Genomic DNA, 120,280 nt, shown 5'->3' with positions numbered 1-120,280 from the left:
ATGGTAGTTCCCCCTCATCAATAGTTACCAGTACTGAGCACCCGAGCATGGTAGTGCCCCATCATCACTAGTTACAAGTACTCAGCACCTGAGCATGGTAGTGCTCACTCATCACTAGTTACGAGTACCGAGCATGGTAGTGCCCGCTCATCACTAGTTACGAGTACGGAGCACCCGAGCATGGTAGTGCTCACTCATCACTAGTTACGAGTACGGAGCACCCGAGCATGGTAGTGCCCACTCATCACTAGTTACGAGTACTGAGCACCTGAGCATGGTAGTGCCCACTCATCACTAGTTACGAGTACCGAGCACCTGAGCATGGTAGTGCTCACTCCTCACTAGTTACGAGTACTGAGCACCTGAGCATGGTAGTGCCCGCTCATCACTAGTTACGAGTACTGAGCACCTGAGCATGGTAGTGCCCGCTCATCACAAGTTACGAGTGCCGAGCACCTGAGCATGGTAGTGCTCGCTCATCACTAGTTACCAGTATTGAGCACCCGAGCATGGTAGTGCCCACTCATCACTAGTTACGAGTACTGAGCACCTGAGCATGGTAATGCCCGCTCATCACAAATTACGAGTACTGAGCACCTGAGCATGGTAGTGCCCGCTCATCACAAGTTACGAGTACTGAGCACCTGAGCATGGTAGTGCTCGCTCATCACTAGTTACCAGTATTGAGCACCCGAGCATGGTAGTGCCCACTCATCACTAGTTACGAGTACTGAGCACCTGAGCATGGTAGTGCTCACTCATCACTAGTTACCAGTATTGAGCACCCGAGCATGGTAGTGCCCGCTCATCACAAGTTACGAGTACCGAGCACCTGAGCATGGTAGTGCCCACTCATCACTAGTTACGAGTACCGAGCACCTGAGCATGGTAGTGCTCACTCATCACTAGTTACGAGTACTGAGCACCTGAGCATGGTAGTGCCCGCTCGTCACTAGTTACGAGTACTGAGCACCTGAGCATGGTAGTGCCCGCTCATCACAAGTTACGAGTGCCGAGCACCTGAGCATGGTAGTGCTCACTCATCACTAGTTACCAGTATTGAGCACCCGAGCATGGTAGTGCCCGCTCATCACTAGTTACGAGTACTGAGCACCTGAGCATGGTAATGCCCGCTCATCACAAATTACGAGTACTGAGCACCTGAGCATGGTAGTGCCCGCTCATCACAAGTTACGAGTACTGAGCACCTGAGCATGGTAGTGCTCGCTCATCACTAGTTACGAGTGCCGAGCACTTGAGCATGGTAGTGCTCACTCATCACTAGTTACCAGTATTGAGCACCCGAGCATGGTAGTGCCCACTCATCACTAGTTACGAGTACTGAGCACCTGAGCATGGTAATGCTCGCTCATCACAAGTTACGAGTACCGAGCACCGAAGCATGGTAGTGCCCGCTCATCACTAGTTACGAGTACTGAGCACCCAAGCATGGTAGTGCCCGCTCATCACAAGTTACGAGTACCGAGCACCCGAGCATGGTAGTGCCCGCTCATCACAAGTTACGAGTACCAAGCACCCGAGCATGGTAGTGCTCGCTCATCACTAGCTATGAGTACTGAGCACCCGAGCATGGTAGTGCCCGCTCATCATTAGTTACGAGTACTGAGCACGGTAGTGCCCACTCATCACAAGTTACGAGTACCGAGCATGGTAATGCCCGCTCATCACAAGTTACGAGTACCAAGCACCCGAGCATGGTAGTTCCCCCTCATCAATAGTTACCAGTACTGAGCACCCGAGCATGGTAGTGCCCCATCATCACTAGTTACAAGTACTGAGCACCTGAGCATGGTAGTGCCCCATCATCACTAGTTACGAGTACTGAGCACCCGAGCATGGTAGTGCCCCATCATCACTAGTTACGAGTACTGAGCACCCGAGCATGGTAGTGCCCCATCATCACTAGTTACGAGTACTGAGCACCTGAGCATGGTAGTGCTCACTCATCACTAGTTACGAGTACCGAGCATGGTAGTGCCCGCTCATCACTAGTTATGAGTACCAAGCACCCGAGCATGGTAGTGCCCGCTCATCACTAGTAAAGCTGCTTTCACACATCCGTTTTTCGCTGTCAGGCACAATCCAACGAATTGCGGATATAACGGATCCGGCGTTGGATTTGTTTTATTCCCCATAGACTTGTATTAGCTCTGGATTGTGCTGGATGGCCTTGCGTTGCATGCGGCGTCCTCCGCATCCGTCGAAATTTCTTCGTCCGGCTGCCGGAAAAGATGCAGTATGCAACATGTTTTGTCTCCAGCAAAAAAAAACAGACCACGCCGGTGCTGTCCGGCATGTTGTATAATGGAAGCGTATGGGCGCAAGATCTGTCATCATCCGGCATATGACGGAATCCAACGACGGATGCTGTTTTTTGAACTGTGCGTGCTCAGTATCATGTCAAAAAACAGAAGGAACACAAGGAAAAAACTGATGCAACGGATCCATTTTTTCACCGGATTCGTCGCTTCACTTTTTTCGCTGGATTGTGCCTGACGGCAAAAAACGGATGTGTGAAAGCAGCCTTACCAGTACCGAGCACCCAAGCATGGTAGTGCTCACTCATCACTAGTTACGAGTACGGAGCACCCAAGCATGGTAGTGCCCGCTCATCACTAGTTACGAGTACGGAGCACCCAAGCATGGTAGTGCTCACTCATCACTAGTTACGAGTACGGAGCACCCGAGCATGGTAGTGCTCACTCATCACTAGTTACGAGTACGGAGTACCCGAGCATGGTAGTGCCCACTCATCACTAGTTACGAGTACGGAGCACCCGAGCATGGTAGTGCCCACTCATCACTAGTTACGAGTACGGAGCACCCGAGCATGGTAGTGCTCACTCATCTCTAGTTACGAGTACGGAGCACCCGAGCATGGTAGTGCCCACTCATCACTAGTTACGAGTACTGAGCACCCAAGCATGGTAGTGCTCACTCCTCACTAGTTACGAGTACGGAGCACCCGAGCATGGTAGTGCTCACTCATCACTAGTTACGAGTACGGAGCACCCGAGCATGGTAGTGCCCACTCATCACTAGTTATGAGTACTGAGCACCCAAGCATGGTAGTGCTTACTCATCACTAGTTACGAGTACTGAGCACCTGAGCATGGTAGTGCCCGCTCATCACTAGTTACGAGTACTGAGCACCTGAGCATGGTAGTGCCCACTCATCACTAGTTACGAGTACTGGGCACCTGAGCATGGTAGTGCCCGCTCATCACTAGTTACCAGTATTGAGCACCCGAGCATGGTAGTGCCCACTCATCACTAGTTACGAGTACTGGGCACCTGAGCATGGTAGTGCCCGCTCATCACTAGTTACGAGTGCCGAGCACCTGAGCATGGTAGTGCTTACTCATCACTAGTTACCAGTATTGAGCACCCGAGCATGGTAGTGCCCGCTCATCACTAGTTACGAGTACTGAGCACCCAAGCATGGTATTGCTCACTCATCACTAGTTACGAGTACTGAGCACCCGAGCATGGTAGTGCTCACTCATTACGAGTACCAAGCACCCGAGCATGGTAGTGCTCGCTCATCACTAGCTATGAGTACTAAGCACCCGAGCATGGTAGTGCCCGCTCATCACAAGTTACGAGTACCAAGCAACCGAGCATGGTAGTGCTCACTCATTACGAGTACCAAGCACCCGAGCATGGTAGTGCTCGCTCATCACTAGCTATGAGTACTAAGCACCCGAGCATGGTAGTGCCCTCTCATCACTAGTTACGAGTACTGAGCACCTGAGCATGGTAGTGCCCGCTCATCATTAGTTACGAGTACTGAGCACCCGAGCATGGTAGTGCCCGCTCATCATTAGTTATGAGTACCGAGCACCCCAACATGGTAGTGCTCACTCATTACTAGTTACGAGTACCAAGCACCCGAGCATGGTAGTGCTCGCTCATCACTAGTTACGAGTACTGAGCACCCGAGCATGGTAGTGCCCGCTCATCACTAGTTATGAGTACTGAGCACCCGAGCATGGTAGTGCCCGCTCATCACTAGTTATGAGTACTGAGCACCCGAGCATGGTAGTGCCCTCTCATCACTAGTTACGAGTACTGAGCACCTGAGCATGGTAGTGCCCGCTCATCATTAGTTACGAGTACTGAGCACCCGAGCATGGTAGTGCCCGCTCATCATTAGTTATGAGTACCGAGCACCCCAACATGGTAGTGCTCACTCATTACTAGTTACGAGTACCAAGCACCCGAGCATGGTAGTGCTCGCTCATCACTAGTTACGAGTACTGAGCACCCGAGCATGGTAGTGCCCGCTCATCACTAGTTATGAGTACTGAGCACCCGAGCATGGTAGTGCCCGCTCATCACTAGTTATGAGTACTGAGCACCCGAGCATGGTAGTGCCTGCTCATCACTAGTTACTAGTACTGAGCACCCGAGCATGGTAGTGCCCGCTCATCACTAGTTACTAGTACTGAGCACCCGAGCATGGTAGTGCCTGCTCATCACTAGTTACTAGTACTGAGCACCCGAGCATGGTAGTGCTCGCTCATCACTAGTTACTAGTACTGAGCACCCGAGCATGGTAGTGCCCGCTCATCACTAGTTATGAGTACTGAGCACCCGAGCATGGTAGTGCCCGCTCATCACTAGTTATGAGTACTGAGCACCCGAGCATGGTAGTGCCCGCTCATCACTAGTTATGAGTACTGAGCACCCGAGCATGGTAGTGCCTGCTCATCACTAGTTACTAGTACTGAGCACCCGAGCATGGTAGTGCCCGCTCATCACTAGTTACTAGTACTGAGCACCCGAGCATGGTAGTGCCTGCTCATCACTAGTTACTAGTACTGAGCACCCGAGCATGGTAGTGCTCGCTCATCACTAGTTACTAGTACTGAGCACCCGAGCATGGTAGTGCCCGCTCATCACTAGTTATGAGTACTGAGCACCCGAGCATGGTAGTGCCCGCTCATCACTAGTTATGAGTACTGAGCACCTGAGCATGGTAGTGCTCACTCATCACTAGTTACCAGTATTGAGCACCCGAGCATGGTAGTGCCCGCTCATCACAAGTTACGAGTACCGAGCACCTGAGCATGGTAGTGCCCACTCATCACTAGTTACGAGTACCGAGCACCTGAGCATGGTAGTGCTCACTCATCACTAGTTACAAGTACTGAGCACCTGAGCATGGTAGTGCCCGCTCGTCACTAGTTACGAGTACTGAGCACCTGAGCATGGTAGTGCCCGCTCATCACAAGTTACGAGTGCCGAGCACCTGAGCATGGTAGTGCTCACTCATCACTAGTTACCAGTATTGAGCACCCGAGCATGGTAGTGCCCGCTCATCACTAGTTACGAGTACTGAGCACCTGAGCATGGTAATGCCCGCTCATCACAAATTACGAGTACTGAGCACCTGAGCATGGTAGTGCCCGCTCATCACAAGTTACGAGTACTGAGCACCTGAGCATGGTAGTGCTCGCTCATCACTAGTTACGAGTGCCGAGCACTTGAGCATGGTAGTGCTCACTCATCACTAGTTACCAGTATTGAGCACCCGAGCATGGTAGTGCCCACTCATCACTAGTTACGAGTACTGAGCACCTGAGCATGGTAATGCTCGCTCATCACAAGTTACGAGTACCGAGCACCGAAGCATGGTAGTGCCCGCTCATCACTAGTTACGAGTACTGAGCACCCAAGCATGGTAGTGCCCGCTCATCACAAGTTACGAGTACCGAGCACCCGAGCATGGTAGTGCCCGCTCATCACAAGTTACGAGTACCAAGCACCCGAGCATGGTAGTGCTCGCTCATCACTAGCTATGAGTACTGAGCACCCGAGCATGGTAGTGCCCGCTCATCATTAGTTACGAGTACTGAGCACGGTAGTGCCCACTCATCACAAGTTACGAGTACCGAGCATGGTAATGCCCGCTCATCACAAGTTACGAGTACCAAGCACCCGAGCATGGTAGTTCCCCCTCATCAATAGTTACCAGTACTGAGCACCCGAGCATGGTAGTGCCCCATCATCACTAGTTACAAGTACTGAGCACCTGAGCATGGTAGTGCCCCATCATCACTAGTTACGAGTACTGAGCACCCGAGCATGGTAGTGCCCCATCATCACTAGTTACGAGTACTGAGCACCCGAGCATGGTAGTGCCCCATCATCACTAGTTACGAGTACTGAGCACCTGAGCATGGTAGTGCTCACTCATCACTAGTTACGAGTACCGAGCATGGTAGTGCCCGCTCATCACTAGTTATGAGTACCAAGCACCCGAGCATGGTAGTGCCCGCTCATCACTAGTAAAGCTGCTTTCACACATCCGTTTTTCGCTGTCAGGCACAATCCAACGAATTGCGGATATAACGGATCCGGCGTTGGATTTGTTTTATTCCCCATAGACTTGTATTAGCTCTGGATTGTGCTGGATGGCCTTGCGTTGCATGCGGCGTCCTCCGCATCCGTCGAAATTTCTTCGTCCGGCTGCCGGAAAAGATGCAGTATGCAACATGTTTTGTCTCCAGCAAAAAAAAACAGACCACGCCGGTGCTGTCCGGCATGTTGTATAATGGAAGCGTATGGGCGCAAGATCTGTCATCATCCGGCATATGACGGAATCCAACGACGGATGCTGTTTTTTGAACTGTGCGTGCTCAGTATCATGTCAAAAAACAGAAGGAACACAAGGAAAAAACTGATGCAACGGATCCATTTTTTCACCGGATTCGTCGCTTCACTTTTTTCGCTGGATTGTGCCTGACGGCAAAAAACGGATGTGTGAAAGCAGCCTTACCAGTACCGAGCACCCAAGCATGGTAGTGCTCACTCATCACTAGTTACGAGTACGGAGCACCCAAGCATGGTAGTGCCCGCTCATCACTAGTTACGAGTACGGAGCACCCAAGCATGGTAGTGCTCACTCATCACTAGTTACGAGTACGGAGCACCCGAGCATGGTAGTGCTCACTCATCACTAGTTACGAGTACGGAGTACCCGAGCATGGTAGTGCCCACTCATCACTAGTTACGAGTACGGAGCACCCGAGCATGGTAGTGCCCACTCATCACTAGTTACGAGTACGGAGCACCCGAGCATGGTAGTGCTCACTCATCTCTAGTTACGAGTACGGAGCACCCGAGCATGGTAGTGCCCACTCATCACTAGTTACGAGTACTGAGCACCCAAGCATGGTAGTGCTCACTCCTCACTAGTTACGAGTACGGAGCACCCGAGCATGGTAGTGCTCACTCATCACTAGTTACGAGTACGGAGCACCCGAGCATGGTAGTGCCCACTCATCACTAGTTATGAGTACTGAGCACCCAAGCATGGTAGTGCTTACTCATCACTAGTTACGAGTACTGAGCACCTGAGCATGGTAGTGCCCGCTCATCACTAGTTACGAGTACTGAGCACCTGAGCATGGTAGTGCCCACTCATCACTAGTTACGAGTACTGGGCACCTGAGCATGGTAGTGCCCGCTCATCACTAGTTACCAGTATTGAGCACCCGAGCATGGTAGTGCCCACTCATCACTAGTTACGAGTACTGGGCACCTGAGCATGGTAGTGCCCGCTCATCACTAGTTACGAGTGCCGAGCACCTGAGCATGGTAGTGCTTACTCATCACTAGTTACCAGTATTGAGCACCCGAGCATGGTAGTGCCCGCTCATCACTAGTTACGAGTACTGAGCACCCAAGCATGGTATTGCTCACTCATCACTAGTTACGAGTACTGAGCACCTGAGCATGGTAGTGCCCGCTCATCACAAGTTACGAGTACCAAGCAACCGAGCATGGTAGTGCTCACTCATTACGAGTACCAAGCACCCGAGCATGGTAGTGCTCGCTCATCACTAGCTATGAGTACTAAGCACCCGAGCATGGTAGTGCCCTCTCATCACTAGTTACGAGTACTGAGCACCTGAGCATGGTAGTGCCCGCTCATCATTAGTTACGAGTACTGAGCACCCGAGCATGGTAGTGCCCGCTCATCATTAGTTATGAGTACCGAGCACCCCAACATGGTAGTGCTCACTCATTACTAGTTACGAGTACCAAGCACCCGAGCATGGTAGTGCTCGCTCATCACTAGTTACGAGTACTGAGCACCCGAGCATGGTAGTGCCCGCTCATCACTAGTTATGAGTACTGAGCACCCGAGCATGGTAGTGCCCGCTCATCACTAGTTATGAGTACTGAGCACCCGAGCATGGTAGTGCCCTCTCATCACTAGTTACGAGTACTGAGCACCTGAGCATGGTAGTGCCCGCTCATCATTAGTTACGAGTACTGAGCACCCGAGCATGGTAGTGCCCGCTCATCATTAGTTATGAGTACCGAGCACCCCAACATGGTAGTGCTCACTCATTACTAGTTACGAGTACCAAGCACCCGAGCATGGTAGTGCTCGCTCATCACTAGTTACGAGTACTGAGCACCCGAGCATGGTAGTGCCCGCTCATCACTAGTTATGAGTACTGAGCACCCGAGCATGGTAGTGCCCGCTCATCACTAGTTATGAGTACTGAGCACCCGAGCATGGTAGTGCCTGCTCATCACTAGTTACTAGTACTGAGCACCCGAGCATGGTAGTGCCCGCTCATCACTAGTTACTAGTACTGAGCACCCGAGCATGGTAGTGCCTGCTCATCACTAGTTACTAGTACTGAGCACCCGAGCATGGTAGTGCTCGCTCATCACTAGTTACTAGTACTGAGCACCCGAGCATGGTAGTGCCCGCTCATCACTAGTTATGAGTACTGAGCACCCGAGCATGGTAGTGCCCGCTCATCACTAGTTATGAGTACTGAGCACCCGAGCATGGTAGTGCCTGCTCATCACTAGTTACTAGTACTGAGCACCCGAGCATGGTAGTGCCCGCTCATCACTAGTTACGAGAATATGGCACCCTCCGGTTATGTAGCCACAGTAATATCTGGTTGGTGCAGTAAGGGGTTTCCACATTGGAAGTACTCACATACACTTTCACCCCAGGCCTGTAGGGGGAGCTCTAGGTAACTGATGTCAGGCATACTGGCTGATGTCATTTGAAGTCTCCTAGAAATGTAAATGCTGGGGGCAGAGAGAGGCAGTTGAAACCGGTCGGGTCCAGTGCAGGACTGACAGGAAGCCACCTGAAAACGGTGCTGTGTTGGGCCAGTACCAGGGGAAAAGCCCAGCAGTGTGAGGGATCCTGAGTGAGGGTCGGAGGCGAGACAGAGAAGGGGTGAAGGAACCAGTTCTGTTCACCCCAGAAGAAGCAACCCGGACACCGGAGTCCGAGTCTGCGCGGGTTTAGTCAGGCCCAGTAGAAAAGTCCGGAAGGTGAGGGGGACTTCAGCCTCCCAGCACAGAAACACTTGTAGCACCGCCATCAACAGAGCCAGGGACCGCAGCAGAGTTAGTGGTGGCCAGCAGAACGGTCCATTACGCCTGCTATACAAGTGACAGACACAGGAGAGGTGAGGGCCAGGACATATTACACACGCAGCAATAAGGAGGCCTCACAACTCACCGATGTGGAAATCCCAACTGCCACCCGACCCCCCGGACTGTGCCCGGAGATAACCCTGCTAACATCAGTAACGGTACAGAAAGCAAGACCCGCTGTGTGTCAGTTATTGCTATGCACGGTCCTGCTCTCACTACAGACTGTGTTTGCCTGAACATGGGGAGCCACATCTCAGCGGCCTTGAAGAGACCGATATCGGGACTTGTGTGGTAAGCTGCCTCCCTGTGTGTACAATCTTGTCCTTTTTCAAAGGCCTCGGGGACATCGCTCCACCTACGGCAGGGGTGGGGAACCTTTTTTCTGCCGGGGGCCATTTGGAAATTTCTGCCAACCTTCGGGGGCCGCACAAAATTATCAGTGTGAAAATGAACCGGCTATATTTGGTCAAACAGTTAACTCACCCCTATTGTGGTGGCCGGAGCGGCTTCTCTTTTGTGCGGCTGTGATGTTTTGATGTTCGGTGATACTTGTGTTGCTTCTCTCTTTTCCAGGTTTGTCACGGTCTGGAGCGCAGGCAACTCTTTGTGATAATAAGATTAGTAGACTATATACATCACACAACAGACACAGGGACTGGTGTTTATAAATCACAGGAGACACATACATGACTGAAGGGGCTGTTGACATATACATCACATAAGAGACGCTGGGACTGCTGTATATACATCACATTGGAGACTCTGGGACTGCTGTATATACATCACATTGGAGACTCTGGGACTGCTGTATATACATCACATTGGAGACGCTGGGACTGCTGTATATACATCACATAGGAGACGCTGGGACTGCTGTATATACATCACATAGGAGACGCTGGGACTGCTGTATATACATCACATTGGAGACGCTGGGACAGCTGTATAGACATCACATAGGAGACGCTGGGACTGCTGTATATACATCACATAAGAGACGCTGGGACTGCTGTATATACATCACATTGGAGACGCTGGGACTGCTGTATATACATCACATAGGAGACGCTGGGACTGCTGTATATACATCACATTGGAGACTCTGGGACTGCTGTATATACTGTACATCACAGGAGACAACTACATCACTGGAGACTCTGTGGGCACATACATCACACGAAGGGCTGGGGACATGTATATGCCCCCAGCCCCTTCCTGTGATGTATATGCTTTCAGCCTCTCCTTTGATGTATATGTGCCCAGCCCCTCCTGTGAAGTATATGCGCCCAGCCCCTCCCATGATATCTATGTGCCCAGCCCCTCCTGTGATGTATATTCCCCAGCCCTTTCTGTGATGTATATGCCCCCAGCCTCTCCTGTGATATGTATGTCCCCAACATTTCCAGTGTGATGTATATGCCCCCAGCGTCTCCACTGTGATGTATATGCTCCATCCCCTCTTGTGATGTGTATATGCTCCTAGCATCTCCAATGTGATGTATTTATCACAGGAGGGGTTGGGGCATACAAATCACAGGAGATGCTGGGGCATATCCATGACGGGGGGGTCTGGGAGCATATACATGACAAGAGGGGCTGGGGAATAGACATTTCTGTTCACTGGGAGGCATAAGCATTGCTGTGGGGGCACAGATGGCACTGGGGGGGCACAGACATCACTAAAGCAACACAGCACTAGGGGGGCATGGGCATCACTAGGAGGGCACAGGCATCACTAGGGGGCCACAAGCATCACTAGGGTGCCACAAGCATCACTAGGGGGGGCACAGGCATCACTAATGGGGGGCACACAGACCTCACTGGGAGGGGGGCACACAGACCTCACTGGGAGGGGGGGCACACAGACCTCACTGGGAGGGGGGGCACACAGACCTCACTGAGGGGGGGGCACACAGACCTCACTGAGGGGGGGCACACAGACCTCACTGAGGGGGGGGCACACAGACCTCACTGAGGGGGGGGCACACAGACCTCACTGAGGGGGGACACACAGACCTCACTGAGGGGGGGGGGCACACAGACCTCACTGAGGGGGGGGCACACAGACTTCACTGAGGGGGGGGGCACACAGACCTCACTGAGGGGGGGCACACAGACCTCACTGAGGGGGGGGCACACAGACTTCACTGAGGGGGGGGGCACACAGACCTCACTCAGGGGGAGGGCACACAGACCTCACTGAGGGGGGGGCACACAGACATCACTGAGGGGGGACACACAGACCTCACTGAGGGGGGGAGCACACAGACATCACTGAGGGGGGACACACAGACATCACTGAGGGGGGACACACAGACATCACTGAGGGGGGACACACAGACATCACTGAGGGGGGGCACACAGACATCACTGAGGGGGGCACAGACATCACTAGGAGGAGACTGGGGAGGCTGCACACAGCACTTGGAACTGCACACAGCAGTGGAGGGGGTATGCTGCACCGGAGAAGGGGCGGGGAGCGGGCGGCACACAGCACCGTGAAGTGGGAGGCACACAGCGCCATGCAGCAGGCAGCACACAGCGCCGTGCAGCGGGCGGCACACAAGCGCTGGAGATTGGGCAGCACAATGCTGGAGGCAGTGAAGGTGATGTGGGACGGAATCGCAAAGCGATAAACCCGCCCACAAAGTAAGTCCTGAGCACGCTGGCACCTGCCACCGAGAGCGCTCATTGTTCTGCGCAAGCAGTGCATGTGGAGACTTAAAGGGCCGGCAACCGGTAATACCGCGGCGGCGGCCGTAGCACTGCCGCCCCCGGAAATCTGTCCGCGGGCCGCAGAAAAGGTCATGGCGGCCCGCATGCGAGGTTCCCCATCCCTGACCTACGGGGAGCGTTACAAACAAGCTGCTTCATCATCACCCCCGAGGTCTGCAAGCAGCGGTAACATTACCGAGAACCGTAGGTGGCGTCACAAGACACTTTTATTTTATTTATTTTTTCTATTGTTTTTATCAGACTTCTTTTAACTGCCACCAGGGCCACAGGACCGGGCATACCCAGCTGTGACAATCCCCCGAGAACTAAAAGCCCGGGACCGGGTACCCCCACGCCCCTGAGTCAGGCAAATACAGAGCACCCGAGCATGGTAGTGCCCACTCATCACTAGTTACGAGTACTGAGCACCCGAGCATGGTAGTGCCCGCTCATCACTAGTTACGAGTACTGAGCACCCGAGCATGGTAGTGCCCGCTCATCACTAGTTACGAGTAAGGAGCACCCGAGCATGGTAGTGCTCACTCCTCACTAGTTACGAGTACTGAGCACCCGAGCATGGTAGTGCTCACTCATCACTAGTTACGAGTACTGAGCACCCGAGCATGGTAGTGCCCGCTCATCACTAGTTACAAGTACAGAGCACCCGAGCATGGTAGTGCCTGCTCATCACTAGTTACGAGTACCGAGCACCCGAGCATGGTATTGCCCACTCATCACTAGTTATGAGTACTGAGCACCTGAGCATGGTAGTGCCCGCTCATCACTAGTTACGAGTACTGAGCACCTGAGCATGGTAGTGCTCAATCATCACTAGTTAAGAATACTGAGCACCCGAGCATGGTAGTGCCCGCTCATCACTAATTATGAGTACAGAGAACCTGAGTGAGCACTACCATGCTCATCACTAGTTATGAGTACTGAGCACCCGAGCATGGTAGTGCTCACTCATCACTAGTTACGAGTAGTGGGCACCTGAGCATGGTAGTGCTCACTCATCACTAGTTAAGAATACTGAGCACCCGAGCATGGTAGTGCCCGCTCATCACTAATTATGAGTACAGAGAACCTGAGTGAGCACTACCATGCTCATCACTAGTTATGAGTACTGAGCACCCGACCATGGTAGTGCCCGCTCATCACTAGTTATGAATACTGAGCACCTGAGCATAGTAGTGCCTGCTCATTACTAGTTGCGAGTACCGAGCATGGTAGTGCCCACTCACTACTAGTTATGAGTACCGAGCACCCGAGCATAGTAGTGCTCACTCATCACTAGTTACGAATACTGAGCTTGGTAGTGCCCGATCATCACTACCAGGCAACTAATACATAGTTTCATAATTTTTAAGGTTGATGGCAGACTTAAAAGGGTATTCCCGTCTCCAAGATCCTATCCCAATATGTGGTAGGTGTAGTAGTAATAATAATAATAATATAATATCATATCAGCCTATAGCTGTAATTAGAAATGTAGTATAGTTCTCCTGATGCTGGTACTGCAGGTCCTACTGAAACCCACCTTAGTGGATTGGCGGAGTCTGCGCCCACCAGAGCCACTGGTAGTTTCTCCTCCCCTATCCCCAGCACTGCCCACAACGGGAATAGGGCGGTGCCTGGTGACCGAAGCAGAAATTGTAGAAGCGGACTCTGGTGGAGACGTGACAATACCAAATTTGTATATATTTTTCTTTTTAAAAACGAATTTTCTATTCTTAGATCCATCACTTTTTCATTTTTAACCCCTTAAGGACAAAACCAATTTTGTACTTTATGCCCAGGCCATTTTTTGCAATTCTGACCAGAGGTTATAACTCTGGAACGCTTCAGCGGATCCCAGTGATTCTTAGATTGTTTTTTCGTGACATATTGTACTTCATGATAGTGGTAAATTTAGGACAATATATTTTTCTTTTATTTGTGAAAAAAATCAGAAATTTGATGAAAATATTGAAAAATTTACAGTTTTCAAACTTTTAATTTTTATACCCTTAAACCAGAGAGTTCTGTTACACAAAATAGTTAATACATAACATGTCCCACATGTCTACTTTACATCAGCAAAACTTTTGAAACAATTTTTTTTGGGGTTAGGAAGATAGAAGGGTTCAAAGTTCATCAGCAATTTCCCATTTTTTCAACAAAATTCACAAAACCATTTTTTTTTAGGGACCACATCACATTTGAAGTGACTTTGAGAGGCCTAGGTGATAGAAAATACCTAAAAGAGACACCATTCTAAAAACTGCACCCCTCAAAGTACCCAAAACCACATCCCAGAAGTTTATTAACCCTTCAGGTGCTTCACAGGGACTAAAGCGATGCGGAATGAAAAAAAATAAAAATTATAATTTTTCCTAAAAATGTTGCTCTAGTCCAAATTTATTCATTTTTAGAAGAAATAACACAACAAAATGGTCCACAAAAACGTGTTACCAGTTTCTTCTGAAACATCAGAAACATCTGTTTGGACAAATGGGAGTGCCTGGAACACAAGGAGCAGTATTTGAATTTTGGAAAGCAAATTTGGCTGAAATAGATTGCAGGCACCATGTTGTATTTGTAGTGCCCTAAGGTACCTAAACGAACCCCCCCACAAGTGACCCCATTTTGGAAACTAGACCCCTCAAGGAATTTATTTAGATGTTTGGTGAGAACTTTGAACCCCCGTGGGCTTCACCAAAGTTTATAAGGTTGAGTTGATAAAATATAAAAAACTAATTTCTTTGTCGCTCCATTGGGAGACCCAGACAATTGGGTGTATAGCTTCTGCCTCCGGAGGCCACACAAAGCACTACACTTTAAAAAGTGCAACCCCTCCCCTCTGCCTATACACCCTCCCGTGGATCACGGGCTCCTCAGTTTTATGCTTTGTGTGGAAGGAGGCACACATCCACTTATGCATTCTCATACTTAGTTATGTCGGTTGGAAGAAAAGAGGGCTCCCACGGGGCCCCCGGCATGTTCCCTTCTCACCTCACTATGTCGGCGGTGTTGTTAAGGTTGAAGTACCCATTGCGGGTACAGAGGCTGGAGCCACATGCCGTCTCCTTCACCATCCCTTATGCGGCTCTGGGAGAAGTGGGATCCTAAGCGGTCATCCATTTGCTGGGACCGTGCTCCATCCGCAGCCCCTGTGGGAACCTGACGGACCGGAGCCTCTTCAACCTCAGGGACCGGGCCCTGCAACTTAAAGGTACTCTGTGTCCCCATAGGGGACTGTGCAGGGAGCGCACCTTCTTCCCGGAAGCCGCGGCAGTTGCTGAATTGAGGAGGCCGGTGGACTTCCGCGCCGACAGCGCCTGCTTGTCGGGCGCGGCCTCAAATTTAGTCCCCGGCTTCATCGCGGCCTAGTCGCGAAAATCCCGCCCCCGGGCCTGCCAGTCAGGGGTAAGGGCGGGATTTCCGATATGACGTCGGATGTGAGGGCTGGAGCATCCTGCATGTCTTCCTCCCCCCTCACTGATCACTGTGGGGACCCCAGATTCCCGCACTTTGCTGGCGCCGCCCACGGCCCCACTCCTCCCCTGAGAGCTCCGGCAGCCATTTTCTGGCATTCTGCCGGTGGAGGCTTCTCAGTGAACAGCTCTGCAGCTCCGGGGGATCCAAGGCAGGGAATCTGGAGGACACACTCCGCTCGTTAGCGGTCGGTAAGCCACACCGGTCACCCGGTGCTGGTCCCCCTAGGGTGCCGGAATAGATACATATATATATGTATACTAGATATATATATCTGTTCGGTCGGGCTGTATACTCCTTTCCCATATACCCTCAGTGGTCTCTCTCCTAGGAGACAACAGCATGTCGTCCACAAGGAGCAAAGCTGCTAAGGCACAGGTTTTTTTCGCGGCCTGTACCTCTTGTGGGGCTATGTTACCTGCGGGTTCCACCTACCCTCACTGTGAGCAATGCTCGACTCCTGCCTCGCTTGCTCAGCCGGAGCCTCGGGCACTGGTGGGCCCCTCGGCTCATGTAGAACCCCCCTGCTCCCCCTGACCAGGCTGCAGGGACAGAGTTGGCCTCTTTTGCTGAGAAACTCTCTGAGTCACTTTCACAATCCATTGCACTGTCTATGGACAAATGGTCTTCTAAGCTACTTGAGGCTTTGAAGTCCAGACCGGACCTTTCACAGGCCCCGGCCCCTGTTAGCTCGTCGCCTCCAGGCCCCTCTCGGTCCGTGCCGCAGTGCGCTCCCAGGTTGGCCCCTCGGTCTCAGACGGAGGACTCCTGCCCGGACCGCAGTCCTAGACCAGCTAAGCGGGCTCGCTGGGACTCTTCCCCGACTTCCTCTCGCTGCTCGGGATCCCAGCTTGAGAACTCTCTGGAAGACGAGGCGGACGTCGCAGCTCAGGGCTCTGACCCTGACGTCGCCCTTAACCTTGATACACCTGAAGGGGACGCCTTAGTAAATGATCTTATCTCGTCCATCAACCAGGTGTTGGATCTCTCTCCCCCGCCTCCTCCTGTAGAGGAGTCGGCGTCTCAGCAGGAGAAACACCAGTTTCGGTTCCCCAAACGTACGCGCAATACGTTTTTTGATCACTCTAATTTCAGGGATGCTGTCCAGAAGCCCAGAGCAGTCCCGGACAAGCGCTTTGCTAAACGCCTCACTGACACGCGTTACCCCTTCCCATCTGAAGTCGTTAAGGGTTGGGCTCAATGTCCCAAGGTGGATCCTCCAGTCTCCAGATTGGCGGCTAGGTCCGTGGTGTCTGTTGCAGATGGCTCATCCCTGAAGGATGCCACTGACAGACAGATAGAGCTCCTGGTGAAGTCCATCTATGAGGCCACGGGCGCGTCTTTCGCCCCGGCCTTTGCAGCCGTGTGGGCACTCCAAGCAATCTCGGCTTGTCTGACTGAGATTAATGCTGTCACACGGAATTCTGCTCCGCAAGTTGCGTCTTTGACCTCTCAGGCGTCAGCCTTTTCGTCCTACGCCATGAACGCCGTCCTGGACTCCGCTAGCCGTACGGCGGTAGCATCTGCTAACTCCGTGGCAGTCCGCAGGGCCATGTGGCTGCGCGAATGGAAGGCAGACTCGGCTTCCAAGAGGTTCTTAACCGGTTTGCCTTTTTCTGGCGACCGTTTGTTTGGCGAACGATTGGATGAGATTATTAAGGAATCCAAAGGAAAGGATTCCTCCTTACCCCAGGCCAAACCTAAGAGACCTCAACAGAGAAAAATCCAATCGAGGTTTCGGTCCTTTCGTCCCTCCGCCAAGTCCCAATCCTCTTCGTCCAACAGGCTGGAGAAAGGCCAGAGGAACTCCTATGGGTGGCGATCCAAGTCACGCCCGCAAAAGGCCGCAGGAGGCACTGCCTCCAAGACGGCCTCCTCATGACTCTCGGCCTCCCCTAGCCGCATCCTCGGTCGGTGGCAGGCTCTCCCGCTTTGGAGACGCCTGGTGGCCACATGTTCAAGACCGATGGGTGAGAGACATTCTGTCTCATGGTTACAGGATAGAGTTCAGCTCTCGTCCTGCGGCTCGTTTCTTCAGAACCTCTCCGCCCCCCGCTCAGGCCGTCGCATTTTTTCAGGCAGTGGACGCTCTAAAGATGGAAGGAGTTGTGATCCCCGTTCCCCTTCAGGAACGTGGTCGCGGATTTTACTCCAACTTGTTCGTGGTGCCAAAACAGGACGGGTCATTCCGTCCCGTTCTGGACCTCAAGCTACTCAACCAACAGACATGTGAGAACCAGACGGTTTCGGATGGAATCTCTCCGCTCGGTCATCGCCTCGATGTCACAAGGAGACTTCCTAGCATCGATCGACATAAAGGATGCTTATCTCCATGTACCGATCGCACCCGAACATCAACGTTTCCTGCGTTTCGCCATCGGGGATGAAAACCTTCAGTTCGTGGCATTGCCTTTTTGGCTTGGCGACAGCAACCAAGATGTCACTTCAGTGGTGGCTCCTTCCCAATTCTCTGTCGCGGGGAAAATCCTTCCTACCCCCAACCTGGGCTGTGGTCACCACGGACGCGAGCCTGTCAGGTTGGGGAGCGGTTTTTCTCCACCACAGGGCTCAGGGAACCTGGACTCCGATAGTCATCCCTTCAGATCAATATACTGGAGATAAGGGCAGTGTATCTAGCCCTATTGGCTTTTCATCGGTGGCTGGAGGGCAGGCGGATCCGTATCCAGGCCACTGCCGTCGCCTACATCAACCACCAAGGCGGCACTCGCAGTCGTCAAGCCTTCCAGGAAGTCCGACGGATTCTGCAGTGGGTGGAAGCCACAGCCTCCACCATCTCCGCAGTTCACATCCCGGGCGTAGAAAACTGGGAAGCAGATTTTCTCAGTCGTCAGGGCATGGACGCGGGGGAATGGTCTCTGCACCCAGACTTGTTTCGAGAGATCTGTCGCCGCTGGGGAACGCCGGACGTCGATCTCATGGCGTCACGGCACAACAACAAGGTCCCGGCATTCATGGCACGGTCTCAGGATCACAGAGCTCTGGCGGCGGACGCGTTAGTCCAGGATTGGTCGCAGTTTTGACTACCTTATGTGTTTCCCCCTCTGGCGATGCTGCCCAGAGTGCTACGCAAGATCAGGTCCGACTGCCGTCGCGCCATTCTCGTCGCTCCAGACTGGCCGAGGCGGTCGTGGTATCCGGATTTGTGGCATCTCACGGTGGGTCAACCGTGGGCGCTTCCAGACCGCCCAGACTTGCTGTCACAAGGCCCATTCTTCCATCTGAATTCTGTGGCCCTCAACCTGACTGTGTGGCCATTGAGTCCTGGTTCCTAGCGTCTTCAGGGTTATCTCAGGATGTCATTGCCACCATGAGACAGGCCAGGAAGCCAACGTCCGCAAAGATCTATTACAGGTCTTGGCAAATCTTCCTATCCTGGTGCGCTAATAACTGTTTTACTTCATGGCCATTTGCCTTACCCACTTTTCTTTCATTCCTTCAATCTGGAATGGACAAGGGTTTGTCACTCGGCTCTCTCAAGGGCCAAGTATCGGCGCTCTCCGTGTTTTTTCAAAAGCGTCTAGCCAGGCTTCCGCAGGTCCGCACGTTCCTGCAGGGAGTTTGCCACATAGTCCCACCTTACAAGCGTCCGCTGGAGCCCTGGGATCTTAACAGGGTTCTAACGGCTCTTCAAAAACCACCTTTCGAGCCGCTGCGGGATGTCTCTCTATCACGTCTTTCGCAGAAGGTGGCCTTCCTAGTGGCAGTCACATCACTTCGGAGAGTGTCTGAGCTCGCAGCGCTATCATGCAAAGCCCCCTTCCTGGTGTTTCACCAGGATAAGGTGGTTCTGCGTCCAGTCCCGGAATTTCTCCCTAAGGTGGTATCCCCTTTTCATCTCAATCAGGATATCTCCTTGCCTTCATTTTGCCCTAATCCAATTCACCAGTGTGAAAAGGATTTGCACTCTTTGGATCTTGTGAGAGCACTCCGGCTCTACGTGTCTCGCACGGCGCCCCTGCGTCGTTCAGATGCGCTCTTTGTCCTTGTCGCTGGCCAGCGTAAGGGCTCTCAGGCTTCCAAGTCAACCTTGGCTCGGTGGATCAAGGAACCGATTCTCGAAGCCTACCGTTCTTCTGGGCTTCCACTTCCTTCAGGGCTGAAAGCCCATTCTACCAGAGCCATGGGTGCATCCTGGGCATTGCGGCACCGGGCTACGGCTCAGCAGGTGTGTCAGGCAGCTACGTGGTCTAGTCTGCACACTTTCACGAAACACTATCAAGTGAATGCCTATGCTTCGGCAGACGCCAGTCTAGGTAGGCGAGTCCTTCAGGCGGCGATTGCCCACCTGTAAGAGGGGGCCGTTTTTCGGCTCTTTTTATCGAGGTATTCTTTTTTCCCACCCAGGGACTGCTCTTGGACGTCCCAATTGTCTGGGTCTCCCAATGGAGCGACAAAGAAGAAGGGAATTTTGTTTACTTACCGTAAATTCCTTTTCTTCGGCGCTCCATTGGGAGACCCAGACGATTGGGTGTATAGCTACTGCCTCCGGAGGCCACACAAAGCATTACACTAAAAAGTGTAAGGCCCCTCCCCTTCTGGCTATACACCCCCCGTGGGATCACGGGCTGCTCAGTTTTCAAGCTTTGTGCGAAGGAGGTCAGACATCCACGCATAGCTCCACTGTTTAGTCAGCAGTAGCTGCTGACTATATCGGATGGAAGAAAAGAGGGCCCATGCTAAAGGGCCCCCAGCATGCTCCCTTCTCACCCCACTCTTGTTGGCGGTGTTTGTTAAGGTTGAGGTACCCATTGCGGGTACGGAGGCTGGAGCCCACATGCTGCTTTCCTTCCCCATCCCCCTGAGGGCTCTGGTGAAGTGGGATCTTACCGGCCTCCAGGCTCTGAGGCCGGGCTCCATCCACAGACCCGGAGATCCTGCTGGATACGGAGCTGGGTACCGTCAGGGACAAGGCCCTGCAACATTCAGGTACTCTGTGTCCCCGTACAGACAGGCACAGACACACTCCAGCGTTGCTGGGTGTTCTAGTGCGCCGGGGACAGTAGCGCTGCGCGCTTGAGTTATACTCACTGCAGCTTAGCTGAGTGAGTTTATGTGTGGGGAACTTCCGCGCCGCCTGCGGCGCGCGGCTGAGACTTGTGGTGCGCCGGGGACTTCGCGCCGACCGTGCTTTTACGACGGCAGCGCTTATAAATCTAGTCCCCGGCTTCTGCGGCCTAGTTACGTTCGTTCCCGCCCCCAGCCCTGTCAGTCAGGGAAGAGGAGAGACGCTGTACAATAGTCAGCGCCGAGGGCTGGAGTCTTATTTACATACTCCAGCCCTCTCACTGGGCACAGTGGGACGCCAGTTTCCCGCTCTTTGTCTGCAGCACGCCCACGGCCCGCCCCTCTTCACAGGACGCCGGCAGCCATTCCTGCACGCAGTCTGAGCTGGAGAACGGACATAGCCCTGGGAGACCCAGACAGGGGATTCTGGCGACCACACACCCGCTGTTAAGCGGGCGGTAAGCAGCACCTAGGTGCTGACCCCACTAGTGCCACAGTGTTGTTTTGTGTACTTTTGTCTGTACCTTTATATATTGCACTGTACGGTCGCTTCTTGGCTTATACCTCTATATTGCTCTGAGGAGACAACAGCATGTCATCCGCAAAAAGCAAGGGTGCCAAGGCACAGGCTTCATATGCTGCCTGTACCGCATGTGGGGCTGATCTACCGGCAGGTTCCACTGACCCCCATTGTGTGCAATGTTCGGTCCCTGTGCCACTTCGTCAGCCGGAGTCTAGGCTAGTAGTGGCCCAGGCAGAGACGCCTGTGAACCCTGCCCCGGTGACGGGGACAGACTTTGCAGTTTTTGCTGATAAGATGTCTGTGACTATGACAAAAATTCTAGAAACTTTGCAGTCCAGGCCGGTCACTCAGACCATGGGCACTGTTGATTCAATGTTCCCCGGTCCCCCTCAGTTAGAACTAATCCGTGCTCCAAGGGGGTCCCAGGCATCACAGGCTGAAGGCTCTGACTCGGACGACAGTCCCAGGCAGCCTAAGTGAGCTCGCTGGGAGAGACCCTCGGCGTCATCACGCTGGTCAGGGTCGCAGCGAGAGGATTCTCTGTATGATGAGACAGAGCTAGGTGATCATGAGTCTAATCCTGAGACCGCTCTCAACCTGAATACCCCTGATGGTGACGCCATGGTGAATGATCTTATAGCGGCCATCAATAGACTGCTGGATATTTCTCCTCCAGCGGAGGAGGCAGCAGCAGAGCAGGAGAAATTCCATTTCAGGTATCCCAAGCGTAAATTGAGTACTTTTCTGGACCACTCTGACTTCAGAGAAGCAGTCCAGAAACACCATGCTTATCCAGATAAGCGTTTCTCCAAACGTCTTAAGGATACACGTTATCCCTTTCCCCCTGACGTGGTCAAACGCTGGACCCAGTGTCCAAAGGTGGACCCCCCAATCTCCAGGCTTGCGGCTAGATCCATAGTTGCAGTGGAAGATGGGGCTTCACTTAAAGATGCCAATGACAGACAGATGGACCTTTGGTTGAAATCTGTCTATGAAGCTATCGGCGCGTCGTTTGCTCCAGCATTCGCAGCCGTGTGGGCACTCCAAGCTATTTCAGCTGGTCTGGCGCAGGTGGACTCTGTCATACGTCCATCAGTGCCGCAAGTGGCATCCTTGACCTCGCAAATGTCTGCGTTTGCGACTTACGCTATCAATGCGGTCTTAGACTCTACCAGCCGTACGTCAATGGCGTCCGCCAACTCTGTGGTTTTACGCAGAGCCTTATGGTTAAAGGAATGGAAAGCAGATTCTGCTTCCAAAAAATGCTTAACCAGTTTGCCATTATCCCAGGACAGACTGTTTGGTGAGCAATTGGCTGAAATCATTAAACAGTCCAAGGGTAAGGACTCTTCCTTACCCCAGCCCAGATCAAGCAAACCTCAACAGTGGAGGGGACAGTCGAGGTTTCGGTCCTTTCGAGGCTCGGGCAGGGCCCAATCCTCCTCGTCCAAAAGGACTCAGAAGGAGCAGAGGAGCTCAGATTCCTGGCGGGCTCACTCACGCCCAAAGAAAGCAGCCGGAGGAACCGCTTCCAAGCCGGCTGCTTCATGACTTGCGGCCTCCTCTCTCCGCATCCTCGGTCGGTGGCAGGCTCTCCCGCTTTTGCGACATTTGGCTGCCACAGGTCAAAGACCGGTGGGTAACAGACATTTTGTCTCACGGGTACCGGATAGAGTTCAGTTCTCGTCCTCCGCCTCGGTTCTTCAGAACTTCCCCACATCCCGACCGAGCCGATGCTCTTCTGCAGGCGGTGTGCTCTCTAAGGGCAGAAAGAGTGGTGATCCCTGTTCCTCTTCAGGAACGAGGTCAAGGTTTTTACTCCAATCTGTTTGTGGTGCCAAAAAAGGACGGCTCTTTCCGTCTTGTTCTGGACCTAAAACTGCTCAACAAGCACGTGAAAACCAGGCGGTTCCGGATGGAATCTCTCCGCTCCGTCATTGCCTCGATGTCTCAAGGAGATTTCCTAGCATCAATAGACATCAAAGATGCTTACCTCCACGTGCCGATTGCTCCAGAGCACCAGCGTTTTCTACGCTTCGTTATAGGAGACGAACACCTTCAGTTCGTAGCCCTGCCATTTGGTCTGGCGACAGCCCCACGGGTTTTCACCAAGGTCATGGCAGCAGTGGTAGCAGTCTTGCACTCTCAGGGACACTCGGTGATCCCTTACTTGGACGATCTACTTGTCAAGGCACCCTCTCAAGAGGCATGCCTACACAGCCTGAACGTTGCGCTGGAGACTCTCCAGACTTTCGGGTGGATCATCAACTTTTCAAAGTCAAATCTGTCACCGGCCCAATCACTAACATATCTTGGCATGGAGTTTCATACTCTCTCAGCGATAGTGAAGCTTCCGATGGACAAGCAGCGTTCACTACAGACAGGGGTGCACTCTCTCCGTCAAGGCCAGTCGCACCCCTTAAGACGCCTCATGCACTTCCTGGGGAAGATGGTGGCAGCAATGGAGGCAGTCCCGTTTGCGCAGTTTCATCTGCGCCCACTTCAATGGGACATTCTCCGCCAATGGGACGGGAAGTCGACGTCCTTAGACAGGAAAGTCTCCCTTTCCCAGGCGGCCAAGGACTCTCTTCAATGGTGGCTTCTTCCCACCTCATTATCACAAGGAAGGTCCTTCCTACCCCCATCCTGGGCGGTGGTCACGACAGACGCGAGTCTGTCAGGGTGGGGAGCAGTTTTTCTCCACCACAGGGCTCAGGGTACGTGGACTCAGCAGGAGTCCACCCTTCAGATCAATGTTCTGGAAATCAGGGCAGTGTATCTTGCCCTACTAGCCTTCCAGCAGTGGCTGGAAGGAAAGCAGATCCGAATTCAGTCGGACAACTCCACAGCGGTGGCATACATCAACCACCAAGGCGGGACACGCAGTCGGCAAGCCTTCCAGGAAGTCCGGCGGATTCTGATGTGGGTGGAAGCCACGGCCTCCACCATATCCGCAGTTCACATCCCCGGCGTCGAAAACTGGGAAGCAGACTTCCTCAGTCGCCAGGGTATGGACGCAGGGGAATGGTCCCTTCACCCGGACGTGTTTCAGGAAATCTGTCGCCGCTGGGGAAGGCCGGACGTCGACCTAATGGCGTCCCGGCACAACAACAAGGTCCCAACGTTCATGGCACGGTCTCGCGATCACAGAGCTCTGGCGGCAGACGCCTTAGTGCAAGATTGGTCGCAGTTCCAGCTGCCCTATGTATTTCCCCCTCTGGCACTCTTGCCCAGAGTGCTACGCAAGATCAGGTCCGATTGCCGCCGCGTCTTGCTCGTGGCCCCAGACTGGCCGAGGAGGTCGTGGTATCCGGATCTGTGGCATCTCACGGTCGGCCAACCGTGGGCGCTACCAGACCGGCCAGACTCGCTGTCACAAGGGCCGTTTTTCCATCTGAATTCTACGGCCCTGAACCTGACTGTGTGGCCATTGAGTCCTGGATACTAGCATCTTCAGGATTATCTCAAGGGGTCGTGGCCACCATGAGACAGGCTAGGAAGCCCACGTCTGCTAAGATCTACCACAGAACGTGGAAGATTTTCTTATCCTGGTGCTCGGCACAGGGAGTGTCCCCCTGGCCATTTGCATTGCCTGCTTTTCTTTCCTTCCTGCAATCTGGTTTGGAAAAAGGCTTATCGCTCGGCTCCCTTAAAGGGCAAGTCTCAGCGCTATCGGTATTTTTTCAAAAGCGTCTAGCACGACTTCCTCAGGTACGCACGTTCCTGCAGGGGGTTTGTCACATCGTCCCTCCGTACAAACGGCCGTTAGATCCATGGGATCTGAACAGGGTACTAGTTGCGCTCCAGAAGCCGCCCTTCGAGCCTCTGAAGGATGTTTCACTTTCTAGACTCTCACAGAAAGTGGCCTTTCTGGTAGCGGTCACGTCTCTTCGGAGGGTATCCGAGCTGGCAGCGCTGTCATCCAAAGCTCCCTTCCTGGTTTTTCACCAGGACAAGGTAGTGCTGCGCCCGATTCAGGAGTTTCTCCCTAAGGTGGTATCCTCTTTTCATCTCAATCAGGATATCTCCTTACCTTCCTTTTGTCCTCATCCAGTTCATCGGTATGAAAAGGATTTGCATTTGTTGGATCTGGTGAGAGCACTCAGAATCTACATTTCCCGCACGGCGCCCCTGCGCCGCTCGGATGCACTCTTTGTCCTTGTCGCTGGTAAGCGCAAAGGATCGCAGGCTTCCAAATCCACCCTGGCTCGATGGATCAAGGAACCAATTCTTGAAGCCTACCGTTCTGCTGGGCTTCCGGTTCCATCAGGGCTGAAGGCCCATTCTACCAGAGCCGTGGGTGCGTCCTGGGTATTACGACACCAGGCTACGGCTCAGCAGGTGTGTCAGGCAGCTACCTGGTCGAGTCTGCACACTTTCACCAAACATTATCAGGTGCATACCTACGCTTCGGCGGACGCCAGCCTAGGTAGAAGAGTCCTGCAGGCGGCGGTTTCCTCCTCGTAGGGGAGGGCTGTTTTGCAGCTCTAACTTGAGGTATTAATTTACCCACCCAGGGACTGCTTTTGGACGTCCCAATCGTCTGGGTCTCCCAATGGAGCGCCGAAGAAGAAGGGAATTTTGTTACTTACCGTAAATTCCTTTTCTTCTAGCTCCAATTGGGAGACCCAGCACCCGCCCTGTTTCCTTCGGGATTTTTGGTTTTTTCGGGTACACATGTTGTTCATGTTGAACGGTTTCAGTTCTCTGATGTTACTTCGGATTGAATTTGTTTAAACCAGTTATTGGCTTTCCTCCTTCTTGCTTTAGCACTAAAACTGAGCAGCCCGTGATCCCACGGGGGGTGTATAGCCAGAAGGGGAGGGGCCTTACACTTTTTAGTGTAATGCTTTGTGTGGCCTCCGGAGGCAGTAGCTATACACCCAATCGTCTGGGTCTCCCAATTGGAGCTAGAAGAAAAGGAATTTACGGTAAGTAACAAAATTCCCTTCTTCTTCTAGCTCCTATTGGGAGACCCAGCACCCGCCCCTGTACCCTTCGGGCTGGTTGTTCTTTTGTGTACACATGTTGTTCATGTTGAATTGTTCTTTTGGTTCATGGTCTTCAGTTCTCCGAACATCCTTCGGATTGAATTTACCCTAGACCAATTTATAAGTTTCTCCTTCCTGCTTTTGCACCAAAACTGAGGAGCCCGTGATCCACGGGAGGGTGTATAGGCAGAGGGGAGGGGTTGCACTTTTTAAAGTGTAGTGCTTTGTGTGGCCTCCGGAGGCAGAAGCTATACACCCAATTGTCTGGGTCTCCCAATAGGAGCTAGAAGAAAAGGAATTTACGGTAAGTAAACAAAATTCCCTTCTTTCCCACAAAATTGTTACTTCAACCACATAACTTTTTTTTTTTCACAAGGGTAACAGGAAAAAAATGCAGCCAAAATTTATTGTGCAATTTCTCCTGTGTACGCTGATACCTTATATGTGGTGGAAATCTACCATTTGGCCGCATGGCAGGGCTCGTAAGGGAAGGAGCACTGTTTCACTGAAAAATTGGCTGGAATCATTAGAGGACGCTATGTCGCGTTTGGAGACCTCCTTAAGGTGCCTAAACAGTGGAGCTCCCCCACTAGAGACCCCATTCTGGAAACTATACCTCTCAAGGATTTTATTCAGGGATATAGAGAGCATTTTGAACCCACAGGTACTTCACAGAATTTGATAACTAGGTCGCCATATTGAAAATTTTCATTTTTGTTATCACAAGAATGTTGCTTTAGCACCAAACTTCTCACTTTTTCAAGAGGCAACACCTAAAAGTGGACCCTACAGTTTGTTATCCAATTTCTTATGAAGGCAGGGGTACTCCACATGTGGTCAAAAACCTCTTTTTGGATAAACGGTAGAGCTTGGAATGGAAGGAACACCATTTGAATTTTGGAATAGATTGCGGGCACCATGTCGCATTTGCAGGACCTTAGGGTGCCTATACAGCAGAGACCCCCACAAGTTACCCAATTTTGAAAACTAGACCCCTCAAGGATTTTATTCAGGGTTATAGTAAGCATTTTGAATCCACAGATACTTCACCAAATTGTAGCACCAAATTTCTCACTTTTAGGCTATGTGCCCACGATCCAGCGACACTGCGTCTAGTACACAGTGCCAGCCCTCCTGCGGAGATGGGAGTGTTGTCTATGGCAGCTGTCCACGATCTGGGTTCGGGCTGCTGTGGACTGTAACTCTATTCTCCCTGCAGAGAACACTCTATTCTCCACAGCATAAATTGACATGCTAAGGCTGAGGAAGTTGCACCGCAGGTTAGTTTTTTCTGCAGAGAAAAAAAGCACAGTGTGCATGGAATTTCTAAAAATCCATCCAATGCTCTTGTACTGCATTACATCACAGCGAAAACACTCTGCGTCCAAAATGCTGCAAATCCTGATCGTGGGCATGTAGGAATATGGACACAGCAATCCGTACAGCCTTATGAGATTAATGGTTCAACACTGCCCTCTGCTGGCCGAAGACAGAATAGGCGTAAGACAATTAGTAACCTATGAATCCAAAACTGCAGGATTGGTTCCCAGGGGAAGATTTTAGGGAAATGGACCTGGTCAGCAGCAGACAAGGGAAGAGGAACAGGATTGAAGAGCCCAGGAGCGGACTAGAAAGGCAGTTCTGGCACGAAGAAGGTGCAGTGTGCGGACATGTACACCAGAAGGCAGAAGGAAGGCTCCCCTGCAGAAGATTTCAGTGGCAGAGAGACGACTCCAGAGGATAGTGGAACAGGTAGTCCACAAGTACCACACACCTGCACCGTCAAGCAAGACCCCTGCACCGCCCAGCAAGACTCCCGAACCGTCCAGCAAGACCCCCTGCACCACCTAGCAAGACCCCCCAGACCCCCGAACCGTCCAGCAAGACCCCTGCACCATCCAGCAATACTCTCCAGACCCCCGACACCCCCGCTTTGCCTGTCAAGACCTCCTAGACCCCTCCTCCGCCTGTTAAAACCTGAAATTCACCTGTCAAGACCCCCAGACCGGAGTACGTGGTCAAGCCGCAGACGTCACCAGTCAAAACAGCAACCCGAGGGTGACCTAACTTTGTCGAGCTGTTGCTTCCTTACCGGCCGTGTGGTACTTAATGCGGGGACTGTATTGATAGGGGTTGGAGCTTAGTGTACTATGCAATTCAGTGACCGTAACCTATAGAGATGGGGAGGGTATACTCTGGGGACTACGGGCGGAGGCCCTGACATTTCTTTACCATTTCCCACAAGAATGAATGTGTTTATCTCTTGCCCCTGTTAGGCTGGTTTACATGAGCTACTGTGTTGTTACTTTCTAGTGTAACCAGAAATTGAACTATTTTTTTCCCCTGTGATAACCTTCCCTTGCCTTCTGTTTCCCTATCCCTGTCAGTAAATTAATAAATAGAGTTACCACTGTTCCTCCTTCTCTGTGCGCTGCATCCATAGCCTAAAAAGCTAGAATGGATGTCAAACACATATATAATGTCCCACCTCCTGCATATTCTAAGCTGGCATAATCTTTAGTGACTTTCATGTGACACTAAAGAGTGCTTAGCTTTGTAGTTAGCGAAATAAATAAATGATAAAAAAAACGTCGCAGGGTCCCCCCCTTTTTTGGTAGCCAACTTGGCTAAAGAGATAAAACAAACAAACGTGGGGACCCCCCAAATTGGATCACCTGCGAAGCTGACAGCTTTTTTCTGGTATTTTCAGAGTGGGAAGAGCCATGGAATTTGGCCTTTCCCAGCCTAAAAATAGTAGGCCGCAGCCACCCCAGAAGTGGTGCATCCATTAGATGCGCCATCATGGTGCTTTGCCCGAGCTCATCCCGTTGCCCAGGTGGCAAATGGGGTAATAAATGGGGTTGATACCAGATGTAATGTCTCACGTGGCATCAAGCCCAGCGGATAGTGATGTCACGGCATCTATCAGATACCCGGCATCACTAACTGTCAGTAATTAAAAAAAAAAAAAAGAAATAAATATAGACAACAAAAAAAAAAAATTATTTGAAAAAATACTCCCCCCTATATTCCCTCTTTCACCAATTTATTGAAAAGAAAAAAAAAATCCAGTCCTCTATAATCCATTTGGAGGTCCAAAGACGATTCTGGACCTTCCAGAATATTAGGGTACGCCCAGGGAACGTATCCCCCGTTTTCTGGGAGTGCAGACCCTCCATGTGAGGAGTGTGGGTGCAATGATACTGCACCCACTCTCCCCGGGTCCACAGCAGTAGTGTGAGTGCAGCAAGCTCAGCGTCACTGAAAGCAGCCGCTCTGCACATGCGTCCAGCATGTATTGTCGTGCGCACGGCCATTGTAAAGGGGTTAAGCCAATGGACTTGTATGAAGGCTTGTGTTTTTTTTTTTTTTTTTTTTTTTTCAAAACGTTTTTTATTGATTTTTCAAATTTGTAAAAACATGACAAATATCATTGCAAAAGAAGAACATTCGTCTGACAAAATATGACATAGAGGTGGGTGATACCCCAATTTGGAGTTCCATGCTGCTGTTCGATTTAAGATAGTATACAGCAGTCATGGCGAAACTTTTACAGGCCGAGTGCCCAAACTGTAGTTCTAAACCCATTTTTTTTTTCCGAAGTGCCAACCAATCCTATTATGTAAATAATTGATTTTAACCTTACCTTTGCAGTCTTCTCTTCTCTTCTGCTGGGGGCATCACGCTCATGTATGCTTACCACACATGGAAACTGAGCCCCTGCCCTTTCCAGACACAGCAGTTGGATTGATCTTTCTGGAAATAAATTGCAGCATATTAGACAGAGATTTTAGCCTGGAATGCAATCAGAGGTCACCCTGTAATCCACATCTACATTTTAAAGTCTGAACATCTTGAAATCCCATAAAGACGTACGAGTTGCTCCCCTCCCCTTTCATTGTGTAGTTATGTCCCCTTCCTGGCCACTTACTGGTAAACATGTCCCCCATCCTGATATATATTTCCTACATTCTGGTATATTTGTCCACATCATGGCCCCATCCTGGTAAATGTACCCCATCCTGGTAAATGTACCCCATCCTGGTAAATGTACCCCATCCTGGTAAATGTATCCCATCCTGGCATGTTCCCCCATGCTGTTAAATGACCCCATTCTGGTAAATGTACCCCATCCTGGTAAATGTATCCCATCCTGGCATGTTCCCCCATGCTGTTCAATGACCCCATCCTGGTAAATGTACCTCATCCAGGCATGTTCCCTTATCCTGGTAAATGTACCCCATCCTGATAAATGTCACCCTTCCTGCAAAATGTTCCCCATCCTGGAATTTTTCCTCATCCTGGCATGTTCATGTACCCCCATCCTGGCATGTTTCCCCCCATCCTTTCATGTTTCCCCCCATTCTGGTAAATGTATCCCCCATTCTGGTAAATGTATTCCCCATTCTGGTAAATGTATCCCCCATACTGGTAAATGTACCCCTTCCTGGCATGTTTCCCTTCCTGCTAAATGTACCCCATCCTGGCATGATTTCCCCCATCCTTACAGTCATGTTTACCCCCATCTTTGCAGCCATGTTTCCCCCATCTTTGCAGCCATGTTTCCCCCATCTTTGCACGTTTCTCTCCATCTTTGCAGCCATGTTTTCCCCCGTGCTCTCCATGTTTTCCCCGTGCTCTGTTTGCCCCGTGCTCTGTTTGTATATGCCCCATGCTCCCATGTTCCCCCCGTGCTAGCTCTGTCCCCCGTGCTCCCCATGTTCCCCCCCGTGCTAGCTCTGTCCCCCGTGCTCCCCATGTTTCCCCCGTGCTGGCTCTGTCCCCGTGCGCTCCATGTTTCCCCGTGCTGGCTTTGTCCCCCGTGCTCCCATGTTTCCCCCGTGCTGGCTCTGTCCCCGTGCGCTCCATGTTTCCCCGTGCTGGCTCTGTCCCCCGTGCTCCCATGTTTCCCCCGTGCTCCCCATGTGTCCCTCATGTAGGCTCTGTCCCCCGTGCTCCAATGTTTCCCCCGTGCTCCAATGTTTCCCCCGTGCTCCATGTGTCCCCCGTGCTCCCCATGTGTCCCCCGTGCCCTCCATGTTTGCCCCGTGCTGGCTCTGTCCCCCGTGCGCTCCATGTTTCCCCAGTGCAGGCTCTGTCCCCCATGTGTCCCCCATGTGTCCCCCGTGCGCTCCATGTTTCCCCCGTGCAGGCTCTGTCCCCCATGTGTCCCCCGTGCGCTCCATGTTTCCCCGTGCAGGCTCTGTCCCCCATGTGTCCCCCGTGCGCTCCATGTTTCCCCCGTGCAGGCTCTGTCCCCCATGTGTCCCCCGTGCGCTCCATGTTTCCCCCGTGCAGGCTCTGTCCCCCATGTGTCCCCCGTGCGCTGCATGTTTCCCCCGTGCAGGCTCTGTCCCCCGTGCGCTCCATGTTTCCCCCGTGCAGGCTCTGTCCCCCATGTGTCCCCCGTGCGCTCCATGTTTCCCCCGTGCAGGCTCTGTCCCCCGTGCGCTCCATGTTTCCCCGTGCAGGCTCTGTCCCCCATGTGTCCCCCGTGCGCTCCATGTTTCCCCCGTGCAGGCTCTGTCCCCCATGTGTCCCCCGTGCGCTCCATGTTTCCCCCGTGCAGGCTCTGTCCCCCATGTGTCCCCCGTGCGCTGCATGTTTCCCCCGTGCAGGCTCTGTCCCCCGTGCGCTCCATGTTTCCCCCGTGCAGGCTCTGTCCCCCATGTGTCCCCCGTGCGCTCCATGTTTCCCCGTGCAGGCTCTGTCCCCCATGTGTCCCCCGTGCGCTCCATGTTTCCCCCGTGCAGGCTCTGTCCCCCATGTGTCCCCCGTGCGCTGCATGTTTCCCCCGTGCAGGCTCTGTCCCCCGTGCGCTCCATGTTTCCCCCGTGCAGGCTCTGTCCCCCATGTGTCCCCCGTGCGCTCCATGTTTCCCGCGTGCAGGCTCTGTCCCCCATGTGTCCCCCGTGCGTTGCATGTTTCCCCCGTGCAGGCTCTGTCCCCCCCACATCTTGGCACAGCCGCACAGAGGCTAAAAATAAAAAAAAACTCACCTTCTGGCCCCCACTCCTCCACTGCTGCGTCCTCAGTCACTTCAGTTCCCGCGCGGCCACAAGACACCGGCGCCGCCTACTGACGCTCCTCCGTCTCCTAGGCAACAGGTCTGCAGCCCAGGAGAGCAGGAGTGTCAGAGCGAGGAGAAATGTCTCCTCTGCTAAACACCAGTTTGAGCTGCTGGCGCGACCACACCAGCAGATCAAACTGGCGCAGTGTGGCGACAGCGCGCGTGCCAGCACAAACGGCTCTGCATGCCCTGTCTGGCACGCGTGCCATAGGTTCGCCATCACTGGTATACAGTAACATTAAACCAAAACAGAGGTAATGAAATATAATATAACATATGCAATACAATTCGTTAAATCTCTGTGTCGTCCCTGAATGATTTCAATTTTGCTAGCGTGCCTTGGTATTCCCAACCGTCTCGTCTCCCCCTCCCTCCAGAGCCCCCTCCTAGGTGATTCTCAGTTTACCCAGGCTGTCCTGGATATCGCTCAGGATATATCACTCCGTGTGAACAAAAGGTGCCATCAGGTTAATTATTTCTCCCTGTGTGAATTGGCTTTCAATAAAATGTCTCCATCTCACAAAAAACTTGGCTGTCAACCCATCTTTATCCCTCTCCGCTTCTAGTATTTCCAACTTCAGAAGGTTGTGTAGTTCGCCCATAACCTCCTTTATGGATGGGCCCTCCCTTTGAATCCAGTGTTTTAAGATGCAACGCTTAGCTATCATGGCTATGTCATGCGTTATTGCGTATTTCCTCTTTTCCTGTGTGCTCGGTCCTCCTCCTACATCTCCCTCAAAGAAGTGGAAAATCCACACCATTAAGTCTAGATTGCTGAAAATTCCCCATGTTGACTGGGCAAACAGTCTGACTTGGTTTCAGAACCTAACTATTGTCTCACATTCCCATAGCCCATGCAGCATATCCGTTTTCTCTTTTTGACACTTAGGACACCACCAATCCCTACCTGGTATGTTGAAACCCATAATGGCCCTATGTAGAATTCTGAATTGAGTGTCTCTCCATCTCTCATTGGTAATATGTTTCTGCACTTGTACCCATCCTCTCAGTATATCATCTACCACTTCTTCCCTTCCCAATTGTTTCCCCCACGCTGTTAAAGTCCGACTATCCTCCCGTGAAATAAACACCCCCTTAGCGATCGATAAATTTTAGAGACATTTACACTTGTTACATCACATTCCAGTAACTCATCAATCGAACTTCTATTCAACTCTCTTCCAACCACACCCAGGTCTCCTATTATTCCATGTTTCAATTGTTCATATTGGATGATATATGAGTTATTAAGGTTGTACTTATCCAACACTTCCCGACCTGTCATCCACCTCCTGTCCTCCACATTCATAACATCTATCATTCTCCTGACTCCCCTCTCTTTCCATCTAGTAAATAGCTTGTTTTCTCGTCCCAGGGGAAAATTTGGGAATGCCCAGGGGTTTAAGTACTTGGACACTTTCCATGAGAGCCCTAGTTGTTTCCTTACCGACTTCCATGTTAGCATGGTGTCTCGGAATATAATTGAGTTCCTTATGTGCCCTTCAACCCTGGATAGTGGGGAGTGCAGAATGGACGTCAGATCCCACGGTGACGCATATTTAGTTTCCATCGCATGATCTGAGTGCCTACTCGTTCCTCTCACCCAATCAATTACATGCCTCATGATACATACAAGATTATACCCTTGGACATCTGGAAAGTTTAGACCTCCCTACTCTGCTGACTTCATCAGCGTACGCAGCTTTATTCTGGGTTTCCTTCCCCTCCACACAAATTCTGTATACGCGGAGTTCAGCTTATTCACATCCTTTAGTTTTAGCAATAGCGGGATCGTCTGGAAGGGATACAGCAGCCTAGGAAAGCGTATCATTTTTATCAGGTGGCATCTTGCCAGTAATGGAAGTGGCAGACCTTTCCATCCCTTTAATTGAACTATAATGTTCCTGATTAGCGGTCCATAGTTCAAGTTATAGATTGTTTCCACCGTTCTTCCTATATGCACTCCCAGGTATTTAATTGAAGATTGTGCTATAAGAATTCCACATAGACAGCCATCCCTTACTTGTAGGCTTGTGTTTTACAAAGTGAGTGTAACTTTTTATTGATACCATATTCCAGTATATATTGTACTTTAATCGCTTTTTAATGCATTTTTCTGAAGAAGATGCGGCAATTGAAATTTGGCAATTCTGAAGTTCCATTTTTTTTTTCTCTTTTACAGATTTTATAATACAAAATGTTACATTTTAAAGGATTGTACTTTTATAGATCTACCAATAGCAAATATGCTTATTTTTCATTCTTTATTTTTTAAGCTAAGAAAAGGAGGGTGACTCAAGTTTTCTCCAAACAATTTTTATTGATTTTACAAAATTTTATACAAAACCATAGCAAAAGAAGTATGAATGCAAAAAAAAAAAAAAACCCCGTACATTCATTGCCAGAATATTTCAAAGAAAAGGATAACACCTCAACATGGTATTCCAAACCATTTTTCGATTTGCAATGACATACAATGAGTCAGTATTAGAAAATCCAAACGTAACACATATAAAACAAACCCCTGAACCCCTTTGTCATCCTGTAATATTTCCAATATCAATGTTGAGCCTTGTTGTTGCCGTGACATCTCTCCTTCGCCCTTCCCTCGAGTCCCCGCTAGTTAAACCTTAATTTTCCCAAACTACCCTGGATTTCATTTAGAAGGTACCACTCCGAATGCCTGAAAGGTGTCACCAACTTATTTATTTCTTCCCGTGTGAAATGAGACTCTATAAAGATTTTCCATCTCCCAAAGAACTTGGTAGTCTTATTGTCTTTGTCCCTCTCTGCTTCTAGTTTCTCCAACCTCAGAAGATTATGTAGTTCGCCAATGACTTCCCTTGTGGATGGGGCCTCCTCCTTTATCCAATGTCTTAGGATGCACCTTTTAGCTATCATGGCTATGTCATGTATGATTGCAAATGTCTTTTTATCCTGAGTGTTCAGTCCCCCTCTAACTCCACCCTCAAAGACGTGAAAAATCCACACCATTAATTCTGGTTTGCAGTAAATTTTCCATGTTGTCTGAACCAATGTTCTGACTTGATTCCAGAACCTCTTTATTGTCCTACATTCCCACAAACCATGTAGAATGTCTGTTTTTTCCTTGTGGCATTTAGGACACCGTGCATTTTTACCCGGTATGTTGAAACCCAACACCGCCCTGTGCAATATCCTAAATTGGGTGTCTCTCCAGCTCTCATTGGTGACCTGCCTCCGCATCTGCACCCATCCTTTCAGTATGTCACCCACTACTTCTCGTCCTTTCAGTTGCTTCTCCCACGCTAAAAGTGTACGACTGTTTTCCCGGGATATTAACAAACCTCTGAATGTTCGATATATTTGAGAGACATTCACACTTGTTACATCGCACTCCATTAGCTCGTCAATCATGCTCTTGTTCAGTTCCCTTCCAATCTCTCCAAGATCCCTCATTACTCCATGCTTCAATTGTTCATATTGAATAATGTGGAAACTGTTGAGGTCATATTTATCCAGCACTTCCCGTCCTGTCAGCCACCTTCTCTCTTCCACACTCATAACATCATTCATTTTTCTAATGCCCTTCTCTTTCCACCTAAGGAACAGTTTATTCTCCCGCCCCTGGGGGAAGTTTGGCGATGCCCAAGGATTTAGATATTTTGATACCTTCCATGAAAGTCCCAATTTCCATCTTACCAACCTCCAGGCTAGCATGGTGTATCGGAATATAATTGAATTTCTTATGTGACCTTCGACCTTGGACAGTGGGGAGTGTAGAATGGACGTCAGGTCCCATGGCTCCGCATACTTGTGTTCCATGCCATGATCTGAGTGTCTGCTCGTTCCTCTCAGCCAGTCAATCACATGTCTCATGATGCACACAATGTTGCACCCCCTGACGTCTGGGAAGTTTATTCCTCCCTCCTCCACTGACTTCATCAGCGTACTGTCACGCTCCCGATGCCTCAGCACCGCTCCTTACCCACTGATCCGGTCGCACTATCCCGGCACCGCTCCGTGACCACTGATCCTGTCCACGTGTCCACCGGTCACGGCTACCGCCCCCGTTCGTGCTCTCCTGTGTTCTGTTCCTGGTCTCAGGAGTCTGACTCTGACTAATGCCTCTGTATAGGACCAGGCCGCGCCCACTCTCCTGGTCTTATAGGCCCAGCACACCTGAAGCAGGAAATGACATGGGGCTGTGCTGGGTATATAAGACTTGCCTTGCCATGTGGGCGGGGCCTGATCAACGTGTCTTGTAGCATAGTCTTATGAGCTAGGTGCTCAGGTCCCCTGGTGCCGTGTCCTGCTGACTTCTTGTCCTTGCTCCCTGGTACCTGTGCCTGTTTACTTTACTGTCCTAAAGAACTCTGGTGACCTGCTTATACTTGTCCCTGCCACGCCAGTGCTCCCGCTGCCGTGTACCCTGCCCTCCGGTGGGGTGCATGGTCCAGTGTATCCACCTCCTGGGTCTACCAGTCTTCCCAGCCCTGACACGTACGCAGCTTTATTCTAGGTTTCCTTCCCCTCCAAATAAAATCTGCATACGCTGAGTTGAGTCTATTGACATCCTTTAGTGTTATCAGTAACGGAATCGTTTGGAAGGGGTACAGCAACCTGGGAAAGCTCATCATTTTTATGAGATGGCATCTTGCCAATAGTGGTAGGGGTAATTCTTTCCAGCCTCTCAGTTGGTTTATAATTTTCCTAATCAGTGGACCATAGTTCAATTTGTAAATTGATTCCACCGTCCTCCCTATATACACTCCCAGGTATTTAACTGATGATTGTGCTATAGGGATCCCATTCACATGACCCTCGCTTAAGTTTCTCCCAGTTGGCCCTTGACCTCCCTTCAAAAATAGAATTTCGCATTTCTTTTTGTTCAACTTAAAACCTGAGAAAGATCCGAATTTTTCAATGATGTCAAGTGTCCGGGGCAGGTCCGCTCCTGGATCCCCCATAAATAAAATCACGTCGTCGGCGAAAAATGCTATCTTCATTTCTGCTCCCCTTATGTTTATCCCTTTAAAACTATTGTGACCCTGCAGCACCCTTGATAACGGCTCAATTGCCAGGTTAAATAGTAGGGGGGATAACGGGAACGCTGTCTCGTCCCTTTCATCAGAGGGAACACGTCCGACAGGAAGCCCGGGGTGTGTATCCTAGCTCCCGAGTTAGCATATAGGTTTTGATGTAGAGTCTCATTTTACCTATAAGCCCCGCAGCTTCCATCACCTTGTCCAACCAGCCCCAATTAACATTATCGAACGCTTTCTCAGCGTTGTGTGACTAAAGCAGGCCTTGCCCTTCCCTCAGTATGCCCCAGTCGAACAGCATCAACCACTAATATCGTCTTCCTAATGTTGCTCACTGCATTTCTCCCTTTAATAAACCCTACCTGATGTTCTGAAATTAACCCGGGTAGGACCATGGCCAATCTGTCAGCCATGATTTTGGACATTATTTTTAAGTCCTGGTTGATGAGCGAGATGGGCCTGTAGCTCGAGGGGTCATCCAGATCTTTAGTTCCCTTAGGTATCAATTTAATGTATGCTATGTTGGCGTTTCTAGGGATTTCTGTTCCTCCCAGGATTGCATTAAAAACTAAGGTTAGATCTGGTGAAATCAGATCCTTAAGTGCTTTATAAAATTCGCTATTGAAACCATCAGGTCCTGGTGCCTTATTAGTGTTGAGTTCCTCTATTGTTCTTGAGACCTCTTCCTCTGTAATGTCCGCGTTTAGGTCTTCTATTTCCTCTTCCGTTAAGCTAGGGAATTGGGCTCGTCGTAGCCACTCTGGCACGTCAGTCATGTCGCTATGTCCTGACCCATATAACTTCCTATAATAGTCTCCCAGCACCCTGTTAATTTCCTTGGGATCCGAAGTTGTCCCCCCACCCCTTGTTTTCAATTTAGAGATTACTGTCATTTTTCTGTTACTCCTTGCTAAGTTTACCAACATCCTCCCCGCCTTATTGCCAAATTTGTGAAGATCAGCTTCCTTGTAAGACCAAAAAAGCTGTTGTTTTTTTTTTGCCCACTCATCAAAATCTCTTTTAGCCACCAACCACCTATCTTTTGCCGTACTAGACCTGTCCATGAAATATTTAGTATATGCTATCCGCACTGTCTCGCTGTGGGAGTTGTAACTCTCATTCGTCTTCCGTTTAATCATGGCCGCATATCCCACCAAACGCCGTTTCCCAGAATAGTACTGGGGTCACCCTGTGTTCCTTGTTATCGTCTGAAAACGCTTCCCACCACTCTTTAATTATCTTGTGAAAATTGTCCTGTCTGAGGAGGAATGACGGGAATCTCCAAATAATGTCTGATCCCCTCTTGAATTTCTCTCTGAGGTCCACTCTCACCGGACTGTGGTCAGAGATCACTATATTCTCAATCATACAGTTTTGTGCTCCATTCACAAGTTCCATAGACATCCAAATCTGATCTATACGTGACCAACTGCCATGTGGGTGAGAGAAGTGGGTGAGAGAAGTGCGTATATTCTCTGTCATGCGGGTGAGTTAATCTCCATACGTCTTTCAGACCTACATCTTCTAATGAAACGTCTTTGTGAGCTAAACCTTTGTCCCCAGATCCCAACTCTCCCTCTCCCCTCCTTCTATCCTCCACTGAGTCTGGCACTGTATTGAAGTCTCCCGCCACTATGATGTTAGATTCCTTGTCAGCTAAAATTAGGGCTTTTAGGGTGTCATGAAACTTGCTTTAGTGCGTGTTTGGACCATAAACATTATATATGCTGAGTGTTCCCGCTGGACTAGTAATTGTTAAATGCTGCGATCTTCCTTGGTCGTCCTCTTCATGAGCCACCACTTTATGATTGAGCTGTTTGTTTATCAGGATCAGTGTGCCCGCCTTCCTACCTTGTGCCGCTGCCCCATACACTGAACCTACCCAGTATTTCCTCATACGGAAAAAATCCTCTCTCCCCAAGTGGGTTTCTTGTAATAGAGCAATATCCGTTTTTAGCCTTTTCAAGTGTCTTAATATCATTGCTCGCTTATTAGGTGATCTGAGGCCCTTAACGTTCCACATTGTTAAATGCACCATGCTTGTCTAGGTAATCTGCTCTTGTCAATGCTACCCCTCAGGACCCCTACTTCAGGAAAAACACGGCTACCCACATTGTTCTCGCAACTGACTCCACCAGAATGACATTTCTTTTCCCCATCTTGTAAATAAAACCTTAGATAACGCATGAAAAATAAAAAATCTGCAACTATAAAACATGTTTTCCCTTTCAAGGGACTTTCGGCTTTCCTCGCCATGTGAGTGACTTCCCCTTTTCCTGGCCAAAATATTAGGCTCCCTAGTCACCCCCCTGATAAACAAGTTCTGTGCTCTATCCCCCTGGTAAAACACAACGACCTTAAATATTATGTAAGGATTAAAGCATTATGTTATATATTATAAAACCTTAACGAGAGTTCGTCAGCTGGGCTAGTCCTGGATTTGTAAGGCCTTTCTGTCAAACAGATCGGGTCCATCATGCTTGTATCTAAAAAGCAATCCAGACAGCCAGAGAGGAAGAATAGAGAGGAAAAAAAAAATTCCCTTTTTTCTTTCCTATTTTCTTTATCGTTCCTATCGGAGACCCAGACCATGGGTGTTTAGCTTCTGCTTCTGGAGGACACACAAAGTACTACACTTAAAAGTGTAGCTCCTCCCTCTGAGCTTATACATCTCCTGGAGAGCCAGTCCTATCCAGTTTATCGCTTTGTGTTCAGGAGGCATACATCCACACATGCATTCTCATCTGATTTGTTTGATTTTTGGAAAGAGTTTGAAGAAAAGCGGGTCCATGTCTGGACTCCCGGCATGTCCCTTCTCACCCCACTGTGTCGGGGGTGTTGTTAAGGTTGATTTCCAAGGCTGGAGCCTTACATGCCGCGCTCCTTCACCATCCCTCCTGGGCTCTGGCTTGAAGTGGGAGCCAGCACAGTCTCCATGCCTGCAGGAGTCCGGTCTCCATCCACAGCCCCTTGAGGAGCCTGTTGGACCGGAGCACTCATCCCCAGGGACCTGGCCCTGCGTCTCAGCAGCTAAGTACCTGAGACGTTTATGTGTTGGGGTCCCGGTTCTTTATTGTATGGGGAGAGTATGCTGTATATGATTATTTTGACTTTTCCGGCGGGTTCTCTAGCTTTTGCCTGAGAACCGCGCCGATGGTGCCTGCTTGTCGGCCTCGCCGCTTAAATTTAGACCCCGGCTTCGCCGGAGGCCTAGTTTCGTTTTCCTGCCCTCGCATGTCACTCATGCAGAGGGACAGGCTCGGCTCCTCCCGGTGGCCGTTCTACACAGGGGAGGGACACTCCCCACTGCTGGGGCGTCCCTCCTCCCCTGCAGGTCTCTATAGCCCTCCAGTTCCCGCTCTCCTATATGAACGCCCCCTAGTCCCGCCCCCTCTCCTCGCTCCGGCGGCCATTTCTCACGCAGAGTTTACTCTGCTCTGGGACATTCTGCATCTCTGCTGAGGTGCTGTGCACTGGGAGACCGGGCTTCGGGATCTGGAGGGCACACAACAACCGCACCCAGCGGTCTGGTAAGCCACAGCCGGTCTCCGGTTGTGGACCTCTGTATATTCTCCCTGGGGTTCATTCTCTGCAAAGCCCCCACTCCAGCAGCATGTCTCACACAAGGAGCAAGGCTCCAAAGCTTTATTCTGTATGCACTGCATGTAAGCTCCTGCTGCCTGAGCCGAGCACTTATCCACACTGTGATGGTTGCTCTAACTTGGCGGTGCCACAGCCTGGAGTCTCACCCCCAGTGGTCTCTCAGGCTGCTGCTGCACCTGTGGCTGAACCCCCGGTCTGGGTAGTCCTTTTCTAGGTCCATATCCCAGTCATTTGCTGAGTCCATGGGACTTTTGTCCAGGACTTTGATGAATATACATCAGCCCTCCTCACAGGGTGCCTCTAATACTCTTGACAGAGGATTCCTTTCCTCTGACCTCCGTCCATCGGAGCTCACGGAGGATTCATCATCTGGTCCCAGACCCCGTCCTTCTGAGAGAAGGCGCAGGGTTTCCTCCCCCTCCTCATCCCATGGCTCTGTCTCAAGAGCTGACTCGCAAGATGAGGAGGATGCCCTCACGGGTGGCTCGGAGGCTATGTATCCCATCGATTTCTCTGAGGGTGACTCAGATCTTAGTGACTTGATTGCTTCTATTAATTCTGTGCTGGATCTCAATCCGCCAGTCTCAGAGGAGCAACCCTCTTTGGCAGAAAAACATCAGTTTACCTCGCCTAAGAGAGTGAAGAGTGTGTTCTTTAACCACTCCAGTTTTCAGACCGCTGTGACCAAACCCAGGGCCTGCCCTGACAAACGCTTTCCAAAGCGTGGTTCTGATGACCGGTTTCCATTTCCACCTGAGGTGGTCAAGGAGTGGTCTCACTCCCCAAAGGTAGACCCTCCGGTGTCTAGGCTCTCAGCCCGGACCGTTGTGTCGGTGGCTGACGGCACCTCTCTTAAGGATTCCACTGATTTTCAGATTGACCTTTTGGCCAAATCTGTGTATGAAGCTGCGGGGGCCACGTTTTCCCCGACTTTTGCAGCAGTGTGGGCTCTCAAAGCCATCTCTGCTTCTCTAGAGGAGATGCATTCCCTCACCAAGGAATCTATGCCTGAGATGGTTACCTTAACCTCTCAGGCTTCAGCTTTTTCATCTTATGCCATGTATGCAATGCTAGAGGCTGCTCACCGCACTGCGGTGGCTTCAGCTAATTCTCTTGTTATCCGCAGGATTTTGTGGCTTCGAGAGTGGAAGGCAAATTCTTCTTCCAAGAAGTTTCTTGCAGGGCTCCCTTTTGCTGGTTCACGGCTGTTTGGTGAACAGCTGGATGAAATCATTAAGGAAGCTACTGGCGGGAAGAGTACTTCCATGCCACAAACCAAGACCAGGAAACCCGCCCAGGGTAGGAATCAATCGAGGTTTCGTTCCTTTCGTTCCTCCAACTGGTCATCCTCTAAGCCTTCCGCCTCGTCCGCTAACTCAGCTAAGGATCAGAAATCCAACTGGCGCACAAAAGCGCGTCCGCAGAAGTCCGCAGGAGGTTCTGCCACTAAGGCAGCCTCCTCATGACTCTCGGCCCGCTCCAGCCACGTCCTTAGTCGGTGGCAGGCTCTCCCACTTTGGCGCCAAACGGATTTTTTCTCTCAACTCCCCCCTGCTCCAAGGCCGCCGCCTTCTCACAGGCCGTGGCATCCTTGCAGGCAAACGGAGTGATTGTACCAGTTCCTGCTCGAGAACGGTTCAGAGGTTTTTACTCAAACCTCTTCCTAGTTCCAAAAAAGGACGGTACCTTCCGGCCCATCCTAGATCTCAAGCTTCTCAACAAGCATGTCCGGGTGCGGCATTTTCGCATGGAGTCTCTGTGATCAGTCATTGCCTCTATGACCCAAGGGGATTTCCTGGCGTCCATCGACATCAGAGATGCCTATCTACATGTGCCAATCGCAGTGTCACACCAGCGTTGGTTACGTTTTGCGATAGGAGAGGATCATTTCCAATTCGTGGCTCTCCCCTTCGGGTTAGCCTCGGCCCCTCGGGTATTCACCAAGGTCATGGCGGCAGTGATTTCGGTCCTGCACCTCCCAGGGGTTGGCAGTGCTTCCTTATCTGGACGACCTTCTGGTCAAGGGTCCATCCAGCGCAGACTGTCAGCGGAGTGTTTCGCTCACTCTCGACACTCTAGCCCAATTCGGGTGGCTTGTCAATCTTCCCAAATCCACCCTGACTCCGACCCAGAGTCTCACGTACCTAGGGATGCAGTTTGAGACTTTGCCGGCACTTGTGAAGTTGCCCTTAGTCAAACAGCAGTCCCTCCAACTGGCAGTGCGCTCTCTGCTGAGGCCCCGCCGTTATACCCTCAGGCGTCTGATGCAGGTGCTGGGTCAAATGGTGGCGTCAATGGAGGCGGTTCCCTTTGCCCAGTTCCATCTGCGCCCTCTGCAGCTGGACATTCTCCGCTGTTGGGACAAGCGGCCTTCCTCCTTACACAGGTTAGTGGCTCTGTCGCCACGGACCAGGAGCTCTCTTCAGTGGTGGCTTCGGCCCCTCTCCCTGTCCCAAGGGCGCTCCTTTCTGACTCCGTCCTGGGTGATTCTCACCACGGATGCCAGCCTATCCGGCTGGGAAGCGGTATATCTCCACCACAGAGCACAGGGCACTTGGACTCCGTCCGAGTCAGCCCTTTCAATCAATGTGCTGGAAACCAGAGCTGTGCTTCTAGCTCTCCTAGCTTTTCACCACCTGTTGGCGGGCAGGCACATTCGAGTCCAGTCAGACAACGCGACAGCGGTTGCCTACATCAATCACCAGGGCGGGACACGCAGCTGCCTGGCAATGTTGGAGGTCCAACGCATTCTTCAATGGGCGGAGGACTCCAAGTCCACCATATCTGCAGTCCACATCCCAGGCGTAGAAAACTGGGAGGCAGATTATCTCAGCCGTCAATCCGTGGACGGTGGCGAGTGGTCCCTGCATCCGGCAGTGTTTCAGTCAATCTGCCGCAAGTGGGGCACTCCGGACGTGGACCTAATGGCATCCCGTCACAACAACAAGGTTCCGGTTTACGTGGCTCGCTCCCACGATCCTCAGGCCTTCGCCGCGGACGCTCTGGTTCAGGATTGGTCCCAGTTTCGTCTGTCCTACGTGTTTCCCCCTCTAGCTTTCTTGCCCAGAGTCCTGCGCAAGATCAGAATGGAGGGCCGTCGAGTCATCCTCATTGCACCGGACTGGCCCAGGCGAGCTTGGTATCCGGACCTGCTCCATCTGTCCGTAGAGATGCCGTGTCATCTTCCGGACCGTCCAGACCTACTCTCGCAAGGTCCGTTTTTCCGCCCGAATTCTGCATCACTCAAATTGACGGCGTGGCTCTTGAGTCCTGGATTTTGACGGCTTCTGGTATTCCTCCTGAAGTCATCTCCACTATGACTCGGGCCCGTAAGTCTTCCTCCGTCAAGATCTATCACAGGACTTGGAAATTGTTCCTGTCCTGGGGTCGCTCTTCCGGCCATCCTCCTTGGCCATTCTCGTTGCCGACCCTTCTGTCTTTTTTACAGTCCGGTCTGCAGCTAGGACTGTCCCTCAACTCTCTCAAGGGACAAGTCTCAGCTCTATCAGTGCTGTTCCAGCGGCGTCTCGCCCGGCTGGCTCAGGTCCGCACCTTCATGCAAGGTGCGTCTCACATCATTCCGCCTTATCGGCGGCCCTTGGATCCCTGGGACCTTAACTTGGTCCTCACGGTATTGCAGAAACCCCCTTTTGAGCCCCTTAGGGAGGTTTCTTTGTATCGTCTTTCTCAAAAGGTGGCCTTTCTAGTTGCCATAACTTCTCTCAGGAGAGTCTCTGATTTGGCTGCGCTCTCCTCGGAGTCACCTTTTTTGGTTTTTCACCAAGACAAGGTAGTTCTCCGTCCGACTCCGGACTTTCTTCCTAAGGTGGTCTCTCCCTTCCACTTTAACCAGGGCATTTCCTTGCCTTCCTTCTGTCTGGCCCCTGTTCATCGCTTTGAGAAAGCGCTGCATACTCTGGATCAAAGCAAACTCGACCAGAGCTGTCGGTGCCTCTTGGGCTTTTAGGCACCAGGCTCAGCAAGTCTGTCAGGCTGCCACTTGGACTAGCCTGCATACCTTTTCGAAGCACCACCAAGTGCATGCTCATGCTTCGGCAGATGCGAGCTTGGGCAGACGCATCCTTCAGGCGGCTGTCGCCCACTTGTGAAGTTAGGCTCCGCCTACTTCTTAGTTTTTTCTGTTTATTCCCACCCAGGGACAGCTTTGTAACGTCCCATGGTCTGGGTCTCCCATAGGAACGATAAAGAAAAAGAGAATTTTGTTTACTTACCGTAAATTCTTTTTCTTATAGTTCCGTATTGGGAGACCCAGCTCCCTCTCTGTTGCCTGTTGGCAATTTTCTTGTTCCGTGTGTTATCACCGGCTGTTGTCGTGGACAGAGTCTCCGGTTGTTCCGGTTCTTGCTCGGTTCTACTTGTGGGTAGCTATTCTCCTTCAGCTTTTGCACTAAACTGGATAGGACTGGCTCACCAGGGGGTGTATAAGCTCAGAGGGAGGAGCTACACTTTTAAGTGTAGTACTTTGTGTGTCCTCCGGTGGCAGAAGCTAAACACCCATGGTCTGGGTCTCCCAATACGGAACTATAAGAAAAAGAATTTACGGTAAGTAAACAAAATTCTCTTTTTTCACTCTTTAACACCGAGAGTGGGAAGATCAATCAGTTCTCTCTCTATCCTCTTCACGATGGCTCGCCCCTCTCTACGTGGCATCTTTCCTTGAACAAGGGGAGCAAATAATATCCAGTAGAAGTCGATTCAAGGATCATCAGATGTCTCGATGCCTCCTAGAGCGCTGTTCCCTGGGACCTGACCCAGGAATAGGCTGCTGAACTGGACTTCTGCTCCTTGCTCCGCTGATCTCAGTTTGTGCTTGTCTGTTTGATTGTCCCCCCTCTCCTCCCGGGCCTGTAGGGGAACCTTTTCTGTGATATCCTCCTCCATTGGAACTTTTCTCCTGTTCATCTGACCGGTTGTTGTCGTTTTGTGACATGAGGACGTTTTCCCGCTTCCTTGTGATCTTTGTAATACGAGAAAGAGCCATTGGAGTTCCTGACCTTTAGTATAGCCGGATAGAGTAATTGTCATCTTACTCTTTTGTTGTACAGGAATGTGCATATTTTGCTGAATTCCTTCCTCCGTTTAGCTACATCAGCAGAATAATCCCCAAAGATCAGCAGTCTATTGCCTTGGTATTGCAAGGGCCGTTTTCGGTCTCTGAAAGCCTTCAGAATTTCCTCTTTGTGCTTGTAGTCAAGGTACTTGACTATCACTTGTCTGGCTCTTGGCGGGGGTTTATTACTTGAATTTTGACCTTCACCTTTATGTGCGGCCTTAATGGTCCCACTCTGTGGGCTCTTTCTACTCTAAAGTCCGCTTTTATGCCCAGCGCCCGTGGTAGCTCCACCTCACAGATATTGTCTAGCTGGCTCATCGATACCGATTCTGGCAGCCCCACAATGCGAAGATTGTTTCGCCTTGACCTGTTTTCTAGATCTTCTGCCTTATCTTTCAGGTATTCATTGGATTTTACTAAAGTTGCTATTTGTTCTTGCATGCTCTGAATTACCTCCTCAGAGTTAGATATTCTATGTTCTGTTTCTGCCAATCTATTGGAGTGGTCATTCAGTTGTTTTTGCATGGCGGCTAATGAAGATTGGATAGCTGTCTCAATGGCCACTTTAATTTCTTTAGACAGGTGAGATGCCACTTCTATTGCCAGTCTTTTATAATCCACATTAAACTCCTGTGGTTGCTTGTTTTGGCCAATAGATGGCGCTGTTGTCTTGGTTTTTTTTATCTGTAGTGAGTTTCTGCCTCCCTTCCCTGATGTATTGCAGGAATGTGATGTCAGTGGGTCTTGTTTTATGTTTCCTTTGCCAGGGGTGTGTAGTATTATACTTTTTCTTTGGTTGGTTGTCTCACTCTCCTCTCCCTGCTCTGCTGCCTTGCTGAATCCTCCCTCCTTGCTTCATGCTCCCCCTCCTCCATGCATCCATCTTCTTCCTCTCTTGTTTCTCCCTCCATGACCCCCTCATCCTCCCACTGTGATCCACCCTCTTTTGACCCCTGCATCCACCTGTCTCCAGCTCCGTTGTAATCTGTCTGCTCAGCCGCGTCCTCCGCTGCTCTCATGCTCCCACACAGATCCATCACGTCTTTCTCCTGCACTTCAGGCTCCGCCCCCAGCAGACTCTCCGGCGCCATGTTCAGCTCCTCTGCTCTTCTCATATCTTCAGCGTCGCCGCTCCTCCCGGGTCCCTCGTTGCCTCTGGCACTCCTCAAAAGGTATCTGTCCATTGCTCCCTTCCTCCTCTTCCCCGCTGGATCACTCACGCTCCGGTCTCTGAAGCAGGGGGGCTTTTTTCTGTCTGAATCTTCAGGGCTGGCAGGAGCTTCCCCTTTACACCTCCACCTCAGCCAGGACCGGATCCGGAAGTCCGACTCAAGTTTTCATAGTTTTATCTCTTTATATCTTCAAAAGCACTTTTTTTTTTTTTCTGCTTTATTCTTCCATCTCATTAGGGTCTTCTGAATCAGGAATTGATGGCTCGTGCTATATACAGCAATGCTACAGTATTGCAGTACACAGTGTAAATGATTGCCTCCTAAGCAGCACAGCCGATGGCAGAACTTCACAGGAGTTACCAAGATGTCAGCACCTCCAGGACAAGCCATCAGCCCTTCATAATTGCATTTGGGGCTAACTGACCCTGATATATCTTGCCTCTTAAATGTCACATTCATGGGAGTAAACCGCAGCGATCGGAGCATGTACGTCACAGTTTGGGAGGAGGTGAAAGTAATGAAATCTGTCTATGTAGGAATCATAAAGCAGCGGTGGAGCAGACTGAACATGGCCATATCTATAAAGGCTGCTATATAGGGCTAGTGCGGTTAGCAGGTGCTGCACTTTCCACTCTGTCCAGTAACAGGATCCATCACAATCTTTTCTATAATTTTTTCCCATTTGCCTATTGAGCAATGATTGAGACTGTAAGTATGAGCCGCCTTCTCTAAACAGCAGCTGCTTTACCTGTCTGATAGTAGTGCTGCGGATCCCTGTGCTTGATGGTGTACAGCAGTGGGTACATAGGCGACATACCAAGATAGCGCTACTTTATTAACCCCTAGATGCTGCTACCTATACTAGCCGCGGCTTCTAGGTGGTTAGACTGGGATCTAATGCAATTGCAGAGCTCTGATGAGAAACAAAGGCCCCAGGACTGCCATGGCTGTATTTTCGGCTGGGCTGAAGTCAGGGTGAATAGATTATCAGCTTATTACTGTCAGGATCTAATGCTCTATTATACTAAGCAAACCCATCTGGACTTTATTGTATAGGACGGCAGCTCCCCCGGACCGATCATCCTGCAGGAGACGGTGGTGGCCGATCCAGAGGTCCATACATGTACACTAATGGAAGAAGCTGAACAGAGGGCAGTAGCCAAAGCCATACACCTGGTAGCCAATGGAAGTGTCACCTTTGGAATGGACGTGTGTATCGTATGGAAATCTGAGGAGTGAAGGTGGGTTTACACTGAGGTGTTACACCCTGGTTGAGATTTTATGAATAAAACAGAAATAGAAGACATTTTTCAAAACTGTTGCCAGGAAGAGTGACCGATAGTCAGGAGCTCAGCCGTGACGTGTACCTGCACTTTACACCTTATTCTATAATAATTGGGATTTCTGTACCTGTAGCCACTTGAAACTATAACATTTATATATTATTTCTTTTGCACAAATGAAAATCCACCCTAAACAGCAGGAAAGCATTTCTTCCTTCCTTCACCCCTCCAAAAACAGATTAAAAATTGACCAAAAAGTTTGATGTAACCCAAAATTGTACCAATGAAAAGTGGATACGCGTTATTACCACATTACATGCACCCTGTGCTCTTAAGGGGTAGGATGTAAAATACTTCTCCACGAAGATATAAAATAAATCTACTACTACTAGCACATGATGGTGAATGGTTTTGTTTATTGCTGGTAAATGTTCTTTTAGGTTCCTCTCTGCCACTAGTGGTGTGAGCTCCACCGAGGGCAAAGGACTACAAGTTGCCATTGTTGTGTTTTATCCACCGGCACTCAGGAGAGGAAAAACCCCCTGTGGGGGAAACCTCTAGGGAACCATGGCCTAAGGATAAGTGCCCTTCCCTGGGGGCACGAGGCAACATGTCATCCAGAAATGCTGGTCCGCGGTCATATTAGTGACTCCTGGTAGGATTTTCATGGTCTCCAGCTTCTCCTTGTATTCAGACACTGCAGATGCAGCAATAACCCCTAGCCCTGATTATGGCAGGGCAGAGGAGTGGATATGGCTACACTGCAGGTCACGGCCCTCAGGACACTCCTAGTGCTGATGGAATAGGAACGGGTGAACAGTGGTTCTCAGAGCTGTTCACTTCCAGGGTTTTATCCTCCTCCAGATCCTGTGGAAGGCGTCCTTCACAATAGTGCCAAATGTCCTGTCGGGAGAGATAATAGGTTAGAAAGAATCCTTATATCACAATAAGACACATGAATTGGGACTGTCCTAAAGGGATAACGTGTAAGCGGCAGTCAGTAAGAGGTCTCCACACTACACTCTGCTGACAGATTCATAGGATAAGAGATGGGCCTCAAAAAGTCCCCCTATCACCGTCCCTTTTACACTGACTCACCTCCGATGGGGTTTTACAGGCCTTCGATTAGATATTACAGGTTTTGGTATTGATTCTATGACCTTCCATCCGTCATTGGCAAATGTGAATCCACAGAACAGGTTTTGACCTGTTTCGGCTATTGGTGTATTGTTGGCTTCAGTAAAGCACAGGACGTCTTTCATTGTATCAGATGTCATCACTGGTGGCTGCGGAAAGAAGATACAAGAGTGAGAGCGTTCATAAAGAAGAAACAACAGAAATGTACTACTGCCACCATCTTCTCTGGGTCATTTACTTACAGGGGCTAGCTGGAATGAAGGGCACGCTGTGGCTTCCTCTATATCTGTCCAGTTGATCTCCATAAAGAATGGATGTTCTCTTATGTTCTCCACAAATTTCTGCCGACTTTCTGCTGACTTATCCAAGAGCTGGGAACATATAATGAAGATGATTATTGAGTCTCCAGTCGTCTTCCATTTTCATTGTGTATTTCATTACATATATCCGTTGTGTTACTGAGATGTGTCTTTATACTCACCCCCTTAATGATGGCTTTGAGTTGGGGGTCCATTTCATTTGGGAAGACAGGATCATCATTGATTATTGCTTTAAGGGCCCTTTCAATTTTCCCTCGATAGAATGGATGTTTGCCAGTAGCCATCTTGTATATTACCAGACCAGCAGAGAACCAGTCCACTGCCGTGTTGTAGGGCTTCTTTTGAAGAATCTGTGAAGACATGAAAAATACAATAAGAACATTGTCCAGCCAGTAGAAGACATGGAGATGCCCAGCCTGATATATCAGTGATCCCTCAGGGACATGTAGATAATTCCTCACCTCAGGAGCCATGTATAAACGAGTCCCAGCCCAAGATGAAATCTTTGTATCGCCAAAGATGTTCATCACTGCAACACCGAAATCAGCGATCTTCAAGTGACCGTTGCTGTCCAGTAAAATGTTGTCCGGTTTTATGTCTCTGGAAAGAGTTTAAAAAATACCATAATGCAATTATTATATTAGCCTGGCTGATAACGTATTAGGGATATCAAGTGTCTACAGGGGATATTAGGATGAGGGTATAAAAGTTTATGTACCAGGTCTACGCAGAAGATGTGCTGCACCTACCTGTGTATGATGCCTCTGGAGTGGAGATACTGCAGCCCACAGATCAGCTCAGCAGCAAGAAATCTAATGACCAATAAAATAACAGAAAACCATCAATATCCAACATTTCATCAACTAAACTGAGGCGAATAATGACGTAAAGCCATTTGAGCCTGACGACCATTATCTGCATCTAAAGACAGACTGGACTGGCTGCCCCGAAGGGGCTCAAGGGAGGGCAACATGACTAAGGAGGGATGCTAGGCCTCAGGGATAGCAAGGGGTTAAGGTGTAGTACATTTTGTGTGGGGAAAATTGTGAGGTGGAGTTATAGGGGTTGTGGGGCAATGGAATTGGTCAGGGGGAGGTCTGTTGTAGTGTAGATGTATAGGGCAGGCCTGTGGGGTGGGTGGTCATTCGGTACCTGCAGGCATCTGGAATCGTCCCTAGACAGATTTGCTGGGGGGCATTTTGGTCTGGGAATGTGTTTGCGGTAGCAATCCTGTTAGCCTCCCTGGCGGTGGAACTTTAGGATCGGGGATCGGGTGGTAGGTTGGCCAGGGGCCATGATATAATTGCAGTTTGTGGATACAAGCGGCGTTGTGTATAGGGTCTGATGTTGCTTTCAGCGGTTGAAGGCCGAGTTTCAGGGAAGTGGTTGGCGTTGGGCACTTGGTTGCTGCAGGGTTTGTCGGAAGGTCCAGGGTTATGGTATCACCGGGTCTGGTGTAGTGAGGGGTGTGTCCGGATTCCTTTGGGACTTCAGGACAAATCAGGGTTGCCTTCCTTTCAGTTAGGGGGTGTCGTTGGATCCGCATTATAGTGGCAGAATGGGTGAGTAGTTCGTGTCTCGTCTTTGGAGTGGGGCAGCCATAGTGGCTGCTGGTCCGGGGTCTGGGGGGATCTTAAGGTGCGTACAATTGGTTGGGTTCAGTTGGCTAGCTGTGCATGGTATTACAAACTTTATGTGGCATATGGGTCATTTGGTTTCTATGCCGAAGTCGGAGGTGTGTCCTGTTACTTTGTGTATTTCGAACCCCCCCTTTTTGGGGTGGGAGCGTTTTAGCACGTTGGTAATATTAGGGGGTTCCCTTCAGGCCGGTGCTTGGCTTGATGGACAGAAGTTCGATGTCGCCGGGGAGGAGGGGAAACTTTAGTGGATTGGGTATGGTAATGGCCCTGAAGTGGGTATTTGAGGACTGGTGCTATCACGTAGGTTGGATGGACCACCGGATGTTTTGGTACTGCACACGGGTGGGATGGTCTTGAACCAGGGCGTCCAGGGACTTGATCTATGACATCAATCGTGTCTGCCTTCGGCCCTTGTCTTCCCGCCTGGGTATTGTGCTCGTGTGTGTGGTCGACTATAGTGGCTCACTTGTTCTGGAGGTATGCATGGTTGGGTGACAGGGCACGTTTTTAAAAAAACTACCACAGGGTTTTTGATGGTGCGGTGCATATGGGTGGAGCGGTGGTGCGGCACTGGGTTTTGGAGTCTCTATCAGGTGAGTTGTGAGGTTCAATGCAATTCATTTGAGCCCATTTGGTATTGCCATCGAGATATCGAGATATTGGCGTACTTGGGGGTCCATGGTGAAAGCCCTGGTTGATCTTTGTTGGCGAGACTCGCACATACAAGGTGTCATACAAGCTCGCTGTGGCAGAAAGAAGGGTCGTATTTGAAGTTGGTGGATTGCACAAAGAGCGGGCGTGAACCCAGTGCAGGAACGGGTTAACCCTGGTGGTGCAATGGTATACTTGGTTAAGGTGGGTCCCGGTTGTGCTGAGTCACAGCGGAACATGTTAATGTGGGTCCCTGTTTGGCTGGGTTCCAGCGGGACATTGGTTGGGCCACACTCGGCTGGATGTCCTTGAGCCGGTGTGGTGCGGCTGAGAACACGTGGTGGAGCTGGGGTTGCAATCATGTACAATCGGACTCTTCACTTACCCCCCCCCCTCCTTTGCTGGTGGTTTTATGGAGTTATTACTATGTTTATGGATGATATGTTACTGATTGTTTGTTATTAATAAACGGGGCTGTTGTGGCCTTTTACATCCAATGTCACACAGTCTTTGTGTCTTATTTTAGTTTACGAAATTGGAAAAGGTGTTTTTTTGAGTTAGGGTTAGTATAGCAATGCAAAGCCGTCAGTTAGTCTTTCCTAAGTCATATATCCATGTTCTGTCTTACCTGGTGGCTGAAATGGGAAATGGGGCATTGGTTGATATGATGCCTCGAAGGTCTCCTCTGCTGAGATATTCCATGACGTAGAATAAGTAGTCCTGTGATAAAGCAGGGGAGATAATAAGTGTTACTGGTATAGTCTAGATATGGGGCACTGGTGGTAATGTTATAATACATGTAATACTATGGTAATGTCCTAGAAGAACATTGCACACAGATGGACATATAGACAGGCATTCATAGAATATATAGAAGACTCAGAGCTGTTAGATTGTGAGCCTCTTACATAGCTACATAGGTTGAAAAAAGACCTTGGTTCATGTAGTTCAACCTTCCTCCACCAATTATACATTTTTGTTACTAAATCATTTATCAGTCCTGATATATAAATGTTGTGATAGTGTCAGCCATTGCTACCTCTTGTGGTCGGGCATTCCATAGTGTGACTGCTCTAACTGTAAAGAACCCTTTCCTATTTAGCTGCTGGAATTACCTTTCTTCCACTCACAGAGAGTGCCCTTGGTCCTTAGTATTGTCCTTGGAAGGAATAAGTCATGTTCCAGTCTTTTGTATTTATACATATAAATGAGATCTCCTGTGAGTAGTCTTATTTTATAAGCTAAACAAATCCAACTTTTCCACCTCTCATCATATGGGAGTCCTCCATTCCTTGCAATAATCTAGTTTCTGTCTTTGAACAGACTCTAACTTCTGAACATCCTTTTTAAAATGTGGAGCCCAAAAGTGAATCCCATATTCCAGATGTGGCCTTACAAGTGATCTATATAGGGGTAGCTATAGAGGGGTAAGTTTAGGAGTAATAAAACACACAGATAATCAGATACTGGAAATTATCAAATAAACACCGGTGCTACAAGAACAATGGAGCCGCTGGTGATCGAGTGGTTCTGTGTGTGGACCACCTAATTAAAATAAATAAATTTAGATAAGATCAGATATAGAATACTGCGCATCCACTGAATCAGATACAATACTGCTAAAACAGGACACACTTGGTGCAGGGTATTCAAACAGTGTTAATAACACTGTTTCATTAAGGGTACCGTCACACATTAGCGACGCTCCAGCGATCCCACCAGTGATCAGACCTGGTCAGGATCGCTGGTGCGTCGCTACATGGTTGCTGGTGAGCTGTCAAGCATACTGCAAGAGGGTCCCCCGGAAGAAGGATTACAACACCGAAACCTATAGGTCGGGGCTTGGGACTCTCACTTCACACTCTGGGTATGTGAGCATGGTAATACCAGCAGGACATTGTATGACACTGACTACGCTTGCATTGTTAAGTAACCCTCTTGCAGTATGCTTTTGTCTTAGTATAATCAATGCTTGGTAGTCAGTGCATTTTCATGTTGTAACTGACTATCCCTGCTGATATCCTTTGGCTGTTTATTGCCACTAATTTATATGGAACAGGCCTATACTGATCAGTGTGTGGTGAGGGCGCCTTTTGGTGATACCTGTCACTTGTCTCTACACTTTTAATCATTATCTTTGTCGTATGTATTTTTTCACTTGAATAAAATTTATATATCTTTTGCAATTAAGCTGTTGTACAGATTTTTCTCTCTTTTCTTCATTTCAATTCTGTATATGGCTTTATCCATATGTCAAGCATGGCACGAGAATTTTCGTGCTTGTTGGTATTGTTTGTTTATTTGCCCAATGTGTAGTCTGGCTACGTGTGCAGGGAGCAGGGAGCCGGCACTGGCAGCCTGAGAGCGCCGGACGCTGTAACCAAGGTAAATATCGGGTAACCAAGCTAAGCGCTTCCCTTGGTTACCCGATATTTACCTTGGTTACAGCCTCCGCAGCTTCCAGACGCCGGCTCCCTGCTTCCTGCACTTTCAGATCGTTGCTCTCTCGCTGTCAAACACAGCAATGTGTGCTTCACAGCGGGACAGCAACGTCCAAAAAATGAACCAGAGCAGTGTGTAACGAGCAGCGATCTCACAGCAGGGGTGAGGTCGCTGCTCAGTGTCACACACAGCGAGATCGCTAATGAGATCACTGGTGCGTCATAAAAAACATGACTTTGCAGCGATCTCACTATGTGAGAAGTACCCCTAACTCCCTAGTGCGTGGTTTTCTATATCTTATCTTATCTAAGTTTAGGAGTACTTATGGAGGGATTACCTGTGACTGGAAAGTGGAAAAAGCCCGAGTAAAGAATGGACTCTTCCTAGTCATCTCCAGGACCTGTCGTTCTATCAGGATCTTGTCTCTTGATTTGTTAATTAGGAGCCTCTTCTTCACCATCTTCACTGCTACTTGTTGTTGGGAGGCCTTATGTGTGGCCAACATGACCTGGAGGATACAAAGCATTAGAACTGGAGGAAAGGCCCGTCCTGCCTTGATACATGACGAGAAGATATGAAGCAGTGATGTTCCTAGAGTCATATTACTGCTCCACATCACACATGAGGAAGACGTCACCACAATTCCTAATACTTACTTTACCATATCCGCCCTCTCCAAGGATTTTATGGAAGGTGAAGCTCTCCAGTCCAGTCACAATGATGGGAGATTCAGCCGGGGTTGTCCCTGATGGAGAGAGGAGAAATAAGATGTATTATTCCTATATAATGCTAATGTGGCCTCCTATAGCAATTACAACATGGGGTAGAACAATATTAGAATTTATCAAAGAGAAAAGGCACAACAATCATAATAGGTGGGGTATTCTAAAGGTTCACAATCCCGTCAATTACTATATTGGGGGCTATTGGCTCTCGGGGTCTTAGATCTGCACTCACCTGACAGCTGCTCAGTGTCAGCTTTGGGGGACACACTGGATCCATCATCAGCTTTGTCCCCCATCGCTTCTCCCCTTTTCCTCTTGCTCTCGATACTCTCCTGTATCGGGCTTCCAGGTCTTTTTGCAGCCTTGATAAGGCTTTGGTTGGTGCCATCTTTTTCATCCTCTGATGTTTCTGTTCTCCTTCTTTTTGGCACCTCATCTATGCTCTCTCTCTTTCTCTTCCTCAAACTCTCCATATTCAGGTCAGTGTCAGCTTTGGGGAAGACGCTGGATTCATCATCAGCTTTGTCCCCCATCGCTTCTCCCCTTTTCCTCTTGCTCTCGATACTCTCCTGTATCGGGCTTCCAGGTCTTTTTGCAGCCTTGATTAGGCTTTGGTTGGTGCCATCTTTTTCATCCTCTGATGTTTCTATTTTCCTTTTTTTTGGCACCTCATCTCCTCTCTCTCTCTTTCTCTTCCTCAAACTCTCCATATTCAGCTCCATAGATAAAATTCTGGGCTGAGGAAGGTCCTGTCCACCTCTAGAGCGCTCCCGGATGGCTCCTGGAACTACTCCTCTAACAGGCCTTTTATTATTCGGTCTTATATTTTATATAACACCAAAATTTGCTAAGCGCAAGTAAAAATCGCCTTCAACCACTAAGTGATGAAAACAACTGGACGATATTCAGGCTGCAGCAACATTCTGATGACTGTTCTATGACATCACAAAGGGATCACATTCTGTAGGTCACATGACATCATAAAGGGACCAAACTCAAGGCTCAATTGACATCACCAAGAGACCAGTGACATCGTCTGTCACTACAGGTGAACTTGCAGTAGAATATGTGACCATGTTATTTTACCTGAAGAAGGCTATCTTTTTTTAAGATTTTTAGCCGAAACGCGTTGTAATATTTTATGTAATATTTTATAGTAGCCGAATAAAAATTCTTCTGATATAATACATTTGGGGAGCAGCGCCACGTTTTTTGGATTTGAAAGATTTTTCAGGCACTTCAATTTACCAGTTTCTTGTGGAGGTTATTTGACAGTGTATCAAATCCTAGTAAGCAACAGATCAGCACAGAGATTGTGGAGATTGATCCTAAAGGGATCTTTGGGTTTGACCTAACTTGAAACAAGGTGAGTGCAATTTATGCACATTTCTTAATCATTTTTTATGCTTTTGAACTACTACTTTTAGAGTGGCGCCGCGTGAGTCCCTTTTCATTTTAAACCCCTCAAGGTTTACCATCATAGAAGTATATGAGCACCAAGTGTCATCTCCTAGTTCAGTATTGGCAAAATCTGTACACACTGGACTCAAAGTCATCAAGGAGTTTTTGCCAAAATGTCACAAATGTTTTATGCAACTCTTCGTTCCAGAAAGGTTTTGTGTTTTTCCAAGTAGGAGGAATGTGGACAGAGCTTGGGGGGATTGGTGCATGCTCATGGCTGCCCGACAAATTCATCAGAACTTGCGTGAAAAAAGTGGCAATTTTGTTTTTGCTAGAAATGTACTCCAGACACTGACTGCAGTATATTCCTGGCAGCACACATAGAAGTCGTAAGGTACGGCAAATTCAATGAAAGGTGCACGCCTCTTATTGAATTTGGTGCATCTGGCTTCTGCGCACTGTGGGCCACTGAGTGTAAATGAAAGATCAGTCCACGAGGAGAAAGAAGATGATTTCTCTGATGAGATATATTACAAAGTTTCTTATCTTCAATTGTACTACTGATTTATGAAAAGAATAAGAAATTAATAAATAAAATGATGGTGACTGTTTAAGAAATGACAGCTGTGCTGTGATCCCAGTTATTTCATAGTGATTTCCCATAGAGATCTATTACTTCTCTCTTCTGAGGGATGACAACAATTGAATGCAGCAGTTGCCGGCTCCACATGCATACAGCTGATTTCTCTGCAGATAGCCAAGGCCACTGGTGGGCACAGACAATAAAAGGTCCTTGTGAAGAACAGTATATGGGACCTTTGCAGTCCAATAACTCATCATAATCCACAATTACACCTGCTTTGGAGGTCAAAATGGGCCCCGTTACCTAGAGCTGGTGCAGAGAAGAGCAACCAAGATTATTAAAAGAATGGGTGGAATGGAATACCAAGATGTGTTATTAAAGTTGGGGTTATTTAGTTCGGAAAAATAAAAGTTTAGGGGCCATCTTATTACAATTTACAAATATATGAGGGGACAATACAGAGCTCTCTAATGATCTTTTTACACCTAGGCCTGGGGGGTATCCACTACAGTTAGAGGAAAGGATATTTATTCATAATCAGGGACACAGATTCTTTACTGTAAGAGCAGTGAGACTATGGAACTCTCTGCCACATAATGTTGTAATGGTTGATTCATTACTAAAATTTAAGAGAGGCCTGGATGCCTTTCTTAAAAATTATATTACTGGTTATGTCCACTAGATTCTGTGATAGGGCGTTCATCCAGGAATCTAGTCTAATTGCTGTTTGTGGAGTCGGGAGGGAATCTTTTTCCCCTAATGTGGAGCTTACTATCTGGCGCATGTTTTTGTTTTTTTTGCCTTCCCCTGGATCAACATGTTAGGTTAGATCATGGGTTAAACTCGATAAACTTAAGTCCACCTTCAACCTTAAAGGGGTATTCCCATCTTCTGAATTCTAGCCCAATATGTACACTGTGTGCAGAATTATGAGGCAAATGACTATTTTGATCACATGATAATTTTTATACATGTCCTACTCCAAGCTGTATAGGCTTGAGAGCCAACTACCAATTAAGTAAATCAGGTGATGTGCATCTCTTTAATGAGGAGGGGTGTGCTGCAATGACATCAACACCCTATATAAGAGGTGCATATGTCGCTGGCGGGGGACATATCACAACCGGGGGGCCGCTCGAGGCACTCAGATCCGGGCGGTGGCTGTGGCTCGAGTGGCAGCCGGATCCGGGGCTCGCACAGCCGTCCGTCGCCCACAATTGAAAAGGGGAGATTTACAGGGGAGTTGTCTGTGACGCCACATTGCGGTTAGGGATGATGGTGGCACCGCCGCTGCCTGGTGATGGGGCGCTCGGGGCTGATGGAGCGGGGCAGCAAGATGGGATCCCCTCCACGGGTAGGGGAGGTGTAGTCCCGGGGCCCAGTTGATGGTTAGGGGTTTCAGGGAGCAGTCTCTAAGAGGCAGGGAATCAGAAACTTACAGTTGGTAGTTGTGGTGCTGGATGAGGCTGCACTGATGTGTGGCGTCAATAAACACAGAGTCCTTTTTAACCAAGGTGCCAATGGCCGGCTGCCTTTGGCGGGTTTCTTCGGGTCCTACACCCAGATATACAGCCAGGGGGCCCTTCCTTCCACACTCTGTCTGTCTCTCTCTTGTCTGGACTAGTCCGCTTGAATGGCCTCTGGACCGGATCCCCCTCTCAGCACCGGCGGGTTACAACCCTATCCCAATCGCCTCAGGTTCCCAGTGACAGGATCTCCGTCGCCTGTGGCCCTCACTGCCACCTAGTCCGGTAGTCCAGGGCTCCAACCCCGACTACCACCTTCTCCACGGAGCTCCAAGCTTCTCCTGTCAACTCTTCACTGACTACAGCACAAACTGAAACTAATAACTCTCTGCACTTCCTAAGCTCCTCTCGCTCCCTCCCATTTTCCTGGGGAGGGGGTGAGTAGGGCCTGATTGGCTGGTGTATATCTGTGTTGGTGCCAAGGAGGATTAACTCTTTTTGTGACTACCCGGTTTTGCCAGGGCGTCACATTCCCACTTGGTTGAATACAGCCCGTCCGCGGGCTGTCCGGCCACTGACGTTTATTTATTTTAACTGCTTTTGAAAAGCAAAGAAGGTTACATGGAAAAAAACATTTCATCCCCCTAAAGGGAAGGCACATCACTTTAAACATTACGAAACTGTCCTGTCACCCTCCACCTGGCGATCCAGATGGCCTCCGCACGCAACACGAGGACAATCAACAAGGGTGCAGTCGTTAAACAGTGATTCATTAAACTTTCAACTTGCGGGTAGCCGTCCATGTTCCGCTACAGCTGCTGCCGCCGCTCCCAGTACGGGGCACGGGTTCCGTGCGTCGCCTCCTGCTCAGGTTCAAGGCCCACTCGGATTCCCTTGGCGCCGGCTACGACCGGCCTCTCATACTGCCGTGGGCCCCATCGCTCAGTGGTCTGCTCCTCCTCTCTGCAGGTGCACTCCGGCTTCTCCACAGCCGGAACGGGGTACCTGGGAGCGGCTGGCGCCGTATCTGGGGTAGACTTCCGGTCGGGTGCCGCCTCCGTTGTGGCCGGGTGGACTGCTGGAGCCGACATCATCACCATTGCGGCCATGCTCGGGGCCAGGTGAGATGTCATCGGGGTTGCGGCCTGCGGGGACATCTTGCCGCTCTTGTGTCCAGGAATGGAATTTTGCAGAGTCCTGGCATCCCTGCACTTTACAGTTCTGGTTACATGCCGCTCTGTCCTCTCCTCTCCCTCGGCTTTTCGACAGCAGTCTCGCGGGACCCACTGTCCTTTGCACTTTCGGTCTTGGGAGTCACTCTCTTCCGCCTGCGTTCCCAGGGGGCGGGGCTTCGGCTTCGTTCCTTTTCGGGGAAGAAGACGATGGCGTTGTCGTTTTGGCACCAAAGATGGCGGGCAAGATGGCGGCAGTCCAAAATTTTGTAACTGTTCACGGTTCAAAAGAAGGCGCACGTCATCCAGGTCACGGATGGGCAAATAATTCTGTTCGTGACGTCCAAAGAGTCGATGTGTACCGCCCCGCGGGCTCGGCTGTGACCGCCGAGCCGCTCGGATCCGTAATTGTACGGTGGGTGGTGGCTCGAGCCTCTCACGGACCTGGGGGTCACATCGCTCTGCAAGGGTGTTGGCGCTGCACGCAGGGACTTGGGTAAGGTGTTCCACGGCCAGGGGCCGCGTTGGGTGTTTGGTAAGGGATGAAAGTTCGTGACGCCACCCACGGGTTGTGGTGAATAGATGGACACCACCCCTGCCATTAACTAGGCCTCCCGGGGACGGTGATGCGCAGCTTGGTGTTGACCCCTCCGTGGGTAGGGGAGCGAAGGTCCCGGGGGCCCGAGGGAGGTGCTGAGGCGAGGGAGCGGGTCTGTACTGGACGCTGGTGCGGTGCGGTGCGTGGCCTGAAGGCACTGGTGTACTCACTCTGACACAATACACCGGAGTCTCTGGTAAACCAAACAAGTTGATGAATGGGGCCCGCAGCCGGCTGCAGCTTCTCCCTGAACAAGTTGGTGGTTTCCACCTTTCTCCTGCACCTCTGTATGTAGATGTTTGACTCCTATGCCTAGACAACGGTAGTCCACTCCCCGACTTGTATCTGCCGTAGGAACCCGTTTGCCCGCAGACGCTGGCCCTGTGGGCCTCTATGCCTTGGCGGTGGCTTTACCCTGTCTCGTTGGGCTGTTGTCTTCTAACGGGCCTTGTGTGGGATAGGTCCTTAAGTTCAGTCCGCAATCAGTTGATTCGGCTCGGCCCCATCGTTCGGGGCTTTGCACTGGGTCTGAGTACCCCTCCTGGTGCTTTGGTTTCCAATCGGTTCCTCGGTTCGGTACCGGCGGGCCATCGCCCGACCTCGGTCCGTACGGTTCCACCGGCTGTAGTCTCAACTCCTGCAGGCGGCCACCACCGTCTGCCGTCCTTGCCAAAGGTGACTGGGCTCCGACCCAGACACCTGAGCAGTCTGTGGCAGGCCTGGTCACAGGTCTGCCCTTGACTTCACTCTCCTCTCCTCCACTGTCAACTGCTGTTTACTGACTACTGTCTTTTCCCGCCTCCAGGCCTGTGAACTCCTCGGTGGGCGGAGTCAACCACCTGTCTCCGCCCCCCTGGTGTGGACATCAAACCTGGAGGGTGGTGACAAGGTTTTTGTGGTTGGCTGCTGTCACCTGTCCAGGGAAGGGGGTGTGTGGTGTATGTGTGTGACTACCTGGGACGACCTGACTAGTCCAGGTTGTCACACATACTTATTAGGCAACTTCCTTTCCTTTAGCAAACTGGGTCAGAAGAGAGATTTGACGGGCTCTGAAAAGTCCAAAATTATGAGATGTCTTGCAGAGGGATGTAGCAGTCTTGAAATTGACAAACTTTTGAAGCGTGATCACCGAACAATGAAGCATTTTATGGCAAATAGCCAACAGGGTCGCAAGAAGCGTGTTGGGCAAACAAGGCGCAAAATAACTACCCATGAATTGAGGAAAATCAAGCGTAAAGCTGACAAGATGCCATTTGCCACTAGTTTGGCCATATTTCAGAGCTGCAACGTTACTGGAGTATCAAAAAGCACAAGGTGTGCCTTACTCAGGGACATGGCCAAGGTAAGGAAGGCTGAAAAACCACCACCTCTGACCAAGAAACATAAAATGAAATGTCCAAGACTGGGCCAAGAAATATCTTAAGAATAATTTTTCAAAGGTTTTATAGACTGATGAAATGAGAGTGACTCTTGATGGGCCAGAGGCTGGATCAGTAAAGGGCAGAGAGCTCCACTCCAACTCAGACGCCAGCAAGGTGGAGGTGGGGTACTGGTATGGGCTGGTATCATCAAAGATAAACATGTGGGACCTTTTCAGGTTGAGGATGGAGTGAAGCTCAACTCCCAAACCTACTGCCAGTTTCTGGAAGACAACTTCTTCAAGCAGTGGTACAGGAAGAAGTCGGTATCGTTAAAAAAACCCATGATTTTTATGCAGGACAATGCTCCATCACATGCATCCAACTACTCCACAGCGTGGCTGGCCAGTAAAGGTCTAAAAGATGGAAAAAATAATGACATGGCCCCCTTGTTCACCTGATCTGAACCCCATAGAGAACCTGTGGTCCCTCATAAAATGTGAGCTCTACAGGGAGGAAAAACAGTACACCTCTCGGAACAGTGTCTGGGAGGCTGTGATGGCTGCTGCATGCAATGTTGATCGTAAACAGATCAAGCAACTGACAGAATCTATGGATGGTCGGCTGCTGAGTGTCATCAGAAAGAAAGGTGGCTATATTGGTAACTAATTTTTTGGGTTTTGTTTTTGCATGTCAGAAATGTTTATTTATAAATTTTCTGCAGTTATATTGGTTTACCTGGTGAAAATAAACAAGTGAGATGGGAATATATTTGGTTTTTATTAAGTTGCCTAATAATTCTGCACAGTAATAGTTACCTGCAAAAACAGATATCCTCCTAAGATTATCCAGATCTAAAAGAACCCACTCCAACTTCCAAAAATATTAAGCTTTGATATTTATGAGTCTTTTGGATTGATTGAGAAAATAGTTGTTGATCAATAATTAAAAAAATCCTCTAAAATACAACTTGCCTAATAAGTCTGCACACGGTTTAGTAGGTATAATAATAATAATAATGTTCGCAAATAGCTTTATGTAGAAATTGTCACGGACGTCTTTCGTTGTTTGGAGACTTGTGACAGGTTTGGGCCCTGAACCAAAACAGACCGGAGGAGGGCACCATCCCAGGAATCAATTATGGAGGTAAATAATGGAAGAAAGAAAAGCGTACTACACAAATCGGATCACCACATAAAGACAGAAATGCAAAGTAAATCTTTATTAGAACGAAAAGAATTCATTAAATGAACAAACATTAAAAAATTTAAAAATTACATGAGTATAACAAGACACCCTTATTCCCCCAGCAAGCAATATGTCATTATATCCTGAGTATACCAAAATCTAAATGATACAAGTGCATCTCAATAAATTAGAATATCATCAAAAAGTTAATTTATTTCAGCAATTCAATACAAAAAGGGAAACGCATATATTATATAGAGTCATTACACACAGAGGGATCTATTGCTATATATTATATAGAGTCATTACACACAGAGGGATCTATTCCTATCTAATATATAAATCTGAATGTGTGTGTGTGTGTGTGTGTGTGTGTGTGTGTGTGTGTGTTTGTGTGTGTGTGTATGTATGTGTGTGTATGTATGTCCGGGATTGGCATCTGCACCGTCGCAGCTACAGCCACAAAATTTTGCACACTCACACTTCTGGACTCCGAGAGTGCCATAGGCTATGTTTTGAGGGGAAATTGTAACACCGCGCTTTACAGTTATTCACCAAAAAACCTGCCTCCATTAAAACGAATGGAGCTGGGAGCCACAGTGCAGCCAGAACGTCAGAAGAATGCACAGCCACGCCCTTATATGGAATGTTGGCGTGTCACAATGCAGCCAGGGAAAGAGACAGACAGGGAAAGAGGCAGACACAGGTTAAAAAACAGACATAGACAGGGTAAGAGACAGACACAAGAGACAGACATAGAGACAGACAGGGAAAGAGAGAGACAGGTTAAGAGACAGACACAGACAGGTAAAGAGACAGACACAGAGACAGACACAGGGAAACAGAGACAGGGAAAGAAAGAGAAAGAGACAGACAGGGTAAGAGACAGACAAAGACAGGTAAAGAGACAGACAAAGAGACAGACACAGTGAAAGAGGGTAGGAGACAGACAGGGAAAGAGATAGATAGACAGACAGGAAAAGAGATTGAGACAGACGGAGAAAGAGACAGACAGTCAGAGACAGACAGGGAAAGAGACAGACAGACAAAGAGAGAGAGAGAGAGAGACACAGAGATATATACAGAGGGGGAGACAGACAGAGATTGGGAGAGAAACAGAGAGACAGTTACTATCCCGGACAGCGCCGGGTGCTATGTTGTGAGGCAAAATTTTAACCCCGCGCCTTCCAATTTAACAATCAATTTTGCTCCTATCTACATAATGGGGAAAAAGTGAAACGAAAAGTGTTGGGGGCAAATTGACAGCTGCCAGATGTGAACAAGGGGGACTTAAAGAATGAGAGCGATGGCGCCAAAGAGTATTTACCGTACAGTTGCTAAGGTGGGGCCCCGACATGGGATACTCACGACACTCGGGGATATGAACACACACACACACAAAATGCACCACAAACTACCACGTACATGAACACATATACCACCCTCAGCACACATCTCACCAAGTGAAACTATTTAATAATTACATTTCTATCTATTTGTTTTGTGGTTTTTGTGTGCAGAATATATTTTTGTTAATACATTCTATTTTGTTAATAGCAGTTATTAACCCGGGCGAAGTTGGGTAGTACAGCTAGTATATTATATAGTCATTACACACAGAGGGATCTATTCCTATATATTATATAGTCATTACACACAGAGGGATCTATTGCTATATATTATATAGAGTCATTACACACATCACAGCGGGATCTACAGTTAGGTCCAGAAATATTTGGACAGTGACACAATTTTCGCGAGTTGGGCTCTGCATGCCACCACATTGGATTTGAAATGAAATCTCTACAACAGAATTCAAGTGCAGATTGTAACGTTTAATTTGAAGGTTTGAACAAAAATATCTGATAGAAATTGTAGGAATTGTACACATTTCTTTACAAACACTCCACATTTTAGGAGGTCAAAAGTAATTGGACAAATAAACCAAACCCAAACAAAATATTTTTATTTTCAATATTTTGTTGAGAATCCTTTGGAGGCAATCACTGCCTTAAGTCTGGAACCCATGGACATCACCAAACGCTGGGTTTCCTCCTTCTTAATGCTTTGCCAGGCCTTTACAGCCGCAGCCTTCATGTCTTGCTTGTTTGTGGGTCTTTCCGTCTTAAGTCTGGATTTGAGCAAGTGAAATGCATGCTCAATTGGGTTAAGATCTGGTGATTGACTTGGCCATTGCAGAATGTTCCACTTTTTTGCACTCATGAACTCCTGGGTAGCTTTGGCTGTATGCTTGGGGTCATTGTCCATCTGTACTATGAAGCGCCGTCCGATCAACTTTGCGGCATTTAGCTGAATCTGGGCTGAAAGTATATCCCAATACACTTCAGAATTCATCCGGCTACTCTTGTCTTATGTTATGTCATCAATAAACACAAGTGACCCAGTGCCATTGAAAGCCATGCATGCCCATGCCATCACGTTGCCTCCACCATGTTTTACAGAGGATGTGGTGTGCCTTGGATCATGTGCCATTCCCTTTCTTCTCCAAACTTTTTTCTTCCCATCATTCTGGTACAGGTTGATCTTTGTCTCATCTGTCCATAGAATACTTTTCCAGAACTGAGCTGGCTTCATGAGGTGTTTTTCAGCAAATGCCTGTCTATTTTTGGAATTGATGAATGGTTTGCATCTAGATGTGTGAACCCTTTGTATTTACTTTCATGGAGTCTTCTCTTTACTGTTGACTTAGAGACAGATACACCTACTTCACTGAGAGTGTTCTGGACTTCAGTTGATGTTGTGAACGGGTTCTTCTTCACCAAAGAAAGTATGCGGCGATCTTCCACCACCGTTGTCATCCGTGGACGCCCAGGCCTTTTTGAGTTCCCAAGCTCACCAGTCAATTCCTTTTTTCTCAGAATGTACCCGACTGTTGATTTTGCTACTCCAAGCATGTTTGCTATCTCTCTGATGGATTTTTTCTTTTTTTCAGCCTCAGGATGTTCTGCTTCACCTCAATTGAGAGTTCCTTAGACCGCATGTTGTCTGGTCACAGCAACAACTTCCAAATGCAAAACCACACACCTGTAATCAACCCCAGACCTTTTAACTACTTCATTGATTACAGGTTAACGAGGGAGACGCCTTCAGAGTTAATTGCAGCCCTTAGAGTCCCTTGTCCAATTACTTTTGGTCCCTTGAAAAAGAGGAGGCTATGCATTACAGAGCTATGATTCCTAAACCCTTTCTCCGATTTGGATGTGAAAACTCTCATATTGCAGCTGGGAGTGTGCACTTTCAGCCCATATTATATATATAATTGTATTTCTGAACATGTTTTTGTAAACAGCTAAAATAACAAAACTTGTGTCACTGTCCAAATATTTCTGGACCTAACTGTATATATAATTGTATTTCTGAACATGTTTTTGTAAACAGCTAAAATAACAAAACTTTTGTCACTGTCCAAATATTTCTGGACCTAACTGTATATCTATATATTATATAGAGCCATTACTCAATGAGGGATATATTTCTATATATTATATAGTTATTACACACAGAAGGATCTATTTCTATATATTATTTAGTTATTACACACAGAGTCATCTATTCCAAGTGTTTATTTCTGCTAATGTTGATGATTATGGTTTACAGCCAACGAAAACCCAAACGTCGTTATCTCAGAAAATTAGAATAATTACCACAAAACAACTGCAAAGGCATCCTAAGCGTTCAAATGGGTCCCTTAGTCTTGTTCAGTAGGCTACACAATCATGGGGAAGACTGCTGACTTGACAGATGTCCAGAAGGCAGTCATTGACACACTCTACAAGGAGAGTGAGCCACAAAAGGTCATTGCTAAAGCAGCTGGCTGTTCAGAGTGTTGTATCCAAGCATATTAAAAGAAAGGTGTAGTCAAAAAAAAAAAAAAAAATTCAATAACTGAAAAATATAAAGTATTAATGTTTTGTTTAAATATTATAATTTGTTTTTAATTGAGCAAAATATATATATATATATATATATATATATATTTTTTTTTTTTTTTTTTAATAGTTTGATATTTTCCACTCTTAAACACTAGGGGGGGATCAGATGCTGAAATCCTACTGCACAACTAGGTCACATTACAACTGCAGTAAATGTGGGTGGAATCTGCTCTCCTGTGTGTGATGTCACCTCCCCCTCCCATTCTGGGTTTCTAAAGGGATAAGGAAGGATGAAGTTTAGGATCACAGTGCGGAGCCATTTTGTTGGTGACCGCAAAGTGATCCTAATATGTGTATAGTGTCACTAAGGATAGCTGGCATAGTGCCTCACTGTATCCAGCGCCCCACTGTATGCCATGTCCCACTGTATACTGTGCCCCTCATATACTGTGCTGCCGGCCGGCATCGGTACTCACCCCATCCTGAACGGGTGACAGGGGGGAAGTGTAGAACACAGAATATGCTGTGGGCTCCACAAAGATGGCGGCGATCTCCTCCCTCTGCCGTGATCTGGACAGCCCAGGGGCATGTCCATCTCACAGCAGAGAGTCCTCAGTGTTACAGAATAGGGTCGTAGAGCGATTATCACACCCAATGCACTGAGAGCTGCCATAAATGAGGTGAGTAACTGTCGTTACTCCAAGATGGCAGCCCCCAGTGTTTCAGTAAAAATAGAATTAATTAAAAACTAAATAAACAGTGAATTTAATTTTGTATCAAAAATAATTGATTCCATAATCACTATTATTAATACAAAAATAAAAAATGCTACACCTTATCCTAAAGGAAAGTTGAGTGGAAGGAAAAAGTGTGGTAGAAAAAGGTGCACAAGCAACCGGGATAACCGCAGTGTTGGTAGGATTGTTAAGAAAAGGCCATTCAAGCTGGCTCTTGAGAAAGCTGCACCAGGCTGCAGCGATATGCGTGTGCCAGGGCCCCTCTTCCCTCCACAGCTTGTACTGCTATGGCTGAGGCCATACATGGCCTTGTTAGCTCCTTACATCTGATATAATTGTCCTTGTGACCTCTAGTTACCTTACGCTGCATACAAGGTGGGATATCTTTTGAGACAGCTTTTTTGTCATTTATTTATTTCCACATGTATTTTTTTTCCTTTTTTTTTGTAGCTGTTTTCATTTTTTCTCTTTTGGATATCCTTTCCCTTGTGCATTGATAATTAATTATCTTCAATATTATTATTTTTATTACAGAAGCTTTGTTGTTTTGACTCTATCCAAGCCACACAGCTTTGGCTACTGCTTCATTGGGCAACATAGCAGAGAGATAGTATCCTTACATACACAATTTGGATATTTGATTCAATGGTTGTTCATTTTAGAGGCTAAACATTGAATATTATCTATTGTTAAATTAGAAACCGCAAATTCCAGCGGATCACAGGCAGTAGGTAGATTAAAATATCCTCTTTATTTTCACATTAAAGATAGACAGACGGTATAAACAGAGATACAAAAATTCTACCAACGCGTTTCGACATAACGCAGTGTCATAGATTCTTATTCATGGATGTCTTACAAATGATACAATACCTCTATATAGCATACACACACTACCATCTCGCATAAGGTCTAAATCACAATCAATTAATTACTCTACATCTGTCATACGCACATGCGTTCAGGGAGTAAAAAAAAACATCTACCTGCTGATGAATAAAACTATGAAAAACCAGATTAAAAACAGTCACATGAATATATATCTATTATTAATGGATTATCATATCCTAGCGTATGTTAATCCCTTGTGGAATTATAGTATTTAACTTGAACATCCAAAAGGATTCACGGTTAAGAACTTTCTGCTGAAAATCTCCACCTCTAGCCATTTCATTCACTTTTTCTATCGCTCTAAAACTAAATCCCTTTAGGTTGCCTCCATGGCATGTAACAAAATGTTTAGTTACCGCTGAAGAACCGCATACGTTTGCCCCATTCATGCCAGAAATATGGCGCCTTATGCGGTTCTTGAGGGGTCCCACTGTGCAACCCACATACTGCTTATGACTAGAGTTGAGCATGGTTCGCTGTTCGAGGTTCTCCAGTTCGCGGCTCGAGTGATTTTGGGGGCTGTTCTAGATCGAACTAGAACTCGAGCTTTTTGCTAAAGCTCGATAGTTCTAGATACGTTCGAGAACGGTTCTAGCAGCAAAAAGACAAGCTAATTACTAGCTGGCTTTCCGCTGTAATAGTGTAAGTCACTCTGTGACTCACACTATTATGAAATTTCAGTGTATAGTGTGCGGGAACAGCGCATTCAGATCACTGCTGTTTGGATAATGGCGACCGCCATTTTTTTTTTTTTTTCCTTGTCTCCCTTCCCTAAGCGCGCGCGTGTAGTGGGGCGGGCCAGCATGTCAGCCAATCCCACACACACACACACAGCTAAGTGGACTTTTAGTCAGAGAAGCAACGGCATGTGTGATAGGATGTCCATGTCACATGTCCCTTCATTATAAATACGGGCATCTGCCCGTCTGGACGCCATTATCTCTTCTGCGTCTGGGTGTCAGTCACCGCTGGCGTAGCTCCTGTCTCCGATACTGCTGTGTACGCTCTATACACAGCGCTATACAGAATAGGGATAGAAGTTTCTTTCAGCCCTTGTAAGGGCTAATACCGGCAGGGTCAGAGCCATAGGTGACAGTCAGGGCCGTGAAAACCGATTTTAACAGCTACACAAGATGACAGCGTCTGTGTAGCTAAGGTCAGGGATTTCCTCGCTGCATTTCCCCATTAGGAGGGATAGAAAGGGAGGCTTCCTTTCCTCTACCCAGACCCATAACCCTCCCACTGTACCCTCCTGCCCTTTGCACACTCAAACTCATTGTTACTAAGCCATTATACTAGCAAACACTGAGGAAACTTAGTGGCATCCTAAACGTGGCTGTTGGACTTCTGTATTGTCCCACTAGTGCAAAGATATTTTCAGCACGTCTGCCTGCATTGCACACTCAAACTCATTGTTACTAAGCCATTATACTAGCAAACACTGAGGAAACTTAGAGGCATCCTAAACGTGGCTGTTGGACTTCTGTATTGTCCCACTAGTGCAAAGATATTTGCAGCACGTCTGCCTGCATTGCACACTCAAACTCATTGTTACTAAGCCATTATACTAGCAAACTATGCTGCCAGTTTAAGAGCCATAGTTGCATTGTCACGGATAGTTATTGTTGTTTATTCTGCTGTTAATAAAGATAGACCACCGCTGCAATCTACACCACCTCTCAATTTTTACTACCACATTTTAAGTGCACAATCTTGTCGCAATCAAAATGAGTGGCAAAATGACAGATGCTGGTGGAAAGGGGAAGAGGCGTGTTGGAAAAGGAAAAAAAGGGTTTGTCCGTGGGGAAGGTGGCAAAGCTCCATTAACATCTGCTGAAGATAGACCATCTTCCAGCAAAAGTAAGATGTCTACTACTTACTGTGGACAATCCGATGTGCTCCCTTTTTTACGGACACGAACAACTGGAACAAAGGTAGATGATGGCCAAAAAAGGAAAATGCTTGAATGGATCTCAAGTGGTTTAACAAGTGCCCTCTCCGCCACCTCAACTACCGCATCCAAAAAACACCAGTCCTCTGAGTTGTCAGCCCAATCACACTTGCATTCTCCCAGCTCTGAAGTCTCCATCCGCCCTGCACAGTATGGTGGAACTGAGATGGCTGAGTCTGCAGAGCTGTTCAGTCACACTATAGTCTGGGAATCAGAAGTCTGCTCCCAAACTACAGTGAGTACAGACCAGGAAATGGTCTGCAGTGATGCCCAGAACCTTTGTGACTCTGATTCAGGCCGTGAGGACCAAGTTTCTGAGCATAATGTTGACCCTTTTTCACAAACTGTAACACCTGTTGTTATAGACAATGAGGAACATACTGATGACGATGAGACGCATATACCAGATTGGGATGACAACTTAAATATTCGGTCAGGGCAAGAAGAGGCTCGGTCTGAGGGTGAGGGGAGTGCAAACACAACAATTGATGAGGAAGTTCTAGATCCCACCTACTGTCAACCCACAGTCAGGCCCTCGAGGAGGTCAACAGAGGCGGTGGAGGAGGATGCAACCGACAACGAAGTTACCTTGCGCCTTCCTGGACAGAGCCGGAGCACTGGTAGCACGTCTACAACTGCATCCTCAGCCACCACTCTGCCTCTGAGCACTAGTCGGGGGGTCTCAGCAGGTCGCATTCCCTCTAAGCCTTGCCTAGCCTGGTCCTTTTTTGACATAGCAGAAGATCGGCCAAATTATGTGATCTGTAAAATTTGTCAAGCAAAGCTTTCTGTAAATGTGTAACTCGGTTTACTAGAAAGCTTTGCTGTGGGGCGTGGCCTGAGCAGCATGTGAGGAAGACCTGTGTAGAGAGAGCTTCTGCAAAAAACTCCTGTATAATCCTGTCCAGCTGGGGTTAAAGTTTGTTTTACTGCTTTCCTGGAGTGGTGACCTCTCCTAGACTGAGGGGGCTTCAAAGACCTGAGTGATATGACCAGAACTCGGGCTGATAAGAAGCGCAGGACACAGGCCACACTCATGGACGCTGGAGCTTCAGGTGGGGGCAGGGCGTCTGATGCAATAGCTCGCCTCAGCAAGTTTGCACGAGATCAGCCTGAGATACCTGGAGCTGTTAAGCAGTCTGACCTCAGCGTGGAGGAGCTACAGATCCCAGGACAAGAACTGATGGAGGGGGAAGAGCAGCAGGGAGCTGTGAGTATGTTGGCTGCTGCCAGTAATGTGGAGAAGGGGGACAACCTTAGAGCTGCAGATGAAAACACAGATCCTGGGAGAGCAGAGCCCACCCTCAGTGATGTGCTTGCAGCAGTAAACACCTGCAACAATATGCTAGCCACTTTGAACATACAGATGGGAGGAATTAAAATGGACATTTCATCTATCAGGCACGAGTTGCAGGGGGTCAATGTACGGGTGGGTGCCCTGGAAGACCGGGTCAGTGCCACAGAGGATAAGCTGCCCCCTCTGACTCGGGACCTTGGCAGAGCAATCCACAATATCTCATTGCTTAGGGCTAAGGTGGACGATCTAGAAAACAGATCCCGCAGAAGCAATCTCCGACTGGTCGGGGTCCCAGAAAAGGCAGAAGGCAATAATCCAGTAGCTTTTTTTGAAATGTGGCTCCCCAAGACTTTGGGTATGGATCTGTTTTCTCCTTTCTTCACTATTGAGCGGGCACATAGGGTCCCCACTAGACCCCCACCACCAGGGGCACCCCCTCGTCCTATCCTCCTCAAGCTACTGCACTTCAGGGACAGGGACACTGCGCTCCGCAGAGCCCGGGAGATTAAGGATCTGGCTATTGACGGCCATAAGGTCTCACTGTACCCGGATTTTTCCACTGAAATCCAGCAGAGGAGAGCGCAATTTATTGATGTCAAAAAACGCCTGAGGCAGCTGCAGATCTCTTACTCAATGCTATACCCTACCAGGCTGCGAGTGGTGGCGGATGGTGGGACAAAGTTTTTTGACACTCCAAAGGATGCAGCCCCATGGCTCGATACCAATGAAAAAGGACTGCGCAGAAATCACCGCTGAGGATTATTGCGGATTCCTTGATGTTGGACTTGCTGAGGTGAACTTGCTATGTTTCCCAGCTGGAACACTTATGGACGGTTGGCAGGAGCCACCCAGATAGGTTACTATGCAGTTGATGACTGTTCAGGAATTTAAACCGTTATGTGCTCTTACGGTTATGTTTAGCCCCACTTCCCTCTGTTTGAGAGGAATGTCCTGGTTTACTGTGTATGTTTTTATGTTGTTTGACCTTTTTGTTTTATGCACCTGTTTGGTCTATGCTCATCTATGGGAACTGCTGCAGATGGGTCCGGGGGTCCCCGCTTGCTGCCCCCTGCTGTTACATATGTGCACTCACCCTTATGGCGAAGGAGGTTAATATAGTGGCCTGGAATGTGCGAGGATTGGGTGAAGCCACTAAAAGATGTGCAGTTTTTCTGTTTCTACAGCAGCTTAAGCCAGACATAATATTCTTATCAGAAACGCACTTGGTGAAGGAGCGGCTCCACTTGCTCCACAAAAAATGGATAGCCCATGAGTATCACTCTGTATATACCACACATTCCAGGGGGGTGAGTGTCCTGATACACAGGACAGTGCCGTTTGAGTGTCTTAAATCTTCTGTGGATCAGGAGGGTAGATTTGTATGTCTTTACTGTGTCCTTCATAATGTGCTCTGTGTTCTAGTTGCAATTTATATTTCGCCGCCATACACAGGGGAACCATTGAAACGTATCCTCAATTTTGTTGCTTCCCTCCCTGAGGTCCCCACCCTATTAGTAGGAGACTATAATAATTACTTGCACCCGTATTGGGATAAGTTACATACAGGGAATATCTCAGTGGGGGCGGCAGCTACATCCCTTGCCAGACTGATGGAGGAGGTGGGATATGTAGATATTTGGCGTATTAGAAACCCGCAGGTCCGGCAGTATTCATGCTATTCTAGTTCTCATCATTCACTGTCCCGGATTGACCTGGCCATTGGAAATGCTCAGCTGCTGCCTTGTGTAGCTTCAGTCACGTACCTGGCCAGGGGGGTGTCTGACCACTCCCCACTACAGGTCCGTCTAAGGCTTGGGGACCCAGACCGGCTGGCGGGGATACCTTGGCGGCTCAACCCTTTTTGGATACAACTGATAGGGGGCACTCTGACTGACACTATACGGGAATATTTTGTGACAAATGACGGTACGGCATCTAAACATATAGTGTGGGACGCAATGAAGGCGTATGTTCGTGGAACATATATTAGGGAAATTTGCACCCGAAAGGCGAAAACAAGAGAGCGCACTAAGTATCTGACGGACACTTTAGGTGATGCAGAACGACTTCTTATATCTAACCCTACAGATGATGCCAAGCGGGACTTAGAGAGGGCGCAGAGAGCTCTGAGAGACCATATGACTTCCTTGGCCACTAACAAACGCTTTTTCCTTAAGCAGCGGTACTTTACGGAGGGGGAGAGTGTGGGACATCTCTTGGCTACAATTGCTAGGGCGCAGGAGGGATTGACCTATATCACCAAATTGAAACTTGACACTGGAGAGGAGGTGAGGGACAGCGGGAGGATTGTGGAGGTCATGCAACAGTATTACACCCAATTATACTCCTCTAAATCGCATTATGGGGATGAGGAACTGCGGGACTTTGTGGAGGAGATCACTCTCCCCAGTCTGTCAGATAGTGAGAGAGAATCCCTGAATAGAGATATAGACCTGGAGGAGCTGGAGGAGGCGCTCGGTCAAATCCAAAATGAAAAGGCCCCAGGTGCGGACGGACTCCCGGGTGAATTCTACAAATTATATACCCATCTGCTGCTGCCAAGACTCTTGGATGTGTTCAGAGATGCTGAGGAGAAGGGATCCCTCCCTGCATCCATGAGGGAGGCTATTATTGTTCTGATTTTAAAACCCGGGAAAGATCCGACCACGCCTGACTCCTATCGCCCAATCTCGCTGCTTACATTAGATATTAAATTAATCGCTAAAATTCTAGCTAACAGATTGTCCCGGGTGATCACGTCAGTGATCCACGAGGATCAGACTGGATTCATCCCCAATAAATCTACTTCCATTAATTTGCGACGTTTATTCCTGGGGATACAGCTAAGTTTTGAGGGGAGAAACAAGGAGAGAGCAGTCCTGTCATTAGATGCAGCCAAAGCCTTTGACAGTATTGAATGGAATTTCCTATGGGTAGTTTTGGAGAAATTGGGTCTTGGCTCCAGATTTATTGGCTGGGTCAAATTGTTATATGCCTCTCCGCGGGCTAGGATTCGAGTTAATCGTTGTACCTCCTCGTCTTTTAATTTGGCCAGGGGCACGAGACAGGGCTGTCCTCTCTCTCCATTACTATTTGCAGCGGCAATTGAGCCATTGGCGGCTATGCTTCGTGCATCCGCTGGCGTAAAGGGGTTTGAGATAGGCGGTCTGGAGCATAAGGTTTCCCTCTATGCGGACGATTTGTTGCTGTATTTCAGGGAGGTGGGGACATCGGTGGGCCCAGCAATAAATATTATAGAATTTGGTAGGCGCTCGGGACTCCTAATAAACTGGAAGAAATCGGCCCTGCTCCCTATAGATGCACTCCCATCTAATTTTAGTACTCTGGGGCTGCCAATTCCGACGGTGGATAAATTTAAATACCTGGGGATTGTGGTTAGTGCCCGACCGCGTGATTACTACTCTCAAAATCTGGAACCAGTGTTGGCTCAGTTTAGGAACAAGATAGATGCCTGGTGTCGACTCCCACTGTCCCTTATTGGCCGTGCTAATCTACTAAAAATGGTACTGATGCCCAAACTTCTGTATCTTCTCCACAACGCCCCAATATGGATCCACTGGAAATTTTTCCGTAAAATCAACACTTTGTTTCGGGAACTCTTGTGGCAAAAGCAGCAGGCTAGAATCCGCCTTGAGACCCTGCAGAGAGGGAAGGAGGATGGGGGTCTGGCAGTCCCCAACCCGTGGGTTTATTATGTTGCGGCACAGATGCAGCACTTCAGGGGGTGGGGAAAGGATGAGGCATATGACGCTGGGGGCAAATTGGTGAGGGGCCTTGCAGAATGGGGACACCCAGTGGCTTTTTTGGATGCAGGATACTCACCCAGAGGAGGAACATTATATCCAACATTATCATTGATGTACAAGGTGTGGGATAGAGGGAAGCAGTTGCTGGGAATATCAGGAATGACTGAGTACTGGCCCTTATGGCATAATCGTGGACTGGCGTAGCTGCAGGGACTCCCGGGTTGGAGAATGTGGGTGAGCAGGGGGGTGCATCAGGTGTCTCAGATTCTTCAGAATAACATACTTAAAAGATTTGACCAGCTTCAAGCTGAGTTTGGGATACCGCACAGTTCCTTTTACCAATACCTGCAGCTCCGTCATGCCTATGAGACACAGACACGTCGTATGGACATTAGGATAGAGCGGAATCACACTCTTACTGAATTGTTGACATCTGATCGCTCCTATGGTATTATTTCTAGGTTGTATACAGTGATGTTATCTAGACACCTCGACAAATTCCCTTTGCAGGCTAGAGAGAAGTGGGAGAGGGACCTAGGCCCTATGACAGAGGAACAGTGGGGTGAGGTCCTGTCTCAGACTCCAAGCCTTGCTGTATCTGAAGGCCAACGACTGTCACAGCTATTCCTGTTACATAGAGTATATAGGACACCTAGTCTATTGCATAAGATGGGAGTTAGGATGGATGATCTGTGTCCTAGGTGCGGACAGGAGGGTGCGAATCTGATGCATATGATGTGGTCCTGTGGGAACATTGAAGATTACTGGAGGGCAGTACTAGATTTGGTTAGACAAGTTTTCAATATCCGTCTACAGCCAAGACCTATTATATGTATCCTGGGTCTACTGGAGGGGGGGGTGGACTTGAGTTCGCCGGTAATGGTCGGTATTACACGTCTCTTGTACCAGGCTAGGAAACTGTTGGCCTACCACTGGTTGGACCCAGCGCCTCCGGTCATCGGGGATTTTAGGGAAAGAGTAAACGCTATACTTCGACTGGAGAGAGGAGTATACCTTAAAAGAAATGCATTGAAAAAGTTCTATAAGATCTGGGGGGCATGGTTGGATACCCCAGGCCTTCCCTCCTCGGCGTTACTGCAGGACAGTGCGAGCGACCAGGTCCTTCTCCTTCTGACCGGTTAACAAATTTCCTCAAATAGGGTGATATGCGTACTGCTGGAAGGTGTGTGCATGTATATGTGTGTGCATGTATATGTGTGTGCATGTATATGTGTGTGCATGTATATGTGTGTGCGTGCGTGCGTGCGTGTATGTATATGTGTGTGCATGTATATGTGTGTGCGTGCGTGCGTGCATGTATGTATATGTGTATATATATATATAATGTCATAATGATGCTGGGTAAGCTATACTATGGAGAATATATTGGGAAATAATATGCACTTTGAGACCCATATTGAAATGAGACGTGGACTGCGGGTGCATTGTTTATTATGTTATTTGTGTGGTTTTTCTTATTGACTAAAGGTTTTTTCCCTTTCTGTGATATTTCTATGGAGGGAATTATTTTATGTGTTGTATAATTTTGATGTTAAATAAAAATGAACCTGATTTAAAAAAAAAAAAGAAAGCTTTGCTGTACGAGCAAAATACTCACCGCACACACTTCCGGTTCCGTACATCCACCGTGCTCTAACCCGCTCTTGCAGTCCGCACAAACACACACAAGCACGCACAAACACACACAAACAAACATGCACGCACTCACATACAGTATTATGCTGACCTTACCTTGTGTACCATCGCCGGCCTCCTGGGTCTTGTAGTTCGCCGGTACATCGCGTCGAGGCAGGAATCCTCGCGGCGAACTACAAGAACCAGGAGGCCGGTGATGGAACGGAAATTAAGGTGAGCATAAAAGGTGTACCTTCTGTTCCATTGCCGGCCTCCTGGGTCCTGTAGTTCGCTGCTCCAGAATGTGTATCGGCAACCATATCCACGAGGCAGGAACTTCGGCTGTCAGACGCTACTCAAAGGCAGTGCGCTGGCCAATCAGAGGCAAGCGGCTCCTGCCTTTGACGTCAGCGCTCTGGGTGCGGAAATTCCTCCCTCGTCGCGATGCTTACCCGATACACAGCCCGAGCAGCAAGTCCCAGCAGGCCGGCGATAGAACGGAAGGTAAGGTGAGCATAATATGTGCGTGTGCATGCGTGTTTGTGTGTGTTTGTACGTGTGTGGAATGGCACAATAGCAGACCAGGATGGGACATTTAACAAGTTGTGGAAGTAATTGTCTGCATTGCAATGATTTCCTATGGGAAATCTTGCTTTGCTGAACGAGTAACTTGGTTTACAAGCACACTCCCAGAACGGATTGTTCTTGTTAACCAAGGTTCCACTGTATTAGATTTGCTAAATGTTTTTTTCTTCCCACACTGCAACTACCAAATTAGCTAATAAGGGGGAAATTTCCCCCCATATGCCCTCCCTGTCTTTGCAGGAAATTTTTTTATATTAAATTCAAAATAATTATGTGTTACCAAAAATTGTGTAGATAAAAATTCTTTAATTTCTTGAGTATAAGGACTGTATTTATTAAAAAATATGATAAACTGTCTAGAATAATGTTGTATGGAAGGGAGGGGGAAAGACTCTCTATATCGCACGTTAACCATGAATATTCTGCCTGCCAGGTCAAATTCTGTAAACATCAGTAGCAAGAGCAATTACCCAAACAAGGGGAATAGATGTATCAGCAGGGTAATAATAAAATATAACTTTTAATATTTCTTTAAAAACAGGGGAAATTAACAGACAACATGCAAAATTAGTGCTGAACCGATACTGAATGTGATTGTCAGAAGCCGCAAGTTCAATCTGACCTGTAACAGTAAAGGAAAAAAAGGCCACTAAACAAAAACCAGTGCAGGGGCTCAAGAAGAGGGTGCCAATGAAAACCCTATTATATAAGATATAAAAATGGAATGATCTCACCGGTATCTCTTCATACTATATTTCCAGGTGAAAAAAGGATCTCAAAGGGGGAGTCACTTGTACATAGCTACCAAAAACCCCTCAAATGACAATCCATTGGTGGCGTACTCCAGTCTCCCTACGCGTTTCGTCATACAGCACTCATCAGGGGAGCTTTTCTGGATATAAATAAAGAGTAACACACCTCTTGTGCAGAGGTAGACGCCATCTGGCGCCAATGGATCGTAGGGAGACTGGAGTACGCCACCAATGGATTGTCATTTGAGGGGGTTTTGGTAGCTATGTACAAGTGGCTCCCCCTCTGAGATCCTGTTTTCACCTGGAAATATAGTATGAAGAGATAGTATAGTATGAAGAGATACCGGTGAGATCATTCCATTTTTATATCTTATATAATAGGGTTTTCATTGGCACCCTCCTCTTGAGCCCCTGCACTGGTTTCTGTTTAGGGGGCTTTTTTTGCCTTTATTGTTACAGGTCAGATTGACCTTGCGGCTTCTGACAATCACATTCAGTATCGGTTCATCACTCATTTTGTATGTTGTCTGTTAATTTTCCCTGTTTTTTTTCAAATTTAACATTTTTATTGATTTTCATAACATAAGCAATTCCAATCATTGATCATTAATATGCAAAGTAGAGAGAATAGCATCATGGTGCACTCAATAACAACAATCTATATTCCACTGCATCAGAGGCAGGAATCACTTAAAAAAGTAACAGAGGAGAGAAGAAAAGAGTGAAGAAGGAGGGGAGAGTAATAGAGAAGAAGAGAGGTATGCCACGAACATCCCTGCCCGTCCGGACCAACACCCATAATGAAAGAGCACTCAGGAAGGTCTTACTTCGTTCGCACGAGTGCATATCACATTCTACCTCGCGTTACAGAAACCAGGACTAGTCAGGAATGATTCCCAATGGAACCACTTTGTAACGGTGGTCTCTACATCATTACGAGATTGGGCCAGAATTCTTTCCATCCGGTAGATTATGTCCACCTCACTTATCCATTCCTCCACAGAAGGCGACTCGGTGGTCTTCCAGTGGCGAGGTATAACAGTCTTGGCCACCTGAAGGAGATGCCCGAGTAGCGATTGTTTTATATATTTTTTTTGGCAGCGAGAACATATATAGGAGAACGGCCTCGGGTCGTCTGGGCACCGCCACCCCCGAGATCTCCTAAGTCGCTCTCAAGACACTGTCCCAAAAGGCAGCCAGGACTGTACATGACAACCATATATGGGTCATGGTACCCTCCTGCCGTCCGCAACGCCAACACACATCAGGGACCCCTGGGCACCACCTGTGGAGCAAGGAGGGGACCCTATACTACCTTGAGACAACTTTAGAACTTGTCTCCTGGGACCTGGTGGCAGTTGCTGACTTGTGAGATAGATGGAAGCAGCAGTCCCATTGTTCTCTAGAGAACTCCTGTCCAAGCTCATTCTCCCAAGCTCTGCAAAAGGGAGGAAGGTGGACCGAATCATTGATGGTCAGTAACTTATAAATGCTCGAAATAGCGTGTTTGGGGCTGGGATCCGAGGTACATAGATTTTCAAAGGGTGACATAGGTTGTGTGGGCTTGTGTGATCGACTAGCAGATGAAAGGAAGTACTGAAGCTGTGCATATTCAAAATGATAGCGTGGCCTCAGCGGGTGGTCCCCCAAGACCAGAGTGAGTGGGAGAACTGTCTCCTGGGGTGCCACGTGAAGCACGCGCAGCGGGGCCTGTCTGGTACCGCCCAGGAAAAGGGCATTAGACGCACCAGGGGGGAACTTTGGGTTATTGGCATCAGCGGGCCCAATGGCTGGATCAGAGTATTTTTCCCCCCGGGAGCATGCAGGGTTCGTAAGGTCTGCCTCACACTATAAACCACCATGAGCTTGTTCTTGTTCAAAAAGGGCCATGTCCAAGGCAGGGTTGGTACTGACAAGGTGCATGCATCGTGAGCAATGTTTGCCCATAACTTGGAACCTCTGCCATGCAACAGGTCAAGAACCCTCGCATGGGCTGCCGCTAGATGGTTCCTCCTACAGTCCGGTAGCCCCAGGCCACCCGCGTCCTTCGGGCGGGACAGAACCGCTCCCCGAATTCTAGGACGGCCCTTGGACCATATAAATTGAATGAATAATTGCTGAACTTTGCACCAGAACGACGCAGGGACATGAATGGGCACCGTCTGCAGGAGATTTAGTAATCTAGGAAGTACAGTCATCTTAAGTGCACCAACCCTGCCAAACCAAGACAAGACCCCCCGATGCCACGCCGCAAGATCCTTCTCCAGCCTAATAGCAAATTGTTGGAAATTAAGGGAGAACAGCCTGGAGAGGTCAGACAGAATAGTAATACCCAGGTAACCAATACTGTCGCCACAGGGCCATCTGAAGGGAAAACCGGACCGCAGCGAAGAAGCCTGACTCTGGGGTAGGGTCACATTCAGAGCCTCTGATTTGTCAAGATTAATTTTGAAACCGGACCACTTCCCAAATCGCTCCAACTCGGACATCAACACCGGGAGCCCAACCAAAGTGTTGGAAAGATAAATCAGAAGATCATCGGCGAATGCCGAACATTTATATTCACTATTCGCTATTTTAATTCCCCGAATGTCCGGGCTGGTCCGAAGAGCCGCCATCAGATGCTCCATCACCAGAATGTATAATAAGTGGGACAGGGGCATCCCTGTCGAGTCCCATTGCGTATAGTAAAGGGGGCAGACAGAGTACCATTAATTTTTATACGTGCTGACGGGGAACGATAGAGTGCCAATATTTTAGAAGTGAGGTTGGGGCCCAGCTCCAAGTGGTGCAAGGTTTGCGAGAGAGAGTCCCATGATATTCTGTCGAAAGCCTTTTCAGCATCCAGTGACAGTCTCATGAGTGGCATTTTCTTAATATGAACATAATGGATGATGTCCAGGGTTTTCAGGGTGTTGTCCCTGGCTTCTTTTCCAGGCACAAAGCCCACCTGGTCCGGGTGTATCAAGTCCGGCAGGAGGGGATTCAATCTGTTAGCAATAAGTTTGGCATAAAATTTGAGGTCCACATTGAGTAGGGAAATCGGCCTGTAGTTCCCACATGTGTTCGGATCCTTTCCTGTCTTAGGGATGACCGTAATGTGTGCTAACGTGGATTCAGCCGGAAAGGATACAACCTCCGAAATAGAGTTAAAGGATTCCAGCATTAGAGGGGCGAGAAGTTCCGAAAAGGCTTTATAAAATTTAGCTGTCAGGCCATCTGGGCCTGGGCTCTTATTTGCAGGTGTGTCCCGGATGACTTGCAGAAGTTTCTCCAATCCAAACGGGGCCTCTAAATCATCAATTATGGTTCTAGCCAGTTTTTTAAACGGGGAGGGGGGGGGAGTGCCTTTCCTCACCGGGGACCACCGGAGGTGGGGTCAGGTTATAGAGCTTAGAATAATAGTTGTGGAAGGCGCCCGCGATATCGGGTGTAGTATGCACCAACTTATCCAGGGAAGTTTTAACACAGGATATAAGAGATGTCGCTTTTTTGGCCCGTATCGTATCGGCTAACATTCTACCTGGTTTGTCCCCAAATTCATAAAATCGACTTTTACCTAGTTGGATAATATGGCTGTATGCTGAATCCATTAATTTCTTAACCTCCAGTCGCACCCCCAGAAGCGCCCTCAAAGTGGGAGCACTCAGTGCCCGCTTGTGAAGGAGTTCTAAGTTTGTGACCTTCTGTAGGGCTTCTTTATAGCCTGGGCTCTCAGTCTTTTAATCCTCGCACCATGTTTAATTAATACTCCCGAAGGGCCTCCCACTTGAGAGTGGGTGCCGTGGTGTCCGACATGTGATCCACCCTAAAATTGGAAATAGAAGCACGTATATCTGAGGCACAGGGCTCGTCCAGGAGCAAGGATTCGTTCAGCCGTCACGACCCCATCGTCCTCGTCAAGGAGGGGACACGTATGGAGCAAAACACCGGGGCATGATCTGACCACAGGATGTTTCCGATCCTCGTGAATGAGAACCAGGACAGCGCAACATGCCGAACCAAGATGTAGTCCAGGCGGCTGTAAGAATCCTGCGGGTGCGAATAAAAACTGTAGTCCCTCTCCGAGGGGTGTTGTATTCGCCACGCATCGAATAATTGTAGATGTAGTAATGACCTCCTAATCCGCTTGATAAATGTATAGGAGAGACTGGATTTACCCTTAGAATTATCTAGCGCCGGGTCCAGTGTCACATTCAAATCCCCACACAGAAATACCGTACCTCTCACCAAAGGGAAGGCGGTATCTACCAGGCCGGTGACAAACAGGTCCTGATTTTGGTTAGGGGCGTATGCGTTAATAACCGTAAAAATATGGTCACCCAGGGACAATGACAGGATAATGTAGCGGGCACACTCATCTATTTTGAGGTTCAGGATTTGATGAGGTAGCAATCTATGCACTGCAATTGCCACCCCCTTTGAACGTGACTCTGGATTATTTGCGAAAAACCAAGTAGGGTAATATTTGTTTTTAATCTTAGGGGAATGGCTGGTCTTAAAGTGGGTCTCCTGAAAACAAGCTAAGTGTATCTTACGTTTGTGGAGGTGGTACAAAATCTGTGCCCTTTTCTCCGGCTTGTTGAAACCTTTCACGTCGAAAGAGGCGATATTCAAATTTGCCATTTGTGACGTAATCGAGGTTCTGCACTCGTATATAAACCGGGTCGCGACCTCAGCGGAGAGTGCCCGTGGCTAGAGCGAGCAGAGGAAAGAAAAGGCGGAAAAGAAACAAAAGATGAGAAAACAGAGAACACACAAACAAGCAGAGGGACAGTCTCTGCGCTTAACTCAAGGCGCTCAATTGCGCACCATGGGAGCATGCCCAACACAAACTGGCAGGGCAGAGGTTCCCGACCCATGTGGGGGAGAAAATGGCAAGGCATAGCATGAGAACAGCTCCTGTAAAGGAAAAAAACAGTAAGCACTAATAAACGGATGATACTATATGAAACACCGGCATCCGATTAGACAATTAATACTTGAACTTCTGGGCAAATAACCTAAGAGAGGAAACCTTAATCGATCAAGGGCCGCATAGGGGGTCTCAGGTCGTCCCCCTCCCTATAATCTTCCTCCCAGGTGTAGGACGGTTTGGGCTCACTAGGAGGATACCCAAGACACCAGTCACCCTTCTGTTGGACACGAGTCGTCTGCTCAGGTCTGGTCTCGTGACCTCTGGGGACCCGGGCACGGGTGCCTCCTCTCTCCAGGCAGGTCCACCCTCTGCGGCAGGCCCGTCAGCTGCACACGGGCTGTGGGATTCTTGGGTGGCCCAGAGCTCCTCCCCGGGTGCCAGGGACGAAACAGAGTGTCGGGCCAGAGGGGGAGAGTCATAGTTGGTAAGTCCAGTCCAGACAAAAATGCTGGCAAGTCCTCCGGGGAACGCAGGACATGATTTATAGAACCTCTGCGGACCGACAAGGAAAAGGGAAAGCCCCACCGGAACTGGATCCCCCTCTCTTTCACGGAGTCCAGCAGAGGTTTAAGGGCCGCTCTTTGGGCCAGGGTATGTCTGGATAAGTCCGGTAAGATCCTTATCGGCTTTCCATTATGGGTAAGGCTGGATTCCTTTCTGGCCGCCTGCAGGATGGCTTCTTTAAGTCCATAGAAGTGGACGCGGCACACAATGTCCCTTGGTCTAGGGTCCTCTGGATCTATGCGACGGAGCGCCCTGTGAGCTCTATCAAGCTCGATTCTGGTTCCCGGTGGACGCTTGAGAAGATTGTTGAAAATGGAGATCAAAACTCAGGGAATGTCCGCTGGAGCGATGGATTCGGGCAAGCCCCTTACACGGAGATTATTTCTTCTGTTTCGATTTTACAGGTCATCAATATTTTGTTGTAAAGAAAACAATTGCTTGGATTGATCTTGTAATTTGGTTTGCAGCATTTGTATGGAAGCAGTATTAGAATCTTGGGCGGAAGAGAGATCATCAACTCTGGAGGCGAGAGACGAAAGGTCTGATCGGAATTGTGCGAATTCCTGTTTGCACTCCGCCACCAACTGGTTTGCCAAGGCCATTATATCATTTTTAGTAGGTATCGCCTGAAGAAGCGTGCGGAGATCCGCCAAAGAGGCCGGCCTATCATCTCCCACCGGGGCCATTGGAGAGGCCATGGGGGTCCCATTTGGTAAGGGCCACACGGATTTGTATAGAAAGTCCATTGTGGTGCACTGGACATGTGGGGTCCCTCCCTCAAGGATACAAGCGCTGTTTGCTGGTGAGCAGGCTGGTGTGGGTTAGGGCCCAACGAAGCAAGACGGTGCAGCATTTCTGGCTGTATATGTGGGCCCGGGGGGGGGGCTGCCTGCCCAGGAAGAGCCCGACGACCACTGAGGTGAGTTGCTGGAGGTGGGGGTCCCCCTCGGAAGTGCCCACGCTGGTGCCTCTGTGTCCTCTGTGGGCTGGGAGGAGGGGAGACTTTTGTCAGCTTGTGTACCCTCTTGTGCATTTATATAGGCCTCACTTAGCCCTCCAATACTTCCTCCACACTATGACTGTTCTGTCCCCACTTAAAGGTGATTGAAGGTGCATAGTTGTGAGAGGTTGTGAGAATCTTACCTTCGTTTTTCCTATAGGTAAGGCAGACAGGACCAGAGCGCTCCAGAGTGAAACATGCACATGCTGAGATGAAACAATGGTGGTTTATTTTCTTCAAAGGTTAGGACATGCAGAGTGCAGTAATCCAAGTACTTGGCATTGTAATTCTCCAGTGATGCTTGCCTCTGAAGCTACTACGTGGTCAGAAGACTTTGCTCCTAGTAGCTCCAATAAGTGATGTTGTTCTCACAAACTCTGGTTTGGAATGCACACACCAGGATGTGATGCAAGAGGGTCATCAGACACTCCCATGGGCTGGACAAAAGAAACAGAGGAGCCGAAAGGTCTGACCAGTAGATGGCAGCAGAGACAAGCATGAAAAACATTAAATAACAGTTTTAACTAAGACAAATAGAAACAGCACACTCCCCGTCTGAAATTCACTTTGGGGATTTCACTATTGAGTCCATAATACAACCTGAAAGGAAAGGCATGTTAAATGCAAAAATAAGCTCAATTGAGTCCAAAACAAGAAGGATGGCTCAAAGTTCACGTCCGGTAGCGTTCATCCTGTAGGGACGCTCTCTATGGGCAAAAGCAGAACAAGTTCGTGGATTGGCCTTGCAAAGGTCTTCATCTCACCTTTCCTGATGACCTTTAGCTCCACCTTCCGAACATTGCCGTCCTGACTAGGCAGTATCCTAGTAATCAGTCCCATAGGCCAGTCAGTCCTTTCTGTGGTCTGATCTTTCATGAGGACTAGGTCTCCTTCCTTGAGGTTCGGCTTGGGATGTCGCCACTTCTTTCTTCCTTGAAGAATGGTGAGGTATTCCTTCCTCCATCGGTTCCAGAAGTAGTCAGCCAAGTATTGAACCCGTTTCCAGTGTTTTTGATAAGTGTTCGCGTGGGTGAACTCTCCGCTGGGCATTACCGCGTTGTCAGTTTTTTGGGTAATAAGAATAGTAGGAGTCAATATGGTTGGTGTTTCTGGATCCATGGTCACCGGCACACGGGGTCTTGAATTGATAATGGCTGAGACTTCAGCTAAAAGAGTGACTAGAGTCTCATGTGTGAGTCTTGAGGAATTGACGTCCATTAGCATGGAGTTCAAGATGTTGCGTGAAATCCCGATCATCCTCTCCCAGGAGCCTCCCATGTGAGAACTGTGAGGGGGATTGAAGATCCAGGTGCAGCCTTTCTCTGCCAGCTGATCTTGGATAGGTTTGGTGTCGATGTTCAGTTCTCTACATGCACCGACGAAGTTGCTTCCATGGTCAGACCTCAGCTGTTTCACTGGTCCTCTGATGGCAAGGAACCTTCTCAAGGCGTTGATTAGGCTGGAGGTATCCATGGACTCTAACACCTCAATGTGAACGGCTCGAACACTCATGCAGGTGAATAACACAGCCCACCGCTTGCTGTTTGCTTGGCCTCCGCGAGTTCTGCGTGTGGACACCATCCATGGTCCGAAAATGTCTAGGCCCACGTAGGTGAAAGGTGGCTCTGTAGAAAGTCTGTCTGTAGGCAAGTCAGCTATTTGCTGGTACAGTTGTTTTCCTCTCGCTTTACGACAGTGCACACAATCGTGTAGTATTTGTGCTACACGTCTCTTCATTCCAATAATTCAGAGGCCTGCAGACCGTAAAGCACCTTCTGTCATATGCCTGCCTTGGTGTTCAGTCTTTTCATGGTGGTGTCGGATCAGCAAGACTGTAACATGGTGTTTGTTGGGAATGATGAGAGTATTTTGTTCTGCAACTCCAAGATGAGCCTGATTTATACGACCACCAACTCTAAGTAAGCCGAAACTGTCGATGACTGGGTTTAAATTGGCGAGAGGACTTCTTAATGGAATCTGCTGTTTGTTGTATAAACACTTCCATTCTATGGCGAACTAACTCTGTTGGAGGTGGCGTATTATGAGGGACTCGCTATAGGAGATGTCCTCAGCAGAAAGGGGTTTGTGGCAGACATGCCAGCGATGACAGTCTTTGTTTTTAAGGTCCGTATGATAGCATCTGGCGATGTGCACTAACCTAGCGACAGTCCTGACGAGCCTCATCCAGCTGGAGAAACGTTCAAAACGTTCGCAACCGAGGTTGGAAGTTTTTTCTGCACTGGTGGCCAGGGTATTGACTTCAGCTCGGACATCTGGATCGTTGTCTGGATCTAGGATGCTGAAGGCTTCCTGGACACCTTCTTCTGACTGTCTCAGCAGGAACTCTGGACCTGTAAGCCAAGAAGAGTTAGCAAAAGAACTTATAGATGTAGGTCTAGTTGCATGATCTGCTGGATTCAGTTCAGCTGGTACAGGTTCTGCTAGGTTGTTGCAGACTTCCTTGTCCATAAAGGTGACGCTGTGTTCTCTCATTGCAAGCTTGCTGTTCATAGAACGCTGAAGAGAGTTAAATCTGGTCTGAGCTTGAGCTCGGTTGTTTGGGAGTCTTACCCTGGTAGATCGGAAGAGTAATGGAGAGACCCAATGGTTGGTTTTGTCTTTAGAAAACTCACAGTCCATTTTTCCGATGAATTCTCTGTCCTCTACTGACAAGACTACTTTATCGTCGTCCTTGGTTGTGTGAAACACTGATCTTCCCAAGTTGTCGATATGCAGAGAAGAAGCGATGTCAGGTAGCTGTATTGTGTCTGGAGACTTCTCTTTCACTCCATAGTGATGAGGACATGGCTTTAAGCAGGTTGTGCGCCCATCTCCATGCACATAAGTCTTGAAGGAATCAATTTCTGATCGATCAACGCACACATTTCCTATGACTACCCATCCCAAGTCCAGTCTCTGGGCGTATGGTGCATAGTCAGGCCCATTACACTGCTGTCGCACCTTGTGTACCCTTAGATTGTCTCTGCCGAGCAGGAGTAGAATCTCTGCGTTATTGTCCAGAGGTGGGATAACACTAGCGAGGTGTCTTAGGTGTGGTTGATGAAATGCAGCTTCTGGGGTAGGAATTTCATTCCTGTGGCTGGGTATTTGGTCACATTCAACGAGCGTTGGTAGAGGTATTTCCGTCTTCCCATTGATAGGAGAAGCAATGAATCCCTGGGCTCTTCTGCCGCTAGTCTCTATGCGACCCGAGCAGGTGTTCAAGGTGTAGGGTTCTGATGGTCCATTAATTCTGAAGGCTTCAAAGAATTTGGTTCCTGCTAGGGACCGGTTGCTTTGGTCGTCTATGATGGCATACACCTTCATTGCCTTTTCTGGATGTCCCTTGGGATAAACCTTGATGAGGCATATTCGGGCACAACATTGCTGTGTTTGGCCCTCTCCACATACCTCTGAGCATGAGCAGGAGACGGCTGTGGTGGTGTCAGTCTGATTCTTGGACTCCCCGCCATGACTTGGAGTGGGAGTGGTGGTGACTGCAGCCGGTGTGGCTCTAGCTAGCTGGGTTGGGTGCATGGCTGAAACGTGTTTTTCACTATGACACTCCTCACACTTGACGATGGATTTACAGTCCTTGGCCATGTGCTCAAGTGATGCGCAGCATTTGAAACAGATCCCAAGCTCTGTGAGGACTTTCTTGCGCTCCTGTAGGGTTTTGGATCTAAACCCTCTGCACTTGTTCAGTGAATGCGGATTTTTATGGATGGGACATTCTTGATTGAAAGACTTATCTCGTGATACGATGGTGTTCTGTTTATCTGTGTGTGCTGCAGGTAATGGTAGCTCAGTCTTCCTAAAGCTGGTGTCACACACAGCGACAACGACGTCGCTGCTACGTCACCATTTTCTGTGACGTTGCAGCGACGTCCCGTCGCTGTCGCTGTGTGTGACATCCAGCAACGACCTGGCCCCTGCTGTGAGGTCGCCGGTCGTTGCTGAATGTCCAGCTTCATTTTTTGGTCGTCACTCTCCCGCTGTGACACACACATCGCTGTGTGTGACAGCGAGAGAGCGACGAAATGAAGCGAGCAGAGGGAGCAGGAGCCGGCGTCTGGCAGCTGCGGAAAGCTGTAACCAGCGTAAACATCGGGTAACCAAGGGAAGACCTTTCCCTGGTTACCCGATATTTACCTTCGTTACCAGCCTCCGCCCTTGCTGCCAGTGCCGGCTCCTGCTCTGTGCACATGTGGCTGCAGTACACATCAGGTAATTAACCCGATGTATACTGTAGCAAGTAGAGCAAGGAGCCAGCGCTAAGCAGTGCGCGCGGCTCCCTGCTCTCTGCACTGTGACATGTAGCTGCAGCACACATCGGGTTAATTAACCCGATGTGTACTGTACCTAGGAGAGCAAGGAGCCAGCGCTAAGCGCGGCTCCCTGCTCTCTGCACTGTGACATGTAGCTGCAGCACACATCAGGTTAATTAACCGATGTGTACTGTACCTAGGAGAGCAAGGAGCCAGCGCTAAGCGCGGCTCCCTGCTCTCTGCACATGTAGCACAGCGACGTTATGATCGCTGCTTCTGCTGTGTTTGACAGCTAAGCAGCGATCATAACAGCGACTTACAAGGTTGCTGTTACGTCACCGAAAATGGTGACGTAACAGCGACGTCGTTGTCGCTGTCGCTTAGTGTGAACCCAGCTTAACACTCACAGTGTTCTTAATGTCTCTGCGTTTGTGTATGGCACCTTCATACCTTGAGGATGATGTTGCAGCTGCCGAAGTGTTGAACTCTAGGAAGTCGAGGCTGGGGTCGTTCCTCATCTGGGCCTGCTCGTCGATGAACTTGCAGAACTGAATAAATGGGGGAAAGGTGACGTCATGCATTCTTTTGTACCTTGAGACTGACGTTGCCCATTTCTCCTGCAGACTGTATGGCAGCTTCACCACGATTGGGTTCACTCCATGGGCTGTATCCAGGTAGCACAGCCCAGACAGACGAGGATCTCTTTTGGCGAGCTCCAGCTCCATGAGCAGATCACTTAGGTCTTGAAGCTTGTGGACTTCTTTAAGGTTGATCTTTGGGATATCCTGCAGTCTCTTGAATAGGGCTTTCTCTATTGCTTCTGCGCTGCCAAAGGTGCGTTCCAGTCTCTGCCATGCAGCAGCGAGACCTGCTTCTGCTTGTCCCACATAGACGGTTCTGAGGCTCTTGATACGGTTTGTAGAGCCTGGGCCCAACCACTTGATCAGGAGGTCAAGCTCCTATTCTGCAGTGAAGTTGAGATTGGCGATGGCTGACTTGAACGTTGCTTTCCAGGGCCTGTAGCTCTCTGCACGATCATCAAATTTCGTGAGACTAGTGTTGATTAGCTCTCTGCTCACCATGAACCTGGCAAACTCAGATATATCTGATTTCTCACCACTTGTTGCCACGACGACTCGTGATGCCCCTGGGGCGTATGGGCTGCCTGGCATGAATGGATGAGATGTTCCCGGGTAAAATGACGTTGCTGCAGGGTTGAGCTGTGGTTTAGCCTCTGTAGATTCTGATGACCGCTGCTTGAGCTGTGGAAGTGGGTCAGGAAACACTTGGTTGCCATCTTGCCGTGGTGACTGTGTTTGAGAGGGCACCTTCTGGTGACTGTTATTAATTTGCTCGGGTGCTTTAGGTGGCACTGGCACTGGTAGAGGTAAGTTGGAGGTTTCAGTGTTGTCGGCTTGGACAGTTCTGCAAACCGGGGTTGCTACAGGTAACTGATTCAGTACATAGTCTTTTGTGCGATCAACTGGATTGTCTGCTTCCAGTGGTGGCGAGTGAGCTGGATCAGGACCTTGGATCAATGCTTGCTCAAGTAGTCTCACTTTAGCTAGCGCAACTTCCTCTTCCATCTGTGACCGAAAAATCTTTATCCGAGCCTCCGCTTCTGCCCTTTTGGCTTCCGCTTTAGCAGCTTCTGCTTTTGCAAGGGCTTCTGCTTTAGCGGCTTCTGCTTTTGCAAGGGCTTCTGCTTCTGTCATTTTGGCTTCTTCCTCTACTTCTCTTTCTGTGAAGGAACGTCTCACCTTGGATTCCTCTGCTCTTATGCGGGCCTCTAGTATCCTGTCGCTCAGGGCTGAGCTTCTTGAGGATGATGACCCGGATGACCGAGAGGAACGTCTAGATGAGGTTGATCGGTGTGATCTGGTTTCTTGCTGGTGCCATAGACAAGGTGCCGGCCTTGTCTATGGCATCTTGCACCTTGGCATCTCTTTCCTTGTCTACCTCTTCTGCCTTGCTCAGGTCTGAAAGAGCTTCATCAATTTTTGGAGTCTTTTAGAAAGGTAATGTACCTTGTGGACAGTCTCTTGTATCTTTCATGAGCTGTGTTCAGCCGTTCCAGAGCGGCTTGTAAGCATGTGGCATCACCTGATGAGGATTCAAGTCTTGACATGTAATAGGTGACTCGTTCCCACTGTTCTTCCAGGTGTTCACATAGCTCATCTTTCATAGTGTGATAGTTTTCAGTGGCCTTTATCGTGGGTTTGGAAGAGCGCTTCGGTCGGTCAACTTGGTCTGCTGAAAGCGTGGGCTCTGCCTCCTGGGCTTCCTTATGGACAGTATCAGATTGTATTTGCTCTGTTTCAGCAGTGGGGAACTGTCCAATGTCTTTTTCGGCCATTTTGATTTAAGGTGTACTGTCTCTTTAAGAAACTTGACTTTTGACTAGGGGTCCAAAAATTGTTGTGCAGCTCTGCAAGGACTCCCTGATGAGATTCCCAAGGTGTCTTTAGCAAAACTTGGGGTTCGCAGTGCAGCGATGTGCAGTAATGAGGTATAATGTACTGCAAGTCTATTGAAGTGGTATGGCTAGAGGGAAACCGCAGGTGCATAAACTGTCCCTTTACAATGCAAGCAGAGGTGATATAGGACGTGGCAGATGGGAGAGCTTCCCCTTAGGCTTGTCCAGGCATGCACTGTTGCAGGAAGACTAGTGCACAAGGCTTGTTGCTAGGCAGATTACATGGAAAGTTACAGGGTTCTTAGGGATCTGTAGCCGGGGTATTGAGCTCTTAAGCAGTCTTCTGACTGATTTGGGCTCTCAAGGAAGTTTTTGCTTTGGGCTCTTAAGCAGTCTTCTGACTGTTCTGTCCCCACTTAAAGGTGATTTAAGGCGCATAGTTGTGAGAGGTTGTGAGAATCTTACCTTCGTTTTTCCTATAGGTGAGGCAGACAGGACCAGAGCGCTCCAGAGTGAAACATGCACATGCTGAGATGAAACAATGGTGGTTTATTTTCTCCAAAGGTTAGGACATGCAGAGTGCAGTAATCCAAGTACTTGGCATTGTAATTCTCCAGTGATGCTTGCCTCTGAAGCTACTACGTGGTCAGAAGACTTTGCTCCTAGTAGCTCCAATAAGGGATGTTGTTCTCACAAACTCTGGTTTGGAATGCACACACCAGGATGTGATGCAAGAGGGTCATCAGACACTCCCATGGGCTGGACAAAAGAAACAGAGGAGCCGAAAGGTCTGACCAGTAGATGACAGCAGAGACAAGCATGAAAAATATTAAATAACAGTTTTAACTAAGACAAATAGAAACAGCACAGTGACCCAGCGGAGATATGGTCACACATAGGAGCTGCTTGGGTAAGCAGCACTTTCCGTGGGTCTCCCTCCCCCCCGCAGGAGCCGCCCGGTGCTTCTCCCTGCAGGGATCCCTCTGGCAGTGCGGCCTTCTGCTGGCTCCGTCGGCCATCTTGTGATGGCGGTTCCCGTACATGGCGTCCCCCAGGGTCTGGGATCAGGGCTTCTCCCGGGGCATCCCGGCACTCACCCCTCTCCTCGGTGGCCTCGGCTGGCTCCGGATAGTGGCAGGTTCCTGTCTCCCCCGCCGCTTGGATATCAGCCGCGTCCTCCGGCTCAGTCTCCTGAGCAGGCCGCATGGGTGCCTCGGCTGACAGGCTCCTTGCTCCTGACAGGTAGGGAATGATGTTGTCGCCCCTCTGTGGCCCCGGGCGGATAGCGTGCCCTGGATCGCTTGATGCAAGTCTTGCCCATCCTAATAGTCTGATGCCGGTGGACTGTGCTGGAAGTGCTGTGGAGCTGGAATGGTGCACGTCCTCACTCGGCCATGTCAAGCCACACCCCCCATTTCCCCTGTTTTGAAAGAAATATTAAAAGTTATATTTTATTATTACCCTGCTGATACAACAAATTCTGTAAACCATTAATTACCGCTCTTGTATCGCAGATATAACCAAGTAGATCATGGACTAAGGGTTATTATTTTTATTATTATTTATTTATAGAGCACCATTAATTCCATGGTGTGCTGTACATGAGAAGGGGGTTACTTACAGAATACATATACAAGTTACAGTAGACACACTAGTACAGAGGGAAGAGGACCCTGCCCTTGCGGGTTTACATTCTGTAAGTTTTTGGGGAGGAGACAATAGGTGGGGTGTAGGTTGGGCGACAGCTCCGCACGGTGGTCGGGCGGCAGCTTTGGTGGTGGTGAAGCAGTGAGGTCATTGTAGATTATAGGCATTTCTGAACAGATGAGTTTTCAAGTTCCGTTTGAAGCTTGCAAGTGTAGCTGATAGTCTGACGTGTTGAGGCAGCGAATTCCAGAAGACTGGGAATGCTCGGGAGAAGTCTTGGAGGCGGTTGCATGAAGAGTGAATGAGATAGGAGGAGAGAAGGAGATCTTGGAAGGAACGGAGATTACATTATGGAGTGTAGCGAGATATTAGTTCAGAGATATACGGATGAGACAGATTATGGATGGCTTTGTAGGTCAGTGTTAGTAGTTTGAATTGGATATGGTGGAAGAGTGGGAGCCAATGGAGGGACTTGCAGAGAGGAGAAGCGGGGTGGTGTTGAGGAGAGAGGTGGATCAGTCGAGCAGCAGAATTAAATATGGACTGGAGAGGGGCAAGCGTGTTAGCAGGGAGGGCACAGAGGAGGATGTTGCTGTTGTAGATAAAAATCCACCTAGGCACCGAGATTCTCAGTTATTGGTCCTATGCCTGCAATAATCGGTCTAAAAGGGGAGAAAATTTGTTTTTGTGGATGTATGGCAATCTAATATATAAAGCTGTGTGTGTGTGTGTGTGTGTGTGTGTGTATGTCTGGGATTGGCATCTGCACCGTCAAAGCTACAGCCACAAAATTTTGCACACTCACACGTCTGGACCCCGAGAGCATCACAGGCTATGTTTTGAGGGGAAATTTTAACCCCGCGCTTTACAGTTATTCACCAAAAAACCTGCCTCCATTAAAGCGAATGGAGCTGGAAGCCACAGTGCAGCCAGAACATCAGAAGAATGCGCAGCCACGCCCTTAAGTTGAATGTTGGCGTGTCACAATGCAGCCAGGGAAAGAGACAGACACAGACAGGGAAAGAGGCAGACACAGACAGGGTAAGAAACAGACATAGACAGGGTAAGAGACAGACAAAGAGAAAGACACAGACAAAGAGACAGACTGACAGGGAAAGCGAGGGAAAGAGGGAGACAGGTTAAGAGACAGACACAGACTGAGAGACAGAGACAGACACAGGGAAACAAACAGACAGGGAAAGAGAGGGAAAGAGACAGACAGTGTAAGAGACAGACAAAGACAAAAGACAGGTAAAGAGACAGACAAAGAGACAGACACAGGGAAAGAGACAGGGAAAGAGAGGTAAAGAGACAGACGGGGAAAGAGACAGACGGGGAAAGAGACAGACGGGGAAAGAGACAGACGGGGAAAGAGACAGACGGGGAAAGAGACAGACGGGGAAAGAGACAGACGGGGAAAGAGACAGACGGGGAAAGAGACAGACGGGAAAAGAGACAGACGGGAAAAGAGACAGACGGGGAAAGAGACAGATGGGGAAAGAGACAGACGGAGCACATTACTTGGCCAATTTAGTTAAATCTGTGTGGAATATCTGTGGTGTTGAAATATATGTTGTGAAATGCTTCTATGAGCTTAGTTTTTGCCTTTTAATAATTACATTTCTATTTGTTTTGTGGTTTTTGTGTGCAGAATCAATTTTTGTTAATACATTCTATTTTGTTATCAACAGTTATTAACCCGGGCAAAGCCGGGTAGTACAGCTAGTGCATTATAAATTGGTACAATTGGATGTTCCACATATAGATGTTTTGGTAGATCCTCATTAATTGCGCCCAAATATACACCTTCTTCCAACAGTCTATATAGATCTAATTTATATTCAGATGTAGAATCATTTACCAAAGGTATATATACAGTACAGACCAAACCTTTGGGGACATCTTCTCATTCAAAGAGTTTTCTTTATTTTCATGACTCTGAAAATTGTAGATTCACATTGAAGGCACCAAAACCTATGAATTAACACATGTGGAATGAAATACTTAACAAACAAGTGTGAAACAACTGAAAATATGTCTTATATTCTAGGTTCTTCAAGGTAGCCATCTTTTGCTTTGATTACTGCTTTGCACACTCTTGGCATTCTCTTGATGAGCTTCAAGAGGTAGTCACGGGAAATGGTCTTCCAACAGTCTTTAAGGAGTTCCCAGAGATGCTTAGCACTTGTTGGCCCTTTTTCCTTCACTGTGCGGTCCAGCTTACCCCAAACCATCTCGATTGGGTTTAGGTCTGGTGACTGTGGAGGCCAAGTCATCTGGCATAGCACCCCATCACTCTCCTTCTTAGTCAAATAGCCCTTACACAGCCTGTAGGTGTGTTTGGGGTCATTGTCCTGTTGAAAAATAAATGATGGTCCAGCTAAACGCAAACCGGATGGAATAGCATGCCGCTGCAAGATGCTGTGGTAGCCATTCTGGTTCAGTATGCCTCCAATTTTGAATAAATCCCCAACAGTGTCACCAGCAAAGCACCCCCACACCATCACACCTCCTCCATGCTTCACAGAGGGAACCAGGCATGTAGAGTCCCTCCGTTCACCTTTTCTGCGTTGCAGAAAGACACGGTGGTTGGATCCAAAGATCTCAAATTTGGACTCATCAGACCAAAGCACAGATTTCCACTGGTCTAATGTCCATTTCTTGTGTTCTTGAGCCCAAACAAGTCTCTTCTGCTTGTTGCCTCTCCTTAGCAGTGGTTTCCTAGCAGCTATTTTACCATGAAGGCCTGCTGCACAAAGTCTCCTCTTAACAGTTGTTCTAGAGATGTGTCTGCTGATAGAACTCTGTGTGGCATTAAACTGGTCTCTAATCTGAGCTGCTGTTAACCTGCGATTTCTGAGGCTGGTGACTCGGATAAACTTATCCTCCACAGCAGAGGTGACTCTTGGTCTTCCTTTCCTGGGGCGGTGCTCATGTGAGCCAGTTTCTTTGTAGTGTTTGATGGTTTTTGCCACTGCACTTAGGGACACCTTCAAAGTTTTCCCAATTTTTCGGACCGACTGTCCTTCATTTCTTAAAGTAATGATGGCCATTCGTTTTTCTTTACTTAGCTGCTTTTTTCTTGCCATAATACAAACAGTCTATTCAGTAGGACTATCAGCTGTGTATCCACCAGACTTCTGCACAACACAACTGATGGTCCCAGCCCCATTTATAAGGCAAGAAATTCCACTAATTAGACCTGACAGGGCACACCTGTGAAGTGAAAACCATTTCCGGTGACTACCTCTTGAAGCTCATCAAGAGAATGTCAAGAGTGTGCAAAGCAGTAATCAAAGCAAAATCTGGCTACTTTGAAGAACCTTAACTTTTTTGTTAAGTATTTCATTCCACATGTGTTAATTCATAGTTTTGATGCCTTCAATGTGAATCTACAATTTTCAGAGTCATGAAAATAAAGAAAATTTGAATACGAAGGTGTGTCCAAACTTTTGGTCTGTACTGTATGTCGCTATTATTTAGCCTTTCTTGATTACCACGGAGATATAATTCTGTGTCCAGAATCACAACTCCTCCCCTTTTATCTGCAGGTCTGACTATTACATTTTTCTTTTGTTTAAGTGCGTCTATTGCCAGTTTTTCCTGTTTAGTTAAATTAGTATGTGGCGCCCTGGACAAGCCAGGTCATCACAGGTACTACACCAACACACCCTACATGCCGGCTAGGCACACCTAAGTCAAACACAAATCCTTGTTGCCTTCCTCCAGGGACTGATGTCCACACCAGGTGGTGCGCCAGGCGGTTGGTCCCGCCCACTGAGGAGTTCACAGTCCTGCAGGCGGGAAGAGTTTCAGTTCAGTTTGGAGAGCGAACTGGTAGTAGAGGAGACTGACCGTGTCCGGGTGTGTGGCCCGGGCACACAGCAAGGTTGGCAGACGGTGGTGACCGTCTGCAGGAGAGGCTGATTGGAGTGAACCGTACGGACAGGGGACGGGCGGTGGCCCGCCGGTACCGGATCGGGGAGTGAAGAGAAGCCAGCACCATTCGGCAGTGCCTACGGACCCCGACCAGGCTAGGAGTCGCCGTAAAACCGGTCAAATACGTTAGCGAAGGGAACCTCCGGGGTTTCCCAGCAGTCAAGACCCGATTGAAGGCAACAGCTCACACCGTAGAGGGAAACACAGTCACCGCCAAGGCTACAGTTCCCAGGGCCAGAGCCTGCGGGCAAAAGGGGCTCCCTCAGCATCCATCCAAGCTGGGGAGCGGGTTACCGGTGGGAAGCCATTGGAACCGTAAACACAACACAGGTGCAGGGAAAGGCAATCAACCTACCGGGAGGAGAACAACCGCAGCCGCCTGTGGGACCCGTCCATCCAGCCGTTTGTTTGACCAGAGACTCTGTGTGAATTACTGGCTGAGTGAGTACCACCGTGCCGTGCGGCACAGCGCTGCCCCCGCGACCTTGCACTTCACCAGGCCCCGTAACCCGCCTACCATCCCAAAAACCCTCACCGGGGCCCCGGGACAACCAACCCCCTACCCACGGAGGGGAGAACCAACATCCAAGCTGCTCCCTGCCATCGCTCCCGGGATCCCCGTCCAGAGCAGCGGTGGTGTCACAACTTTACCACAACCGTGGGTGGCGTCACGGACAATATCCCCCAAACCACACACCAACCCCCCTTTCACTCACGGGTGAGGAACGCCGCTCGAGTCCCTGGGATCCGGCCCACCGCTCGAGCCACCACTGAGCAGCAGCCGCAGCAGCCGGACCCGAGCAGTGGGTGAGCGCAGCGTCCCCTCCTCCGCCCATGACAACTTGGCGTCACGAACAGGATCTTACCGCTCTGCCGTCTGGTAGAGGTGCGCCTTGTGACCGCCGGAGGTGTCCGGCCGAAAATTTTGAGAAGCCGCCATTTTGGGCGCGAAAAGTCCCCACTCGAGCGTCTTCCCGAGTAGTGGAGGCGCGAAAACCAAAACCCTGCCCCTGTGAAGGAGGAGCCGGAAAAAGACTAAGGGGGACGGATGGCGTCTGGCCGCATGTAGCCCGAGGCTATAAAAGCAGGGACGCCAGGACCCTGCGGCCATCTTTTTGTTCCTGGAAAATGCCGTTGCAGCGATGCATCAACCATCCCGCAGCACCATAGCCCCCGCGCCCGGGACCGCGGCGTGGGTGGAGGTCCGGACCGCCCAGCTACAACAACGGCTGCAGATCCGGGTGCAGCTCCTCTTGGAGGAGTGGGAGGCCGACATGGCGGAGGTGGTGGCGGCCATACGGAGACGCGAGGAGGAGGGAGTTCTGGAAAGGCGGGTAAGTGACCCACTCCCCTGCACCCCTAGTGGGTCGGTCATCGCGGCCGAGGGGACCGGTCTACGCCCGCTCGCCCTGCTACCTCCCCCGCTATCCGTGTTAGCTGCCGCTGCCCCGCCACTAGGCCTGCTACCATCACAACCGGTAGCGGTACCCCGCCAATCCGCCCCGGTGGACCGGTCTGCAATAGAAGTCCGTGACCGCCCGGAATCGCTCCCGTGGAAGAAGCCAGCACCGCAAGTCCCGCTGACCGCTCCCAGACACCCGGCCTCGGCTGAGGCATGGTGGGGATGCAGCTGCCAGGAGGCAGAGCAGGCCATGTCACAGCGGGGTCCCTTATTACCGAAGGTACCGGTCGTAGCCGGCACGGGGGGACTCCGGCTGGGCCCATCCCCCACACCGCCTGAACCGGAGCAAGCAGAAAGTGCTCCGCACCGGGAGCGGCAGCAAAGGCAGCTGCGCCGCGGGATTGCTGATTAAGAAAGAAAAGTTAGAGCATGGTAGCGGTTCCCGGTTACCTTGCTGTCGGTCCCTATTGGGACTCTGCTGACGTTCCAGACGGCCCTCAAGGCTAAGGAGTCCGGTTGGAGGAGCAGTCGTACCCGCATCATCGGCAGCTGAAAATGGAGTCCTGTGGGACAGTGTCACCCCTGTGTGAGGGTGGCGTTGGGGGCTCATGCTGTTCGATGGTGGACTGTGGGAAAGCTGCAGGAGGAAGCTGTACCGGAGTCAGGTGATGTGGATGGCCCCTGGGACCCAGCTGACAGTCCCCGTTGGGACCCTACGGCAAGTCTCCGTTGGGACCCTACAGTTTTGTTTGTGGTAGCCCGTTGGCTACGAAGCACTGTTGTCCCCGTAGGGACTTCCTGCAACCGTTGCGTAAGGAACTGCTTACGGACAAGCCCGAGAACTTGCAGGGCAACCACAAACTTAGTGGAATGTAAATAAAAAAAAATGTTTGTTGGCTTGAAACCGTTGCCGCCTCCGGAGAGGCTGATTTGGGAGAATGGGCCTGGAGGAAAGGGATGGCCCAGGCCCGCCACTACCATAACCGGTGGCAATCCTCCGGGGGTTCAGGGGTCCCCAAGGACACGGGTCCCCTGAAAGAGACATAACCCGCTCCTCGGGCAACTTGGTGCTGGACTGGGGTCAAGGGGTGTTGCCCGCTTCTTAGGGGCAGCATCAGGGCCAGGTTGTTTGGGTGGGAGAAGAGCAAAAGCCGTACCGTTGAAAATGTTTATGATGTTTTTGTATATGTGCTTTTATCGTTTTTACTCTTTTTCAGTTGTGAAAATAAAACCGGTGATGGACGGGCAGCCCGCGGACGGTCTGCATTTTACTAAGGGGGAATGTGGCGCCCTGGACAAGCCAGGTCGTCACAGGTACTACACTAACACACCCTACACCCCGGCTAGGCACACCTAAGTCAAACACAAATCCTTGTTGCCTTCTTCCAGGTTCTGATGTCCACACCAGGGGGTGGGCCAGGCGGTTGGTCCCGCCCACCAAGGTGTTCACAGTCCTGGAGGCAGGAAGAGTTTCAGTTTAGTTTGGAGAGCGAAGTGGTAGTAGAGGAGACTGACCGTGTTCGGGTGTGTGGCCCGGGCACACAGCAAGGTTGGCAGACGGTAGTGACCGTCTGCAGGAGAGGCTGATTGGAGTGAACCGTATGGACCGGGGACGGGCGGTGGCCCGCCGGTACCGGATCGGGGAGTGAAGAGAAGCCAGCACCATTCGGCAGGGCCTACGGACCCCGACCAGGCTAGGAGTCGCTGTAAAACCGGTCAAATCCGTTAGCGAAGGGAACCTCCGGGGTTTCCCAGCAGTCAAGACCCGATTGAAGGCAACAGCTCACACCGTAGAGGGAAACACAGTCACCGCCAAGGCTACAGTTCCCAGGGCCAGAGCCTGCGGGCAAAAGGGGCTCCCTCAGCATCCATCCAAGCTGGGGAGCGGGTTACCGGTGGGAAGCCATTGGAACCGTAAACACAACACAGGTGCAGGGAAAGGCAGTCACCATCAACCTACCGGGAGGAGAACAACCGCAGCCGCCTGTGGGACCCGTCCATCCAGCCGTTTGTTTGACCAGAGACTCTGTGTGAATTACTGGCTGAGTGAGTACCACCGTGCCGTGCGGCACAGCGCTGCCCCCGCGACCCTGCACCTCACCAGGCCCCGTAACCCACCTGCCATCCCAAAAACCCTCACCGGGGCCCCGGGACAACCAACCCCCTACCCACGGAGGGGAGAACCAACATCCAAGCTGCTCCCTGCCATCGCTCCCGGGATCCCCGTCCAGAGCAGCGGTGGTGTCACAACTTCACCACAACCGTGGGTGGCGTCACGGACAATATCCCCCAAACCACACACCAACCCCCCTTTCACTCACGGGCGAGGAACGCCACTCGAGTCCCCGGGATCGGGCCCACCGCTCGAGCCACCACCGAGCAGCAGCCGCAGCAGCCGGACCCGAGCAGTGGGTGAGCGCAGCGTCCCCTCCTCCGCCCGCGACAACTACATTTATTGTTAGATTGGAGATCTAACTCCAGCAACTCCTTTTCAATGAAATTCTGGAATTGATCTAATACAACAGGTCTTGATTTTAACGGGTAGAATTTATAGTTCGGTCTAGAAAAAAATCTCATTACGAGCTACTTGGCAATCTATGCTTTCTGATTCTGGCTGTTATAGAGAAGATAAATGCAATAATTCATGAAACCCATGTACACCTTCAATATCAATAACATTAGGGACATTGTCAGTTTGTACAGAATTATTTAGACATGATCTAGACATTGGATTATCATGAGCCTCCTGGTTTTGATTGAAGTGACATCTAAGGGTGAGGTTTCTTGTCAGTTTATTTATATCTAGTATGGTCTGAAAGACATCGAATTTTTTGACTGGCGAGAAACCTAAACCCCTAGATAAAACTCCAATCTGTTCTGCTGCTAGAATTTGGCTGGACAGATTTTAAACTGGACACGTTAGGTGTTCTTCTTTAATCTCGAAGAGCTTCTTACTCCTCCTATGCTTCCTCCCCGCCCTCCTCTTGCGTTTTTTGTGCGATAGATGTGAGGGGTGGAAAATTGTTATCATAAGAAACTTCTCTGGAGTCCGTACTCTCTTCATTGGATTCTCCTGAAGTTGTTAGAGATATATCTGAAAAGCTGACTTTTCTCTTTCCTTGTCCTTGATATTTTAAGATAAATTTTTTTTGGTCAAAATATTTCCAGGAATAAATGTTGTTACTTTCGTAATCTTTAATATCTCTTTCAAACTTTTGTTTTTTAATTCCTACTATTTTCTCTTCCAGTTTTTTTTTATATCAATGTCCATCTTTTCTTTTAATTTATTAACTTCTTCTGTTAGTCCATATTGTTCTAATTCATTTTTAGTCTCAGACATTTCTTTATAAATTTTATGCATCTCAGCTCTATCATAGCGGATCAGGAGCTCCATAAGCTTTATAGAGCACGCTGATAACAAACAATTCCATTCAGTTATAAAAGGGTCAGGATTGGACGAAGTGGCAGTCTTATTAAGCCTTAAACCTCTAGGAATCATACTTTTATCTACATAAGATTGTAATGTAGTAGAATTCCGCCATAAATTGATCTCTTTGATTTTTAGCGTTTCCAGTGATTTATATAATGTAGAGATATTGTTGTTACCTGACTCTGTGGAACCAGTACTGTCGACCTGTATTTCTCAATTAAAGATCTTAGCCAAAAGGCCTGTTGGAGTGGTCTTCCAACTCAATAAATTGAGTACTCCTATAATTCCTTTATGCCAGTAACAAATGTTCATACATAAGCAGGAGCACGGAGAAACCTTGTAAATGCAGAAAGACATATTTCCAGCTCACCGCTCCTGTTTCAAGGCTTAAAGGAGTAGACCACTTGATCCTGCACGGACATCCCAGGTTTAGAGATCCAAATTAGAAACAGCAAATTCCAGCGGATCACAGGCAGTAGATTAAAATATCCTCTTTATTTTCACATTTAAAATAGACAGACGGTATCCACAGAGATACCAAAATTCACCCAACGCATTTCGACATAACGCAGTGTCATAGATTCTTATTCATGGATGTCTTACAAATGATACAATACCTCTATATAGCATACACACACTCCCATCTCACATAAGGTCTACATCACAATCAATTAATTACTCTACATCTGTCATATGCACCTGCGTTCAGGGAGTGAAAAAAAACCATCTACCTGCTGATGAATAAAACTATGAAAAAACAAATTAAAAACATAGTCACGTGAATATCTATCTATTATTAATTATATTGGATTATCATATCCTGGCGTATGTTAAGCCCTTGTGGAATTCTAGTATTTAACTTGAACATCCAAAAGGATTCACGGTTAAGAACTTTCCGCTGAAAATCTCCACCTCTATCCATTTCATTCACTTTTTCTATCGCTCTAAAACGAAATCCCTTTAGGTTGCCTCCATGGCATGTAACAAAATGTTTAGTTACCGCTGAAGAACCACATACGTTTGCCCCATTCATGTCAGAAATATGGCGCCTTATGCGGTTCTTGAGGGGTCCCACTGTGCAAGCCACATACTGCTTATGACATATGTTACAATCGATCAGGTATTCACTATTACATTTCATATATTTATTAATCTGGTAACGGGTGCCAGTTACCAGATTAATAAATATATGAATTGTAATAGTGAAGGGATACTATACCTGATCGATTGTAACAACTTATGCAGTTCTTCAGCGGTAACTAAACATTTTGTTACATGCCATGGAGGCAACCTAAAGGATTTAGTTTTCGAGCGATAGAAAAAGTGAATAAAATGGATAGAGGTGGCGATTTTATGCGGAAAGTTCTTAACCGTGAATCCTTTTGGATGTTCAAGTTAAATACTAGAATTCCTCAAGGGCCTAACATACCCCAAGATATGATAATCCAATATAATTAATAATAGATATATATTCATGTGACTGTTTTTAATTCGGTTTTTCATAGTTTTATTCCTCAGCAGGTAGATGGTTTTTGTCACTCCCTGAATGCATGTGCATTTGACAGAAGTAGAGTAATTACCGTGTTTTTCAGACCATAAGACGCACCCTGATTTTAGAGGAGGAAAATAGGAAAATAAAATTTTAAGCAAAAAATGTGGTCATGACACACTGTTATGGGGTGAGGATCTGCTGCTGACACTATTATGGGGGTAATGTCCCCAAATTCTCTACTAAGGTACCCCAGCCTGGTAATGATCATCCTGCCTTGTATATACAGTATATGTCCCTCATCCTGGTATAGCCCCCATCCTGCTATATACCGTCATCCTGGCATATGGCCGAATCCTGCTCATATACCCCCATCCTGCTCACAATATACCCCCATCCTGCTCATATACCCCTATTCTGCTCACAATATACCCCCATCCTGCTCATATACCCCCATCCTGCTATACGGCCCACATCCTATGCCACATAAAAAAAAAAAAACGTTCATACTCACCTTACCCCTTACCTCACTCCCTGCAGCATCGCTCCTCCTCCCGTCTGTGCCAGCCCAGCAGCAACGCTGGAGGATGGAGCTGGCCATGATCCCTGCAGCACCGCGATGTCCTCCTGTCTGTGCCGGCTGCGTGTGGACATGTGCGCACAGCGATGACGTCATCACTGTGAGCATCGCTAGTCTCCACACAGCCGCGGCCGGCACAGACAGGAGGAGGTTCGCGGTGCTGCAGGGATCGTGGCCGGTGAGTGTACTGATGCACTGCACCCCACGCTGATGATGCGCGGGGGGCAGTGAATACAGCCGCACATGATCACTCCAGGCTGTAGTTGCCAGGGGTGATCATGCGTGCAGGCTGCATCCCCCGCGCATCCCCCGCCCATCCTCGCACCCACCTGTCAGCGCCGACTTCAGCGCTGAGAGATGATGGGCGGGAGGATTGGCGTGCATATTAAATGAGCGGGTCCACGAGGTCACGGCAGGCGTTCCTACAGCCTGCTCGTGCCCCCGATGACCCGCTCCACCGCAGCACCCTCATTCCCCGCAGGCCTACATTCAGACCATAAGACGCACCCCTGACTTTCCCCCAACATTTGGGGGGAAAAAAGTGCGTCTTATAGTCCGAAAAATACGGTATTTGATTGTGATTTAGACCTTATGCGAGATGGGAGTGTGTGTATGCTATATAGAGGTATTGTATCATTTGTAAGACATCCATGAATAAGAATCTATGACACTGCCTTATGTCGAAACGCGTTGGATGAATTTTTGTATCTCTGTGGATACCGTCTGTCTATTTTTAATGTGAAAATAAAGAGAATATTTTAATCTACCTACTGCCTGTGATCCGCTGGAATTTGCTGTTTCCATAGTGTTATTAACCATTTTCCTATACACTGTGTGCAGAATTATTAGGCAAGTTGTATTTTAGAGGGTTTTTTTTATTATTGATCAACAACTATGTTCTCAATCAGCCCAAAAGACTCATAAATATCAAAGCTTTGGAAGTTGTTTTTTTTTAGATTTTTTTAGATTTGGCTATCTTAGGAGGATATCTGTTTGTGCTTGTAACTATTACTGTGCAGAATTATTAGGCAACTTAATAAAATCCAAATATATTCATCTCACTTGTTTATTTTCACCAGGTAAACCAATATTACTGCACAAAATTTAGAAATAAACATTTCTGACATGCAAAAATAAAATGAAAAATCAGTCTTAAAATATTTCTTCTCCCAGTCTTGACGTTTTATCTTATGTTTCTTGTTTAAAGGTGGTCGTTTTTCAGCCTTCCTTACCTTGGCCATGTCCCTGAGTATGGCACACCTTGTGCTTTTTTTATACATTTTGCCAAAGGAAAGGAAGTTGCCTAATAATTAAGCACACCTTATATAGGGTGTTGATGTCATTACACCGCACCCCTCCTCATTACAGAGATGCACATCACCTGATTTACTTAAAGGGGTTATCCGGCTTAATTTGCTTTTTTTCATTGTTACCCTATTGGGCTACATTGGGGCAGGTAAGTAGATAGAGAGCACTTACCTGCCCTGCTGTCAGCCCCTCTCCCCAGGCTCAGAGTTGTCATGTGACCGCTCCTGCCGCGATTTTGCTGCTTCCGGTCATTTCATGTCAACATGGGCAGGACCATGTTGACATGCAAATCTGGAAACAGCTTGTTGCCGCCCTGCTGGGCTGTACAGTGCGTGAGTCCCCGCCCCCCTTCCTTGCACCCTCCCAGACATTCCCTCGCACCCCGTACTCTGCCCACAACCTCCCCCTGCACTGCTGTGGGGTCTGTTACCTGGGGGAGGGGCCTGGCGGCGGCTGCCGTGATGTCAGCGCCAGCACCGGGCCCCCTGCTCAGGATCGCACATTCAAATGTACCGGCATCACAGATCACAGATGCCGATATATTTGAAAGCACTGATGAGAGGGAGCGCAGCGCTGCTTCTCATCAATGCCCGTGCAGTCTGTGTCTGACATTTCAGGACAGCGGTGACGTCACTACTGTGCTGATATGTCCAGAGCACAGACAGCGGACGAACGTGCAGGAGCGGCGGCGACCGAGTACGGGTGAGTATGTATTCCCTACATGTGTCCCTACGCGGGTTATACTGAATCCTCAGTGTGAGACTTAGTGTTGAGGTGGAAGGAGCTGCTGGAGCCGTTGCTGTCTGAAGCGGTGTAGACTGTAGTCCTGGTTTCTGACTGCAGCCAAGAAGTTGGAGTTTATCCTTTCTTTATTTCTCTGTTTGTCTTCCTTCCCTTCTTGTGGTTTTAGTGCAGCGGTGGGACTAGTGTTGCTCGCCGGCCATCTCACTAGTGAGGGTGAGCTCAGGGCTTTGCAAGGGCATTAGATATCCTGCTTGGCGGCAGGTGAAATAACCCATATAGGGCTAGCTAGAGAGTGCAGGGTCAGCCAAATAACTAGAGGAGGTATCCATCCTCCCACTCCCTAACTGCAATGCCCACTGCTGTTAAAGTGTCACCCATGAGTTTCGTGGTGTAGTGGACAGTAGTCGGTCCGTGTGTGTCTGTTGCGCCGTGCGCCGGACGTCCTCTGGTCTGTGCGTGACAGAAATGTAGTATAGTTCTTCTGATTCACTATGTCGCTTCCCTCATGTTCAGGGCATTGCAGGCTGCTATATAGAATTAGTGTGAGTAGGAGGTGCTGCACTTTACACTTTGTGCAGGATCCATCACAATCTTTTCTATAATTTTTTCCCATTTGCCTATTGAGCAATGATTGAGACTGTAAGTATGAGCCGCCATCTATAAACATCAGCTGCTTTACCTGTCTGATAGTAGTGCTGCGGATCCCTGTGCTCGCTGTTGTACAGCAGTGGGTACATAGACGACATACCAAGATAGTACTACTTTATTAACCCCTAGATGCTGCTGCCTATACTAGCCGCGGCTTATAAATGGTTAGACTGGGATCTAATGCAATTGCAGAACTCTGATGAGAAACAAAGGCCCCAGGACTGCCATGGCTATATTTTCGGCTGGGCTGAAGTCAGGGTCAAGAGATTATCAGCTTATTACTGTCAGGATCTAATGCCTTATTATACTAAGCAAATCCATCTGCACTTTATTGTATAGGACGGCAGCTCCCCCGGACCGATCATCCTGCAGGAGACGGTGGTGGCCGATCCAGAGGTCCATACATGTACACTAATGGAAGAAGCTGAACAGAGGGCAGTAGCCAAAGCCATATACCTGGTAGCCAGTGGAAGTGTCACCTTTGGATTGGAGGGGTGTATTGTATGGAAATCTGAGGAGTGAAGGTGGGTTTATACTGAGGTGTTACTCCCTTGCTGAGCTTGTATGAATAAACACAATAATAGGAGACATTTTTCAAAACTGTTGCCAAGAATAGTAACCAATAGTCAGGAGCTCAGCCGTGACGTGTACCTGCACTTTACACCTTATTCTATAATAATTGGGATTTCTGTACCTGTAGCCACTTGAAACTATAACATTTATATCTTATTTCTTTTGCCCAAATGAAAATCCACCCTAAACAGCAGGAAAGCATTTCTTCCTTCCTTCACCCCTCCAAAAACAGATTAAAAATTGACCAAAAAGTTTGATGTAACCCAAAATTGTACCAATGAAAAGTGGATACGTGTTATCACCACATTACATGCACCCTGTGCTCTTAAGGGGTGGGATGTAAAATACTTATCCACGAACATATAAAATAAATTGCTACTACTACTAGCACATGATGGTGAATGGTTTTGTTTATTGCTGGTAAATGTCCTTTTAGGTTCCTCTCTGCCACTAGTGATGTGAGCTCCACCGAGGGCAAAGGACTACAAGTTGCCATTGTTGTGTTTATCCATCGGTACTCAGGAGAGGAAAAACCCCCTGTGGGGGAAACCTCTAGGGAACCATGACCTAAGGATAAGTGCCCTTCCCTGGGGGCACGAGGCAACATGTCATCCAGAAATGCTGGTCCGCGGTCATATTAGTGACTCCTGGTAGGATTTTCATGGTCTCCAGCTTCTTCTTGTATTCAGACACTGCAGATGCAGCAATAACCCCTAGCCCTGATTATGGCGGGGCAGAGGAGTGGATATGGCTACACTGCAGGTCACGGCCCTCAGGACACTCCTAGTGCTGGTGGAATAGGAGCCGGTGAACAGCGGTTCTCAAAGCTGTTCACTTCCAGGGTTTTATCCTCCTCCAGATCCTGTGGAAGGCGTCCTTCACAATAGTGCCAAATGTCCTGTCGGGAGAGATAATAGGTTAGAAAGAATCCTTATGTCGCAATAAGACACATGAATTGGGACTGTCCTAAAGGGATAACGTGTAAGCGGCAGTCAGTAAGAGGCTTCCACACTACACTCTGCTGACAGATTCATAGGATAAGAAATGAGCCTCAAAAAGTCCCCCTATCCCCGTCCCATTTACACTGACTCACCTCCGATGGGGTTTTACAGGCCTTCGATTAGATATTATAGGTTTTGGTATTGATTCTATGACCTTCCATCCTTCATTGGCAAATGTGAATCCACAGAACAGGTTTTGACCTGTTTCGTCTATTGGTGTATTGCTAGCTTCAGTAAAGCACAGGACGTCTTTCATTGTATCAGATGTCATCACTGGTGGCTGCGGAAAGAAGATACAAGAGTGAGAGCGTTCATAAAGAAGAAACAACAGAAATGTACTACTGCCACCATCTTCTCTGGGTCATTTACTTACAGGGGGTAGCTGGAATGAAGGGAACGCTGTGGCTTCCTCTATATCTGTCCAGTTGATCTCCATAAAGAATGGATGATCTCTGATGTTCTCCACAAATTTCTGCCGACTTTCTGCTGACTTATCCAAGAGCTGGGAACATATAATGAAGATGATTATTGAGTCTCCAGTCATCTTCCATTGTGTATTTCATTACATATATTCGCTGTATTACTGAGATGTGTCTTTATACTCACCCCGTTAATGATGGCTTTGAGTTGGGGGTCCATTTCATTTGGGAAGACAGGATCATCATTGATTATTGCTTTAAGGGCCCTACCAATTTTCCCTCGATAGAATGGATGTTTGCCAGTAGCCATCACGTATATCACCAGACCAGCAGAGAACCAGTCCACTGCCGTGTTGTAGGGCTTGTTTTGAAGAATCTGTAAAGACATGAAAAAGACAATAAGAACATTGTCCAACTAGCAGAAGACATGGAGATGTCCAGCCTTGTATATCAGTGATCCCTCAGGGACATGTAGATGATTCCTCACCTCAGGAGCCATGTATAAACGAGTCCCGGCCCAACCTGAAATGTTTGTATCGCCAAAGATGTTCATCACTGCAAGACCGAAATCAGCGATCTTCAAGTGACCGGTGCTGTCCAGTAAAATGTTGTCCGGTTTTATGTCTCTGGAAAGAGTTTAAAAAATACCATAATGCAATTATTATATTAGCCGGGCTGATAACGTTTTAGGGCCTGAGATATCAAGTGTCTACAGGGGGTATTAGGATGAGGGTATAAGAGTATATATACCAGGTCTACAGAGAAGACGTACTGCACCTACCTGTGTATGATGCCTCTGGAGTGGAGAAATTGCAGCCCACAGATCAGCTCAGCAGCAAGAAATCTAATGAGAAATAAAACAACAGAAAATGATCAACATCCATCATTTCATGAAACTAAACTTAGGCGCATAATGACGTAAAGCCATTTGAGCCTGACAACCATCATCTTCATGTAAAGACAGCCTGGACTGGTTGCCCCGAAAGGGCTCAAGGGACGGCAACATAGCTAAGGAGGAAAAATATACCTCATAACCATGACTATACAAATTGAGGTCACGGAAGCCCACAATGGGGTCTAACTGTGCCTAGCACTTACTCTATAGCAGGGGTGGGGAACCTCCGCCCGCGGGCCAAATGCGGCCCGTGGCGACTTTGTATGCGGCCCCCGGGTACATTCCCGGGGACCGCTGTGCTCTGGCGGCAGCCGCGCTTTTCCCGGCTGCTGGCCCTTTAAATCCCACTGCCTGATGACCTGAGAGTAGATGCTAGAATGTATGGGCTCTATCCAGATCCTGACTTCCAGGACCTGACTGCAGCCCATACATTCTAGGCTTAACCACGACCTGTGCTAGTGTGCTCTGGTGGGCGGGGTAAGCAGCACGCTGCGATAAAGTCACAGAAGAGCTGCAGCAGATTTACCAGCCTCCCGGACCTGTGTTGTGCTGTGTGTGACTCCTTCCCCATCCCAGTACTGTGAGTGCTCAACCCATCGCTGCACCCCCGCTCAGTGCTGTGTACCCCCTAGTGCAGTGTGTACCCCCTAATGCTGTGTGTACCCCCCTGTGCTGTGTACCCCCTAGTACAGTGTGTACCCCTAATGCTGTGTGTACCCCCAGTGCTGTGTACCCCCTAGTATACTGTGTACCGCCTCAGTGCTGTGTAAGCCCTTCACTGCTGTCCATGCCCCCCTAGTGCTGTCTGTACCCCTGGGTGATGTCTATGCTCCCCCAGTGCTGTATAACATGCTATGAAGAAAAAGACATGGATCGCACATCCCACAAAAATACAATGATCATCCTATTTTTGTGGGATGTGCGATCCATGTCTTTTTCTTTATAGCATGTCCCCCAGTGCTGTCCGCACCACTTAATGCTGTCCATGCTGCCACCAGTGCTGTCCATGCCACGGTCAGTGCTGTCTGTGCCCCCTTATGCTGTCCGTGCTCCCCAGTGCTGTGTGCCACCCCTCAGTACTGTGTACCCTCCAGTCCTCTGTACTCTCCACTGCTGTCTATGCCCCCCAGTCCGTGCCCTCCTGGTGATGTCTATGCTCCCCCAGTCCTGTCTGTGTCTCCCTAGTGATGCCACCTTGTGCTGTCCATGCTGCTCCCTATAGCTGTCCGTGCTGCTCCCTATTGCTGTCCGTGCTGCCTCCTAGTGCAGTCCGTGCTGCCTTCTAGTGCAGTCCGTGCTGCCTCCGAGTGCAATTTGTGCTGCCACCTAGTGCTGTCTGTGCTGCCAGCTAGTGTTGTCCGTGCTGCCACCTAGTGTTGTCATTGTCCCCAGTCATGTCTGTGCCATCGCCAGGGCTGTCCATGCCCCCTAGTGATGTATATGCCCAAGCCCCTCCTGTGATGTATACGCCTCAGCCCCTCCTGTGACATATATCCCCAGCCCTTCCTGTGATGTGTACTCCCAATGTCTCCTGTAATTTATGGGCCCCAGCGTCTCCTGTGATGTGTATGCCCCCAGCATCTCCATACCGAGACAAATCTGGAAAAGCAGCTGTGAGAAACAAGATGATCAATATCACCGAACATCACAGCCGCACCAAAGAAGAAGCTCCAGCCACCACACTAGGGGTGAGTTAATTAATCATTTGACCAAATATACCAGGGTACTTTTCAAGTTGATAATTTTGTGCGGCCCCCAAAGGTTAGTAGGAAATTCAAAATGGCCCCCGACAGTAAAAAGGTTCCCCACCCCTGCTCTATAGCATATACCTAAAACAGGAGGACCAAAGTACTTAATTGTGCAAAGAATAACAAAGTTTATTGATGTACAAAAAGACAAGACACATAAAAGAAAAAAATTGCCGTAATATAAAACCATTAAAAACACCATAATTATGGGTAAAATAACCCTTGAAATGGGACAGAGAGATGGTTAAATAGCCATAGGGTATGAATAGGCTAATGCGGATGTCACACGGGACGAGATATCGGGCGATATGTCGGCGGGGTCACGTCGTAAGTGACGCACATCCGGCATTGTTTGATATATCGTAGCGTGTGACAGCTACGAGCGACGGTGAACGAGGAAAAATACTCACCTTATCGTTGCTCGTGGACATGTCGCTCAGTTTCAAAAAGTCGTTTATTCTTCTCTGCGCCTCTTGTTCATCGTTCCCGAGGCAGCACACATCGCTCCGTGTGACACTCCGGGAACGATGAACACAGCTTATCTGCGTCCGGCAATGCGGAAGGAAAGAGGTGGGCGGGATGTTTACGTCCCGCTCATCTCCGCACCTCCGCTTCTATTGTCCGGCCGCTGTGTGACGTCGCTGTGACGCTGAACGTCCCTCCCACTTCAGGAAGTGGATGTTCGCCGCCCACAGCGAGGTCGTCTAGCAGATAAGTACATGTGACGGTGGTTAAACGACTTTGTGCGCCATGGTCAACTAATTGCCCATTGTGCACAAACGACGGGGGCGGGTGCGATCGCACGACATATCGCCCCGTGTGACGCCCGCATAAGCCAATGAAGGATGTATCCTATAGGCTGTATCATGCATAAGTATATCATGTATAATCATTAGCCAATGATGGATGTATCCTGTAGGCTTATATCATGCATAAAAGAAGTCATGAATTGTTGTATTATGCCAAAAATCACAATTGTGCAAAAACCCAACAGGCTATAATGGATATTTCATGGAAATGTAAACTGATATAGTCAGTAAAATACAAATGTGACAATAACAATAGTCACTGAAACAATAGTCACTTGTATGGGGGCTTATCTTTATGGGGATCCCCCTTTTCCTGTGACATGTAGTGCTTTTACATAAAGCACTGCCTGGCTTTCAGTGACTATTGTTATTGTCACATTTGTATTTTACTGACTATATCACTTTATACTTCCAGGAAATATCTATTATAGCCTATTGGGTTTTTGCACAATTGTGATTTTTGGCATAATACAACAATTCATGACTTCTTTGATGTTCTCATGCATGATTTAATCCATCATTGGTTGATGTTTATACATTATATACTGATACAGCCTATAGGATACATCCTTCATTGGCTAAGGCTATTCATACCCTATGGCTATTTAGCCATCTCTCTGTCCCATTTCAAGGGTTATTTTCCCCATATTTATGGTGTTTTTAATGGTCATATATTATGTCCATTTTTTCCTGTTGTGTGTCTTGTATTTTTGTGCATCAATAAACTTTGTTATTCTTTGCATAACTAAAGAGGGATGCTAGACCTCAGGGATAGCAAGGGGTTAAGGTGTAGTGCATTTTGTGCGGGGGAAAATTGTGAGGTGGAGTTATAGGGGTTGTGGGGCAATGGGATTGGTCAGGGGGAGGTCTGTTGTAGTGTAGATGTATATGGCAGGTCTGTGGGGTGGGTGGTCATTCGGTACCTGCAGACATCTGGAATCGTCCCTAGACAGATTTGCTGGGGGGCATTTTGGTCTGGGAATGTGTTCGCGGTGCCAATCGTGTTAGCCTCCCTGGCGGTGGAACTTTAGGATCGGGGAGTGGGTGATAGGTTGGCCAGAGGCCATGATATAATTGCAGTTTGTGGATAAAAGCGGCGTTGTGTATAGGGTCTGGTGTTGTTTTCAGCGGTTGAATGCCGAGTTTCAGGGAAGTGGTTGGCGTTAGACACTTGGTTGGTGCAAGGTTTGTCGGAAGGTCCAGGGTTATGGTGTCACTGAGTCTGGTGTAGTGAGGGGTGCGTCCGGATTCCTTTGGGACTTCTGGACAAATCAGGGTTGCCTTCCTTTCAGTTTAGGGGGTGTCGTTGGATCTGCATTATAGTGGCAGAATGGGTGAGAATTTCATGTCTCATCTTTGGAGTGGGGCAGTGGTAGTGGCTGCTGGTCTGGGTTCTGGGGGGCTCTTAAGGTGCGTACAATTGGTTGGGTTCAGTTGGCTAGCTATGTATGGTATGGCAAACTTTATGTGGCATATGGGTTGTTTGGTTTGTACCCCGAAGTCGGAGGTGTGTCCTGTTACTTTATGTATTTGGAACTTCCCCTTTTGGGGTGGGGGCGTTTTAGCACGTTGGTAAAATTAAATAATTCCCTTCAGGCCAGTGCTTGCCTTGATGGACAGCAGTTCAATGTCGCCAGGGAGGAGGGGAAACTTTAGTGTATGGTAATGGCCCTGAAGTGGGTATTTGAGGACTGGTGCTATCACGTAGGTTGGATGGACCACCGGATGTTTTGGTACTACACATGGGTGAGATGTTCTTGGACCAGGGTGTCCAGGGACTTGATCCAGGACATCAAGCTTGTCTGCCTTGGGCCCTTGTCTTCCCGCCCGGGTATTGTGCTCGTGTGGTCGGATATAGTGGCTCACTAGTTCTGGAGGTATGCACAGTTGGGTGACAGGGCACGTTTTTTAAAAAACTACCACAGGGTTTTTGATGGTGCGGTGCATATGGGCGGAGCAGTGGTGCGGCACTGGGTTTTGGAGTCTCTATCTGGTGAGTTGTGAGGTTCAATGGAGTTCATTTGAGCCCATTTGGTATTGCCATCGAGATATTGGCGTACTTGGGAGGCCATAGTGAAGGCCCTGGTTGATCTTTGGTGGCGGGACTCGCACTTACAAGGTATCATACAAGCTCCCTGTGGCAGAAAGGAGGGGATATTTGAAGTCGGTGGATTGCACAAAAAGCGGAGGGTAACCCAGTGCAGGAACGGGTTAACCCTGGTGGTGCAGTGGTATACTTGGTTAAGGTGGGTCACTGTTGTGCTGAGTCTCAGCAGAATATGTTAATTTGGGTCCCTGCTTGGCTGGGTTCCAGCGGGACATTGCTTGGGCCACACTCGGCTGGATGTCCTTGAACCGGTGTGGTGCGGCTGAGAGCACGTGGTGGAGCTGGTGTTGCAATCATGTACAACCGGACTCTTCACTTACCCCCCCCTTTGCTGGTGGTTTTATGGAGTTATTACTATGTTTATGGATGATATGTTACTGATTGTTTGTTGTTAATAAACGGGGCTGTTGTGGCCTTTTACATCCAATGTCACACAGTCTTTGTGTCTTATTTTAGTTTACGAAATTGGAAAAGGTGTTTTTTTGGGCTAGGGTTAGTATAGCAATGCAAAGCCGTCAGTTAGTCTTTCCTAAGTCATATATCCATGTTCTGTCTTACCTGGTGGCTGAAATAGGAAATGGGCCATTGGTTGACATGATGTCTAGAAGGTCTCCTCTGCTGAGATATTCCATGACGTAGAATAAGTAGTCCTGTGATAAAGCAGGGGAGATAATAGGTGTTACTGGTATAGTCTAGATATGGGTCACTGGTGGTAATGTTATAATACATGTAATACTATGGTAATGTCCTAGAAGAACATTTCATGGCCATATGGACAGGCATTCATAGAATATATAGAAATCTCAGAGCTGTTAGATTGTGAGCCTTTCACATAGCTACATAGGTTGAAAAAAGACCTTGCTTCATGTAGTTCAAACTTCCTCCACCAATTATACATTTTGTAACTAAATCATTTATAACCGACAATGTTGTGTGCACTAAGGAAATCATCGAGTCCAGATATAAAAGTTGTGATAGTGTCAGCCATTGCTACCTCTTGTGGTTGGGCATTGCAGTGTGAATGCTCTAACTGTAAAGAACCCTTTCCTATTTAGCTGCCGTAATTACCTTTCTTCCACTCACAGAGAGTGCCCCTAGTCCTTAGTAATGTCTTTGGAAGGAATAAGTCATGTTCCAGTCTTTTGTATTCATACATATAAATGAGATCTCCTGTGAGAAGTCTTATTTTATAAGATATAAAATCCAACTTTTCCACCTCTCATCATATGGGAGTCGTCCATTCCTTGCAATAATCTAGTTGCTGCCTTTGAACAGACTCTAACTTCTGAACATCATTTTTAAAATGTGGAGCCCAAAAGTGAATCCCATATTCCAGATGTGGCCTTACAAGTGATATATATAGGGGTAACTATAGAGGGGTACGTATAGGAGTACTTATGGAGGGATTACCTGGGACTGGAAGGTGGCAAAAGCTCGAGTAATGAATGGACTCTTCCTAGTCATCTCCAGGACCTGTCGTTCTATCAGGATCTCGTCTCTTGATATATTAAGTAGGAGCCTCTTCTTCACCATCTTCACTGCCACTTGTTGTTGGGAAGCCTTATGTGTGGCCAACATGACCTGGAGGATACAAAGCATTAGAACTGGAGGAAAGGCCCGTCCTGCCATGAGACGTGACGAGAAGATGTGAAGCAGTGATGTTCCTAGGGTCATATTACTACTCCACATCACACATGAGGAAGACGTCACCACAATTCCTAATACTTACTTTACCAAATCCGCCCTCTCCAAGGATTTTATGGAAGGTGAAGCTCTCCAGTCCAGTCACAATGATGGGAGATTCAGCCGGGGTTGTCCCTGATGGAGAGAGGAGAAATAAGATGTATTATTCCTGTATAATTCTAATGTGGCCTCCTATAGCAATTACAACATGGGGTAGAACAATATTAGAAGGTATCAAAGAGAAAAGGCACAAAAATCATTATAGGTGGGGTATTCTAAAGGTTCATAATCCCATCAATTACTACATTGGGGCTATTGACTCTCGGGGTCTTATTTCTGTACTCACCTGACAGCTGCTCAGTGTCAGCTTTGGGGGACCCACTGGATCCATCATCAGCTTTGTCCCCCATCGCTTCTCTCCTTTTCCTCTTGCTCTCGATACTCTCTTGTATCGGGCTTCCAGGTCTTTTTGCAGCCTTGATAAGGCTTTGGTTGGTGCCATCTTTTTCATCCTCTGATGTTTCCGTTCTCCTTTTTTTTGGCACCTCATCTATGCTTTCTCCCTTTCTCTTCCTCAAACTCTCCATATTCAGCTCAGGTTCAGCTTTGGGGGAGACGCTGGATTCATCATCAGCTTTGTCCCCCATCGCTTGTCCCCTTTTCCTCTTGCTCTCGATACTCTGCTGTATCGGGCTTCCAGGTCTCTTTGGAGCCTTGATAAGGTTTTGGTTGGTGCCATCTTTATCACCCTCTGATGTTTCTATTTTCCTTTTTTTTGGCACCTCATCTCTGCTCTCTCTCTTTCTCTTACTTAAACTCTCCATATTCAGCTCCATAGATGAAATTCTGGGCTGAGGAAGGTCCTGTCCACTCTGGAGCGCTCTCGGATGGCTCCTGGAACTACTCCTCTAACAGGCCTTCTATTATTCCGTATTATATTTTATATAACACTAAAATTTGCTAAGCGCAAGTAAAAATCGCCTTCACCCACTAAGTGATGAAAACAAATGGACGATATTCAGGCTGCAGCGATATTCTGATGACTGTTCTATGACATCACAAAGGGATCACATTCTATAGGTCACATGACATCACAAAGGGACCAAAGTCAAAGGTCAAGTGACATCACCGACAGACCAGTGACATCGTCTGTCACTACAAGTGAACTTGCAGTAGAATATCTGTGTCTTCCTCCAGCTTTTCCCTCTTTCCATAGAAGCATATGAGCACCAACTGTCATCTCCTAGCTCAGTAATGTCAAAATCTGTACACAATAGGACTCAAAGTCATCAAGGAGTTTTTGACAGAGTTTTGATGTTAAAATTCTTAAAATGTCACAAATGTTTTATGTAACTTTTAGTTCCACAAATGTTTTGTGTTTTTTCCAAGTAGGAGGAATGTGGACAGAGCTTGGGCAGAGCGGTGCATGCTCATGGCTGCCCGACAAATTCATCAGAATTTACGTGAAAAAAGTGGCAATTTTGTTTTTGCTATAAATGTACTCCAGTCACTGACTGGAGTATATTCCTGGCAGCACACATAGCAGTCGTAAGGGACGGCAAATTCAATGAAAGGTGCACGCCTCTTATTGAATTTCCTGCATCTTGCTTCCGCGCACCGTGGGCCACTAAGTGTAAATTATATCTGTGAATTGAGAGTGAAAGATCAGTCCACGAGGAGAAGGAAGCAGGTATCTCTGAGATATATTACAAAGTTTCTTATCTTACTTGTACTACTGATTTATGAAAATAATAATAAATTAATAAATAAAATGATGGTGACTCCTTAAGAAATGACAGCTGTGCTGCGATCCCAGTTATTTCATAGTGATTTCCCATAGAGAGTATTACTTATCTCTTCTGAGGGATGACAACAATTGAATGCAGCAGTGGCCGGCTCCCCATTCATACAGCTGATTTCACTGCAGACAGCCAAGGCCACTGGTGGGCACAGACATCAAAGGGTCCTTGTGAAGAACAGTATATGAGACCTTTTCAGTCCAATAACTCATCATAATCCACAATTACACCTGCTTTGGAGGTCAAAATGGGTCCCCTTACATAGGGCGGTGCAGAGAAGAGCAACCAAGGTTATTAAAAGAATGGGTGGAGTGTAATACCAAGATGTGTTATTAAAGTTGGGTTTATTTAGTTTGTAAAAATGAAAGCTTAGGGGCTATCTTATTACAATGTACAAATATATGAGGGGACAATACAGAGATCTCTAATAATCTTTTTACACCTAGGCCTGGGGGGCATCCACTACAGTTATATGAAAGGATATTAATTCATAATCAGGGACACAGATTCTTTACTGTAAGAGCAGTGAGACTATGGAACTCTCTGCCACATAATGTTGTAATGGTTGATTCATTACTAAAATTTAAGAGAGTTCTGGATGCCTTTCTTAAAAAATATAATTTTACTGGTTATGTCCACTTGATTCTGTGAATCTAGTCTGATTGACGTTTGTGGAGTCGGGAGGGAATCTTTTTTCTTTAATGTGGAGCTTACTATCTAGCGCATGTTTTTTTTGTTTTTTTTTTACCTTTCTCTGGATCAACATGTTAGGTTTGATCATTTGTTAAACTCGATAGACTTAAGTCTACCTTTAACCTTAAAGGGGTATTCCCATCTTCAGAATCCTAGCCCAGTATGTAGTAGGTGTAATAATAATAATAATAATATTAGGAAATTGCTCTATGTAGGAATTGTCACGGACGTCTTTCGTTGTTTGGAGACTTGTGACAGGTTTGGGCCCTGAACCAAAACAGACCGGAGGACACCACCCCAGGAATCAATTATGGTGATCTCCAGTAGTACCAAAGAGACAAGGTAAATAATGGAAGAAAGAAAAGTGTACTACAAAAATGGGATCACCACATAAAGATAGAAATACAAAGTACATCTTTATTAGAGCGAAAAAAAACTCATCAAATGAACCAAACATTAAAAACATTTAAAAATTACATGAGTATACAAAAAGTCTAAATGATACAAGTGCATCTCAATAAATTAGAATATGCTCAAAAAAGTAATTTATTTCAGTAATTCAATACAAAAAGAGAAACACATATATTATATAGAGTCATTACACACAGAGAGATCTATTCCTATATATTATATAGTCATTACATACAGAGGGATCTATTCCTATATATTATATAGAGTCATCACACACAGAGGGATCTATTCCTATATGTTATATAGAGTCATCACACACAGAGGGATCTATTCCTAAATATTATATAGACATTACACACAGAGGGATCTATTCCTATATATTATATAGTCATTACACACAGAGAAATCTATTCCTATATATTATACTAGAAGGTGGCCCGATTCTACGCATCGTGTATTCTAGAATCTACGTATTGTGTAGTTCATGTATGATTTTTGTTATATATATATAGATGTTGTTGTGTGTACTTACCAAGTGTTTGTGTAGGGCGCTGTACATGTTCTGGGTGTTGTCTGGGTGTGGCGGGGGGTGAGAGCGGTGTTGTATGTGTGTTGCGTGTGTTGCGTTGTTTGTGGAGCGCTGTGTGTCTATAGCATTGTGTGTGTGTGTGTGTTGCGCGGTTTGTGTGTGTGTGGTGTGTTTTGGGGGGAGGTATGTTTTGTGCAATGTGTGTGTTGTGCGGTATGTGCGTATATTTATGTGTGTCGCGGTGTTTGTGTGTTGGGTGTTGTGTGTGTGCAGCGTTGTCTGTGTGTGTGGGTGTCTGTGTAGGGCGGTGTTTGTGGTTCCCAGTGTGTGTGTGTGTTGTGCAGTGCGCGTGTGTGTGTGTGTGTTGGGGGGAGGTGTGCACCTCCCATCGTGCTCCATCCGCCATGCTGCGCACCCCCCATCGTGCTCCATCCCCCATGCTGCGCACTCCCCATCGTGCTCCATCCGCCATGCTGCGCACTTCCAAACGTGCTCCATCCGCCATGCTGTGCACTCCCAAACGTGGTCCATCCGCCATGCTGCGCACTCCCAAACGTGCTCCATCCGCCATGCTGCACACTCCCCATCGTGCTGCATCCCCCATGCTGCGCACTCCCAAACGTGCTCCATCCGCCATGCTGCGCACTCCCAAACGTGCTCCATCCGCCATGCTGCACACTCCCCATCATGCTCCATCCGCCATGCTGCGCACTCCCAAACGTGCTCC

General features: G+C 48.5%; 3 protein-coding genes and 1 long non-coding RNA gene across 4 annotated transcripts; 1 reads left to right on the top strand and 3 right to left on the bottom strand.

Annotated features, from left to right (window-relative positions):
- The first annotated feature begins 9,139 nt into the window (after positions 1-9,139).
- Positions 9,140-107,398, top strand: LOC142282334 (uncharacterized). Its single transcript, XR_012744261.1, has 3 exons — positions 9,140-9,738; positions 48,178-48,362; positions 107,226-107,398. It is a non-coding gene; the product is annotated as an uncharacterized LOC142282334 (long non-coding RNA).
- LOC142292397 (protein kinase C delta type-like) lies at positions 49,241-55,852 on the bottom strand. The gene is made up of 10 exons (XM_075337749.1): positions 55,786-55,852; positions 55,251-55,339; positions 54,932-55,102; positions 52,781-52,872; positions 50,611-50,673; positions 50,323-50,461; positions 50,023-50,211; positions 49,784-49,912; positions 49,503-49,690; positions 49,241-49,307 (listed from the first exon to the last, which is right to left on the bottom strand). The coding sequence occupies exons 1-10, from the start codon at positions 55,850-55,852 to the stop codon at positions 49,241-49,243; spliced, it is 1,194 nt and encodes a 397-aa protein (XP_075193864.1).
- Positions 107,399-107,863: 465 nt separating the features above from the next.
- Positions 107,864-109,917, bottom strand: LOC142286415 (protein kinase C delta type-like). The gene is made up of 6 exons (XM_075333359.1): positions 109,907-109,917; positions 109,367-109,505; positions 109,067-109,255; positions 108,834-108,962; positions 108,553-108,740; positions 107,864-108,357 (listed from the first exon to the last, which is right to left on the bottom strand). The coding sequence occupies exons 1-6, from the start codon at positions 109,915-109,917 to the stop codon at positions 108,291-108,293; spliced, it is 723 nt and encodes a 240-aa protein (XP_075189474.1). The 3' UTR covers positions 107,864-108,290.
- Positions 109,918-115,922: 6,005 nt separating this feature from the next.
- LOC142286399 (uncharacterized) lies at positions 115,923-117,044 on the bottom strand. The gene is made up of 4 exons (XM_075333358.1): positions 116,468-117,044; positions 116,168-116,256; positions 115,969-116,019; positions 115,923-115,934 (listed from the first exon to the last, which is right to left on the bottom strand). Exons 1-4 carry the CDS (start codon positions 116,955-116,957, stop codon positions 115,923-115,925), a joined length of 642 nt encoding a protein of 213 aa, XP_075189473.1. The 5' UTR covers positions 116,958-117,044.
- Positions 117,045-120,280: the final 3,236 nt, after the last annotated feature.

This window comes from Anomaloglossus baeobatrachus, chromosome 2 (assembly GCF_048569485.1).
Source record: "Anomaloglossus baeobatrachus isolate aAnoBae1 chromosome 2, aAnoBae1.hap1, whole genome shotgun sequence".
Lineage (NCBI taxonomy): Eukaryota > Metazoa > Chordata > Amphibia > Anura > Aromobatidae > Anomaloglossus > Anomaloglossus baeobatrachus.
This window is presented reverse-complemented; position numbering and strand designations above follow the sequence as displayed.

What these genes read in the sequence shown, in the direction of transcription:
- LOC142286415 (XM_075333359.1), bottom strand. An exon ending in TCAAAGCCATCATTAACGGG is followed by an intron (nt 108,963 to 109,066) that starts GTGAGTATAAAG and finishes ATATGTTCCCAG; the next exon opens with CTCTTGGATAAGTCAGCAGA. An exon ending in CCTGTAAAACCCCATCGGAG is followed by an intron (nt 108,358 to 108,552) that starts GTGAGTCAGTGT and finishes CTCTCCCGACAG; the next exon opens with GACATTTGGCACTATTGTGA.
- LOC142286399 (XM_075333358.1), bottom strand. Translation starts at nt 116,957, where the DNA reads ATGGAGCTGAATATGGAGAGTTTAAGTAAGAGAAAGAGAGAGAGCAGA. An exon ending in TGACACTGAGCAGCTGTCAG is followed by an intron (nt 116,257 to 116,467) that starts GTGAGTACAGAA and finishes TCTCTCCATCAG; the next exon opens with GGACAACCCCGGCTGAATCT. An exon ending in GAGAGGGCGGATTTGGTAAA is followed by an intron (nt 116,020 to 116,167) that starts GTAAGTATTAGG and finishes TGTATCCTCCAG; the next exon opens with GTCATGTTGGCCACACATAA.
- LOC142292397 (XM_075337749.1), bottom strand. Translation starts at nt 55,852, where the DNA reads ATGGGGGACAAAGCTGATGATGAATCCAGCGTCTTCCCCAAAGCTGAC. An exon ending in CACTGACCTGAATATGGAGA is followed by an intron (nt 55,340 to 55,785) that starts GTTTGAGGAAGA and finishes TCTCTCCATCAG; the next exon opens with GGACAACCCCGGCTGAATCT. An exon ending in TTTCCCATTTCAGCCACCAG is followed by an intron (nt 50,674 to 52,780) that starts GTAAGACAGAAC and finishes ATTGGTCATTAG; the next exon opens with ATTTCTTGCTGCTGAGCTGA.